General features: G+C 57.0%; 4 protein-coding genes and 1 non-coding gene across 10 annotated transcripts; 4 read left to right on the top strand and 1 right to left on the bottom strand.

Annotated features, from left to right (window-relative positions):
• The first annotated feature begins 10,640 nt into the window (after nucleotides 1–10,640).
• On the top strand, nucleotides 10,641–25,830 carry EIF4H (eukaryotic translation initiation factor 4H). Its single transcript, XM_029082269.2, has 7 exons — nucleotides 10,641–10,775; nucleotides 20,643–20,830; nucleotides 21,468–21,532; nucleotides 21,837–21,933; nucleotides 22,253–22,318; nucleotides 23,758–23,901; nucleotides 24,021–25,830. Exons 1-7 carry the CDS (start codon nucleotides 10,717–10,719, stop codon nucleotides 24,158–24,160), a joined length of 759 nt encoding a protein of 252 aa, XP_028938102.1. The 5' UTR covers nucleotides 10,641–10,716; the 3' UTR covers nucleotides 24,161–25,830.
• On the top strand, nucleotides 22,664–22,785 carry MIR590 (microRNA mir-590). The gene has a single exon (NR_034801.1). It is a non-coding gene; the product is annotated as a microRNA mir-590 (primary transcript).
• A 3,399-nt stretch (nucleotides 25,831–29,229) lies between the features above and the next one.
• Nucleotides 29,230–44,532, top strand: LAT2 (linker for activation of T cells family member 2). Of its 4 annotated transcripts, XM_029081739.2 has the most exons (14): nucleotides 29,230–29,311; nucleotides 31,367–31,488; nucleotides 31,896–31,935; nucleotides 33,043–33,177; nucleotides 34,463–34,506; nucleotides 35,305–35,362; nucleotides 35,796–35,833; nucleotides 37,273–37,308; nucleotides 38,143–38,173; nucleotides 39,789–39,844; nucleotides 40,837–40,902; nucleotides 42,762–42,812; nucleotides 43,132–43,197; nucleotides 44,246–44,532. In XM_029081739.2, exons 2-14 carry the CDS (start codon nucleotides 31,401–31,403, stop codon nucleotides 44,263–44,265), a joined length of 729 nt encoding a protein of 242 aa, XP_028937572.1. In that variant the 5' UTR covers nucleotides 29,230–29,311; nucleotides 31,367–31,400; the 3' UTR covers nucleotides 44,266–44,532. The 4 variants fall into 4 exon arrangements, with proteins under 4 accessions (XP_028937572.1, XP_028937575.1, XP_028937574.1 ...); XM_029081742.2 differs by lacking the exon at nucleotides 33,043–33,177; XM_029081741.2 differs by lacking the exon at nucleotides 37,273–37,308.
• A 1,460-nt stretch (nucleotides 44,533–45,992) lies between these two features.
• Nucleotides 45,993–52,232, bottom strand: RFC2 (replication factor C subunit 2). The gene is made up of 11 exons (XM_029081590.2): nucleotides 52,103–52,232; nucleotides 49,487–49,556; nucleotides 48,944–48,985; nucleotides 48,504–48,610; nucleotides 48,291–48,392; nucleotides 48,007–48,107; nucleotides 47,694–47,851; nucleotides 46,893–46,958; nucleotides 46,723–46,803; nucleotides 46,400–46,513; nucleotides 45,993–46,289 (listed from the first exon to the last, which is right to left on the bottom strand). The coding sequence occupies exons 1-11, from the start codon at nucleotides 52,195–52,197 to the stop codon at nucleotides 46,179–46,181; spliced, it is 1,047 nt and encodes a 348-aa protein (XP_028937423.1). The 5' UTR covers nucleotides 52,198–52,232; the 3' UTR covers nucleotides 45,993–46,178.
• Nucleotides 52,233–67,695: 15,463 nt separating this feature from the next.
• CLIP2 (CAP-Gly domain containing linker protein 2) lies at nucleotides 67,696–107,407 on the top strand. 3 transcript variants are annotated; one of them, XM_029082348.1, is made up of 17 exons: nucleotides 67,696–67,752; nucleotides 83,270–83,520; nucleotides 83,795–84,330; nucleotides 88,436–88,560; nucleotides 89,859–90,072; nucleotides 90,457–90,654; nucleotides 91,191–91,294; nucleotides 92,676–92,736; nucleotides 95,916–96,020; nucleotides 97,394–98,338; nucleotides 100,167–100,224; nucleotides 100,388–100,471; nucleotides 100,907–101,075; nucleotides 101,299–101,461; nucleotides 104,293–104,478; nucleotides 104,794–104,856; nucleotides 106,120–107,407. In XM_029082348.1, exons 2-17 carry the CDS (start codon nucleotides 83,367–83,369, stop codon nucleotides 106,129–106,131), a joined length of 3,177 nt encoding a protein of 1,058 aa, XP_028938181.1. In that variant the 5' UTR covers nucleotides 67,696–67,752; nucleotides 83,270–83,366; the 3' UTR covers nucleotides 106,132–107,407. The 3 variants fall into 3 exon arrangements, with proteins under 3 accessions (XP_028938181.1, XP_028938183.1, XP_028938182.1); XM_029082349.2 differs by having other exon boundaries at nucleotides 67,708–67,752; nucleotides 83,273–83,520; XM_029082350.1 differs by lacking the exon at nucleotides 95,916–96,020.
• The last annotated feature ends 19,249 nt before the right edge of the window (nucleotides 107,408–126,656 follow it).

Raw genomic sequence — 126,656 nt, 5'->3', positions numbered from 1 at the left:
AGCGCTTAGTGCAGTGCTCTGCACATAGTAAGCGCTCAATAGACACTATTGAATGACTAGAGCGAGCAAACTGGGGATGCGGAGCGTGCTTCGGCCCATCCAGTGGGCGCAGAGCTCGGTAGAGCGAGCAAACGGGGGGTGCGGACCGTCCCTCGGGCCACCTAGTGGGTGCAGAGCGCGGAATAGCGAACTTTTGGGGGGTGCAGAACGTTCTTCGGGACATCTAGTGTGTGCAGAGCGCCGTATAGCGGGCCCTCTGGGGGTGCAAAACGTTCTTTGGACCATCTAGTGGATGCAGAGCACGGTATAGCGGGCCCTCTGGGGGTGCAAAATGTTCTTCGGACCATCTAGTGGGTGCAGAGCACGGTATAGCGGGCCCTCTGGGGGTGCAAAATGTTCTTCGGACCATCTAGTGGGTGCAGAGCACGGTATAGCGGGCCCTCTGGGGGTGCAAAACGTTCTTCGGACCATCTAGTGGATGCAGAGCACGGTATAGCGAGCCTACCGGGGGTGCAAAACGTTCCTCAGGCCATCTAGAGTGTTCAAAGTACAGGATAGCGAGCCTACTAGGGGAGCAAAGTATTCTTCAGGCCATCTAGTGTGTGCAGAGCACGATATAGCGGGCCTTCTGTTGGTGCAAAACGTTCTTCAGGCCATAATAATAATGTTGGTATTTGTTAAGCGCTTGCTATGTGCAGAGCACTGTTCTAAGCGCTGGCGTAGACACAGGGGAATCAGGTTGTCCCACTTGGGGCTCATCGTCTTTATCCCCATTTTACAGATGAGGTCACTGAGGCCCAGCGAAGTGAAGTGACCTGCCCACAGTCAGCTGACGAGTGGCTGAGCTGGGATTGGGGCTCATCGTCTTTATCCCCATTTTACAGATGAGGTCACTGAGGCCCAGCGAAGTGAAGTGACCTGCCCACAGTCAGCTGACGAGTGGCTGAGCTGGGATTCGAACCCATGACCGCTGACTCCAAAGCCCGGGCTCTTTCCACTGAGCCACGCTGCATCTAGCGTGTGCAGAGCGCAGTATAGCGAGCCTAACAGGGGTGCAAAGTATTCTTAACTCCATGTGGAGGGTGCAGAGCACAGTTTAACGAGCCTACTGGGGGGTACAAAGTACTCTTCAGGCCATTTAGTGTGTGCAGAGCAGGGGATAGCAGGCCTATCGGGGGGTGCAAATTATTCTTCAGGACGTCTAGTATGTGCAGAGCACGGTATAGGGAATCTATCGGTGATGCAAAACATTCCTCAGATTATTTAGTATGTGCAGAGCACGATATAGGAAGCCTACTGGGGGTGCAAAGTATTCTTCAGGCCATCTAGTGTGTGCAGAGCTCGGTATAGCGAAGCAGCATGGCTTAGTGGAAAGAGCCCGGGCTTGGGAGACAGAGGTCGTGGGTTCTAATCCCGGCTCCGCCGCTTGTCAGTTGTGTGACCTTGGACAAGTCACTTAACCTCTCTGTGCCTCAGTTACCTCAAAAATGGGGATAAAGACTGTGAGACCTACGGGGGACAACCTGATTACCTTGTATCCACCCCAGCGCTTAGAACAGTGCATGGCACGTAGTAAGCGCTTAACAAATACCAACATTATTCTTGGTGATGCAGAGCGTTCTTCAGACCGCCTTCTGGTGATGCAAAGTACTTTTCAGGCCATCCTCTGTGTGCGAGCTCGGTACGGCGCTGACGGGGTGCAAAGTGCTTTTAAGCCATCCACTGTGCGCAGAGTGCGATTCTTCGGCTCCCCGTCCCCTCCCCATCTCCCCGACTCGCTCCCTTTGCTCAACCCCCCCACCCACAGCACTTGTGTATATATGTACATGGTCGTAATTCTATCTATTTATAATAATGATGTGTATCTATAATTCAATTTATTTCTATTGATGCTATTGTTGCCTGTTTACTTGTTTGGATGCTATCTATAATTCGATTTATTTCTATTGATGCTATTGTTGCCTGTTTACTTGTTTGGATGCTATCTATAATTCGATTTATTTCTACTGATGCTATTGTTGCCTGTTTACTTGTTTGGGTGCCTGTCTCTCCCCTTCTAGATTGCGAGCCCGGTGTGGGCAGGGATTGTCTCCCTTTGTTGTTGAATCGCGCTTTCTAAGTGTTTAGCACAGTGTCTGGGGCGAGCTTTGCCCGGACTGAAGCGGAGAGAGCCCAGCTCCGGGAATCAGGACACCTAGGTCCTAGTCCCATCTCTGTCTGCCGGGGCCGGACCGGCAAAAGGGAAGATTTCTGATGAAAGGAGCACCGTGGGTATCCAGCAAGTCCGATGAACCCAGCAAGAATCCTTGGGTCTCTAGTCGGTGTGTGTGGCGAATCGTTTAACCTCCCCATACCTCAGTTACCTCCTCTGTAAATTGGGGATTCAGCATCTGTTTTTTGTTTGTTTGTTTTTTAATGGTATTTATTAAGTGCTTACTAGGTGCCCGGCATATTGAGAAGCAGCGTGGCTCAGTGGAAAGAGACCGGGCTTGGGAGTCAGAGGTCATGGGTTCGAATCCCCACTCTGCCCCTTGTCAGCTGTGTGACTGTGGGCGAGTCACTTCACTTCTCTGTGCCTCAGTTCCCTCATCTGTAAAATGGAGGTGAAGGCCGGTGAGCCTCACGTGGGACAACCTCATTCCCCCGTATCTACCCCAGCGCTTAGAACAGTGTTCTGCATGCAGTAAGTGCTTAACAAATGCCAACATTATTATATAGACTAAGCCCTCTTTTCCTTTTCTTCCATTCCCTTCTGCGCCGCCCTGACTTCTTCCCTTTTATACAGTCGATTAGACTGTGAGCCCGTCAATGGGCAGGGATTGTCTCTATCTGTTGCCTAATTGTACATTCCAAGTGTTTAGTACAGTGTTCTGCACATCGTAAGCGCTCAGTAAATACTACTGAATGAATCCCCACCTCCCAGCCCCACAGCACTGAAGTACATAACTGGAGTTTTATTTGTATTAATGTCTGTCTCCCCCTCTGGACTGTAAGGTCTCTGTGGGTAGGGAATGTGTCTGTTATATTATACTCTCCCAAGTGCTCAGTACAGTGCTCTGCACACAGTAAGCACTCAATAAATCCTATTGATTAACCGACCGGCAGTCACTGTTCTGAGCCCAGTGGTAGATAGAAACTAATCAGGTTGGGCACAGTCCGTGACCCACCTGGGACTCAAAGTCTTCATCCCCATTTCTCAGATACTGAGGCACAGAGAAGTGAAGTGACTTGCCCAAGGTCAGGCAGCAGACGGGTGGAGAAGTCAGGATTAGAACCCAGGTTCTTCTGACTCCCAGGCCCGGACTCTCCCCCTTAGAGTTAGCTGTTCTCCCTTCCCCTTAGACCGTGAGCCCTAGGTGGGGTGGGACCGTGTCTGACCTGATTGTATCACATTTGCCCCACAGCTTAGTGCAGCGTTGGGCACATAGTAAGCATTTAACAAATACTTAATACTTGGGAGAAGCAGCATGGCTTAATGGATAGAGCGCGGGCCTGTGAGTCAGAAGGTCATGGGTTCTAATCCTGCCTCGGCCACTTGTGTGCTCTGTGTGTGTGACCTGGGGCAAATCATTCAACTTCTCTGGACCTCGGTTATAAAATAAAAAATAAATAAATGGTGGTATTTGTTAAGCGCTTACTTTGCGCAAAGCGGCGTGGCTCAGTGGAAAGACCCCGGGCTTTGGAGCCAGAGGTCGTGGGTTCGAATCCCGGCTCTGCCACTTGTCAGCTGTGTGACTGTGGGCAAGTCACTTAACTTCTCCGTGCCTCAGTTACCTCATCTGTAAAATGGGGATTAAGACTGTGAGCCCCACGTGGGACAACCCGATTCCCCTGTGTCTACCCCAGCGCTTAGAACAGTGCTCTGCACATAGTAAGCGCTTAACAAATACCAACATTATTATTCTAAGCATGGGGGGATACAAGATAATCAGGTTGTCCCACGTGGGGCTCACAGTTTTAATCCCCATTTTACAGAGGAGGTAACTGAGGCACAGAGAAGTTAAGTCACTTGCCCAAAGTCACCCAGCTGGCAAGTGGCGGAGCCGGGATTCGAACCCATGAACTCTGACTCCCAAGCCCGCGCTCTTTCCACTGTACCACGCTGCTTCTTTACGGTTATCTCATCCGTAAAATGGGGATTGAGACTGTGAGCCCCACGTGAGCCGGGGACTGTGTCCAACCCGATTTGCTTGTATCCACCCCAGCGCTTAGTACAGTGCCTGGCACATAGTAAGCGCTTAACAAATATTAATAAGAAGAAGAATAAACGCCACAATTACTGATGGTCTAATGAGATGATGCTGATGATCACGTGCCAAGCACTGGCATAGATACAAGATAATCCGGACAGATAACCTCACTCCCACAGTGGTTTCCAGCCTAGATAGGAGAGAAAACAATCAATTTATTGAGTGTTTACTTGATACAGGGCCCTGTAACCTTAGTGCTGGTGAGAGTGCGGTTTAACAGAGTTAGTGAACATTCATTCAACAGTATTTATTAAGCGCTTAACTTTTTGCAGAGCACTGTACTAAACGCTTGGGAAAGAACAATGCGACAATAAACAGTGACAATCCCCGCTCACAGTGACCTCACAGTCTAGAGGACACCGGAAACAGCGTGGCTTTAGTGGAGAGAGCCCAGGCCTGGGAGTCAGAGATTGAACCTCTAGAGATTTACTTGACCCACCCGGTTAGAGCAGTGTGGCCTGGTAGGAAAAGCAGGGGCCTGGGAGTCCGAGGACCCGAGTTCTAATCCCCACTCTACCACTGGCCTGCTGTGTGACTTTGGACAAGCCGTTTAACTTCTCTGTGCCACAGTTACCTCATCTGTAAAATGGGGATTAAACCCTTCTCTAGAAGCAGCGTGGCTCCGTGGAAAGAGCCCGGGCTTGGGAGACAGAGGTCATGGGGTCGAATCTGTTGCCGATTTGTACATTCCAAGCGCTTAGTACAGTGCTCTGCACATAGTAAGTGCTCAGTAAATACTATTGAATGAATGAATGAATCCCGGCTCTGCCACTTGTCAGCTGGGTGACTGTCGGCAAGTCACTTCACTTCTCTGGGCCTCAGTTACCTCATCTGTAAAATGGTGATTAAGACTGAGCCTCACGGGGGACAACCTGATTACTCTGTATCTACCCCAGCGCTTAGAACAGTGCTCTGCACATAGTTGGTGCTTAACAAATACCAACATCATTATTATTATTATTCTCCCTCCTATTTAGGCTGTGAGACTGTGTCCCACCTGATTAATTTGTATCTACCCCAGCTCTCAGAACACATAATGCTCAACAAATGCCATGTTAAAAAAAAAAAAAAGGAGGTATTTCCACAGGCATGTTGATCTCCGTGATTGAGGAAACTGCAGCCCAGAGAAGTTAGGTGACTTGCCCAAGATCACACATCAGGCAAGTGACGGAGGGGGATTAGAACCCAGGACTTCGGACTCCCAGGCCCAGACTTCTTCCCCTAGGTCATGCTGCTTCTTTAATAGCATTTAAATCCCTACTTTGCACCCTGCTATTTAAGCACCACTCCCTCTCATACCTCCTGTCTGTAAGCGATGGCGATGTCTGTCACCCCACCTCGTCTCTAAGGTCCTCAAGAGCAGGGATTGTGACCACCAGCTTTATTTTACTCTGCACAAGAGAAGCAGCCTGGCCCAGTGGAAAGAGCAGGGTTCTGATCCCGGCTTTGCCGCTTGACTTCTGTGTGACCTTGGGCAAGCCACTTCATTTCTCTGGGCTTCAGTCACCTCATCTGCAAAATGGGGATGAAGACTGTGAGCCTCATGTGGGACAACGGACTGCGTCCAACTAATTTAGCCTGTAACTGCCCCAGCGCTTTGAATGGTGCCTGGCACTTCGTAAGTGCTTAACAAATTCTGTAATTATTTATTATTATTATTATTATTATAGTGCTTAGCAAATACCATAAAAATGGTTTGAGTATACCTACCTTGTAACTCTAGGTGGGGATTTGATGGAGGGAAAGTATTGTGGAAATATTCCAGTGCAAATAACACTTTTTTTAAAAAAAGGCAGATACTCATGACTCACTTCCTATTGATTTAGTTTTGAAGGGCCAGAGAAACCACGCTTTCCCCCGCCACTGGGACGAAGTCCCCTTAGATAGCTCTACCCTTTCACAGGTCAGGATGGTTTCACTCAAAACTGAGTTTATTCTGGCTTTTAGAATGTTGAATTATCACCTGGGCCAGAGCTTGGGAGCCTTGGAGACGGCCCTTTATGAGTAGCAGGATTTTTCCTCACCATTAAGGCAAGTTGCCCCGGTTTTCCCTCCACCGAGCCCTTCAGCGCTTCGGCCAAACAGCCGCCCCCGGCCCCCACAGATTCAGCCTTACAACGCTCCCGATCAAGTCGGACACCGTTCCTGTCCCACATGGGGCTCACAGTCTAAGTAGGAGGGAGAACAGGCAATGAATCCCCATTTTGTAGTTGAGGAAACTGAGGCAAGGAGAAGTTAAGTGACTTGCTCGAGGTCTCATAGCAGACAAGTGGCCGCATCTGGATTAGAACCCAGGTCCTCTGGATCCCAGGGCCATGCTTTATCCACTAGGCCACTCTGCTCCTCCCCTCTTCTCCTGCTCCCACTCCCTTTACTTTGTAAATGATCTTTCTGCCTCTCTTTGGCTCGTCCTTAGATTGTAAAGTCCTTGAGGGCAAGGGGCATGCATTTATGTCCCAAGAGCTTAGTACGGTGTTTTGTACACAGTAGGTGACCGGAACAACTTTCCATGGGCAGTAGATGGTCAGTACAGTGTTCTGCACATAGTAGGTGCCCAGGACAGTGCACTGCACACAGCAGGCACCCAGTTCAGCACCGTGCACACACTTTGCAAATACTGATAATCAATCAGTAGTATTTTCTGAGCACTTCCTAAGCGCTTCGGAGAATTCAGTAAAACAGAATAAGCAGGCACGCCACTGAGCTTCCCTGTTGATAATAATGTTGGTATTTGTTAAGCGCTTACTATGTGCAGAGCACTCTTCTAAGCGCTGGGATAGATACAGGGTCATCAAGTTGTCCCACGTGAGGCTCACAATCTTCATCCCCATTTTCCAGATGAGGTAACTGAGGCCCAGAGAAGTGAAGTGACTTGCCCACAGTCACCCAGCTGACAGGTGGCAGAGCCGGGATTCGACCCCACCACCTCTGACTCCCAAGCCCGGGCTCTTTCCACTGAGCCACGCTGCTTCTCAACCCGGGCTGCACACTTTGCTCCTCTAGTGCCCGTCGTTGGGCAGGAATGGTCTCTATCTGTTGCCAAATTGTCCATTCCAAGTGTTCAGTACAGTGCTCTGCACATAGTAAGCGCTCAATAAATACTATTGATAGTGCTAACTTTCTCACCGTGCCTCCATCTCGCCTGTCTCACCGCCAACGCTTAGTGCACGTCCTGCCTCCGGCCTGGAAACCCTCCTTCCTCAAATCTGACAGACAATGACTCTCCCCCAACCTCCAAGCCTTATTGAAGTCCCGTCTCCTCCAAGAGGCCTTCCCTGACTAAGCCCCACTTTTCCTCACTTCCCCCTCCCTTCTGCGTCACCCTGACTTGCTCCCTTTTTTCCCTCTTCCAGCCCCACGGCACTTTGGCCCCCGTCTGTCATTTTATGTATCCCTTTGCTCTTCCCGCCTTTTGGCTCCAAAACTCTTATGTCCCTATCTGTCATTTTATTTATTTGTATTGATGTCCGTCTCCCCCCCGCCCGCCCAGACTGTGAGCTCATCACGGGCAGGGAATGTCAATGCTTATTGTTGCATTGTACTTTCCCAAGCGCTTAGTCCAATGCTCTGCACCCAGTAAGTGCTCAAGAAAACCGAGAAACAGCGTGGGCTTAGTGGAAAGAGCCCAGGCTTGGGAGTCAGAGGGTGTGGGTTCTAATCCCGGCTCTGCCCCTCGTCAGCTGTGTGACCGTGGGCAAGTCACTTAATTGCTCTGTGCCTCAGTTCGCTCATCTGTAAAAGGGGGATGAAGACTGTGAGCCCATGTGGGACCACCTGATTACCTTGTATCTACCCCAGCGCTCAGAATGGTGTTTGGCACATAGTAAGGACTTAATTTACTATGCCCACTCCGCATACTCCGCTCCTCTGCCGCTAACCTCCTCACTGTGCCTCGTTCCCGCCTGTCCCGTTGTCGACCCCGACCCACATCCTCCCTCTGACCTGGAACTCCCTCCCTCCTCACATCTGTCAAACTATATCTCTTGCCCTTTTCAAAACCCTCCTGAGAGCTCACCTCCTCCAGGAGGCCTTCCCAGACTGAGCCTCCCCCTTTTCCTCGGCTCCTCCTCCCCTCCCCATCTCCCCTTCTCCCTCCCTCTGCTCTACCCCCTTCCCCTCCCCACAGCACTTGTGTATATGTGTACATATTTATGGCTCTATTTATTTTATTAATGCTGTGCATTTATCTATGGTTCTATTTATCTATTTTGACGGTAGTGATGCCTGTCTACTTGTTCTGTTTCGTCGTCTGTCTAGACTGTGAGCCCGTTGTGGGGTAGGGACTGTCTCTGTTGCCGAACGGAACTCTACCAAGTGCTTAGTACAGTGCCCTGCACCCAGTAAGCGCTCAATAAATACAACTGGATTTATTGCTCTATTTATTTTATTAATGAGCACATTCATCTGTGGTTTATCTTTTGATGGTAGTAATGCCCGTCTACTTGTTTTGTCATCTGTCTCCCCCTTCTATAGACTGTGAGTCCATTGTTGGGTAGGGACTGTTGCTGAACTGCACATTCCAAGCACTTAGTACAGTGCCCTGCACCCAGTAAGTTCTCAATAAATACGATTGGATTTATTGCTCTATTTATTAGTGATGCGCATTTATCTATGGTTCTGTTTAATCTATTTTGATGGCGGTGATGCCCGTCTACTTGTTTTGTCGTCTGTCTCCCCCTCCTATAGACTGTGAGCCCATTGTTGGGTAGGGACTGTTGCCGAACTGTACATTCCAAGCGCTTAGTACAGTGCCCTGCACCCAGTAAGCGCTCAATAAATACAATTGGATGAATACCAACATTATTATTATTAGGGTTAAATGAAGGAATGGAAGGTGGCCCTCCGGGGAAGGCAGATGGAGGCAGCAGCGGCCTGGTCAAAGGGAGGGTCCCCCCCCCACCCTCTGCTCTTCCCCCTTCCCCTCAGCACTGTGCTCATTTGTGTATATTATTTATTACCCTATTTATTTTGATAACTAGGTGTACATCTCCTTGATTCTATTTATCTCGATGATGTTGTTTTGTTCTGTTTGGCTCTGCTGTCCATCTCCCCCGTTTAGACTGTGAGCTTATCGCTGGGCAGGGATGATCTCTCTCTGTTGCCCAATTGTCCATTCCAAATGTTTAGTCCAGTGCTCTAAACATAGTAAGCACTCAATAAATATGATTGAATGAATGAATCAGAGTAAGTGCTCAATAAATACGATTGAATGAATGAATCATAGTCAGTGCTCAATAAATATGATTGAATGAATGAATAAATCATAGTAAGCACTCAATAAATACTACTGAATGAAAGAAGGAGTCATAGCAAGTGCTCAGTAACTACCATTGATTGAATGAATGATAGTAAGCACTCAATACACACTATTGATTGAATGAATGATAGTAAGTGCTCAATAAATACTATTGAATGATGGAATGAATCAGCAAGTGCTCAATAAATACTATTGAATGAATGATAGTAAGTGCTCAATAAATACTATTGATTGAATGGCTGTAAATGCTCAATAAATACTATTGAATGAATGAAGGAATTAATGATAGTAAGCACTCAATAAATACGATTAAATGAATCAGCAAGTGCTCAATAATTACTGTTGAATGAATGAATGAATCAGCAAGGGCTTAATAAATACTACTGAATGAATGAATGATGGCAAGCGTTCAATATATACTATTGAATGAATCAGTAAGCGCTCAATAAATACTATTGAATGAATGATTGATAAAAAGAGCTCAATAAATACTTTCAAATGAATGAATGATAGTAAGTGCTCAATAAATACTATTGAATGAATGATAGAAAGAGCTCAATAAATACTATCGAATAAATGAATGATAGTAAGTGCCCAATAAATACTATTGAATGAATGATAGAAAGAGCTCAATAAATACTATCGAATGAATGATAGTAAGTGCTCAATAAATACTATTGAATGAATGAGTGAATCAGCAAGCGCTCAATAAATACTATTGAATGAAGGATAGTAAGCGCTCAATAACTACAAAAGAATGAAGGAATAAATGATAGTAAGCGCTCAATAAATACTATTGAATGAAGGATAGTAAGCGCTCAATAACTACAAAAGAATGAAGGACTAAATGATAGTAAGCGCTCAACAAATGCTATTGAGTGAATGAAGGAATGAGGGCGGGGGGGGGGGGGGGGGAGGGGCGGCAGCTCCGTAACAAACGCGGTGTGGGAGGGGCCGCCCCACGTGCCCCCTCCCGGGCGGGCGCATGCGCGGCCCGGGCGCGGGCGGGCGAGTGCGCGTGCGCCGGGCGGGGCGCGGTGGGAGGGGAGGGGGAGGTAGCGGGCGAGTGCGCGTGCGCCGGGCGGGGCGCGCGCGCGTCGGCGCGGCGGGCGCGATCAGGCGCGGCGTGGGGCAGCCCCGGCGGCGGGGGCCTTATAGCGCGGGGTCCTTCGGCGCGCGGCCTGGTTCCTCTCAGAGCGGAGACGGCAAATGGCGGACTTCGACACCTACGACGATCGGGCCTACAGCAGCTTCGGCGGCGGCAGGGGGTGAGGCCCCGGGCCCGCGGGGAGGGGGCGGGGGAGGACAGCGGGGGGAAAAGGCGGCGGGAAATGGCGGGGGGCGGCGGCGCCATGGCCGAGGGGACCCACACCGTCGGGCGGCCTCCGCCTTCCCCTCAGCCGCCGCAGCGGCCCCGCCCGCGGGCCCGGCCCCACGCACCACCGCAGACCCCCTAAAACCCCACGACGAGGGACGCATTTCTTAAGCCCTCACTCTGTGCTAAGAGCCGGGGTCGAGGCCGGGGAATGGGGCGGTCCCGCGTGGCGCTCGCGCTCTTCATCCCCATTTTATAGATCATCATCATCATCAGGATATTAAGCGCCTACTATGGGCTGAGAGCTGGTCCTCTTCGTCCCCGTTTTATAGGTGATGATAATTAGGATATTAAGCGCTTACTATGTGCTAAGGGCTGGGGTCGAGGCGAGGTAATGGGGCGGTCCCTCGTGGGGTTCGCACGCTTCATCCCCATTTTATAGATCATCATCATCAGGATATTAAGCGCTTACTATGGGCTAAGAGCTGGCAGTCTTCATCCCCGTTTTATAAATGATAATAATAAGGATATTGAGCGCTTTCTATGTGCTAAGAGCTGGGGTCGAGGGGAGGTAATGGGGCGGTCCCTCGTGGGGCTCGCACGCTTCATCCCCATTTTATAAATAATAATTAGGTTATTAAGCGCTTACTATGGGCTAAGAGCTGGCACTTTTCATCCCCGTTTTATAGGTGATGATAATTAGGATATTAAGCGCTTATTTTGTGCTAAGAGCTGGGGTCGAGGCGAGGTAATGGGGCGGCCCCTCGTGGGGTTCGCACTCTTTATCCCCATTTTATAGATAATAATAATTAGGATATTAAGCGCTTACTATGTGCTAAGAGCTGGCACTTTTCATCCCCGTTTTATAGCTAATAATAATTAGGATATTAAGCGCTTACTTTGTGCTAAGGGCTGGGGTCGAGGTGAGGTAATGGGGCGGTCCCTCGTGGGGTTCGCACTCTTCATCCCCATATTATAGATAATAATAATTACGATATTAAGCGCTTACTTTGTGCTAAGAGCTGGCACTTTTCATCCCCGTTTTATAGCTAATAATAATTAGGATATTAAGCACTTTGTGCTAAGGGCTGGGGTCGAGGCGAGGTAATGGGGCGGTCCCTCGTGGGGCTCGCAGTCTTCATCCCCATTTTATAGATGATAATTAGGATATTAAGCGCTCACTATGGGTTAAGAGCTGGGACTCTTCACCCCCATTTTATAGATAATAATAAGGATATTAAGCGCTTTGTGCCGAGCGCTGGGGTCATTGCAAGGTAATGGGGCGGTCCCTCGTGGGCCTCGCACTCTTCACCCTCATTTTATAGATAATATTTATGATATTAAGCACTTACTATGTGTTGAGCTGGCACCCTTCATCCCTATTTTATAGATAATATATCATTCATTCATTCAATAGCATCTATTGAGTGCTTACTATCATTCATTCCTTCATTCAATGGTATTTATTGAGCGCTTACTATCATTCATTCATTCAGTAACTATGGGCCGAGTGCTGGGATCGATACAAGGTAATGGGGTGGTCCCTCGTGGGGCTCACAGTCTTCATCCCTATTTTATAGATAATAATAATTACGATATTAAGCGCTTACTATGGACCGAGCGCTGGGATCAGTACAAGGTAATGGGACGGTCCCTCGTGGGGCTCGCACTCTTCACCCCCATTTTATAGATAATATTTATGATATTAAGCACTTACTATGTGCTGAGAGCTGGCACCCTTCACCCCCATTTTATAGATATTTATGATATTAAGCACTTACTATGTGCTAAGAGCTGGCACCCTTCATCCCCATTTTATAGATAATACGATATTAAGCGCTTACTATGTGCCAAGCACTGGGATCGATACAGGGTAATTGGGCGGTCCCTCTTGGGGCTCACGGTCTTCATCCCCATTTTACAGATAATAATGATATTATGCGCTTACTATGTGCCGACCGCTGTTCTAAGCGCTGGGGTTGATACAAAGTAATCGGGTGGTCCCCTTGGGGCTCACACTCTCCATCCCCATTTTACAGATAATAACGGTGGTATTTCTTAAGCGCTTACTATGTGCCAAGCACTGGGATAGATAGAAGGAAATCAAGTTGTCCCCCGTGGGGCTCACACTCTTCATCCCCATTTTACAGATAGTAATGATAGTATTTCATAAGCGCTTACTATGTGCCGAGTGCTGTTCTAAGCGCCGGGGTCGATACAAGGTAATCGGGCGGTCCCCGGAGGGGCTCACACTCTTCACCCCCATTTTACAGATAATAATAATAATGTTGTTAAGCACTTAGTATGTGCCGAGCACTGGGATTGATACAAGGTAATCAGGTTGTCCCCCATGGGGCTCACACACTTCATCCCTATTTTACAGATAATAATTATGGAATTTCTTAAGGTCCTACTATGTACCGAGCGCTGTTGTAAGCGCTGGGGTCATTCATTCATTCAATAGTATTTATTGAGCGCTTACTATTTGCAGAGCAATGTACTAAGCGCTTGGAATGTACAATTTGGCAACAGGTAGAGACAATCCCAGGTCGATACAAGGTAATCGGGTGATCCCCTGTGGGGCTCACAGTCTTCATCCCCTTTTTACAGATAATAATAATAATGGTATTTAATAATGGTATTTCTTAAGCACTTACTATGTGCCGAGCGCTGTTCTAAGCACCGGGGTCGAAACAAGGTGATCGTGCGGTCCCCCTTGGGGCTCACAGTCTTCATCCCCATTTTGCAGGTAATAACAATGATGGAATTTAAGCGCTTACTATGTGCCGAGCACTGTTCTAAGCGCCGGAGTCGATACAAGGTAATCGGGTTGTCCCCTGTGGGGTGCTCAGTCTTCATCCCCATTTTACAGATGAGGGAACCGAGACCCAAAGGAGTGAAGTGACTGGCCCAAGGTCACACAACAGAAAAGGGGCGGAGCCAGGATTAGAACCCACGACCTCTGACTCCCAAGCCCGGGCTCTTTCCGCTGAGCCCCGCAAATCCCTCGCACCACGGAGAGCCCAACCCTGACACTTGGGCTTTTATCATGATTACAATTCATAATAGTAATAATGATAACATTTGTTAAGTGCAATTAATAATAGTAATAATAATAACGATGGCATGGAAACACTTACTATGCGCCACGCACTCTTCTAAGTGTTGGGGTAGATACAAGGTAATTGGGTTGGATGATTATCCCACGTTATCCCCATCTCCCGTGGGGCTCCCATTCTTTATCCCCATTTTACAGAGGAGGGAACTGAGGCCCAGGGAAATGATGCCACTTGCCCAAGGTCACACAACGGGCAAGGGGCGGAGCCAGGATTAGAACCCGTGACGCCCAGCCTCTATCCATTGTACCATGCTGCTTTTAAGCAGAGACGCCCCGAGATAACGGTCTTGGCCCGAGGATCCTTCTCCATCACCCCGCCCTCCCCCGCATCTTCATTGATGCCGAATCATCATCATCACGCTAGTATTTAAGCACACACCACATGCAGGGAACTAAACTACTACTAATAACGGTATTTGTTAGACGCTTACTCTGTCACGCACTCTTCTAAGCGCTGGGGTACACGCAGGTTAATCAGGTTGGACCCAGCCCCAGTCCCACCTGGGGCTCAGTCTTAATCCTCATTTTGCACCTGAGGTAACTGAGGTGCAGGGAAGTGAAGTGACTTGCCCGGGGTCACACAGCAGACAAGTGGCGGATCCAGGATTAGAACTCGGGTCCTTCGGACTCCCAGGCCGGTGCTTCGTCCGCCAGGCCGTTTCCCCGATGTAATGCAATCAGATGATAACTGTGATGTGTGTTGAGCACTTTCTTTATGCCGAGCACCGTCCTCAACCCCCAGGTAGGTACAAGATAATCAGGTCCCACATGGGGGCTCACATTCTAAGTAGGAGGGAACGCACAGCGCTGTGCTCATTTGTATATATTTTTATGACCCTATTTATTTTGTTAATGAGGTGTCCATCCCCTTGATTCTGTTTATCGTGATTGTTGTTTTTGTCCGTCTGTCTCCCCCGATTAGACTGTAAGCCCGTCATTGGGCAGGGGTGGTCTCTATCTGTTGCCGAATTGTCCATTCCAAGCGCCTAGTACAGTGCTCTGCACATAGTAAGCGCTCAGTAAATACTATTGAATGAAAGGTATTCAGTCCCCATATTACAGATGCAGGAACAGGCACAGAGAAGCTAAGTAACTCGCCCAAAGTCCCACAGTAGACAAATGATGGAGCTGGGAGTCGAATCCACGTTCTCTGACTCCCAGGCCCCTGTTCTTTCCACCGGGCCGTGCTCTTTCACTCAAGTACAGACCCGGGCCCACCTGGAATTTAAAGTCAGGGAGGGAGAACGTGGTTTTAGTCCCCATTTGATAGATGAAGAAGTTGAGGACCAGAGAAGTAAAGTGAGCTGCCCAAGCACGTGGCAGGGTGGGGCCGACATCCGAGCCCAGGCTCTTCGCACCAGGGCCTCGATGTCTCTCGAGGAGGTGATCATCTCCCATCCATCAAGCACTTGGTACAGTGCTCTGCACATAGTAAGCACTCAATAAATACTATTGAATGAATCCTGGTTCTTAGGGGCCATCTTGAAACCCTTTGGGCTCGCCACCCCCCTGAAGGACACCCCGCATGGAGGTGGATCTCAACCCCTAGCAGAAAACCAGCGCACAGTTTGGAGCCCACCGGTCGGCTGCTGCAAGTGGGATGTCGGGCCGACCGCTTTCCCGAAAACGGCGACCGGGCAGAAGGCCCGGAGGGATGGGTAAAATGCCTTTCTCCTCCCCCAATAAGTCGGACGGTCAGTGGTATCCGTACAATGTTCTGTACCAAGAGTGTGGGAGAGCGCTAGCAGACGTCTTTCCTCAGGCAGTTTACAGTCGGATCCTGACCTTCAAAGAATCGATGGTGTGTTGTCGAGCATTTGCTCTGTGCAGAGCATTGTACGAAACCCTTGGGGGAGTCCAATACGACAGATGGTAGGCATGTTCCCTCCCCACAAGGAGCTTACAGTCTATAAGGAGAAACAGACTTTAAAATTAGAGAGATGCGCATAGAGCTGTGGGGCTGAGGATGGGGTGAACAGCAAATGCTTATAGGTTACAGATTCAAGTGCGTAGGGGAGGCAGAAGGGAAAGGGAGTAGGGGAAATGAAGGCTTCGTTAGGGAAGGCTTCATGGAGGAGATGTGACTTTAGAGAGACTGCGTTGGAATAAACATCTCCCAGCTGTTGGAACTCTTACTTGAACGCCATGGGCGACTTCCTTTCACCACCCTTCGCCCTCTGGCTGCCGTGACGTTGGGCCCCCACCGCTTACGTAGCCGACCGGAGGGTGAGCAAGCATTCTAGTTTGGGACCGGGAAGGAGGGAGCCTGCTGCTCCAGATCCGAGGGGAGCCTTGGTTGTGCCCCGCAAGCGCTCCAACCGGGGAGATGCCCGGGAGACGAACGGAGCTGCCGGTTAAAGTGGACTAGGGCACCTTGGCCGCTAGACCGGGGGCCCCGCGTAAGCTCATCACAGGTCAGCGCTCCGTAAATAGGCCCGGTGGGCCGGCTCCCGGCGGAAGACGGCCCCGTTGCCCGGTCGGCGCCTTCCTGCGGCGGGTGGGTCCGGTGGTGTTCCGCCAGCACCCTCCAGCTACGTGTGGTGAGTTGGTTCAGCAAAGAACGTGGCCCCGTGGCTTCTTCGGGGAGGCCCTGCCCTAGGGCCGAGTCGGGGGGACCTCCCCGGGTCAAGGACTCCGAGGAACAGCTGCCCTGTCCGGGCCAGGGACCCCTCCCGCCGACGAAGAATCGATGGCAAACAGGCCGAGCGAAGGGAATGAGATCCGGCGTGAGATGGACCGTCCACCACACACGCATATGTGGACCCTTGCTAGGTGGGCCAGCCACCGGACTCGCCCTAGGGTGGGTGCTCAGTGGACTCCCTGAAGCAGTGCAGCCTAGTGGAAAAAGCCTGAGCCTTTGAGTTGGAGACCCTGGCCTCCGATTCATTCTTTCCTTCACTCATATTTATTGAGTACTTACTGTGTGCAGAGCACTGTACTAAGCGCTTGGAAAGTACAATTGGGCAAAAGATAGAGACAATCCCTGCCCAGCAACGGGCTCACAGTCTAGAAGGGGAGAGACAACAAAACAAGTAGACAGGTAATTTAACCCTAACTCTGAAACTTGTCCGCCGTGGGACCACGGGCAGGTCACTTCTCTGGGCCTCGATTTCCTCAGGTGTTAAATGGGGGTCCCATACTTGTTCTTCCCACATGGTGTGACTCCATGTGGGACAGGGCCTGTGTGCAACCAGATTTGCATATCTTCCTCAGCACTTAGTGCAGGGTTTGGCACATAGGAAGTCTTTTAAAAATACCCTTATTAATCAATCTTCAGCCGATCCATCCAGATACAAAGGCAGGGCTAGATGGTTCGCTCGGCAGGTTTTCTCCTCCACCCCCTGAAAGACAAAATCAGCCGCTCTGTTTTAGCTCTCTCCCAATCGGGGCCTTCGCCCTGGCTCCCCGCCCTCCGGGACTTGCCTCCAGCTACCCGGCCCTGGGCTGAGAGAAGGAGGGGCCCGTGTGCCAGCGGGATGTGGGGAGTGTTGAGGAGGTGACTTGTCAAAATGATCCAAGGCCCGTTGGCCCGCACAAGTCCCCGTCGAAGTTACTGGTAGGCGTGAAACAGGAGTTGGGGAACTGGGGCATCGAGTGCTTCTTCCCGCTCCCAACCCCCCGAGTTGATGCCGAGAGCCGTCGAGGTGAAGCACCAGGTGCCGCTCGGCGTGGTTTGCTTTCGCAGCCATTGGGAGTTCATCTCCCCAAATCCTCCCCAACCCCTCCGGAGAGCGCAAGTGCCCAGCAAGGGAAAAGATGCCCCAAAGACGTCGGGTTTGTACAGGTGGGCACAGCCCGTGAGCCTCTGCCACTCACTGGCCTTCGTGGAGTCCTGGTTCCGTGCCGCACCCTATAGTAGAGTTGGTAGGTGTGATTCCTCCCCTCAAGAAGCCTCCGGTCCAGGGCGTGTGGATTTCAGGGTGGGGGCCGTTGGCCCAGGGAAACCGCATGGATTTGGCGAGTCTCCTCTTGCTGAGCACAGAGCGGGCCGGGGATTCCTTGCGTGTGATGGGTTGTGCCCCAGAATCTGACCCAGCCAGATCTCCCCCGGACTGGCCGGCATCGAGAGACCCAACCTGATTCTTTCAAAGCTAGCAGAACTTCCATCCTGCGACCGGTTATGACATAAGGCAATTTCACTGACTACTATAACTTACTTTTACTGTACAGGGTCAAGCCCAGTGCTCGAGCCCGTTTCTGGGAAAGGTAGAAGCGGGAAAGCAGTGGAGAGAATGGGGGGAGGGTCCCTGCACCCCCCCCACCCTCCACCCCCACCCCGAGCTGCCTGTTTCCACCCCCCTCCCCAGCCTTCTTCCAAAGCATCTATGCAGCAGAGCCTCCTTGAAGCTGATGGGAGTGCTGTGCCCTCGTCTGCTGCCAGACCCGGAGGGCCGGCTCTGGACCAATGGGCAGACTCCCCGCTGTGCGGCGGAGACTCCGGGCTGGGCCCTCCCATGGCCCCAGCCGCCCGCCCCCCTCCCCCCCCCCCCGGCCCCGAGTCTGCGACAAATGGTTCGATTCCGCTGCCCGCTCCTCCCCGGGGACGGGGGTCGGAACCTACTCTATTCCGGTCTTCCCTTTAAAAACCCTTTCTCCAAAATCTGGGGCGGCAACATCCAGTGGCCTCTGAGCGTCCTTACGCTCCGCTCGGATATGGGCTTTAACGCATCCCTTTCTAGACTCTCCTACCTCCCGTTCCCTCGGAGGAACTGATGAAAAGGAGACGTTTCCGGCGAATCGGCCGGCCGGCAGTCTGCCGTCTGCGGTCCCCAGATCTGCCAGTCATCCTCCACTCATTCATTCATTCATTCAGTCGTATTTATTGAGCGCTTACTGTGTGCAGAGCACTGTACAAAGCACTTGGGAAAGTACAATGCAGCAAAGAATGACATCCTCTACTCACAAAGAGCTCACAGTCTGGGCCGGGGGAGACAGACCTCAATGCAAATAAATGACTGATAAGGGCGTGAGTGCTATGGGGCTGGGAGGGGGAAGAGCAAAGGAAGCAAGTCAGGGTGATGCAGAAGGGAGAAGGAGATGAGGAAAAGTGGGGCTTATTCTGGGAAGGCCTCTTGGAGGTGTGCCTTCATTCAGGCTTTGAAGGCGGGGAGAGTCATTGTTGGATTAGAGGAGGGAGTAATTGTTGCATTAGATCAGTCAGAGGCAGGAAATGGGCTAGGGGTCCGCGGTGAGGCAGGTGAGATCGAGGCCCAGTGAGAAGGTTGGCAGCAAAGGAGCGGCGAGACCGCAGCCTGGAGCGAGAGCGGGCAGTTTGGCCACGAAGCCAGCCGGGCGACCGTGACTGGCATTTTATTAAAATATGGGATTTGGTGGCGTTGAATATCCTTTTCCCGGCCTCGTCTGTGCCTGAGGTCCCCGCGGTTCCGAAGTCAGCCTTTCCCAAAGTGCTCTTTCTGTGTCTTTGAAGGGCTTTGTCTGACATGTGCCCCAAGGCCTAGCTTATGGAGCCACCTCGGTCCCCATTGCCTCGGTGAGCTCTTGGGCCTGGGGCGAGTCAGCTTGGGGGGCGAGGGGGGAGGTTGGGCGGGGCACGGGCCTGGGAAACAAAGGGAGTCGACTCAAATCGCCTTTGCAGGCAGGGCCCCTCTGCCTTCTCTCTTTCCCCCACCACACCTCGGAGGGGGTGGGCAGGGCGGGCAGACGGTCACCAGTGACTCGGGGTGCTGGCCTGAACCTTGCTGTGCCCCGAGACTGCAGTGGGGCGACTGCCCCTCTCTCAAGGGAGCCAAGAGTCCGGCTGGGGTTTTCTTCCCCAGGAAGGTAGTAGGGAGGTGGGGGGCGGTGGCTGGCTCGGGCTCTCTGCTCTTTTCCCACTGCCCACTGGTTCCTTGCACCGGAGTGAGGAGCCGCGGGACGGGGAGGGGTGGTTGTCAGATGGTTCACTTCTCCAGTCAGTGATGATTCTTGGGTGGGGAGCATTTGAGAGAGTCTCATACAATAGAAATAGTTGACATGATCTCTGCCCTCAAGCTTAGGGTCTAGAGGGGGAGGCTGGCTGTCGAGGCCGGCTGGGTAGGGAGTGTTGCCGAGATGCTGGTGTGCCTCCCTGTGGAGGTCACGGCGTCACTGTTGGGGCGGGCGGGTGCAGGAGCAGTAACTTCCTGGCCTGTGCACAGAGCTGTCGGCCCTGGGGGTGGGGGTTTTCTCCAATCCTGCCGTGCCCTTGGGGGCATTCTGCCTCGAGGCTCCGCCTGCAAAGTGACCTTCGCTCCGCTGGTATCCCTCGGCTTCTCCATCCAGTCTCCCAGAACCCCCGAGAAGAGGCCTGATTGCCCATCAGGCTCTTCTCCCCGGGGGGGGTGGGAGTCGAGTCCTTCTGGGTGATGCCAGGGCAAGTCCGCGCCTGAACCCAGAGCTTGCGTTGGCAACAACTGCTAGCTGTGGGATGGAACCTCGTGGGGGTTGGGATGGAATGCCCCTGACTCTGGGATGGAGGGTGGGGTGTATCTTGGGCAACACATTCACCCGGGCATTTTCCCTGACCGGCTCCGGGGCCCGCTTCGGGAATAAAAAGGCCGGTGCGTTTGGAGTGGGGTCTGCGTTGCAGCATGTGTCTCGAACCTGGCGTCGGCCACGGGCTTTCTGGGCCTCTTGAAACTGCGACCCATCTTGGGGAGGGAGCGGCCCAGGCCCGGCTCTCTCCCAGAGCAGCCGCCGAACCACCAACCCCCTCTCCTCCAGGTCCCGCGGGAGCGCTGGTGGTCATGGGATGCGCAGTCAGAAGGAGCTGCCTACAGAGCCCCCCTACACCGCCTACGTCGGCAACCTCCCCTTCAACACCGTCCAAGGAGACATCGATGCCATCTTTAAGGACCTCAGCGTCCGGAGCGTCCGGCTAGTCAGAGACAAAGAGACGGACAAGTTCAAAGGTGGGTCAGGGACTGGCCAGCGGTGGTTCTGAGTGGCCGGCAGCGGCGACAGATGGCCCCTGGCTCCGGGTGCTGGCCGGATGCAGCTTGGGGAAGGGGCCCGGCAAGCCCGGTTGAGTGGGACCGTGCCTGGGACTAGAGGGTACGCTCCGAGCCCCTAAAGACGTGGGGCACTGTTTGCCTGCCTCCGCTAGGATCCGGAGCCCTCGGGACACGACTTTGCCAGATCCAGCCGCTTTCAGAGAGTGATGAAATGATGGAGGGAGACTTGGTCCTCCCCTGGGATCCTGCTCCTGGACCTTCTTGACCAGGGGCTGAGTCCACGGTCCCCTCTGGGGCCGACTGCCTTGGGGATTGGTGTGGCCAGATGGGTCTCCTGTTGACTCGCGGCCCCAGTGGCGGGGCTGGTTTCCCTTCCGTGGCCCGAGCTGAAAGCTGCCGGTGGGAGCCGGAGACCCAGCCGTCGGGCAGGCGTCGTGGGCGGGGTCGTGGGCGGGCGGAGGTTTCTCTACAGGGGCGGGGTCGGCCCGAGGCCTGCGGCCGGTGGTGCCCGGGCCTGGCGGCCACCTTGGGGGTGCTGCTCTGGGGGTGCCGTGGCCCCGGGCTGGCGGTCAGCGTGAGCCTCTCTCCGCCGCAGGGTTCTGCTATGTAGAATTCGACGAGGTGGAGTCCCTCAAGGAAGCTCTGACCTACGACGGGGCGGTGAGTTGTGCCTCCGCCGGGGTCCTGCCGGGTTAGGCCGTGGGGACGGGACCACGCGTGAAGGGCCGGTGCCGTGGCTTCTCTCTGGAGCCGAGGGGGATCTCAGATGCCCTGCAGGCGTGGAGAAGAGGGGCGCTGGGGCCCTAGCTGGCTGTCCGGCCACAGACCCCGACCCGCTGCCACAGCCCTCCACCCTACCCCTTCCTTCTGCCTTGGACGATTCAAATCGAACCTCCACCCCCGAGTTAAAACGTTACTGAACTTGCAGTATTTTATCCTTGACTATCTCCTTCCTTCCAATCAGCTCCTGGGTGACCGGGCCCTTCGAGTGGATATTGCAGAGGGCAGAAAGCAAGATAAAGGAGGCTTTGGCTTCAGGAAAGGCGGACCAGATGACAGAGGTGATCTTGGGCTACTGTCCGAGTCCTCTCTCTTCCCTCCACCCCTTGTCCCAGCCCAACTAGTCAGAGGTCCCGATGGTGGGGGCGGGGGGGCCAGTGGGCCTCCTGGGCCATCTTTCACACCCCTTGGTCGGACTCCCTTCCGTCCCCCTCACTCGCGGGGGTGAGCCCGGGGCTTTGTTGGCCTCCGCTTCCTCCCGATGGTTCTTCCGCAAGGCTGGCCCTGGGCGGTGCTGCGGGGTGGGGCGGGGGCTCCAGGACGGGGCAGGTGGTCATTCATTCGCTCCTTCTCAACCCCTTCTCGGTTTCCCTCCGGCAGGGATGGGCGGCCCTCGAGACTCCAGGGGCGGCGGAGGATGGGATTCCCGCGACGACTTCGGTTCCGGTAGCCTCATTTATTCTCTCCCCCTGCGCGGGTTCAGACGCCGGGGCCCCGTTTCCCTGTCCCCACCCGTGAGCGTGCTCCAGTCGGGCTGGGACTCCCAGCGCTCCGGCCTGGGGATCAGACCGGACTTGGAAGGAGCCTCCCCGGGGTGATCGCGCCGCGGTGCCCACCCCTGGCCCTGGGTTGTGGGTAGTGTCCACCTGCGGTGGATCCTTAACTGTCAGATGTGTCTCCCGGTAAGTGGAGGGGAGCAGGGAGGGCGGGGGACCTCCGGGCCTGAAGACTCTTCGGAGCCCAGCTCCGCTGCTCCTTTGGTGCTAAGTGACCGAATGGCTTTGTTCAGTGTTTAGAAACAAGCCTAAGCCAATCAGAAATGAGCTTATCCATAAAAGTACAGTATCGTCAGTAAACCTGTACTTTTATGGATAAGCTAGTCTCTGATTGAAACACGCAACAAGTCTCCTCAAAGCTAGCGCCGTGCGGCCACTGGCTACTGTTTGGGGGTGGCCCCGCCGCCCTGGGGCTCTGCCCGCAGGTCCCGGGTGGGTCAGGGAGTACGCTAAGGCCCTCGATAGGCATCCTTTTCGTTAGTCCACGTTTTGGGGCAGCCCCCTTAGGCTGGGCGCGCTGTCCTTGTCCTCGAGAGGCAGGGAGAGGGGCTGGCTTCCCCACCTTAACGGAGGAGGAAATGGAGGCCCGGGAAGGCTAAGCGGCCCGCCCAGGATCGCACAGCAGGCCAGGCAAGAGGCGGTGGGCTAGGACCCGGGTCTCCCGATGAAGCCAGATGTGCCTATTGGACTCGTCTGTGTTGGTTGCGGGGGAGGAGGGGGTGCAGAGTTGTGTCGTGGACTCGGGCCTCAACTCCAAACTTCCGGGTCCTCGGGCAGACGGCCAGCAGGAGGATTTTGACCTACCGTGGGGCCCTTTTCATCCCCGGTTCAGAGGGTGCAGTGAAATGACCCACGGTGTGCAGGGGCACCAGCCCCGAGAGAGGCCAGGGTAGGAGGGCTGGGAGCCGTGAGCGGCCCCAGGTTTCCCTCGGGCTCTCTGTGCTCCCGGACCCGAGTGGCCCGTCAGGTCTGGCGTGGGCAGGCAGACTCGGGACAGGGCCGGCCCATCCGGCCCCACAGCCTGGAAACGGGCACAGTGTTCCCCAGGCCCCAGCGGCGGCCTCCCCGGCTCGGATGGTGTGGCACGGATGTGCCGTGAGCGCCCCGGGGCGGGTCTCCGTATGTCCATTCTTCCACACCCTCTGGCGATAGGCCCACCTGGCAGCCGGGGACTCTGCCTCCTGGGCTGCGGGCACCGCAGTCCAGCAGCTCACCCGCCAGAACGCGTCATGTCCTCGCCAGGATGTGCGGTGAGGGCGTGTGTCCCGGCGGGGCCGGGGGCCCTTGGGCCTTGGCTCTTGGCAACCCTGTGCCCTCCTCCCTCCGCAGGCTTCAAGGATGACTTCCTCGGGGGCCGGGGCGGAGGAAGCCGCCCCGGAGACCGGCGGCCGGGCGGACCCCCGATGGGCAGCCGCTTCCGGGACGGGCCTCCCCTCCGCGGCTCCTCCATGGATTTCAGAGAACCGACAGAAGGTAGGTGCCCGAGTCAGCCGGCCCCTGGCGGGGGGGGCGGGGGGCGGGATCCGGGGGGAGAGGGGCAGTGCCTTGCCCCCTCCCGCCCTCGCCGACCCCGTCGCTCTCTGTCTCCGCAGAGGAGCGGGCACAGAGGCCCCGGCTCCAGCTGAAACCTCGGACAGTCGCCACCCCCCTGAACCAAGTCGCCAACCCCAACTCGGCCATCTTCGGTGGCGCCCGGCCCAGGGAGGAAGTGGTCCAGAAGGAGCAGGAGTGAGCCCCGAGGCCCCGGGACCAGGGGAGAACTGAGCGCCAGAGCTGTGCAGCCGGCCCTGTCCTCCTCCTCCTCCCTCCTCCCTCCTCCTCACCCTCCTCCTCCTCCTTTCTCCAAACTGAAAACACGGAGCTTGTGAATGCATGTCAGCTGTTAACAAGTGGTTTTTAGTACGTTCTTGGCTTCGCTGTATCTAGTGCCTGTTTTGTGCTGGTTTTTTTTTTCACGCTCCCCCCCACCCCCCTCTCCTCCTCTTCCTCCTTCTCACTCTCCCCACAGCCTGGTTTTCGAAGGCAAGTGGATGATGACAAAAGCAGCCCGGAGTTTCCCCGGGCAGAGGGGCTGCTCCCTGCCCCCCAGCTTTCTCGGCTTTACTCCGGAAACACGGGTTAGAGTGGGGACCGGATCCCGGGTCGGTTCTGGGCCGGGCCCTCGGGCTCTCCCCGGGGCTCCGGCCCGCGGTGGGTCTGGGTGTCGGGCCCCCAGAGGCTCCTGGGGAAGCAGCGTCCCATCCTCCGAGCGGAGCGGGGTCCCCTGCCCGGGAGCAGGGAGCAGAAGCGCCTCCGCTCTGGGGTCTCGCTGCAGCTTCTTTCGGGGAGTTTCCCGTCTGGGTCCCCAGCCAGACCGCTGGTTGCCGTGGCGAACCCTGCTTGGGTCTGGAGCTGGCGCTGGGGAGGGCTCTACCTCAACCGGAGGGGTCTCGGCACCGCCAGACGCCGCGACAGCCCCGTGGGTCGCCTCCCTGTCCCCTCCCAACCCCGGTCGCTCAGGCGGCAGGCTGCAGTCTCGGTTTGGGGCCCGGGGTTTCGGGGCCGCGAGAGCGGGGGCGACTCTTGCCTGTCCGTGTGGGAGACGTTTGGCCCCGTCTGTGGATGATGGAGTTTGCCATTGTCTTGGGGGTGACGGGAACCCCCGGCTGCTCAGAATGGGCCCCGGTCCCCACCGCCAGCCGAAGGGCGGAGGCGCAGTGACGAGGCGTCGTCGGCCGGGGTGCCGGCTGTCGGAGCGGGCCCACGGTTGGGGTGGGCAGGGCTTGCGACGCCTAGTCCGTTCCCTCTCCCGCCTCCCCGCCCCGGGCCTGCTGGGGATAGAGCTGAGGATGGATCCGGACTGGCCTTGGGCCAGGCTCCCCCCACACCCCCCCAGGGGTCAGTTCTCCACTCTGGGCTCCTAATGTCTCCTCTGTTAGACCCGTGTCTCTGCCACACAAAACCCTCCTTCCCTGTCCACTCTCTGTCATCCGTCTCTCTACGTCCCGGTCTTCCCTCCTTCACCCTCTGGCCTCCTCCCGCCGTCATCCTCCCTCCCCTTCCGCTGTCCTCTTCTCCCCCCGTCCCGTCCCGTCCCTCCCTCCCCAACCCCCCATCTACTCTGCTTCGGAGATAAGAACCATTTGTGTAACACCAATACTTAATTTAAGAGAGACATGCATTATGTGGTTGTAATCAAAACTGATACTTTTTGAATGACCTACTTCCATCCTCAATGTGGAGAAACAATGGGAAAGGACAAGAGTCCACCCTTAACCGCGGAATCAGTCCGGTTGGCTTTTAAATGCCAGAATGGAATCCCAAACCCTTAACCCATTCTGCTTCATGACAGAAAGTAAATTTATGGATATGGTATTTTGTGAATGATCTTTTAAATAAAAGAAAACCTTAAGTAATAGTTAAGACATTGGACTTCACTGGGGTCTCCTTGGGGGCTTGCCCAGGGGCCCCAGGCGGCTCTGGGCCTGTGGGGGCGGGGCGGCGGGTCTGGGATCCCAGCACTGGCGTCCACGTCCCCGTCCTGGAGAGCGGACGGGTTGTGGTGCGTTTGGCCCCTGTGGTGACCTGCCCTTTGGCCGGTGGCGAGGTGGCACCGTGAAACGGGCGCTCGGAGCTTCCGGGGGGGCGAGAGAGCTTGCAGAGGGGCCTTGGAGATGCCCCCTCGCCCGTGCTGGGCCTACCCTGCCCTCCTCTTCCCCCGGGAGCTGTGGCCATGATAAGCGGCTCTGGCTCACATCCCAGACCCGTCTCCTGCCTTTTAGCGGAGCAGACCGAGGCTGGTCTAGCCCCGAGCCACCCCAGCTTAGGTGACGGGACTAACCTGAGAAGCGGCGTGGCCTAGTGGATGGAGCACGGGCCTGCGAGTCGGAAGGTCCTGGATTCTAATCCTGACTCTGCCTTCTGTCTGCTGTGTGATCTTGGGCAAGTCACTTTGTGCCTCAGTTCCCTCAACTGTAAATGGGGCGTGAGAATGGGTGTCCCACGTGGGATAGGGACTGGGTGCAACCTGATTTAGTTATATCCATCTAAAGAGGAGAGAGGGCTGGGCATCTAGTAAGCATTTAACAAAATACCATTATCATTATTATTATTATTAGGACCCCGGGTCCTAGCTGGAACGGCATTTACCCAGATGTCATGAACTGAGCGAGGGGCCTCCCCCCCGACCCCAAGGGCCGGGCACTGTGTTGAACTTGGTTGAGTGTAGGGCAGAAACGCCAGTCCCGTTCCCTGCCCACGAGTCACTGCTGCTCTGGAGCTGGGGTTCATTCGGTCGTTTTTATTGAGCACTCACTGCGTGCAGAGCACTGTACTAGACGCTTGGGAAAGTACAACAATAAACGGTGACGGTCCCTGCCCGCGACGAACTCAGACCAGAGGCGGGAGACAGACGTAAATAAAATTACAGATAAATACATAAGTGCTTCGGGGCGTGGGAGGCGGGGAAGAGCAAAGGGAGCAAGTCAGGGTGACGCAGAAGGGAGTGGGAGATGAGAAAAAGCGGGGCTTAGTGTGGGAAGGCCTCTTGGAGGAGATGGGCCTTCGATAAGGCTCTGAAGCGGAGAGAGTGGTCGTCTGTGGGAATAGAGGAGGGGCCTTCCAGGCCAGGGGCGGGACGTGGGCTGGGGGTTGGCGGCGAGACGGTCACATTGAGAAGGTTAGCAGCAGAGGAGCGAAGCGTACCGGCTGGGTCGAAGGGCGAAATGAGCAAGGTGAGGTAGGAGGGGGTGAGGTGACGCGCCGCTTTAAAGCCGATGGAGAGTCGTTTCTGTTCTGGGGCGCGGTACCCGAGTGCCCCACAAGGCAAGAGGGTGTTGGGTGGACCGAGGCTACGGCTTGCCTCCTCTGGAAGCGCCCACCACGTTGGGGAGGGCAACGTGTGGACCTCCCTGAGTAGGCCGACCTCCCTGCCCGGGCCCGTTTCCGGATGTTTTCACGGGCTGACGGGCCCTCTCGTTCCCAGGGCGTCTCCTGCGCTCCAGGGACCCTGAAGTTGGGGTCACGGGGCGGCCTGGGGGGAGCTGGGTGGGAAGGGAGGAGGCAGGACCCACCCCCTGTCTTCAGCTGGCTGGTTCCGAAGCTCCCCCTTACCCTCCGGACAGGGCCCGGGTGGGGGGTGGCGCTTGGGTGAAGTTCGTGCTACCGTCTAGCTCGGCCCACGACTAGACTGGCCAGGCCAAGGTGACATCCAGGTGGTCGCGGAAGCTTAGGTGGTGCCCGGGGTTTCCGAGGCGGGGAGCGGCGCCGCTGGGAACCCATCTGTCGGTCGCTCGAGGGTATCGACTGCCCCCTCCTTGGGTGCAGAGCACAGTGCTGAGCGTTTGGGGAAGTCCAACGGGGAGGAGGCTAGGCCGGACCCAAACCGCCCCGGCTGCCAGTGAGGCTGGGGGCCCACGGTGGGGGGCTGGCGGTGAGGGAGAGGGGCCGGAGGGGCGAACGGACCCCCGGACTGCCCCCCCCCCGACCCCTCACCCCCGGATCTGCAACGTGTCCGATCCCCCGACAGGGGGCAGCACCGGGCCGAGGCCCACCCCCCGGGACCCCCGTGTCCTCCCCAGGCCGGGGGCCGGGCAGGGCCCAGACCCCGGGGTCGAGGGGACCTGTGCCCAGAGGCCTGAGGACCCTCCGAGCCCCTTCCCCACGGAGAGGAGACACTCCCCGCGCCCCGGCTGCCCCGGCTGCCCCGGCCCCGAACCGCCCCCGAGCCCGCTGGACGGCCCCCAGCCTCTCATGCTCTCATGCGACCTTCCGGCACCCACCCTCACGATGATCCCCGCGGACCAACAGGCCCGAGGTCCTGCCTGCGTTGGGACCCCTCCCCGAGCCTCAGTTTCTCTGTCCGTACAACAGAGAGACTCCCGCCAGGTCACCGGAGGATGGCGGAGAGGCGGCTGGGCGGGCGGCCGGGGGGCGGGACGGCCAGCGGAGAGATGTCCCCCGGCCGCCGCGCCTGCAGATGAGGAGCTGCGACCCCGAGGGACCGGAACGCGGGGGGCTGGACCTTCTTCAGGAAAATACATTTTGGTCAAGTCCCGGCCAGGCGGCGGGAGCCGGGCCGCGTTCCAGTGTGTCCCGAGGGAAGGCCGGAGGGTTCGCCGTCGGGACCGGGGCCGGACCGGCTCCCTCTGGGAATCAATCAGGCCTTTCCTCCAGAAAAGCAGAACCACAGATCCGTTTCCCGACGGTGCGAATTTCCGGCCGCAGCCTCCCCGTTCCCCTTCCTCCCCGTGCTTTCCCGCCGACCTCGCACGCACATCTAGAAGCTTTCCCGGGATAGGTCGGGACCCCTGGGTTCGGTGGCATCCTGAATCTACCCCTACTCTGGGAGGAAGGGAGACTCTCCTTCCCTGCTTGGGGACTTGCGTACGGTGGGGTGGTGTCTCGGACTGTTTTTCCGTCTCTCGGATTCTCTGACTCTGCCTTCTTGTGTTTCTGTGTCTCTGTCTCTGATTCCCTGTCTCCCCGGGTCTCTGATTCTGACACCCGGTGTCTCGATGTCTCTGATTCTCTGACACCTGGTGTCTCTGATTCTCTGCCTCCCGTCTCTGGCTGATTATCTCCCGGTCCCTGTGCGTCTGTGTCCCTGCGTCTCTGTGTCCCTGTGTTTGTGTGTCTCTGATTCCCTGACTGTCTCCGTCTCTCAGATTCTCCGACCGTCACCCTGTGTGTCGGTGTCTCTGTGACCGTGTGTTCGGTTGAGGGATCCCATCCAGCCGGATGTGTGAGGGGAGTGATTCAGAGGTGACAGGAAGCAGGGTCCCCGCCCGCCTGCCCTCCGCCCTCCTCCTCCGGCCCGTGGCGGCGGCGACGGGCCCGGCTGAGCGGGTCGGAGCAGGATGGGGAGGCCGGAGTGACCCCCGCCCCGCTGCGGGAGGGGGACCAGGTACGCGGGATCCGGGATGAGGCTGGCTCCCCCGCGACGGCCCGTTCATTTCCGTCGGCAGCCATGGCTGACGCGGGCCGACACCCGGCGGATCTGGGCCGGGCCTCGGGCCCCCCCAACCCTCTCCCCGCCCCCCGCAGCCTCCGGGGCCCCCCACTCTCCCCTCAACCCTTGCAGGAGACGTCCCCACGGCTGCTTCCCTCCCAAACCCACTCAGCGATGCCCCGGGGGTGGGAGGAAAGCCACGTGAGGGCTGGGGGAGAGATACATGGGGAGTCAGGGGCAACGGGGTTTGGTTTCGGCAGCTCTGCAAACTGGCTTTTGGACCCCGGTCGGTTCCGAACCCCTGGTATCTCTCCGGAGGGGAATGGAATTGGGGGGAGCAGTGTGTGGGATCGGGGGGCCAGGTGGAGGGGTGGAGGGCAGTGTGACGAGGCAGAGGCTGCAATCTGGGGGTTTGGAGCAGAGGTCCTGGGGTTTTCAGCAAGAGGAAGCTCTGGGTTCCGTGTTCAGCCAAGGTCAGCCGCCATCGATCTTGAGATGGAAGAGCTCATCCCCAGGGCTCCCGGCAGCCTCCCCGGACCCAGGACCGCACCTCCAGGGGGTCCCCTCCGCCCGCCTGGATCACCCCGACCCTCCGGGGAAACTCTGCCCGGTGGGCCCGGTCCAGCGCATCTGACCACGGCGTAGGGGTCCGGAAGCCGGTGGGCACGGGATCCCCTCCCAAGGGGTGAACCGGGGTTGGGCTCCCGGAGCCTTGCAGCCGAAGCGATTTAGGTCTGTGAGTGGGTCCCCCTGGAACCCGGGCTCTAGTGTATCCGGCCAGATGAGGAATCCGCCTTTCCTTGGGGTCAAATTGGAGGAGAGTGGGCCGGAGCCCACGGGGGCCAAGGCGAGGTCGTGTCCGGGTCGGATGCCGTGGCCGGGTCGGGGGCTTCGGCGTGGCGGGGGGCCGTGGCGGGCCAGGTTGGGTCAGGCACCGAGGCAGGGCCGGGTCGAGCTAGGGGCCTCGGTAGAGCCGGGTTGGGGGTCCTAGGGCCGGTCGAGTCGGGGGCCTCGGCGGGACCGGGACGGGGGCAGTGGCAGGGCCGGGCTGAGTCGAGGGTCTCGGCAGATTTGGGTGCGAGGGCCTCGGCGGGGCCGGTTTGGGTCGGGAGCGGCTCGACGCCCGGGGGCTCATTCGACTGGGGATGGCCCCTCCGGCATGGCCTCTCTGGGGTCCGTCAGAAATGGGACCGGGCTCGGGGATCGCCCCCGGTCGTATTTATCGAGCACTTACCGTGTGCAGAGCACTCTACTAAGAGCTTGGGGGAGTGCAATACAGCAGCCACAGTGAGCTCACGGTCTAGAGGGGGAGACGGACGTGAATGTTTAAGTAAATAAATGACACATTTATACAGAAGCGGTGTGGGTCTGGAAGGGGGGATGAATAAAGGGAGCGAGACAAGGTGACGCAGAAGGAAGCGGGAGAAGGGGAAAGGAGGGATTAGGCAGGGAAGGGCTCTTGGAAGAGATGTGTCTTCAGTAGGGCTTGGAAGGGAGTCCTCCAGCCGCAGTGGCCAGTGAGAGCGGGCCTGGACGGGGCAAAGCCTGATCCTCCTGCCCACCCCCACCCCACCGGGGACCCCAGGGGCAGGCAGCGGGGATGAGGTGATGTTGCGGTTGAGAGGAAGGGGCTGCTGCCTTGGGCTGATCTGATAAAGGTCACATGGAGGCGGAGACTGAAGCGGGCCTGGTGCTAGCCAGCCTGCAGCCCAGCCCGCCCCCACCTCCTCCTTCCCCCTCGTTTTCATCCCCCTTCTGCCCCCTCTTTTCAGCACCCCCCCCCCGGCTTCCCCTCCCCCATTTCCCCCCCACCCCGCCCCCCGTACTCGTTGACTGCGGGTTTCTCGCTGGGAACTGAAAACCCGGTTCACATCTGCACAGGGTCCCCCCCCCCCCGCCCCAAGGCCGCTGCAGCCCCATTTCCCAGAGGAGGAGACCGAGGCGGGTCTCCGCGAGAAGGCTCCGGGCCGGGCCCCGGCCGGGCCCCGGCTCACCCCCGCTTGGTTGCAGGACGGCCGGCCCGCCCGACGGACGTCGGGGAGAAATGTCCCCCGCGGAGCTGCTGCTGGCTGGGGCGTCGTTGCTGTTGGTCGGTGCACTGGCCGGCCTGTGCGTCTGCTGTTCCCGCCCGGGTGAGCCCCCGAGGTCCCGGAGCTCCTTACTGACCCACAGGGGCGGGGAGGAGGGTCCCCTAAGCTTCCCCACCGTGCTCGGACTTGGAGGGAAAGGGTCTGGACCCCTGGGTCTCCCCAACTCGGGGACCGCCCCGGCCCGCTGCCGTCCCTCGGTAAGTCCGTATTAACCGAGCGCCTTCTCCATCGGGACCAGGCCAGTGTATTAAGGGCTTGGGAGAGTCCCACACGCCAGAGTTATTAGCTGACGCGTTCCCTGCCCGTAAGCTTACGGCCTAGAGACCTCGGTTTATGCACCCTGGGGCGAGTCACTGAGCCTCAGCCTCCTCCTCTGTAAAATGGGAAAAGATCCCCTCCCCAGAGTCCCAGGATGGGGTGGGGTTGTGACCTTGCTGTTTTTCCTTTAGGTCAGAAGAAGCAAAAGAAAGTTTATCAGCAGAGGACTCTGTAAGTTCCAGCCGTTCCCCCGGGAGGGGGTTGGGCGCGGAAGGGAACCCCTGAATCCCGGGTGTTGGGATCTGGAACCCCCCACCCCAACTCCCCCTCCACCCTGAGATACTGTGCCTCCTTCCGCCCCTCTACTCCCCTCCCTGTTGTGGTCGCCCGCAGGCATGGGGAGGAGAAGAAGCCACAGATCCTGGGGTGTCGTAGAAAGGGAACACAGCCCCCGGCCCATGTCCAGGTGTCCTCCTGGATGCCCTCCCTCGTGGTTAGGGATGGACCAGCCACCATCCCTGACTCTCCCCCGTGACGCAACAAGGACCATCTCACCCCTCTGCCTCTTCCCCAGTGACCCAGCACGGACGACCATCCTTTGCCCCCAACTCTCCTCTCTCCACCCTTGACTCTCCCCTCTCCATCTCTGACACTCTCACGTAGCCCAGAATGGACCATCCTACACGGCTAACTCTCCCCCAGTGACCCAGCATGGGCCACCACACACCTCTGACTCTCCTCCAGTACCATAATATTTTTATTTTCCATCCCCATTTTACAAATGAGGTATCGGGCACAGAGAAGTTAGGTGACTTACACGAGGTCACACAGCCGACAAGTGGCGGAGCCGAAACTGGAACCCAGGTCCTGACTTCCAGGACCGTGCTCTAGGGGAAGCAGCGTGGCTCAGTGACAAGAGCCTGGGCTTCGGAGTCAGAGGTCATGGGTTCGACTCCGGGCTCTGCCTCTTGTCAGTTGTGTGACTGTGGGCGAGTCACTTAACTTTTCTGGGCCCCAGTTACCTCATCTGTAAAATGGGGATGAAGACCGTGAGCCTCACGTGGGACAACCCGATGACCCTGTATCTACCCCAGCGTTTAGAACAGTGCCCTGCACATAGTAAGCGCTTAACAAATACCAACGTTATTATTGTTATCAAGTACAGACCATCGTACACCCCCGACTCTCCTCTCTCCATCCCTGACTCTCACCCGGTGACCCAGCACAGACCTCGTGGATCTATCTAAATTCTGTCAGGTCTTCTAACATCTCTAACTTTCCTCTAACGCCCATAACGTCTTTTTCTTTCTATCTCTTCCTGTCCGTTTCTCTCATAAGACCACCAGATCACGAACATCAGTCCCCTGGCTCGGCCCCACAGTCCGTCCAGCTCGGGACTCTGTCTCCGACAGCAGCACCAGGACCCTTGGAGGAACCGTGTGCTGGTTGCCCTTCTGGACGCCCGCCCTCCCGGTTAGGGATGGGCCGTCACACACTCCCGACTGTCCCCTCTTCATCTCTCTCTCTCCCCCAGTGTGGACACCATCCCACACCTCTGTTTGTCCCTTCTCCATTTTCGACTCCCCTCCGGTGACCCAGCACTGACCATCCCACACCCTTGACTCTCCCCCCTCCGTCCCTGACTCTTCTCCACCGACCCAGCACGGACCATCCACACCCCCGACTCTCCCGCGGTGACCCAGCATAGACGCTCTGTCCAAACCCCTCCGGCCCTGCCAGTGTTCCCGGCTACACAGCTCCGTGGGGAGACGCGTCCCCTGCTCACCCCCGCTGGGGGAAGAAGCGCTTCCGGCTATTGGATCCGAACCTGCCCCCTCCAGCTCCAGTGGGGACCCTCCCCCTCGGGGCTGGGGCGGGCGGGAGGGGAGCAGCGATGCCGTGTAGTAGGAAAATTAAAGTTTCCACCGCCGGGAGGCTGCCTATGAGGTGATTAAGCCCCCACGCACACCTCCCCGCCATCCGGCCTGGCCAGCCTTTCCCTGCCCGCCCCCAGCCAGTCCTCCCACGGTCCAGTTAGGCAATCATCCAGACCTTTGAGCAGGGGAAGTCGTCACGGGTGAGCATATCCACCGGAGCACCCCATTTCACACGCACACACACACACACACACTCCCCCTTACTCTCACGTACTCTCACATCACCTTTCCGCATCCTCCTCTCATTTCCTTCTACAACCCAAACCCGGCCCCCGGCCCTCCCTGCCTCTCCAGCCTCGTCCTGCCGGCCGGGACTAGAACCTCTTCAGCCAGGCTCGGCGGGCTGACCTCCCCGGAGCCCTTGAGTCAAAGCCTCTCGCCCTGCCAACCGTGGGAAGTCTTCCGGGCTGTAATTCTCTGGCCCGGTGGATGGCCCCGGGGGCGTGGCCGTAGGCTGCCCCGACCCCCGACCGCTGATCCCACCTAATGCCGGGTTGGTGTCACCCCAAGATCTCATACTTTGAAACTCGCAACTTGGCCACTCCCGGGACCGTTCCTTCCGACGCCACGGCACGTGGTGCCAGGGTCGACACGCTATGCCCAGGCTTCGTGGGGAGACGTTCCGGCCAAAGCCCCGAGGAAACCTGTGACCCGGGGGAGCCGGCGGGCCGGTCGTGTCCGAGGGTCCTCGGTGGTGTTGGGAGGAGATGATGGGAGCAGCCGTCCTCGGGATAGACCGGCAAGGGGAGAGGCTGGAGGCAGGGAGGCCGGGGCTGTCCTGCCTCCCCTCGGTCACGCAGCCTTTCCTTGTGTTGTTGCAGGCGAGAGGAGCACCAGAGTTTCACCGTCATGCGAGCCTATTCCAGTGCGTAGCCTGGGTCCCTCCATCCACCCAGAGGGGGCTGGCGGGGAAGGTGTAGGGGGGAAGGGGGGGATCCCAGACAGCCTCCAGCATGCCGAAGTCTCCAAGACACATCCTTGCCACCCCTTGAGTCCCTCCCTGCGGCTGGGGCAGGGCCCGTCTGTCCGATCGCCAAGGGGCCCTCCCGGGTTGGGGTGGGAGGGTGGGAGGTCTGCCTGCCCGCCCGAGTGCCAAGGGGGCTGTTTTGAGGGAGGGGGGAAGTTCTCCCCGTCTGTATGCTGAGGGAGCTGCCTGAGGGGGGTGAGGTCTGTCTCGGTCCTTATCCTGAAGGGGCCGGACTGGGGCTGTGAGGTCTGGCTGTCTGTGTCCCGAGGGGGCTATCTTGGGGGGTGGGGGCAAGGTCTATCTGTCTGGGTGCTGAGGGGGCTGTCCTTTGGGGGTTGAGGTCAGCCTGGCTGTCCGTGTGCCCGGGAGGGAAGCAAAGGAGCAGGAATGTCCAAGGCCAGGGTTGGGGGTGCGGGGGCCTGACCAGACAGACCTACGGACCTGGGGGTGTGGGGGTGAGATCTGTGCACCAAGGGGCCTGTCCTGGAGGGGTGAGGTCTGTCTGTCCGTGTGCCCTGAGGGTGCTGAGGGGGTGGAGGGGAGGAGGGGGGCAAAGTCTGTCCGCGTCCAGCCAGCCAGGGGGGTGGCAGGTGGCAGGGGGGCAGACTGGGAGGGCAGGCTCCCCCATAGTCTTGCATCCTTTCATTTCTCATAACCTCACCCTCTCTCCCTTCTCCCTCCGGCCGTCCCCTGAAGCAGTGGCAGCCTTAAGGCCCGGGCTCATGGACACGCAGGAGATCCCCACGGGGAACAGGTAGGATGGGCTGCTGAGGGGACCGCCCCCCGCCCACCTTCATCCCCCTCCACCCCTCTCCCATCCCCGGCCGACGACGGTCCCTGCCGTGGCCACCACCCAGACCCCTCACCTTTCCCCATCCCGCCCGGCGTCTCCCCCACTCTAGCCCCTTTGGAAGGATGACGCTGAATTCCCATTTTACGGATGCAGAAACAGGCCAAGGGAAGCGGAAGGACTCGCCCCAGGTCACCCAGCAGGCCAGAACTGGAACGAGAACTTGGTTCTCCGTCCCCCTCCCCAATCCCACGGCAGCCCCTGACGGGCCAGGGATGGTTAAATCTCATCTGAAGTTTAAGGGTCCCGGAGTCCCGGCCCCACCACTCCCAGTTCAGGTCCGGCCCCACCCTCCAGGCTGAGTCCCCGGGTTCAGGCTGGCTGCTGTCCTTTGCAGGAAAGGCGAGGAGCTGTGCACAGCCTCTGCTGTGGAGGGTAAGTCGGAGCATCTTTCGGGGCACTGCCGGACTTGGGGGAGGCGGGATGGGTGTTGGAAACTGGCCAGCCGAGGGGGTCTGTGACCCCCGCAGCTCCAGCCTGCAATCAGTCCAGGGGGTGACCTCTCTTAACTGCTTCCCCGAGGCTGGCCAGGGGTCGGGGGGAACCTGGCACTGGAGCATTCCTCCTTGGAAGTGGTCAGTCAGTCAATCATACTTACTGAGTGCTTACTTTATTATTATTATTTAAATATTTACTATGTGCCAGGCGCTATTCTAAGCCCTGGGGTAGATAGAAGTTAATCGGGACAGACAGTCCCTGTCCCACGTGGGGCTCACAGTCTTATCCCATTTTACAGACAACTGAGATGCAGAGAGGTTAAGTGACTTGGCTAAGGTCACACAGCAGACAAGCAGAGCACTGTACTAAGCATTTGGGGAGAGTATAATACAACAAAAACCAGGCACATTACTTGCCCTCAAACAGCTTACGGTCTAGAGGGGGAGGTAGACATAAATACAAATAAATAAATTACAGATATGTACAGAGGTGCTGAGGGATTGTGAGTCAGGGCCCATCTGCATCACCAGTATTATCAGAGCTCTGTGCTGGGTGTCCATTGTGTGCAGAACACTGTGCTGGGCGCCCATTCGATGAAGAAGAGTGGTCTAGGTGTCCACTGTGTGCACAGTGCTGTACTGGGCACCCGCTGTGGGAAGGGCGCGCTGGGCCAGGCCCGGTGGGGATATACAGTAATAGGCGGGAAAGTCGGCTGGACTTCAGGTGAACGCTGGCTTGCATGTGAGCTGGGCTGGATGGCAGACGGAGCGGCTGGGGGAGAGGGAGTCGGCGGGGAGGGGACAGGAGGGGACCAGAGGGTTGGCGGGGGGCGGGGGGAGCCTGATTAAACTGTGGGGAAAATGGAAGCCGAGCCCACCGGGCCTTGTGGTGAGGGGCAGAGAGCAGCCCAGTCTCCTCCTCCTCCTCCCCCTTTTCTCCCCGCTCCCCGAGGTTGGGGTGGGTGGCGGGGGGGAGGGGGCAGCCGTTGCTCGGGCGGGGGCCCTTCCAGGGCGTCCCCTGGCCCGAGCGGGTGGCGGTCGGGGCTGTGGTTAGTTCACTGAGGAAGTGAACTGGTCTCTGCCGCGGCCGGGACAGCTGTGAGAAGAGGGGGGAGGGGGCTTCCGGGGCCCCGAGGCCGGTTTGGTGTTCCCCAGGACCCCCCATATCAGACCGGGCCCCTTAACCCCAACCTCTTCCTTCACCTCCCTCCCTCACCCCGTGATTGGTCACCGCCAAAGAGCCGGGACTCTGGGGCAGAGGACCTAGCGTGGGAGGCAGGGAACTGGGCGAGGCAGGCGAGATTCTGGGGCGATTTACACCCCTGCAGCCCCTCGCTTCCCCGGCCCCCAGCCCCTCACCCCCGTGTTTGCTTACAGATGCGGCAGAACCCAGGTACCAGAACTTCAGGAAGAGTGAGTCTGGGCTGTGTGTGACCTCTTCTTGTCCTAGGGTGCGAGGGGCTTCAGGGAAGGCCCGGGGCAGGGTCTCCCCTGACCCGCCGTCTTGGCACAGCCATCCCCTCCAACCCAGCTCGGGCCTCTTTCCAACGGGGGCACCGGGACACTGAGAGGAACTGTGGGCTGGTTGTCCTCCTTGACAGTCACCTCCTGGATAGCGATGTGGATCATCCTACACGTTTGACCTCCCCTATTCTTTTTTAATGATATCTAAGTGCTCATTATGTGGCAAATACCGTCCTATGCATTAGCACCGGGGGAGATAGAAGATCGCTAGGTTAGATGCAGCCCCTTTCCCACATGGGGCTCACACTCTAAGTAGGAGGGAGAATAGATATGGAATCCCTTCGATACAGCTGAGGAGACCGAGGCGTGGAGAGGTTAAGCGACACCTAAGATCACACAGTAGGCAAGTGTCAGAGTCAGGGTTAAAACACAAGTTTCCTGACTCTCAGGCCTGTCCCCTTTCCACTGGACAGTGCTGCTCCCCGGGCCGCTCTCCATCCCCGACTCTCCCCAGCGACCCAGCGCAGACCATTCCGCATCCCTGACTCTCCCGCAGGAGCCAGCACGGACACTCTGCTGAAACCCCTCCCTCCCCACTGGCGTGGGCAGACCGTGGCAAAGCTCTCTCCCTGTCTCGGGAAGAGGCTTCGCCACATCCTCCTCTCCTTCCCACGTTTGTCTGGGGCTCTCTGAGCGGGCTTTCTAAATCAACCCTCTACGGGGTGGAGAGCGTTGGGGGCCCGGCCTGGGGCCTGTACTGACCGTAGAAACTTGCCCTTGCAGAGACCGGACGGGAATCGGAGACGTCTTACGTGTGAGTTGTCCTCTCCCTCCCCCACCGAGGCCCCGTGTCTCTACCCCTCCCCGGCGGCCCACTGCCCGGTGGGTGGGGCCCGTTCTCGAAGCGGGCTCCTACCATCCGGAGGGAGCGCCAGGCCGCGCCATGCTACGTCTCTGGGCGAAGGCGGCCAGGCGGTGGGCAGACCGGGCCGATGGAGGGGCGCCCGCCCTTAAGAGTGTCCGATCAGTCTCCTTGGGGATGCTCGCTGGGGACGGAGGAGGGGGCGGGCCGCGGGGCTCCGACCGCCAGGCTCCGAGCCAGCCGATGGCCCGAGAGCCGTGTAGACCGGAAGCTGAGAGCGGGGGTCTCCCGGCGACGATAGAGATCTGAGGTCGCCGGAGTTTGAAGTAACCCAGCCGACAGCATCAGCTCACACCCACCAGACATAGCTAAACCGCCGTTCGTCCTGCGGCTGTCAGCTCGGCCACGGCCTCCGGACTGGGCCGGGGGGGTGGGGCACGGATCTGCGGTCTCCTCCCACCCCCCACCCTGGCCAGAGCCCCCTCGCCTGGGGTTGGGGCTGCAGAACCCACCTGGGTCCCCAGAAACGGTGGTCTTGGGCAAGTGGGAAAAGACATTCTTTTTATCGTTGAGGGGGCTTCCGCTGGGGTAAGCTCGTGGGCCTGTGCACACGTGTGTGCCTGCAGGTGAGCGAGGGTCTGGGCGGGCCCGTGCACACTCCAGTGTGCGTGCGCGAGGGGGCTTTTTTAAAAAACAAAAACCGTAGACTGGACAGATCTGGGGCTTATTTGCAAGGCTGTTGCCGAGTGTGAAGTTTAGCGGGGATCGGCTCCTGCACAGAGTCCTGCACACGGGCCTCTGGCTCCATGACACACACCTCTGGGGAGGGGGCTGGGAGCCTCTAGAGGAGGAAGAGCCCCGGGCTGACCCGCCGTGCCGGGGGCCGAGGGGGGCAGGGAGAGCGTGCTCGGTGTTCTGAGCTGCCTTACAAAGCCCAGGCGTTAGCCACAGTGTGGCCCGGTGGAGAGAGTACCTGGCTGGGAGTCGAGAGGCCTGGGTTCGGGTCCCAGCTTGGCTGTTGGCTTGCTGGGTGACCTCGGGGGAGTCTCTGGGCCTGTCCGGGCCTCCATTTCCCTGTGGGGAAGAGATAGGGACAGTCCCCCGCCTCTCCCTGCCCCCAACCAGCCTGCCCCTGCCGGGCGCTAGCTCAGGAGCGATGGGGGCGTTAGGGGAGGAGGCGCAAGGGCCGCTGAGAGAGCGATTTGGGGAAGCGAAGGTGGCACCGTGCAGCTGGTTCCGAGCCCGGTCCTTGTCGCCCGGCCGCGGGGCAGGGTGGCCGGGCCGCCCGGCCACGCCTTGGCTCCTCTCCAACTTCCGGTGGGGATCCCTTCTCCTGCAGCCCGGTCAGGCCGAGGGCCGGTGGCTAGGAGGCGGCGGCTGGGGTTGGGGGTGGGGGACAAGATGGTCGAAGACTAGTGGGGTGGAGGGTGACCGCAGCCCCCCCCGAGCTAGGGCAGGGAGGAAGCCGGGACCGTCGCGACCTCCACCTCGTCCACCTGGCTCGGGGGGGCTGCCCAGAGACCCGCCCAGCCACCAAAGCGTCTCCACGTCCCCCATCTCCCCGCAGGGACCCAATCGCCTCGGATTATTACAACTGCGAGGGGCTCCGGCAGCAGCCACCCGGTAAGCGCGGAGGCAGGGGGATGTGAGGAATGGTAGGGGGCCCTGCGAGAGGGAGGTCAACTGGCCCGTCCCCCTGCCTCGGGGCAGGACTCCCCTCGCCCGGTCCTCACCCCCGCCGCGATAGGCGAGGCGGACAGCGGCCCGACGGATCGGCGGTGGTCCCCGCGGCCCGGCCCCGTGAGGAACGTACGGTCCGCACTCGAAGGCCCGGAGATGTCGGCCAGAAAGGTGGCGGGAGGTAGCCGGGACCCCTGCCCCTGGCTCAGATTTGCCAATTCCCCACTTCCCCATCTGGGGAAGACCCTGCCAGCCGCCAGCCCCCTGGGGAGGGGCAGGGTCAAGGGGGGGCATCTGAGAGGAGAGAGGGACGGGGCCGATAGAAGAGATCAGGTCATCCGACTGGCCTGGAAGCAGCCCCTGGCCCCCTTGTCCGGGGAGAGTAGCAGTTTGGCTAGTGAGCAGTAATGGCAGTGTGGCTTAATGGATAGAGCCTGGGCCCGGGAATCAAGGAGGACCTGGGTTCTAATCCGGATCCGTCACTTGTCAGTTGTGTGACCTTGGGTAAGTCTCTTCACTTCTCTGGGCCTCGGTTCCCTCACCTGTGATGTGGGAATTAAGACAATGAGCCCCATGTAGAACAGGGGCTGTTCAATCTGATTAACTCGTATCTACCCCAGTGCTTAGAACAGTGTTTGGCAGATAGTAAGCACTTGACAAGTACCAGTAGTATTATTATTATTATTATTATAATGGGGATTGAGGCATTTGTTTCATGTCTGGGGTGGGCTGGTGCCATGCGTGCGAATCTACAAGGGGGTATTGAGAGTTCAGAGCTCCAGGGGGCAACTAGCCAGTGCTCCAGGAAGGGGGGGGTGCTGGCAGCTGAGGGGTTGGGGCTTTAATGGTTACGGGCACCCATCCAGCCCCCCAGAACCCGGTGCACGGGGAGTTCAACCGGATCTGGTGAAACTTCCTCTCTTTCTCCCCTGCAGATGAAGATGACGATTCCAACTCGTATGAAAACGTTCTGATCTGTCAGGGAAGAAGCTCCGACTTGGGTAAGGCCGGGGCGGGGGGACGGGACACCCCTGCTGAGCACCCCTGTGACCTCAGAGGGGTCGGAGAGGGTAGGTCCAGGCCAGGCTGAGGGGGGGGGGTGGACCCAGAACACCCCGGGCCCTCTGGATTTTAACACCTCCCGCCCCTCCTGCTGCGGCCCCCGCAGCTGGCTGCCCCCTTTCCCCCTGGGCTGCGAGGAGACGCTGGCACTGCCCACAGCAGCGGGTCGAACCTGCATTAAAAATAGCAACCCTCCTCCCGCCCTCCCCCTGCCGTGGATGAGAAGGGCTGAGGCCAGACCTCGTGATGGTGATGGTGAGAGCCGGCAGTGCGCTAAGCCACAGCCCCGGCCCGCCTGGCCTGAATCTCTCGCCGTGCCTTAGAGAAGCCGGTGGGGGAGGGGGAGGGCAGCCGGCCGAGCCGGGGGGCCTCCAGAAGCTGGGGGGCGGGGGGCCGGGACCAGGACCCCTGGGGTTCTAGTCCCAGCTGGGCCCCACGATGCCCGCTGCGGCACGGTGCCTGCCGGCCCAGGCGCTGAACCGCTCCGGGCTCCGGTCTTCTCATCCGGAAAATGGGGAGAAGAGAGCTGCTCTCCCTGCTCCTTATGGGCAGGGATCTGCTTCCGACTCTACTGGACTCTCCCAAGTGCTTAGTCCAGTGCTCTGCACACACTGTGAGCGCTGTATAAATCCCACTGGTCGACTGATGAACTGTGAGCCCTGTGGCAGAGGGTGGTATCCTGTCTGATTCTCCTGCAAATACCCAGGACTCAGCACGGTGCTTTTAAAAAGAAAAAAATTCATTCAATCAGATTTATTAATTGTTTATTGTGTGTAAAGCACTGTACTGAATGCTTGGGTAAGAACAATACAAGAAACAGTGACTATCCCTGCCCACAACAAGCTCACAGTCTAGGGGTGGGGAGACAGTACAAATAAATAAAATTACAGATATATACATAAAATGCTGTGGGGCTGGGAGGAGAGGGGAAGAGCAAAGGGAGCGAGTCAGGGCGATGCCGAAGGGAGTGGGAGATGAGGAAAAGAGGGGCTTAACCTGGGAAGGCCTCTTGGAGGAGATGGGCCTTCGATAAAGCTTTGAAGGGGGGCGGGGAGTCGTCGTCCGTGGGATTTGAGGAGGGAGGGCGTTCCAGGCCAGAGGCGGGACACGGGCCAGGGGTCCGGCCGGCGAGACAGACGCGATCGAGGCACAGGGAGAAGGTTAGCACCAGAGGAGCGAAGCAGTAGAAGGAGAGAAGCGAGGTGAGGTAGGAGGGGCAAGGTGATGGAGCAAATGGTGAGGAGTTTTTGGTATTAAACACTTACCGCGTGTCAAACTCTCTTCTAAGCCCCGAGGTGGCTACAAGTTTAATTAGGTGGGACACAGTCCCGATCCTGCATGGGGCTCACAGTCTAGTGCTTGGCACCTACCCCCCGCTGAGCCTATGCCATCATCCATCAGTCGTATTTATCGAGCGCTTACGGCGTGCGGAGCACCGTACTAAGCGTTCGGAAGAGTACAGTGTAACAGAGTCGGCAGACACGTTCCCTAACCATAACGAGCATAGGGTCGAGAGGGGAAGACCGACCCGAATGCAAACCCATCAGCGATGGCTATGTATCTAACTGCCGTGGGCTTGAGGGATGGGTGACTGAAGGCTGCAGATTCAAGTATAAGGGTGAGGCGGGAGAGAGGAAATGAGGGCCTAGTCAGGGTAGGCCATCGGGATCGTTGTTATCGCTGCCGCCTCGGTGAGCTGCTGGGACTACCCTGCCAGCAGGGGCAAGTGCCCCGGAAACCGGGTGGGGGGGCAGGGGGTGGGCCGGGGGTGACGGGGCCTCCACTTCCTTCCCCTCAGGCTTGGAGGACCTGGACGACTATCAGAACCTGCTGCCCAGAGAGACATCCGGTGCGTACCGTGGCTCGGGGCCGTGATCGGCCAGGCCTGCCAATGGGGTCGAGAGGGGTGAGGGGAGAAGGGACTACCCTGAAACCCACCGTGCCATGGCTGAGGGGAGAGGGGAGACGGCGGGGGCGCCTGAGACCCCAGTACCAGCCCCAGTTCCCTCCGCTTTGCCCCACCACCCCTCCCCCGGGCCCAGTTCGGATCAGAAATATCCAGTCTGGGCTGGCCCCCGGGGAGGGTGACCCCGGGAGTCCAGGCTGCCCCGTGGTGGGAGGGGTCTCAGTGCCCTCCCCGAACGAGGTGACTCCTGCCTCCCGCACAGGGAGTCCGGGCGATGACTCCAGTGAGCCGGATTACGTGAACGAGCCCGCCGCTGCGACTGGCCGAGGTGAGGGGGCAGGGAGGGGAGGAAGGTGGGCGCAGGGCAGAAGTGGCGTGGCCTAGCGTATAGGGCACAGTCCTGGGAGTTAGGACCCGGGTTCTAATTTCGGCTCCGCCACTTGTCCGCTGTGTCACCTCGCGTAAGTCACCTAACTTCTCTGTGCCTGTTACCTCATTTGTAAAATGGGGATGGAAAATAAAAACATTATGGTATTTGTCAGCACTTACTACGTGCCGGGCACTGTACTAAGCGCTGGGGTGGATACGAGCCACTGGGGTTGGACGCGGCCTCTGCCCTGCATGGGGCTCGGAGTCATAATCCCCATTTTACAGATGAGGGAACTGAGGCACAGAGAAGTTAAGTGGCTTGCCCAAGGCCACCCAGCGGCAGAGCTGGGATTAGAACCCATGACCTTCTGACTCCCAGGCCCGTGCTCTATCCGCTACGCCGGGCTGAGCCCCCCACGGGACGGGGACTGCGTCCAACTCGATTTGCCGGTATCCTCCCAGGCGTTTAGTACGGTGCCTGGCACGTAATAAGCGCTTAAATACCATTATTATTATCTGTAAAATAGGAATTAGACTGCGATCCCCAAGTGGGGCATGGACTGAGTCCTATCCGATTAGCTTGTATCTACCCCAGTGCTTAGTACAATGCCTGGCACGCGGTAATCGCTTAACAAATACCATTTAAAAAAAAAAATGAGGGCGGCAGGGCAGGACCATGGGCTTCCCGCTGGACCTCGTGGGGTGATAGGAGGACCCTGTCAGTCAATGGTATTTACTGAGCATTTACTGTGTGCACAGCACTGTACTAAGCACTCGGGAGAGTACAATAATAAAAAGACACAGTCCCTGCCCACGAGCCAAAAGTCTAGAAGATTCTGTCGTCGTAGCGGGCTGTGGTGTCGGAGGGTTGGGGTGGAGCTGAACCCTGGGCCCCGCTTCCTCTTCTGCACTGGTGCCGGTGGCTTTTTGATGGCACCTTGGGTCTCGGGAGGCACCAGGCCCTTCCTGGCCGGTTGTGACCCGCCCCGTTCCTCTCTCCGTCGCAGGAGGCCCCCGGGTGAAGTGACGCGCAACCCATCGGGAACGGACCGGCTCGGCCCCGGCCCCATCGCTCCTTCCGGTCTCCGGCCGGCGACCCCGGCGGACCCTTCTGGCCGGGCCGGGCCGGAGGCCCAGGGTCCCAGAGGCCCAGGGTCCCAGAGGCCCAGGGTCCCAGAGGCCCGGCGTCCCAGAGGCCGGCGTCCAGGCAACGGCTCCCCCGGCAGGCCCCCGCAGGCCCCGCGTGTACAGTTATTTATAAAGGTGCCGGGGCCCGCCGAGGTCCCCGAGACAAGTCCGCCTCGTCTTTCTTTCTTGCAGAACATCCTTCCTCCCTCCCCCGGACTGTCCCGTCCCCACCCTCCCCTCCCCCAGAGAGCGGGACCCCGCGGGGGCCCGCCCTCAGCTTGTCTCCCCTCGGCCGCATGCAGAGAATCCCTGCACGCAAGTCTGCCCTCCCTAAGCCAAGTCACTCCCGGTGCCCTCCCCCATCCCTGCCCCCCACCTCACATTCAGGCCCACCCTCAGCCCTGTCACTCCTTGTCCCGCCCCCACCATCCCACACAAGGGGACCCCGGGGCAAGCCCACCCTTCCTCAGTCAGTATTCGAGTGCTTGCTGTGTGCAGAGCACCGTCCCGATCGCTTGCGAGAGTACCGTACAACAGACACATTCCCTGCCAAGCCAAGTCATCCCTTACCCCTGCCCCTGCATTCATTCATTTGATGGTATTTGAGTGTTTACTGTGTGCAGAGCACTGTACTAAGCACTTGGGAAAGTACGGGACAGCGGGACACCCTCACCCTGGGTCACACCACTCTGTGCCCACGCCCCCCCTAACCACATCACTCCTTGTCCGCTCCCCCCATCTCCCACCACATAGAGAGGGACCCCGGGTGCGGGCCCCCGCCCCCTCTTCCTGTCACTCCCGTCCCGGGGACGAATGAGGTGCCAGACTCCACCCGCTCAGGCCTGTGGCATAAGGATCCGCCCCTGGGGGGTCGACATGCTGGTGGTGGTCATCCGGGCACATTGCCCGCTTCCACCTGCTCAGAGCCCACAGCTCTGGAGGTGGCCTGCTACCCAGCTGGATTCCCCCCCAGCCGTCCTCCGCCTTGACCCCCGGCCCCATCTCCCCTTTCCTGGCCCATGGAAAACCTCGCAGGACAGGGCCACGTCCCCGCCCCCCTCACCGTGAGGGGCTCCCCCACCCCATTCGTTGCTCCTTCTGCCCTCCTACCTCATCCCCACCCCCTGGAGCCCCCGCTGACCCAGTCAGACCTGCGAGCAATTCGGTCTAATGGACAGAGCGTGGCCTCGGGAGTCAGGACGTGGGTTCTGATCCTGGCTCTGCCACTTGTCTGCTGCGTGACCTTGGACAAGTCACTTAATTGCTCTGTACCTCAGCTGCCTCATCTGTAAAATGGAGACTAAGACCGTGAGCCTCATGCGGGACGGGGACTGGGTCCAACCCGATCACCTCGTATCTACTCCAGCACTTAGTACAGCGCCTGGCACATAGTAAGCACTTAAATACCAGTTATCGTTACTATTTTCGGAGCCGGTCAGGCTTGAGAGCCCCTCGGGCCAGATTTCCGTTACCCGTCCGGCCGGGAGAGGCTGCAGCGAGAAATGGGGACCTCCCTGCTCACGCCCGTTTCCCGCCAGACCCCACTGCCTCCCTCAGGACCCAGGTGCTTCCATCCACCCCCGCCCCACCCGCCGCCACAACGGGTGAGTCGACACCAGCACGAGCTGAAATTCGGCCCGGTATTTTATTGCTTGAGGCCGAGAGCGCGAGGAAGAACGGGTCCCAGGCCTGCCGGTCCCGGGCCTCCCCAGCCAGGTCCGCGCACGCGAGGGCCCTGGACGGAGAGCCGCCGGCGGCTCGGCTGGGCGGGGGGAGAAGCCGGGATTCCGGTCCGGCCCCGGGCCCCACCCTCTAGCTGGCGGCGGGCGCGAGAGTCTTCTGACACAGCCTGGCCAGGAGCCCGGCCATCTGCAGGAGGGAGTTGACGCCTTCAGCCACCTTCATGTGGGTGTATCCGATCTCCTGCAAAGCCACGGCGGCGCCGGTCAGGGCCGTTTCTGCAGGGAAACCGAGGCTCCGCCCACCCGGAGCGGGCCCGCGGCAGAAACCCGCCCCGACTTCCCACCACCGACCTTGATGAACTCCAGTTTCAGGTACTCGGCCATCTGGAAGGTCTTACACACCCGGAAAATGTTGCCAATGATGTCCTCTGGCGAGTAGCCCAGGCGCCACAGGTGAGCGAGGATCTAGCAGTAAAAATAGTAATACGTCTAGCCGGTCCCTGTCCCACCCGGGGCTCCCAGTCGAAGGGGAAGAGCGGATGGCGGCGTCCCGTTTGACCGGTGAGGAGATGGAGGCCCAGGGAGGTTGACCGACCGGCCCGGGGCCGGGGGCAGAGCTGGGATTAGGAAGTCTGAAGGGGTGGGGGGACCCGGAGGCGCTCGAGGTGCCGGACCTTGTAGGCTTCGTCGATATTGGCATGCACACAGTGCTGGATCATCTCTTTCACCAGTAAGGGGTGAGGCTCGTCACAGACCTGGCCGCAGAGACAGAGAGAGGGTCTGTATCGCCGACTCAGACGCCCCCAAGACAGCCCCCCCCCCCCCCCAGGGAGCAGACCCCTACCTTGAAGACATTCTCACTGTTGATAAAGCCAAAGCCAGAATAGGTGGACTGTAAGTTGTTCAGAGCCTGGGGCAGGGAGAGAGAGGGGGAGATATTTAATAATTACAACAACAGTGACACTCATTAGCGTTTCCTGTGTCTGTCAATCAATGGTGTTTACGAGTGCTTACTGTTGGCAGAGTACCGTACTAACCACTGAGGTAGATGCAATACAGTCAGTCCCTGTTCCACATGGGGCTCACCGTCTAAGGAGAGGTGAGGGCAGATATTTGATCCCCATTTTACCCATGAGGAGACTGAGGCCCAGACAAGCGAAGTGACTCGCTCCAGGTCACACAGCGGGCGGGTGGCGGAGCTGGGATTAGAGCCCAGATCTCCTGACTCCGAGGCCTGGGCTTTTCCTACTAGGCCGCGCTGCTTCTCCCCTTCGGCCTTAGCTTCCCCCCCGCAAATTTCCCACAGGCGCTCCCCCACCGGGGTCCCCAAACTGCCACTGTGTGGGACCCACGTGCCAGCCGGTGGCGAAACTGTGCAGTTTCGGTCACGACGGCGTCCACCGGGATGGGTGCGAGGCTTTTACGGCTCCGAAGTGCCGCTCACCAAATCCCCCTCGCGACAACAGGCCCCAGGAGGCAAGTAGATAAAACAGCCTATCGCTCTTCTCGGTTGCAGAGGGGGAAACCGAGGCTCAGAGAGGCCGGCGTCCGGACCCGAGCTCTCTCCCCTGGACGGTGCACTCCTCCCTCCTGGGGTTAGGCGATAACGAGGGAGGCCGGAGCGGGGAGGGGGACGGGCCCCCACCTGCCTCATGTCCCCCTGGGCGGTGAAGACGATGGCCTCCAGGCCGTCGTCCGAGTGCGGCACGTCTTCCTTCTCGATGACTTTCAGGAGCCGCGCCAGGACCTGTGCGTCCGTCAGTTTGGTGTAGCGCAGGACCGCGCAGCGAGACTGGATCGGCTCTAAGCGGAGGAAGACCGCGGGCCCGTGGCCGGACTTTAACCTCTCAGCTCTGGCCCACGCCTGTCGGGCACTGACCCGGCGGGTGAGATCCAGTCCCCCCGCCCCGTCAGCGACCGTCCCCTCCTCCCGGGCTTGCTCCCGCCCCAGCCCTTACCTATGATCTTGTCGGAGGCGTTGCAGGCCAGGGCAAAGCGGGTGGTTTTGGAGTAGATTTCCATGGTTCTCCTCAAGGCCTGCTGGGCCCCGTCCGTCATGCTGGGAGGGGACGGTTCGGTCAGGGAGGGGGGCGGCCGAAACAACGCTGCCGCTCTCTGGGACCGCTGGGCCCGGGGGCGGCGGCTTCTGCTTCCCCCTCCCCGGCCCGACCCCCGGGACCCACGCGGTCCGGGAGCTTGGGGGTCTGATAAGGAGACCAGGAGAGGACCAGGCCTCGCTCACCTGTCCGCCTCATCCAGGACGATGATCTTGTGGCGGCCGCGGGGCAGCGTCACCTTCTGCTGCGCGAACATCTTGATCTTGTTGCGCACCACGTCGATTCCCCTGAAACCGGCAGCCCCGAGAGAGCTCGGCGGCCCCCGCCCTATGTGGCCCCGAGGGGCCGACGCACTTCCAAACCGGGCCCTGGACCCCCACCAACCCCCAGCCACACACCTGTCATTTGAAGCGTTCAGTTCCAGGACGGCATCCTTCAGGGCCGGGCCCAGCAAGGCCCGCGCCAGGCACAGGATGCTGGTGGTCTTCCCGGTCCCGGGGGGACCCTGGGGGGAGGAGAGCGGAGCCATCAGGGACGGCCACCCGTCGCCGCATCGTCCACGCCGGGGACCCATCCCGGACGGAAGGCTGTTTTCCGGAGGGCGGCGGGGCCGGAGTCCGACCCACGCGGCTCCGGCGAGACGATGGCTTTGTCCCACAGCCGGAAGCCGGGAGGCGCCGGCTCCGTCGTCCTCACGACCGGGACCCGGGGCCGCCGGCCCCACCGCCAGCGGTGCCTCGTCCTCGAGCGGAAGACCCAGGGGCTCGCCCGCGGCACCGCCTCCCGGGGTCGCGTCAGACCCGCCGCAACCAAATGGCCGGGAGGCCCTTGCGCTCACCGCGATGATAATGTTGGGGACGTTCCCTTCCTTGGCAAAGACCTGGGGAAGACGGGAGGGAAAGGGTGGCTGAGAACCCGCACGGGGCCTCCGGCATCTCCAGCTGGAACCCGCTCCCGCACGGACCACCCGTGCGAGGCCTCTCTCTCCTTGCCGCGGGAAGCTGGCAGCCGGTGCCGGAGAGGTGCTCCCCAGTTCCCCATCACCGCACGGGCCTCACCGCGTCAGCCGTAGGCTGCCCTAGTTGGCGACGGTGCGGTGGGGCAAGCGGGCAGCCCGGAGGTAGGGCCCAGTTGCGCACGGAGCTTCGTCCCCTCTTCCCTGGCCGGGGCTGCCCCCAACCCCAGCCCTAAGGGAAGGTGGAGAGCTGGAGAGCCAGGGTCACTTGACAGAGTGTGTTCCCAGTGCCCAGCACTTGCGGGGGATTCAGTAGGCGTACGTGTTGGCGGTCGGGATCGAAGCCGTCAGCCATTTTCCAAGAACGCCACCGGAGACGTACCCCCGACCCCCGGCTCCCCCGAAAATAAGACTGCCGGTCCCCACCTCCAGCCGGCTCACGGTGTCCTCGTTGCCGACAATCTCGTTCAGCTTCACGGGCCGATATTTCTCCACCCTGCCCGGGGAAGAAGAGAACGGGAGAACGTGCTGGGCTTGTGACTACCTGCCAGTCGCCCACCAGGACCTGAGAGCGAGCGCCGGCGTCAGCCAACGGAGGCGGGTGGGCCGTCCGTGCGGCTGGCCGGGAGACGGGCCACGCTCCCGGATGGAAGGCAGGCGTCAACGTTGCCCGTCTGGTCTGCTGTCTGCCAGGTCCTCAGGCTGACGCAGCCTACCTGTGCAGGGCCCTGGCGCGGCAGGGCAGGGTAGCGAGCTGGATGCCCATTCCTCTGCCACGTGCTGGCACTCCAGGACCCACCAGGTGACGGCCCTGGCCACCGCCAAGAGATCTGCCATTGATGACTCCGTCTGCTGGTTGGCAAATGCTACTCCTTCCTGTAGTATCCTTGGTTTTTCTCTGGCCACCTGACGCTAGCCCTTCTACAGCTTTAAAATGGGGATCTGAGACCCGCTCTTCCCCCTCCTTAGACAGAGAACCCTCCGTGCTGCAGGGACTGTGTCGGACCTGATAATCTCGCATTTACCCAAGCGCTTTGCACGGTACTAGGCAAAGAATAAGCACCTAATACATACCTCGATCATTATTACTGCTCTCGGTCTTTCTTTCTCAGACCCCTCCGTACTCTTCCCATCCCCCTCAGATCCCATCAGGCTGCCTCACCTCCTCCATCTGGAGCTCCCCATCTGGAATTGGGGAATTCTCAGATTCTCCCCGAATCCCCCCGGGGCCTCCTCCCCTCTTCTTCATCTTTCCTCCCTTCCCTCCTCCCTCTCCCTTCATCTCTTCCTCCCTCCCCTCTCCCTTCCCTCCTTTTTTTCTTCCTCCTTCTCCTTTCATTTCTTCTTCCCTCTTCTCTCCCTTCATCCCTTCCACCCTCCCCTCTCCCTTCTCTTCTTCCCATCCCTCCCCTTCCATCCCCTCCTCCCTTCTCTTCCTCCCTCCCCTACCAATCACTGGTATTTACTGAGCGCTTACTATGTGCAGAGCCGGGGAGAGCACAAAACCAAATTGGCAAACACATCCTATGCCCCCCAATGAGCTAACACTCTAGAGGAGTGCTTACAGTCTCCTTTCTCCCCCTCTTATTTTCCCATGTCTAGTGGATAAAGTCCGGGCCTGGGACTCGGAAGATCACGCGTTCTAGTCCCGGCTCCGCCACGCGTCTGCTGTGTGACCTAGGGCAAATCACTGGGCCTCAGTCAGCCCATCTGCAAAATGGGGATTGACACCGTGAGCCCCCCACGGGATTGGGTCCAACCCGATTTGCCTGGATCCACCCCAGCGCTTCGTACAGTGCCCGGCACAGGGTAAGCAGAGAAGCAGCGTGGCTCAGTGGCAAGAGACCGGGTTTGAGAGTCAAAGGCCATGGCTTCCAATTCCGGCTCCGCTGCTCATCAGCGGTGTGACTTTGGGCAAGTCACCTCACTTCTCTGGGCCTCATCTGGAAAATGGGGATAATAATAATGTTGGTATTTGTTAAGCGCTTACTATGTGCAGAGCACTGTTTTAAGTGCTGGGGGAGACACAGGGTCATCGGGTTGTCCCACGTGAGGCTTACAGTTCATCCCCACTTTACAGATGAGGTCACTGAGGCCCAGAGAAGTGAAGTGACTTGCCCACAGTCACAAAGCTGACAAGTGGCAGAGCCGGGATTCGAATGAAGACTCTGAGCCCCACGTGGGACCACCTGATATAATAATAATAATGGTGGCATTTGTTAAGCGCTTGCTATGTGCAAAGCACTGCTCAAAGCGCTGGGGAGGCTACAAGGTGATCAGGTTGGCCCACGTGGGGCTCACAGTCTCCATCCCCGTTTTCCAGATGGGGTCACTGAGGCCCAGAGAAGCGAAGCGACTTGCCCACAGTTGACAAGCGGCGGAGCCGGGATCTGACCCCATGACCCCATGCTTAGAGAAGCAGCGTGGCTCAGTGGAAAGAGCCCGGGCTTGGGAGTCAGAGGCCATGGGTTCGAATCCCTGCTCCGCCACCGGTCAGCTGGGTGACTTTGGGCCAGTCGCGCCACTTCTCGGGCCCTCAGTTCCCTCATCTGGAAAACGGGGATGAAGACTGGGAGCCTCACGTGGGACAATCCCATCACCCTGGATCTCCCCCGGCGCTCGGAACAGCGCTTTGCACATAGTAAGCGCTCAACAAACACCACCATTATGACTTCTGACTGCCCCGCCCGTGCTGTTTCCACGGAGCCACCGCGCTTCTCTTGCACGCTGCCTGAGAAGCAGCGTGGCTCCGTGGAAAGAGCCCGGGCTTGGGAGTCAGAGGTCACGGGTTCGAACGACTTGCCAGCCGGGTGACTGTGGGCAAGTCACTTTACTTCCCCTGGGCCTCAGTTCCCTCCTCTGCAAAGGGGGTCTAACTGGGAGCCTCACGTGGGGCCACCTGATGACCCTGGATCTCCCCCAGCGCTTAGAACAGAGCTCTGCACATAGTCAGCGCTTTACAGATACCAACATTATTATTATTATCCCCGATCCCAGCGCTTAGAGCAGTGCTTGGCCCCTCGTTATGATTCTTCTGCTCACCACGGCAGCTCGTAGTGCCCTGCGGGGCGGCGCTCCCCGGCTCCGCTCCCGGCCTGGGCCCGGACTGCGGCTCCGCTCTCTTCCTCCTCCTCCATCTCCCTCCCTCTGCCGCCTTTTCCCGCCGCCCCCAGCGTGACGTCACACCACCGCTCCCCCAGCAGGGGGCGCCGCTCGGCGCATGCGCCCCGCCGGTCACGGGGGGAGGCGGGGCCGCTCGGTGACGGCACATCACCCCTCCCCATGACGTCATCGCGCGACCCCCGCCTCCCCCGTGACCGGCGGGGCGCATGCGCCGAGCGGTGCCCCCTGCTGGGGGAGAGCGGGAACGGACGCGGGCTCCTTCGGGTGCGACTTAGTAATGTTGGTATTTGTTAAGCGCTTCCTAAGTGCAGAGCACTGTTCTAAGCGCTGGGGGCGATACAAGATTGAGAATAATAATAATAATGATGGTATTTGTTTAGACTGTAAGCCCGTCAAACGGCAGGGACTGTCTCTATCTGTTGCCGACTTGTTCATCCCAAGCGCTTAGTACAGTGCTCTGCACCTAGTAAGCGCTCAATAAATACTATTGAATGAATGAATGAATTTGTTAAGCGCTTACTAGGTGCAGAGCACTGTTCTAAGCGCTGGGGGAGATCCAGAGTCATCAGGTGGTCCCGCCTGGCTCAGTGGAAAGAGCCCGGGCTTGGGAGTCGGAGGTCATGGGTTCGACTCCCGGCTCTGCCACTTGGCAGCTGGGTGACTGTGGGCAAGTCACTTCACTTCTCTGGGCCTCAGTGACCTCAGCTGGAAAATGGGGATTAACTGGGAGCCCCACGTGGGACCACCTTTCATTCATTCAATAGTATTTATTGAGCGCTTACTATGTGCAGAGCACTGGACTAAGCGCTTGGAATGAACAAGTCGGCAACAGATAGAGACGGTCCCTGCCGTTTGACGGGCTTACGGTCTAATCGGGGGAGACGGACAGACGAGAACGGTGGCAATAAATGATGATCCTGTATCTGCCCCAGCGCTTAGAACAGTGCTCAGCACATAGTAAGCGCTTAACAAATACCCTAATTATCATTATTCCTGGAGAAACAACGTGGCCTAGTGGACAGAGCACAGGCCCGGTAGTCAGAAGGATCTGGGTTCTAATCCCCTCTCTGCCACGTGTCTGCCATGTGGCCTTGGGCAAATCACTTCTCTGGGCCTCAGTTACCTCAGCTGCAAAATGGGGATTAAGCCTGGGAGCCCGATGGGGAACAGGGACTGTGTCCAACCCGATTAACTTGTATCTACTCCAGTGCTTAGAACAGTGCTTGGCACATAGTGGGCACTTAAGTACCATTATTATTTTAATAGCAAAGCAGAGTGGAAAGAGTCCGGGTTTGGGAGGCAGAGGTCATGGGTTCGAATCACTTGTCAGCCGTGTGACTGTGGACAAGTCACTTCACTTCTCTGTGCCTCAGTTACCTCATTTGTAAAATGGGGATTAACTGTGAGCCTCACGTGGGGCAACCTGATGACCCTGTATCTACCCTAGCGCTTAGAACAGTGATCTGCACGTAGTAAGCGCTTAACAAATACCAACATTATTATTTCCCGGACACCTATTGCAGGCGGACCACCTTACCGGGTGCCTGCTTTGTCCGGAGGCCCTACCTGGGCCCTTGGGAGATCACGGCAGTGAGACGCAGGGTTCCTGACCTCAAGGAGGTTATGTCTAATGGGAGAAACTACAAGTTTCTAGTTATCTATGAAGAGCTGGAGTAGGAGAAAGGACCAGCTGACCATAGCAGAATGATAGAGTAAATAGAAAAATAAGTTTAAGTAAATGTAAATTGAGACTACGCTTAAGTGGTTAGGGTAGTTATTGCTGCGGGCTGGAAAGGAAGAAAATCAGGGAAGGCTTGACGGATGGAGAGTTTCAGGAGGATTTGAAGGTGGGGAAAGCTGTAGTCGGGCAGATATAATAATAATAATCATTCATTCAATAGTATTTATTGAGCGCTTACTATGTGCAGCGCACTGTACTGAGTCCTTGGAATGGACAATTCGGCAACAGATAGAGACCATCCCTGCCCGATGACGGGCTCACAGTCTAAACGTGGTATTTGTTAAATAATAAACATGGTATTTGTTAAGGGCTTACTATGTGCCAAGCACTGTTCTAAGCGCTAGGGAAAATACAAGGTAGTCAGGTGGTCCCACCTGGGGCTCCCGGCCTTCGTCCCCATTTTACAGATGAGGTAACTGAGGCCCGGAGAAGTTAAGTGACTTGCCCAAGATCACACAGCAGACTCTTTCCAGGTCCCGGCTCTTTCCACTAGGCCAAGATGCTTCTCTTGTTACTTGTTACTATGGGCCAAGCACTGTACTAAGCCCTGGGCTAGATACAAATAATAATAATGATATTTGTTAAGCGCTTCCTATGTGCCGAGCACTGTTCTGAGCGCTGGAAACCGACACAGTTTCTGCTATCTGGGGCTCAGTCTAAGGAAGAACAGGTATTTGACCCCCGTCGGCAATTTAGCATTTGATCGAACGTGGATTCTAACGGAGAATAGGATGTCGAGGATGATGCCGACATTGCAGGGTTCTGGGTCCGGTGGCGGTCGGTGGTGGTTTCGAAAGAGTTGGGCAAGTGGGTGGGAAGCGGGGTGGTCTAGTGGATAAAGCACAGGAGGCCTGGCAGCCAGAGGATCTGGGTTCTAATCCCGGCTCCACCAAATGCCTGCTGTGCGACCTTGGGTAAGTCACTTCACTTCTCTGAGTTTCAGTTTCCTCGACTGCAAAATGGAGATTCGGTGCTTGTTCCCTCTCCTACGTAAACTGTGAACCCCATGTGGTTCAGGGGCTGTGTCCGACCTGATTAATTTTTACCTACCCCAGAGTTTAGAATACTGCTTGCCGCAGAGTACCCCCTCAACAAATACCATAAAAAAAGTCCAGCTCTATCCCGTTGAGTTTCAGAGAAGAGCGGTTCATCCGAGTGGACCTGTCCTGGAGGCAAGAGGAAAGGTGTGACCGGATGCGGAAGAGAGGTCGGGACCGGAGCGGGAAATCTGGGAGTCGCCTGGAGGTGGGAGCTAATAAGTGCTACTAGTACAGTGTTCTGCACACAGTAAGTACTCAATAAATGCTACTGATTGATGATCGTGAGCGGGCGAACCCCCTCCGCGGGCGGAAAGTCCAGATCTCACGTGGACCCAGAAGGAGACGTTTCCTCCTTCTGCCAATGGAAGTGGGTCAGGGGGCCCACCTGTCCGTGATTGGGGGGAAGAAGGCATCCATCAGCAGGCCCTGTCGATCACCTTGGAGGGGGCCCGCTCACCTGGACACCAGGTGATGACATCGGCCGGAACTAGGCCAATTACAGGGAAGGATTGGATAACAGGGAGGGGAGAAGAGGCTAAAGACCAGAATCGGGGATGTTTTCCTCTTTGTCTTCGGGCATTTGTCCGGCTCTGAGGGTCAGAGGATCCCCTCCCTTCCTCCCTCAAGAAGCCTTCGCTGGAAGATAAGGTAAGTGGCCTTTGCTCATATGGACTTAACCCAGGTTCGTTCATTCAGGCGTATTTATCGAGCACTCACTGCGTGCAAAGCCCTGGACTAAGCACTTGGGAAAGTATGAAATCGCAATAAATAGACACATTCCCTGCCCACAGTGAGCTTACAGTCTAGAGAGGTAGAGAGATATCAATATTAAAAAAAATAAGTTAGGGACATGAACATAAGTACTGTGGCGCTGGGAGGGGGGTGGATTCATTCAATAGTATTTATTGAGCGCTTACTATGTGCAGAGCACTGTACTAAGCGCTTGAAAAGGGAGCACGTCAGGGCGACGCAGAAGGGAGTGGGAAAAGAGGAAAGGAAGGCTTCGTCAGGGAAGGCGTCTTGGAGGTTAAATTAAAGTTTAGTCCCAGGCTAATGGGCAGCTAAGCTTGGATTTTGTTTCTCAAGTCTCTTCTGCCTAAATTCTGTTATCGGGTTGTGTTGGCTCTTGCTGAGCTAAGAGAGATTACAGATCGTGCCTTAAGCATTTTCAGAGTAAATATTTATATCTCTGCTATGGGGGGGTGGCGGGGCCGGGGTTACGCTGTCCGTGTGAACTCAGCAACACTGGGAAATCAATCCCTGAGTGCACACTGGGCGGAGCTGAGGCTTCTGGCTCTCTCCTCTCTCTCTTTTTATGGTATTAAGCACTTATTATATGTCAAACACTGCTCTAAACGCTGGGAAAGATATAGGCCGGATACAGCCCCTGTCCCACGTGGGGCTCACGGTCCCAAGTAGGAGGGAGAACAGGTATTGAATCCCCATTTTATAAATGAGGAAAATGAGGCTCAGAGAAGTGAAGCGACTTACCCAAGGTCTCACAGCAAGCAATTGGCAGAGCCGGGATGGGAACCCAGGTCCTTCTGACCCTCGGGCCCGTGCTCTTTTTCACTAGGCCACGCTACTTCTCAACCCATTCTAATGGGTTCCATTCTGCGCCCGCGGCCCAGCTGTGGGCACCCCATTTTGGGATGTGCCCACAGAGTGCATTCAGATGATGATGATGATGTTGACGAGTTGGATCGGAAAGACCCCGAATCGAATCTTTTTGACCCGTTGGCTCTCGAAGAGTGACGGCCCCTCCCAAATCCCACACGCTGCCAGTTCTTCCAAAACCTCAATCAGTGCTATTTACTGAGCGTTTACTCTGTGCAGCACACTAAGTGATTGGGAGAGCACAGCACCATAGATTTGGTAGAGCGGATCCCTGCCCACAAGGAACTTCCAGTCCAGAGGGGGAGACGGGCGTTACGGGAAATTACGGGGAGGGGAAGTGGCAGGGTATAAGGATACGGATGTAAATGCTGTGGGGCCGAGGGTGAGGGGAATATCAAGTCCTTAAAGGGGACAGATCCAAGTGCATTCGGTAACGCAGAAGGGAGAGGGAGTAGGGGAAATGAGGGCTTCCATCAGGGAAGGCCTCTTGGAGGAGATGGGATTTTTAGGAGGGTTTCAAAGGCGAGAAGAGTGGTGGTCTGTCACAGACGAAGGGGGTGGGAGAGCAGGGCCAGAGGCAGGATGTGGGCGAGGGCTCGGCCGCGAGATGGACGCGATGGAGGTACCGAGGGTCGGTGCGCATCCGAGGGGCGGCGTGTGCGGGCTGGGTTGGAGTAGTAGAGCGGCGAGGTTAGAGGGGAGGGCGAGAGCCGACCGAGTGCCTCGGATCCGAGGGGGAGTTTCTGTTTCACGTGAAGGGGGATGGGCAACCTGGAGGTTTTTGAGAAATGCGGAGATGTGGGCTGGATGTATTTTTTAAAAAAAGGTCCATCCTGCCCCCCGCCTCCCACACTCTGATAACCAGACGTCCGGTCCACGAAGGGGACTCCCCCCGACCCCAAACTTCCCCATCCGGACCCCCCGCTGGGCAGCCCCCCCCCCCCCCCATCGGCCCTCCCCGCCGAGATACATGGGTTTCCGCGGGAGGATGGCTCTGTGCTCCCGTCCGGGCCCGGTCCCGGTCTCCGTCCGTTGGTCGAGGCCTCCGTGGGGCCGACCGATCCGCCGCCGTCCCCGGCCCCGCCGTCGCCACGGTGTCGTCGGTGGGGAAGCTGGGTTTGGCACTGGGACGGTATTTTGTGTAGCCAGGGGGTGGCTTGTCTTTCTCTCAGAAAGAAAGAAAATTGAGGAACCGGTGGGGAAGGATGTGTTAGGGAGGGGTGGGGCCTAGTGGCGAGAGCGCAGGGCCAGGAGTAGAAAGGGAGACCCGTCTCCGCTGTGTGACTTTGGGCAGTGGCTTGACCTCTCTGAGCCTCGGTCTCTCCGTCTATTAAATGGGGATAGCAGCATGACCTTTCTGTTGTCTCCACCATTTGTCCCCGGTGTGACCTTCCCAAGTTCTTAGTCCAGTGCTCCGCACACAGTGAGTGCTCAGTAAATCTGATTGACTGATTGACAAGTCACTTAACTTCTCGTGACTCAGTTACCTCATCTGTAAAGTGGGGATTGAGGCTGTGAGATGATCTTGTACCTACTCCAGTGCTTAATTCAGTACCTGACACCTAGGACTTGCTTAACAAAGACCATGAAAAGAAAAATCAATCAATGGTATTTACTGAATGCTTACTGTGTGCAGAGCACTGTACTAAATACTTGGGAAAGAACAATACGACAGAGCCAGTAGACCCGTTCCTTGCCCACAGGGAGGTTAGAGTCTAGAGGTGGAGACAGATATTAATATAAAGTACGGATCTGAACAAACGTGCTGGGGGTTGAGGGAGGGGAGATTAAATAATAATAATAATAATAATGTTGGTATTTGTTAAGTGCTTACTATGTGCCGAGCACTGTTCTAAGCTCTGGGGTAGACACAAGGGAATCAGGTTGTCCCACGTGGGGCTCACAGTCTTAATCCCCATTTTACAGATGAGGTAACTGAGGCACCGAGAAGTTAAGTGACTTGCCCAAAGCCACACAGCTGACAGACGACCAAGCCGGGATTTGAACCCATGACCGCTGACTCCAAAGCCCGTGCTCTTTCCACTGAGCCACGCTGCTTCTCTTAAAGGAAAGAGCCTGGGGCAGGGAAGCAGGAGATGCTTCTTCTAATCCCAGCTCTGTCTCTGGGCCTCCGTGTGATCTCAGAGCGGCCGTTGAACCTCTCTGGGCCTCAGTTTCCCATCTGTAAAATGGGGATGAGATCCCCGTTGGGCCGTGAGCCCTGGGTCCGGTCTGATTCTCACAGTGCTGCGTCCAAGGTAAGCACTGACTCGACGCCTGAAAATAATAAGATGATGTTGACCCGGGCCAGGTAGGACCCCTTCCCCGACCACCCCACCCCTCAGAAGGTCAGAGGGGGGCCATACCCCTCCCTGCCTCCCTGCCCTCTCATTCAGTTCATTCAGTCGTATTTACTGAGCGCTTACCGTGCACAGAGCACTGTACCGAGCGTTTGGGAAAGTGCAGTAAAGAGAGACAGGCCCTGCCCGCAATGAGCTCACAGTCTAGGGTTGGGGGGCGGGAGACAGGCCTCGATACAAATAAACAGGAAACAATATAAATAAAATTACAGATCTATTCAGAAGTGCGGTGGGGCTGCGATCGCCATCCCCAGGACCCCTCCAGGAGGTGGGGGGTGTCTGTTCTCCCATCCCACCCCCCCCCCAATCCCCATCTCTGAGCTGCTGCCAGTTTATAACGAGCCGTCCGGCCTCCCCCTCGCCCCAACCCTGGGAAATATTTGCTTCCTGTTTGTGCGTGAGCGCCACCCCCCACCCCCCCTTCCCTCGGGGCCTTGGTTCATGAATCAAATATGAGCAGCCGGGAGAGTGGAGAGAAGAAGCCTCCAGCCCAGCCGGTAGGGACCATGGGCAATTTATTGTTTCGGTTCCCGTGGCCTCCTGCTCTGCAGTTGAAGGGAGCCCGATTCATTCACTCATTCAGTCGTATTCACTGAGCGCTTACTGTGTGCAGAGCGCTGTACTAAGCGCTTGGAATGTACAATTCGGCAACAGAGAGAGACAATCCCTGCCCAACGACGGGCTCCCGGTCTGAGGGGGAGCCAGACCACAGAACAAACGTCAGGCATCGATACCATCAAGAGAATAGAATCATAGGTATATACACATCATTAATAAAATAAATAGAGTAATAAAGTAATAAAAGTAAGAGTAATGAGCAGTGATCAAGTTACAGCCAAATAACCAGGACAGGAACAGGGAGTGGGGGAAGTGAAGGGAGGAGAAGGAGCAGACTGTGGGGAGGACAGAAGGGGGGAAATTGACAAACCACCATCCTTCCCTGCTCCAAGTCCACAGATGTAACACAGTCACTGAAAGGGCTGAGATGACAGGACCCTGCAGGCCAGGTTGTCAATGAAATAATGAATAAAAAAGCATACACATATCCTAGTTCTCCTCTACATGAGAATCGGAGCTCCCTTCTATGGGGGTAAAACCCCCAGTGAAAATATGGTCATGGAGGGACCCCGGGGCTGGGAGCCAGGAGACCCCGCTCGGACCTCCACGTTCTCTCTGAGATGCTGTGTGGCCTGGGCCGAGTGGCTTCACCCCTCTGGGCCCCAGTGCCCTCCCCTGTAAAATGGGGACGGGATCTCTCCCTCTCGGGCCGGGGGCCCCGTGGAAGGGCAAGGACTGGGTCGGGTCTGATGGTCCCGCGTCTCCCCCAGTGCTCAGGACAGTGCCTGGCACAGGGTTGGCGCTGAATAAATGCCGTCATTCTTCCAACAGATCTCCCTTCACGGCCCCATCGACACGCCCCTTAGGGGACGCCAAGGAGAGGCCGTGGACCTTTGGGGGGATTCGGGGGTGGGGAGGACCCGCTTGGCTCCATCCCCGTGTGGATTCACGTTCCCATTCAGCCAGGAACGTTCCCTTCGGGGGTGGCAAAGGATTCTGGCCGCATCCGCCTCCTGGCAGGTCATTTATCCTTCGAACGATTGACGGAGCACGATCGAGTGAGTGATCATCGTGGTGGGGTCTGTTAGGCAGGCAGTCGGTCAGTGGTATTTATTGAGCGCTTACTGTGTGCAGAGGTCTTTACTAAAGTGCATGGGAGAGAACAATATTACTTTTGTTCTATGACTGTAATACATAACTGTTACGCCCTTGCTATGTGCCACGCGCTGTACTGAACGCTGGGGTAGATCTAAGCTAGGTCAAACACAGACCCTGTTCCACATGGAGCTCACAGTCCAAATAGAAGGGAGAACAGGGATTGAATCCCCACTTGGAAGCTGAAGAAACCGAAGCCCAAGGAAGTAAAAGGATGCCCAGGGTCACCCAGCAGTCAATTAATAATAATAGTACTTGTTAAACGCTATGTGCCAAACACTGTTCTAAGCACTGGGGTGGATACAAGTTAAACAGGTCGAACACGGTCCCTGGCTCACGTGGGGTTCACATTCTTATCCCCATTTTACAGGTGAGGGAACGGAGGCACAGGGGCGTGAAGTGACTTGCCCAAGGTCACCCAGCAGACCTGTGGTGGTGCTGGAGTTAGAACCCAGGTTCTCTGACTCCCAGACCCAGGCCATTTCCACGAGGCCACGTGGCTTCTCTCCTCTGCCTCTTTCCCGGAGCGCCTGGGATTTCCTTTCTGCGTTTCCCTTGGGAACCGTGACTGAGTGGGAAAAGGCCCGGTTGCATATGGAATCGATCAGCTGTCGAGAGGCGCGCCTGGGTTTCGAGAAACAGCTTGGCCTCATGGAAAGAGCGCGGGCCTGGGAGTCGGAGGACCTGGGTTCTAATCCCGGCTCCGCCAACTGCTCTGTCATTAGGTCGGCCAGTTGCTTGGGGTGTAACCTTGGGCACGGCACTTCATTTCTCTGTGCCTCAGTTGCCTCAACTGTAAAATGGGGATTAAACGTCTCTTCTACCTCCTACTTAGACTGTGAGTCCCATGCGGGACGGGGGACTGTCTGGCCTAATTATGTTGAACCTCCCCCAGCACTTAGAACAGTGTTTGACGCATAGTAAGTGCTTAACATGTACCATTAAAAACAACAACAACAACCCACAAGACCCAGAGGTGAGCAATCGAGGAACACAATGGAATATCAATGACCCAGTGCCATAAATCAATCGGTCAGTGATATCTGACTGTAATTTGACCGATTAGACTGTAAGCCCGTCAAAGGGCAGGGACTGTCTGTATCTGTTATCGATTTGTACATTTCAAGCGCTTAGTATGGTGCTCTGCACATAGTAAGTGCTCAATAAATACTATTGAATATTTGAGCACTGTGTACAGAGCACTGTACTAAGTGCTCGGGAGAGTCCAGAGCTAAAAGTCCAGAGGAAAAAAAACACTTAGGGAGATGCATTTCTTTATGGTATGAAGTACTTTGTGTCAAGCACTTTAAGTGCTGGAACAGATAATAATAACAATAAACGTGTTTGTTAAGCACTTACTATATGCCAACCACTGTACTAAGTAAACGCTGGGGTAGATACGAGAAAATCAGGTCCCTCGTGAGGTTCACGTTCTTAGAAAGGAGGAGTACGGGTATCGGAAGCCCCATTTTGCAGATGAGGGAACTGAGGCCCATTGAAGTGACTTGCCCAGGGCCACGCAGCAGGTAAGTGGCGGAGCCAAGATTGGAACCCAGGTCCTCTGACTCCCAGCCCTGTGCTCTTTCCTTTAGGCCTCACGGCTTCTCTACATCCTGCTAGAAAGGAAGGGCAGGGATCGTATCTACCAGTTCCATTGTACTGGACTCTCCCAGGTGCTTAGTACAGTGCTCCGCACGCGATAAGCCCTCAACAGATACCACTGCATCCCTCCCCCCCGCCCAGAACGCCCTCCCCTTTCACATCCCCCAGGCCACCGCTTTTCCATCTTCAGACGGTGAGCTCGTTGTGTTTATTGTTGCATCGTCCTCTCCCGAGCGCTTAGTGCGGCGCTCTGCCCACGGTACGTGCTCAGTAAATACGGTGGAATGAATGGAAGTCCTCCTGAAATCCCACCTCCTCCAGGAAGCCTTCCCCGATTCACCTCTCTTGATTCTATTTATTGCTGTCGTTCTTGTCTGTCCGTCTCCCCCGATTAGACCGTAAGCCCGTCAAAGGGCAGAGACTGTCTCTGTTACCGATTGGTACATTCCAAGCGCTTAGTACGGTGCTCTGCACATAGTGAGCGCTCAATAAATACTATTGAATGAATGAATGAACCCCTCACCCCTCCTCCTCACCCCCCTGCTCGCTCCTGTTGTAAAATGGGAGAGAAGATGTCTGCCCTGGGCCCATCCCCACAGGGTCGCCAAATGGCTGCGGAGGCCTTCACCGGCTGTCCGCGGAGTCAGTTGGATGCGGGGAGAAGGCTTGGGCCCCAGCGCCGGCCGGACGTGGGTCCGTCCGGCTCTCCCCCCCAACACCCGCCACTGGGCCGCCCGCCCCGGCCCCTCTCAGCAGCACAGTTGGGTTTCCCACCACCGGTCCCGGGGTCTCCGCCCGGCTCTGCGGAGCGATGGGGTCGTCAGCGTGGGGCCCGGGGGTGCTGGAAACCCTCCTCCCCACCCTCGGGCTTGGAGGAGAGCCGGCCTCGTCCTCCCCGGCCCGATCCCGCTCTCAGGCCCCGGCAGCGGCCGCAGCGGCTGGAACAGTGGCCCCATTGAGCCTCTTCCTCCCGGCCGGAATGTCTTTCCCAGCAGCGCCGCGAACAACAAATACATCATTGTCAAGGGCTCGGCCGCTGGCCTCTGTCCCCCCTCCAGCCGCCCGGTCCGGCCCCCGACCTCTGTCCCTTGTCCAGCTGCCCGGACCAGCCCCCGACCGCCTCCCAGCTGGGGCGGCGGCGGCTGGTGTTTGGGGGGTCGGTGCTCTGATCTGGGGGGGCCGCGTGGCTGACCAGGCCACCTTCCTTCTGTCCCCTCCCTGCCCTCTCCCCACCTCCCTCCTCCTCGTCCTCCTCCTCCCCCACCCCAAGATTGGAGCCGGACAGGATGAGCTCCTTGGCGCGGTCAGATCCAGCCAACGTTTGTTGTTCTGCGTGACTTAGTGGACAGAGCATAGTGGGAGTCAGAAGGTCATGGGTTCTAATCCCAGCTCCGCCACTTGTCCGCTCTGTAACCTTGGGCAAGCCACTTCACTCCTCTGGGCCTCAGTTCCCTCATCCGTAAAATAGGGATTGAGACTCTGAGCCCCATGTGGAACGGGGACTGTGTTCAACCTGATTTGCCTGTATCCACCCCAGCATTTAGTACAGTGCCTGGCACAGAGTAAGTGATGATGATGATGTTGGTATTTGTTCGTTCATTCATTCATTCAACAGTATTTATTGAGCGCTTACTATGTGCAGAGCACTGTACTAAGCGCTTGGAATGAACAAGTCGGCAACAGATAGAGACAGTCCCTGCCGTTTGACGGGCTTACGGTCTAATCGGGGGAGACGGACAGACGAGAACAATGGCGATAAATACAGTCAAGGGGAAGAACATCTCGTTAAGCGCTTACTATGTGCCGATCACTGTTCTAAGCGCTGGGGAAGCTACGGGGTCATCAGCTTGTCCTTCGTGGGGCTCACAGTCTTAATCCCCATTTTACAGGTGAGGGAACTGAAGCACTGAGAAGTTAAGCGACTTGCCCAAAGTCACACAGCTGACAGGTGGCAAAGGCTGGATTCGAACCCATGACCTTTGACTCCTAAGCGCTTAACCAATACCACAATTACTAATAATAACAATGAGCTTATCATAATTATTATTATTATTATTATTTTACTCTCTGTCCCCAGGCACAGAGTACAGGACTTTGAACTCACGGTAGGCACCCAGGACTGCCCTTGCACCCAGAAGATTTCCAATAAATTCTGGCGAATGAATGTTTTGACTCCCGAGGGAAGCTGCAAAAATCCCAACAGATCAATCGATAGTATTTATTGAGCGCCGTCGGGAGAGTACAATAGAGTTGGCAGGCGCGATCCCTGTCCAAGGAGCGTACGGTCTGTTTGGGGAGGCAGACTTTAAAACAAACTATAGGTCAGGAAAAGGACTGATGATTAGAATCTTTACGTAAGGTGCTGCAGGGCAAGGTGACGGAGGGCTTTAAAGCCAACGGTGAGGAATTTTTGTCTGATACGGAGGTGGATGGATGGGTAACCCCTGGAGTTTTTTGAGGAGAGGGGTGACGCCCTGAACGTTGTTGTAGAAAAATGATCCAGGTGGCACAGTGAAATAATAATAATAATTATAATAATAATTATAACGTTGGTATGTTAAGCGCTTACTACGGCAAGAGCACTGTTCTAAGCGCTGGGGTAGATACAGAGGAATGAGGTTGTCCCAAGTGAGGCTCACAGTCTTCATCCCCATTTTACAGATGAGGGAACTGAGGCACAGAGAAGTGAAATGACTTGCCCACAGTCGCACAGCTGTCAAGGGGCAGAGTCGCGATCCGAACCCATGACCTCTGACACCCAAGCTCGGGCTCTTTCCACTGAGCCATGCTGCTTCTCTATGTTATTTGTTAAGCGCTTACTATGTGCTAAGCACTGTTCTAGGTACTGGGGTAGCTACAAGGTAATCAGGTGAGGTAACTGAGGCACAATGATATTGCCTATGTAGAACAGTGCTTAACAAATGCCATCATCGTTATTATTATTATTATTATCAATCATTATCTAGGGGAGGGGAAAACTGAGGCCCAGGGAGGGGAAAAGATTCCCATCCCCCGGCTCTCGGAGTTTCGGTCCCATGTATGAGAGCCGGGATCCCTGCGTGTCCCTGTCCCCAGGACCCCAGGACACTGCAGGGGGGGTGTCCGGCCTCCTGAGGCACGGGGCCCTGAGGAGACATCCTGAGTCTGGGAGCCAGGAGACCCTGGTTCGAGTCCAATTCTGGCCCAAGTTGCCGTGTGACCTCCGGCAGGCCACCTACCTTCTCCGGGCCATACTCGTGGCATTTTTAAGGGCTTACTGTGAGCTGAGGGCTGGGGTAGGGAAAATGCAAGCAGATGGAAAAGCAGAGTGGCCTACTGGATAGAGCTTGAGTCTGAGAGTCAAAGGACCTGGGTTCTAATGCAGCTCTGCCGCTTGTCTGCTGTGTGACCCTGGGCACTTCAGTCACCTCATCTGAGCAGTGGGGATTAAGACTGTAAGCCCCATTTGGGGACAGGGACTATGTCCACCCTGTTAGTTTGTATCTCCACTAGCGTTTAGTATAGTACCTGGCAAAGAGTGAGCGCTTAACAAATACCATTGAAAAAAAAATCAGACTCTGTCCCTATCCCAGAGGGGGCTCACAGTCCAAGGGGACACAAAATCCCTTTCCTCCCTCCCTCTTAGACGGTGAGCCCGGCGGGGGTCAGGGACCGGGCACCATCTGATCGTAGAGGGCCTATCCCAACTCCCGGCACGGTGCTCGGCACGGAGCGGCCACCAAGGAGACCCAGCCGCCGCAGACCCGATGCCGTCGGGTCGAGCCCGACGTCCAAGCCGGCCCAGGCCCCCGCCGAGGGGCCGGAGACCCCCGAGCGGAGGGGAGGGTGAGCGTTCGTCCGTCCATCCGTTCATTCGTTCCCTTCGGCTATACGTATTAAACCCTTACTGAGTGCAGAGCACTGTACTGAGCATTCGTCTGTCCATCCATTCGTTCCTTCGATCGTACATATTAAGCCCTTACTGTGTGCGGAAGCACTGTACCGGAGCGCTCGGAACGTACGACACAGCAGAGAAGTAGCGTGGCTCAGGGGAAAGAGCACGGGCACGGGAGTCAGAGGTCATGGGTTTGAATCCCCCCGCCCCGCCACTTGTGTCAGTTGTGTGACCGTGGGCAAGTCCACTTCACTTCTCTGTGCCTCGGTTACCTCATCTGTAAAATGGGGATTAAAACCGTGAGCCCCACACGGGACAACCTGATGACCCTGTATCTACCCCAGCGCTTAGAACAGTGCTCGGCACATAGTAAGCGCTTAACAAATACCGACATTATTATCATTGGAGCAAGAGAGAGACAATCCCAGCCCACGACGGGCTCACGGCCTAGAGGGGGAGAGACGGACATCGATTCGAGTAAACGGGTATCAATAGATATCGGTAGAATTGTAGATATATACCTAAGGATTGGGGGGCCGGGGTGGGGGAGAGCAGAAGGAGGGGGTCGTGGTGACGCGGAAGGGAGGGGGAGCTGAGGAAAAGGGGGGGCTTGGCCTGCAAATAGAGAGGCGTCGATAGAAACGAATATCTACTATAAACTAAATGTAAAAGTATTTATATCGATGACTATTCGCGCTGATGTCTGTCAGTAGAAGAAAACCATAAGGAATTCAAGGATGGCAATGGGATGAGTACCAGTTTATCGATAATCATTTAAAATAATGAAGAGTGGGATTGGCATGGCCCCCTTGGAAATAGAAGGGGTGACGTGTGAATAGAAGGGGGGGAGGGTGTTTGGGGGGGGGGGGTGGCGGCGGCGGTGTCGCGGGGCCTCGGAGGCTCGGTGGGGCGGGGGCGCGCAGCCCCACAAAGCGCTGCAGGAGGAGCCGCCTTCACACGCCCCCCGCAACCCCGACCCTCCCCCCCTTCCTCCTCTTACTTCCCCGCTCCCTCTCCCTCCTCCCCCCCACCCCCCTCCTCCTCTTCCCTCTCCCTCCTCCTCCCCCCTTCCTTCCCCCTCCCTCCTCCTCCCTCCTCTTCCCCCTCCCTCCTCCTCCCTCTCCCTCCTCCTCCCCTTCCTTCCCCCTCCCTCCTCATCCCCCTTCCTTCCCCTCCCTCCTCTTCCCCTTTCCTCCCCCCCTTCTCCTGCCTCCCTCCTCCTCCCTCCTCCCCCTCCCTCTCTCTTCCTCCCTCCTCCCTCCTCCCCCTCCCCCTCCCGCCGCCGCCCCTTTTGTTCCCACCCGCATCCTCGGCGCCGATCGCCGCGGTGCCCGGCGGCGGCGGGGGGGGGGGGGGGCCGGGACGGGACGGACACACACGGCCCTCCGCAGCCCCTCCAGGTCCCACCCCCACCCCCAGCCCTACTCCCGGCCCGGGGGGCTGCGGGGAGCGGCCGGAGGCCCGAGGCCCGCCCGGAGGAGGAGGAGCAGGGCGAAGGGAGGGGGCGGCCCCGCCCAGGCCCCGCGCCCCGCCCCACCCGGCCCCCATCCCCCGGCCCCCATCCCCCATCCCCCATCCCCCGGCCCCGACCCCCGGCCCGGTTTGGCTGCGGGAGGACGGAGGTAAGATGGGACGGGGAGGGGGCGCGGAGGGGCCGCCACAAAGCCGGGCGGGGTTGGGGCTGGGGAGGGGGCGGCGGGGGTCCCGGGATGGGGAGGGGGCCGGGGCTCGCCGGACGCCGGGGTCCAAAGCAAAGCCTCGTCCGGTGCCCGGGCCCGGGAGGCGGGCGGGGGCCTTGGGCCCGGGGGCTCCCCTGGAGGTTCCCCTCCTCTCCTGTCCCCTCCCATCCTCTCCCCTCCCGGCCCCTTCTGTGGGCCCGGGGCCTGGGGAGCCGTGCGGAGTCCGGGGGTGGGGCGGGGGCTTGGGGGGTCCGCAGGCAGAAGCCGGAGGAGGACCGGCCGCTGCCGGGGACGGGGATGGCTTCAGCCACCGGCCCCACGGTGCTCCCCGGACCCACTGCTCACCCCACAGTGCTCCCCGGCCTGGGCCGGGGCTCCCCGGACGGGACCAGGGGCTTCCCGGGCAAGGCCAAGGCTCCCCGGACGAGGCCAGACGCCCTGTTGGCCGAGGTCCAGGAGCTGGACCGTGGAGGCTCCCCCCAGGGATGTGAGGCAGCAGAATCCACCGCCCTGTTTAGGGGCCCGGGCCCGGGGGGACCAGCCTGAAAACAGGGCGGGGGGTGGGGGGCAGATCCCAGATGGGGAGGGGGCCGGTCTGATGATCCACAACCCGCTCCCCGGTTCCCGTCCCCAATCCCCGGGATGGAGACGCTGGGGACCGGGACTCGGGCCAGCAGAGGGTCACGGATGGGTTAACCCCGGGACCCTTGGCCTGCCCTACCGGACCCTGGGATCCGGCGAGCCTCAGTTTACCCCACTGCAAAATGGGAAACGAGCCGTGGGAGAAGGAATCGCCCGTCCCCCACCGCCTGCCCCGGCCCCGGCCCTTCAGACCCTGCAGTTGTACCGGGGGCCGGAGCAGAGCGACCCGTCCCTGCCTTGGCCGGGCAGGGAAGGGGACGTGGGACCCCGGGATGGGGTTGACCGCAGGGTAGCCTGGGGTACATGTAGGGGTGAGGAAATGCTTGTGGGGGGTGCCCCGCCCAGGTGGATATCTGTATGGGGAGAGGCTCGTGCAGGACACGGGCAGGAGAGCCCACCGTACCTGATGTTCGCCGACCACGTGTGTGGCGTGTGCCCGTGTGTTATTTCCGCCCCCCTCCCCACCCCGGTGTACACGCCTCCCACGTGCAGGCTTGCCCCTATTGTCAGAGCTAACCATCATGGCAGTCCCGCGTGCCCTGGTTCCGGGGCTGGCACCATCCCACCGGACTCTTCCGGCCCTCCTGCCCTGGGGGGACGGGAGACCTTCACCCACCTCTGACGGTTTGGCCGCCTTTGATTTTTGGCGCCGGTGTGATGACGTTTCTGCCACGAGCCCCGCCGCCCATCGTGGCCGGTATGGGGGCCCCGAGGGCAGGTCTGGGCCCTTCTCCCTGCCCTTCCTGCCTTGTTCCTCCCTCTGCCCCCATCCTGCTGCCTGCCCGCAGCAGAGCCGCCGGGACCTCCGGCGAAGCCGTGCCCGTGGCCCGGTCCCGTCTCCGGGCGCGGCGGGTGCCACGGACACGGGGGGCCACGGCTCGCCTCGCCGGACTCCTGTGTCAGCTGGGCACCCCGTGGCCCAGGAGGCGGTGCCCGCCTGCTGACCACTGGCACCTAAGGCATGGCATCTCAAGGTCTGGACGATCCCGTTCTGGGTTTTGCGATTCTCCGTGTGCCCGGCTAGCCTCCCCGCTTTTGGTCCTCTCCCTTGCTCCTCGGTCCAGGGTTGGTCCAAGATAAAGAGGTCTCGGTCTCAGTTACTTTGTGCTTGATGTGTGAGGAGCATCAGTGGATCCGGTTGGATCCAATCAAGGCCTTTTGGTTGCCCGGGCTTTCTTGTGGGCTCCGAGCGTCCGGCATTCGGGATGAAAATTGAGCCCTGTAGTTACTCGGCCCTTCTTCTCTCCATCCCTCCCTCCCACTCAGTCCTCAGTCTCCCTTCCCCATTTATCCCCCTTCCCCTCTTGCTCTTGGCCCCTGTAGGGCCATTTCCCCCACCCACAGTGGTCACTGGTGGCCCTGAAGGATTCTATCATATATAGAGATATATAGATGATCATATATGGTCATATATCGGGAGGCGTGTGCGCAAAGACCCTTGGAGAAATTTTGCGGAAGCAGCAGAACTGCCAAGGGTCTCCAGTTTCCGATTTGGAGCTGCGGGACTCGGGAGCAGAGGGAAGTGAATAATAATGGTAACTGTGGTGTTATGGGCTTACTATGTACCGGGCACTGTACTAAACGCTTGGGGCAATTCAAGCAAATCGGGTTGGACACAGTCCCCGTCCCACATGGGGCTCACCGACTTATTCCCCGTTTTACGGACGAGGTAACTGAGGCACAGAGAAGTGAAGTGACCTGCCCAAGGCCACACTGCAGACAAGTTGCAGAGCCGGGATTAGAACCCATGACCTTCTGATTCTCAGGCCTGGGCTCTGTCCCCCTATGCCACACTCTTCCCCCTGGGGACGGAAGTGAGAATCCCGGGTGGGCGATGGGAACACAGGACCATATCCGGGCCGGGCCCGGCCCGGCCCGGTTGGGGACGAGGCTTCTGAGCCGCGACCTCTCTGCTGGCACTGGGGCAGCGAGGGGAGTCATTTAGAGGTACGCTGCGCTGGCCCGCTGCCCAGAACCCCGGGGGGGTCAGGAAGAGCAGGACACCGGGTTCCCTACCCCTCACCAACTGGGTTTGAAGGACTGGACAGGGAATGTCACTGTTTATCATTGTATTGTACTTTCCCAAGCGCTTAGTACAGTGTTCTGCACCCAGGAAGCATTCAATAAATATGAATGAATGAATGAATGAATGGGGTGGGGGCGGTCCAGACACTGCTTGAAGGAGGGAGAGGTCGTTCATTCAGCTGTGTTTATCGAGTACTTACTGTGTGCAGAGCATTGTACTAAGCTCTGGGGAGAGTACAATAGAACAATAAACAGACAGTCCCTGCCCACAATGAGCTTACAGTCTAGAGGGGGGTGGGCAGACATGAATATAAAGAAATCAATGACAGATATGGACCTAAGTGCTATGGGGTTGGGGTCGGGGGGATGAATAAGGGGAGCAAGTCAGGGCGACGCGGAAGGGAATGGGAGAAGAGGAAAGGAGGGCTTAGTCTCGGAAGGCCTCTTGGAGATGGGCCTCATCCTGACGTAGTCGACTCCTGTTATTCCCGGGATATTCTTCTTTCTCCCTCTATTTGTAAATCACTCATCCCAGTGTGACTCTTCCACCAGACCGTAATCTTCTCAAGGGTGGGAAATGTGTCTCTACCCCGTTGTACTCTCTGAAGAGCAAGGTAGAGTGCTGTGCACTCAGTAAATACCATCCATGGATGGATTGTGAGGTGGATTGAATTAGCCAATGCCACCCCTGGGTTGGGCTGAGTGGGGGGCTGGAGAGAACAGGTTTCGTGATCTATTGACTGTGGCCCTGAGCCCGTACCCCGACCCTGGACTGCGTTGGGCGGGGGGTATGGGGAGAAGAGGTGACACGCTCTATGGTATCATGATCTATGGGGAAGCAGCGGGGCGTAGTGGAAAGAGACCAGGCCTGGGAGTCAGAGGATCTGGGTTCTAATCCTGGCTTTGCCATTCATCTGCTGTGTGATCTCGGTCAAGTCACTTGCTATCTCTGGGCCTCAGTTCCCTCCTCTGCAAAATAGGGATTCAGTACCTGTACTCCCTTCCTACTTAGACTGTGGATCCTCCTGTGGGACCTGATCATCATGTATCTATCCCAGTGATTAGTGCAGTGCCTGACACGTAGCAAGCACTTAACAAATACCGCAGTTATTATTATTATGGACCGTGGCCCTGGGGTTGTATCCCGACCCCGGGCTTTCTCTGCCTGTGTCCTGGGGACCTAAAATTCCTTGACCTTGGGGTTGCCCGCGGAGGCAGCCATCGGCCTTCTCTCCCTCTGAGGCTTGGGGGTATCCTGCCGGCACTCCACTCCAGGGGAGGGGCCGACGAGGCGGAAATTCCCTTCCCTGGGGCTGGATCTACGACCGGAAGTACCCCCAACATCCCCGCTGTCCCAGGTCCGCTGCCGTCCGCTCATCTCAGCCCGGGGCCACCCAGACTGGTGGCCCCATGCCGATGAGGTGGCTGAGGTCAGTGACTTTTCATCCACCCATCCGTGCTATTTACTGAGCTTCTACTGTGGGCAGAGGGCTGTAGTGAGCACCTGGGAGGGGGCAAGAGAGTTGGCAGCCAGGATCCCTGCCCTCAAGGAGCTGACGGTCTAGCCGGGGAGGCAGACACTGAAAGAAATTATGGAGAGGAGGAGGAAGGGAAAGAGGATGCGGACATGAGCCAGGCCTCCACCGATAGGGAGCGTGAGCTGGATACCAACCATCTTCCCCTGCCTCAAAGCCTTATTGAAGGCCCACGGCGTAATGGCTGGAGCCCGGGCCCGGGAGTCACAAGGTCCTGAGTTCTAATCCCAGCTCTGCCACTTGTCTGCTGTGTCACCTTGGGCAAGTCTTTCCACTTCTCTGGGCCTCAGTTCCCTCACTTGAAAAATGGGGACGGAGACTGTGAGCCCCACGTGGGATGGGAATTGTGTCCAACCCGATTTACTTTTATCCACCCCGGCGTTTAATACGGTGCCTGGCACGTAGTAAACGCTTAACAAATGCCATTATTATTATTATTATCATCTCCTCCAAGAGGCCTTCCCAGATGAAGCCCCACTTTTCTTCAGCTCCCACTCCCTTCTGTGTCACCCTGACTTGTTCCCTTTGCTCTTCCCCCCTCCCAGCCCCAAACCACTTATGTATATGTCTGTCATTTTATTTATTTGTATTGATGTCTGTCTCCTCCACTCTATACTGTGAGTCCTGGTGGGAGATGATGTCACTGCTTCTTGTTGTATTCTCTTTTCCCTAGCACTTAGTACAATGCGCTGCATAGAGTAAGCGGTCAAAAAATACGATTGAATGAATACGTAACTGCTATGGGAGGTTGTGAAAACTTAAATGCACAGGTGGCCGGGGGAAAATTTAATCAGGGAAGGCCTCCCGATGGAGTGAATGTTGTGGGGGGCCGGACGGGGAGGGCCAGCGGGGGACATCCTGTCCCGGAGGGGTTAGCTCCCGAGGACTCCTCTGCCAGAGGACGGGGTCTCTGTGGCGGCCAGACTCCGGATCTAGGGCCGAACACGGGACGGGGAAGATAGGTCTTCCGGCTTTCCACTCATGAGTCCGGCCTTTTTCCCGGTGGCTCACCGCCCTCCCCCTCTAGACTGTAAAGTCGTGATGGGCAGGGGATTTGTCTGTTTATGGTGTATCGTACTCTCCCAAGCGCTTAGTACAGAGCTTTGCACACAGTAAGCATTCAATAAATACGAATGAATGAATGCATGACGCTAGAAGGACTTTGAAGATGGAGCAAGTTGGCCTGGCAGATTGGATGGGGGAGGGAATTCCCGGCCAGGCGGAAGCAAGAAGTCAGCCGTGAGAGGGATGAGATCGAGGCAGTCGGTAGGCTGGCTTGGGAGGAACGAAGGGTGTGAACTAGGGCATAGCGGGAAAAGGGAGTGGATGAGTAAGGGAAGAGAGACGATTGGGTGCCTTAAAGCCGATGGTGAGGAGTTTCCGCTCGATCCGGAGTTGAGTGGGCAACCGTTGGAGGTTTTTGAGGAGTGGGGAGATGTTCCAAAAATGATTTTTTAGAAAAGTGATTTGGGTGGCAGAGGGAAGTGTGGCCTGGGGAGGGGCTGGAGGCAGGGAGGTCGCCGAGGAGACAGATGCAGTAGTCGAGACGAGTTAGGATCAGGGCTCGGATCGGCGGGGGAACAGTTCGGATGGAGAGGAAGGGGCAGCTTCTGGAGATGGTGTGGAGGGAGGGCTGACGGGATTTGGCGAGGAACCCAGGATAGTGTCGAAGTTCCGGGCCCGAGCAGGGGGGAAGGACGGTGCTGTTGTCAACCACGACGGGAAAACAAGGCGGAGGAGCGGGTCTGGGAGGAAGCTGAGGCGGGTAGCAGCTCCCCACCTCGGCCTCGGCCGGCCGCCTTCCCCGACCTCATTAGGAAAGCATCCGTGACTAATCCACTCCGACCACGAACCAAACAGGCAGGGGGCGTTTCCACGCTCCCACCCCTTGGCAAGGGGCTGGTTCCGGGGCAGAAACCTGCCCCGTTAGGATGGAGGGGGCTCCCGGGGGAGTGGGGCTGGGACCACCTGGCTGCTCCTATGAGGACAGTCCACTGAGGGGCGCCGAGCAGAAAGAGGGAAGTCCTTTCTCTTCACCCCACTCTCCACGTGGCTTCCCTTGGCCATGGGCCTCGCCAAAGTCCCCTCTCCCTTCCCCGGCCCGGGCCAGGAAGTGGGGGCTAAAGGGCTCCTCCGGCCGGCTGGTGGCTGGCAGGGTGTCCGCGCCCCCGACTCTTAGTTCCGCCTGGAATTTGCACGGCCCTTGGATTTCCCTGGGGTTTTCCCAGCGCTTAGCTCATGATCCTCACGGCCATCCTGAGGCGGGAGTTAGTCGGTTGTGCTTACTGAGTGCTTATTGTGCAGAGCACTATACTGAGTGCTTGGGAGAGTACAGTATAACAGTATAACAGACACATTCCCTGGCCACAATGAGCTTACCGCCTATAGGGAGAGACAGACATCATTCATTCAATCGTATTTAGTAAGTGCTTCCTGTGCGCAAAGCACAGTATTAAGTGTTTGGGAGAGTGTATTGTAACAGCAAACAGACACATTCCAGGCCACAATGAGCTCACAGTCTAGAGGGGGAGACAGACGTTAATATACATAAATAAACGAATGAAAAAATAAATTACCGATATGTACGTAAGTGCTGTGGGGCCGGGAGGGGGGATGAATAAAGGGAGCAAGCCAGGGCGACACAGAAGGGAGTTGGAGAAAAGGAAACGAGAGCTTGGTCAGGGAAGGCCTTTTGGACGAGAGGTGCTTTCAATAAAGCTTTGAAGGCGGGAGAGTCACCGTCTGTCAGATATGAGGAGGGAGGGCGTCCCAGGCCATAAGCAGGATGTGGGTGGGAGGTCGGCTGCGAGGTAGACGAGATCGAGCTACAGTGAGAAGGCTAGCGCTAGAGGAGCGGAGCGTGCGGGCTGTGTTGGAGGAGAGTTAGCGAGGTGAGGTGGGAGGGGAGAGGTTATTCTGCAGAGGAGGAAATGATACCTGGAGAGGTTCTGCGGCTTGTCCGAGTCACCCGGCAGGCAGGAGGCAGAGCCGGGGCCGGACCCCGGGACTTCCGGGCCACCCGGCTCCCCGCCAGGCACTCTCCACCGGGCCGCACCACCTCTGTCCTTGCATCTTCTGCTCCTGGGCCCGGTCCACTCGTCTACGTCCAGCCGATGAGTCGGGGGAGGCGGGAGCTGCAGCTGGGCTTAGGGCAGGTCTCGCCTAGCGGGTGTTATTGTCAGTACCAGGCACCGTACTAAGTGCTGGGGTAGATATAAGCTCATCAGGTTGGACACAGTCCGTGTCCCACGAGGGACTCACAGTTTCAGTCGCCATTTTACAGATGAGGGAATTGAGACCCAGAGAAGTGAAGTGACTTGCCCATGATCATACAGCAGACAGGTGGCAAAGCAGGGTCTCCAGGCCAGCTTGGGGTTGACAGGGCCCCCCGTGGGATACACGGTGGTGGTTCCGGAGCGAGGACCCCCTCCCCAACCCCACCAAGGGACCCGCTCTAAGCCCTGCAGATTGTTGGGTGTCCTGATGCCGGCCCCTTGGGCTACCTTGGAAAGTTTATCATATTTACTGAATGCTTACCGTTTGCAGAACACTGTACTAGGGGCTTGGGAGAGTGCAGTATGACAATAGACTGACACGTTCCCTGCCCACAACGAGCTTACATTCTAGAGGGGGAGACACACATGAATATAAAGAAATAAATGATGGATCTGGATGTAAGTGCTGTGGGGCTAAGGGCGGGAGGAATAAAGGGTGCAAATCTGAGTGCAAGGGCAACCCAGAAGGTTGCTCTTCTAAAGAGAAGAGGAAATGAAGGCTTGGGGAGAGCCTACACTTGCAGCCTGTGGTCTCCAAATAAGCAAAGGGGTGGCCGATATTCTCGAGGCCAGCGGGGTCACCTTGGGGCCAATCCAGAGGCCACGTGGGCAGTGGAGTCTGTCGCAGCCCGAGGTTTAGATTGTCCTCTTCCTTGAAGACTGTCCCCGCCGTGACCCGCCGCCCCCCCAGGGATCCGAGCCCACCCCCAAGCTCCGGGTAAGGGGTCTTTCAGGACCACGCTGGGCTGTCGGGGGTCCCTGTCCTAGGATTCAAGCCCAGGGGTCGGAGCTGAGCAGGCTTAGTCAGGACCCCAGGGAGCATAGAGGATTGCTTGCCCTTCAGTCAGCCCAGAGTCAGTCAGTCGCTCATATTTATTGAGCGCTTTCCGTGTGCAGAGCACTGTACTAAGTGCTTGGGAGAAGATAAAGTAATAGACCCATTCCCTGCCCACAATGAGCTTACTGTCTAGAGGGGGAGACAGACGTTAATGGAAATAAATGACAGATATGGACGTAAGTGCTGTGGGGCTGAGATTGGGGGTGAATAAAGAGAGCAAGTCAGGGAGAGGGAAGGGAGAAGGGAGTGGGAGAAGAGGAAAGGAGGGTTTAGTCAGGGAAAGCATCTTGGAGGAGATGTGCCTTCAATAAGGCTCTGGAACAGGGGAGAGGAATTCCCAGAAGCTGCCCCTCCTGTCTCATGGGAAGTGGCGGTGGAGTGGGCGGCCTTTGCAAGTGGGCCAGGAGGGGCTGGGCTGCGGGAGTGGGGAGGGGTGGATATGGATGCAGCCAATATCCCTGACTCCTCCCTGCCTCTGGGCTGTGGCCTAGGGTGGCCGGGCCGGGTCCTCCAGGTCCACGAGAGACACTGAGCTGGGACCACTGAACCGCTCTATCTGACCACAACCTTCTCTCTAGCCTCTTCTCCCCTACTCCTCCTCCCCGTAAATCTATGCTATTCCCCTACAGAGACCTCCGATCTCTCGACCCTATCCAATTCGCTCAACTCATCACACCCCACTTAGCCTCCGTACCCCATCTACCCACTCTTGATGACCAAATAGACGTTCTCAAAACCACCCTCTCTACTGAACTCAGTTCACTCGCTCCCCATCCCTTCGTCGATCTCGAACCCACTAACCCGCAGCCCTGGATCACCTGCAGAGTTCGCCTCCTTCACTCTTGTGCTCGAGCCGGCAGAACGCTGCTGGTGGAAGTCTAAATATCAGATCGACTTTGTCCACTTCAGGTTTTTCCTTATTTGCTTTAACTCTGGCCTCTCCTCTGCCCGGCAAACCTATTTCTCTTCCCTTTTCCGTTTTCCCTTCATGCCCGTTGCCCTCGCCAGTTGTTCCAGACATTAAACTCTTTCCTCAGGCCCCATGTCCCCCCGCCTTCCCCAGTGACCTCCCCCATCCCTTGCCCCCAGTGACCTGGCGGTCTATTTTTTTAAGAAAGTTAACATCATCAGCTGTGAGCTCCCTAAAATCGCCCCTGTCCCTCCTCAGTCCCTCCTCAGTCCCTCCTCCTCCTGTCCCCCCCTTCAACTTTCCCATCCTTCCCAGCAGTATCTCCAGAGAAAATCCTCCTGCCTCCTCTCAAATGCCACCCCCTCCACATGCTCATTGGACCCTGTTCCTTCGCACCTAATAAAAACTCTGGCCCCCTCCCCCCTTCCCTCCCTAACAACCGTCTTCAACCGTTCACTCTCCGATGGCTTCTTCCCCGCTGCCTTCAAGCATGTCCACGTCTCTCCCATCCTAAAAAAGCTTTCCCTTGACCCCACGGTTCCCTCCAGTTATTGCCCCATCTCCTTCCTACCATTCCTGTCCAAACTCCTGAAGTGTTTCATCTACACCCGCTGTCTCAAATTCCTCTCCTCCAATTCTCTCCTGGACCCCCTCCAATCTGGCTTCTGTCCTCTTCGCTCCACTGAAACAGCCCTCTCAAAGGACACCAGTGAACTCCTTCTTGCCAAATCCAACGGCTTCTACTCCATCTCAATCCTCCTCGACCTCTCAGCTGCCTTCGACCACCCCCTTCTCCTGGAAACAGTGACCTTGACTTCACGATTCTGTCCTTTCCCGGTTCTCCTCTTATCTCTCTGGCCGTACATGCTCAGCCACCTTCTTGGGTTCCTCCTCTGCCTCCCACCCCTTAACTGTGGGGGTCCCTCAAGGCTCAGTTCTCAATCCCCTTCTATTCTCCATCTACACTCATTCCCTTGGAGAACTCATTCGCTCCCATGGCTTCGACTACATCTCTATGCAGATGATTCCCAAATCTACATCCTCTTCCCTGATCTCTCTTCCTCTCTCCAGGCTCGCAACTCCTCCTTCCTTCAAGACATCTCTACTTGGATGTCCTCCGGTCACCTCAAACTTAACGTGCCCGAAACGGAGCTCCTTATCTTCCCACCCAAACCCTGCCTGTCCTCTCCCGGACTTTCCCTTCATTGTAGACGGCACCACCATCTTCCCGTCTCATAAGCCTGTAACCTTGGCATTATCCTTGACTCCTCTCTCTCATTCAACCCCCATATTCAATCCGTCACCAAATCCGGTCAGTCCCATCTTCACGACATCACTAAAATCCGCCCTTTCCTCTCCATCCAAACTGCTATCACGTTAATGCAATCACTCATCCTATCCCGGCTAGATTACTGCTTCAGCCTCCTTCTTGAACTCCCAACCTCTCCCTACTCCAGTGCATACTTCACTCCGCTGCCCAGTTTATCTTTCTACAGAAACGTTCGGGATACGTCATCCGCCTCCTCAAAAATTTCCAGTGGCTTGGGAGTCAGAGGTCGTGAGTTTGGGCCACTCGCTTCACTTCTCTGTGGCTTAGTTACCTCATCTGTAAAATGGGGATTACGACTGGGAGCCCCACGTGGGACAACCTAATTACCTTGTATCTAACCCAGTGCTTAGAACAGTCCTTGGCACATAGTAAGCACTTAACAAATATTATCATTATTATTATTATTATTATCCACCTCCGTATGAAACAGAAACTCCTCACCGTTGGTTTTAAAGCAATCCATCACCTTGCCTCCTCCTACCTCACCTCGCTTCTCTCCTACAATTCCAGCCCTCATATTTTGCTCCTCTGGTGCTAAACTTCTCACTGTGCCTCCATCTCGCCTATCTCGCCGCCGACCCCTGCCCAAGTCCTTCCTCTGGCCTGGTACACCCTCCTTCCTCAAATCAGACAATGACTCTCCCCCGCCTTCAAAGCCTTAATGAAGGCACATCTCTTCCAGGAAGCCTTCTCAGACTAAGCCCCGCTTTACCTCATCCCACTCCCTCTGCGTCGCCCTGACTTGCTCCCTTTGCTCTTCCCCTCTCTCCCAGCCCCACAGTACTGATGTTTATATCTGTAATTTTATTTATATTAATGTCTATTTGTATTAATGTCTATCTCCCCCCTGTGGACTGTGAGCTCATTGTGGGCAGGGATTGTCACTCTTTATTGTTGTCTTGTACTTTCCCAAGTGCTTACTCTGCACACGGTAAGCGCTTGATAAATATGAATGAATGAACTGGAGGTTGGCCCCTGTGTTGCGGAATCCTGCCGCAGCCCCAGGATCTCTCCCCATCAATCCATCAGTCACTTGCATTTTTTGAATGCTAACTGTGTGCACTGTATTAAGCACTTGGGAGAGTACAATACAGCAGTAAAAGAGAGTTGGTAGGCACATCGTCCACCCACAGTGAGCTTGCAGTCTAGAGGGGGATGGATATGGACGTAAGTGCTGAGGGGCTGAGCAGGATGGTGAATAACGGGAACGAATCGGGGTGATGCAGAAGAGAGTTGGAGAAGAGGAAATGAGGGCTTAGTCAGAGAAGGCCTCTTGGAGGAGATGTAGTGCTCAGTGCTTAGAACAATGCGTGGCACATAGTAAGCATTTAACAGATACTATTATTATTATTATAAGGCTTTGAAGGTGGAGAGAGTCATTGTCAGATCTGTAGAGGGAAGGCGTTCCAGGTCAAAGGCAGGATGTGGGTGAGATAGACGAGTTGGAGTTAGAGTGAATTGGTTAGCAGTAGAGGAGCGCAGTGGGCGGGCTGGATTGAAGTAGGAGAGCAGCCAAGTGAGGTGGGAGGAGTAAGGTGATTGAATGCTTTAAAGCCTAAGGTAAGGAGTTTCTGTCAGATGCGGAGATGGACGGGCAACCACTGGAAGTTTTCGAGGAGTGAGGACTGAAGGTTTTTGTAGAAAAATGACCCAGGTAGCAGAGTGAAATATGGACTGGAATGGAGAGAGGAGGCGGGGAGCTCAGCGAGGAAGCTGATGTAGTAATCAAGGCAGGAGAGGGTAAATGCTTGGATTAACATGGTAGCAATTTGGATGGAGAGGAAAGGGTGGATTTTAGCGATGTTGCGAAGGTCAAACCGACAGGATTTAGTGGGTTGAATGAGAGCGATGAGTCAAGGATAACACCAAGGTTATGGTCTTATGGTGGTGCTGTCTACAGTGACAGGAAAATCACTGACAGGAAAATCAGTGGGGAGGATGGGGTTTGGAAGGGAAGATAAGGAGCTCTGTTTTGGACATGTTATTTTTGAAGTGGCGATGGAACCTCTGAATAGAGATGTCTTGAAGGCAGGGGGAGATCTGAGACTGCAGAGAGGGGAGGGAGATCAGGACTGGAGATGTAGATTTGGGAATCATCTGCATAGAGGTGGTACTTGAAGCCAGGGAAGGGGATGAGTTCTCCAAGAGAGTGCGAGTAGATGGAGAAGAGAAGGGGAGCCAGACTGAACCCTGTGGGACTCCCACATTCATTCATTCAATGCTATTTAGTAAGCATTTACCGCGTGCAGAAAGCTGTACTAAGAGCTTGGGAAAGTACAATATAACAATAAACAGTGACAATCCCTCCCCGAGTGAGCTCACAGTCTAGAGGAGGGGGTAGGGGGCGGGAGCTCGAGGGTGGGAGGCAGAGGAGGAGCCTGTGAAAGACTGAGAATGAGTGAGCACAGACAGGAAGAGAACCGGGAGAGGACGGTGTCAGAGAAGCCGAGATTGGGTAATATTCCCAGGAGAAGAGGTTGTTCGGCAGTGTTGAAGGCAACCGAAAGGTCGAGGAGGATTCGGATGGAGTAGATGCCGTTGGATTTGGCAAGAAGGAGATCATTGGTGACTTTTGAGAGTGGTTTCTGTGGAAACCAGATGGGAGGAAGTCAAGGAGAGAATTAGAGAAGAGGAACTTGAGACTGTGGGTGTAGACAACTTGCTCAAGGACTTTCGAGAGGCGTGGTACGAGGGAGATGGGGTGATAACTGGAGGGAGCCATAGGGTCCAGGAAGGGATTTTTTAGGTTAGGGGAGACAGAGTGGGGAAAAAGCAGCTGAAGAGTGAACAGTTGATGATGGCGGTCAGGGAGGGAAGAACTCCTTGATAAGGGGCGAAGGGTAGGGGTTGGGGTCAGATATGCAGGTGGAGGAGGTGGATTTTGAGAGAAGACAGGAGATCTCATCTTGAGATACTGCTGGGAAGGATGGGAGAGTTGAAGATGGGGTGAGAGGACAGAGGGAGTGGCAAAGAGCAGGGGAGATTTTAGGGAGATCACTTCTGATTGTTTCAGTTTTCTCAATAAAGTAGTGGCCAGGTCATCGGGTGCAATGACTGGTTTTTACCCGTGGTAAATTAGTTCCAAATACTGGTATATATTGGGTGCCCACCGAGTACAGAGCACTGTGCTAGATGCCTGCCGGGGGCAGAGTGCTGTGCTGGGCATCTGGGAGAGTGCAATAAATCAAGTTAGTAGGCACGATTCCTTCCGTAAAGGTGCTTACAATTGTAGCCAGGGTAAGAGCCGCTCAAATAAATTACCCACAGGAGGAAGGACTCAGATAAAATTAAGAATGATAGTATTTGTTAAGTACTTGCTATGTGCCAAGCACAGAGATCAAGGGGCCCATCCATGCCTCCTCCACAGCTTCTGGACCCCCTCCCTGCCCCCCTCCCCACTCCGCCTCTGCTCACAGGCCACTGTCCTTTCTGACAGGGTCCTTAATTCATTCATTCCTTCAATAGTATTTATTGAGCACTTACTGTGTGCAGAGCACTGTACTGAGCCATTCATGAAAATACAGTATAACAATAAACAGTGACACTCCCTGTCCACAAGTAGCTTAGAGTCTAGACGGGGGCAGGCAGATATCGATACAAATAAATAAAATGACAGTTATGTATATAAGGGCTGTGGAGCTGGGAGGGATGAAGACCAAAGGGAACAAAGCAGGGCAATGCAGAAGGGAATGGGGGATGAGGAAAAGTGGGGCTTAATCTGGGAAGGCCTCTCAGAGGAGATGGGCCTTCAATAAGGCTTTGAGGTGGGGGACAGTCATTGTCGGATCTGAGGCGGGAGGGCGTTCCAGGCCAGAGGCAGGGTGTAAAAATGTGGAACATGTCATGAATTTGCACAGTGCTGAGGCTTCAATTTCCCCAGCCACCAAACAGGAGCAACCATGTCTTGTCTCTATTCCTGCCCCCAGGCCTGGGGGACCCTTGGGCCACTCACACTTTGCTAACAAAGGTCCGATGAGATGCTCATACCCTAACTGCCCTCAGCTCTGCTCCCCCATGGGGCAATAGGGAAAGCCCAGCTCTCCACTGGGCGGCAAGGGATGTGGCGGTTGGAGGAGAGTTGGCTGGGAGATACGTGGGAGGAGGTTGGGGCTTGGGGGTCGACACCACTGTGAACAGGTGAGAAGGAGCTGGGGCCGGCGGGTGGGAGGGGGACAAAAGGGGAGGCCCAGACAAGGCATTGAGCACAGAGTGGGTACTCTGGGTTTCATTCATTCATTCAATCAGTAGTATTTATTGAGTGCTTACTGTGTTCAGAGCACAGCACTAAGCGCTTGGGAGAATATAACAATAAACAGAGTAATTTCCTGCCCACAATGAGCTTACAGTCTGGGGGGGGGGGGGCAGACATAATTTATAATACAAATAAATTAAAGATATGGACATAAGAGCTGTGGGGCTGTGGTTGGGAGGAGAGTAAAGGGAGCAAGGCAGGGTGACGCAGGAGGGAGTGGGAGAAGAGGAAAAGGGGTGCTTAGTTTGGGAAGGCCTTTCGGAGGAGATATGCCTTCATTAAGGCTTTGGGGAGAAGGTGGAGGGGGTAACTGTCGGATTAAAGTAGGGAGGACGTTCCAGGCCAGAGGCAGGACGTGGACCAGGGGTTGGCGTCGAAACAGGTGAGATGGAGGCACTAGAAGAGCGAAGTGTGCAGGCCGGGTGGTAGAAGGAGTATAGCAAAGTGAGGTAGGAGGGGGCAAGGCGGTGGAGGGCTTTAAAGCCGATGGTGAGGAGTTTGTTTGCAGAGATCCCCCAGGTCACCAGCCCAGGCTGGGGTTGTCCCTGCCCTCTCCCGTTAGCTCTCTGTCTGTGTCTCTGTGTGTAATCCGTGCTCCCGTCTGTGTGTGTCCCGTGCCCGCTTCTCCTCATCCTTGTCTCTCCCCATCCCAGCAGGAGGTTGTGTGAGGATGGAAGGTGGACAGCAGCATCCAGCTCCCTAACAGGGTGACCGGGGCACCTACGGACTTCCGGGCGGCTCCACCCGCCGATGCTGACCTCTCCCCCCCGCCCCGCCGCCAGCATGTTGAAGCCCAGCGGGCTGAAAACTCCTAGTCGTGGGGGCAAACATGCCAGCCCCGTGGGCCGGTCAGTGGCCGGGACAGGGGCCGCCTCGGGCGTTGCCACCGGCGGCTCCAAAGAAGGTGAGGGGAGTGGTGGGTCTGACCGTGGGGGGCGGGTGGGGTGTGAGGGCTGGTCTTTGCCTTAGATTGCTTCGAGCAGGGGAGCAAGTGCAGCGCTGTGCTCACGATAGGGCCGTTACAGTACTCCGTGACAGTGCTGTGCACACAGTAGGTGACCAGCGTGGCCCGCTGCAGCCAGCGGGTGCCCAAGTGGGGGATTCCGAGCCCGGGGAGGGGAGTCGGGAGGTCGGACTCCCCCGATCGGCCCGTATCGTCCCCTCTCCCCACTCCCCAGGGTCGCCACTGCACAAGGCGCCCATCCCCTTGGCGCCCGCGGAGAAGCCGGGCCCGAAGCCGGCCGAGGTGGGCGACGACGACCCCGGCGACTTGGCGTTGGGCGAACGCGTCTGGGTGAACGGCGTGAAGGCGGGCGTCGTGCGCTACCTAGGCGAGACGCAGTTCGCCCCGGGCCAGTGGGCGGGCGTCGTGTTGGACGACGCCGTGGGCAAGAACGACGGCGCGGTGGGCGGCGTGCGCTACTTCGAGTGCCCGCCGCTGCAGGGCATCTTCACGCGGCCCTCCAAGCTGGCCCGGCAGCCGGCCGCCGAGGGCGCGGGTGGGGACGGGCCCCCGGTGGAGTCGCTCACGGCCCAGAACCTGTCGCTGCACGCGGGGGCCGCCACCCCGCCCCTGGCCGCCCGGGTCGGGCCGCTCCGGGACAGCGTCCTCAGCAACTCCGTGAAGACCGGCAACGAGTCCGGCTCCAACCTCTCCGACAGTGGCTCCGTCAAGAAGGCCGACAGGGACCTGCGCGTCGGGGACCGCGTCCTGGTGAGGCTGAGGCCGGTCGGCCGGCGCCACGTGTGGACCCCTCCCCTACAACCCGTCCCCTGTTCCTCTCCCCTCTTCCCCACTCCTCAGCTCTTCTCCATCTCCCGTCTAACTCTCTTCCCTCTCCCCACTTCCCCTCTTCTCCCTGCCCCTTTTCCCACCTCTCTCCCCCATTCCCTCCTCAGTCTCCCCCTTCCCATCCCTCTCTCCCCCTTCCCATCCCTCTTTCCCCCTTCCCTCCTCTCTCTCCCCCTTCCCTCCGCTCTCCCCTTACCACCTCTTTTCCCCCTTCCCATCCCTCTCTCCCCCTTCCCATCCCTCTCTCCCCCTTCCCATCCCTCTTTCCCCCTTCCCACCCCTCTCTCCCCCTTCCCACCTCTCTCTCCCCCTTCCCACCCCTCTCTCCCTCTTCCTACCCCTCTCTCCCTCTTCCTGCCTCTCTCTTCCCCCTTCCCTCCCATCCCTCCCCCTCTTCTCCCCTCTTCCCTCCTCCCCTTCCCACCTGTCCCCTCCTTTCCCCACCTCTCCACTCCTCTCCTCCCTTCTCCCCCTCCCCTCCCATCATCACCAGTGGTATTTATTAAGCGTATATTGTGTGCAGAGCACTGCACTAAGCGCTTGGACCCTTTCCCCTCCCCTCCTCCCGCCCCGCGTGGTAATAGGAGGCCGGAAGCCCCTGTTGGGAAGCCGAGGGACTCGGGCTGAATTTGTCAGCCTGTCCAGCCCCAGCTCCAGCCCCGGGACCTCTGCAGACCCAACTGGAAATCTGGGTTTTCTTAATAACAGAGAAGCAGCTTGGCTCAGTGGAAAGAGCCCGGGCTTGGGAGTCAGAGGTCATGGGTTTGAATCCTGGATCTGCCACTCATCAGCTGTGTGACTTTGGGCAAGTCACGTAACTTCTCTGGGCCTCAGTTCCCTCATCTGTAAAATGGGGATTAAGACTGTGAGCCCCACGTGGGATAACCTGATCACCTTGTAGCCCCCCAGCGCTTAGAACAGTGCTTTGCACATAGTAAACGCTTAACAAATACCATTATTATTATTACCTCATCTGTGAAATGGGGATTGAGACTGGGAGCCTCACGTGGGACGACCAGATGACCCTGTATCTCCCCCAGAGCTTAGAACAGTGCTTGGCACATAGTAAGCGCTTAACAAATACCAACATTATTATTATTATTATTAATTATTATTAATAATAATAACGGGAAACGCAGGCTGGCCCCGCCTCTTCCTTCACGTGAAGGGCGGGGCCTGGGGGGGGGGGGCCCCACGGGGACGGGATGGGCGTGGCCAGAGATGGGATGGGCGTGGCTTGTGGGGCACGTGGGTGCGGTGGGCGGGGACTTGGGCACGTGGGCGGGCCTGCCAGTCACGTGGGTGGGGCGGAGCCGGAACGTCCTCTCGGGTCCACGTGACCTGAGTGGGCGGGGCCTTTGAGAGCCACGTGGGTGTGAGTGGGCGGGGCCTGAGGCCTTCCGCTCGGACCTCCCTCCCTCCTCCCCTTTCTTCATTCATTCATTCAATCGTATTTCTTGAACGCTTACTCTGTGCACAGCACTGCACTAAGCGCTTGGAAAAGTACAGTTCGGCAACAGAGACAATCCCTACCCAGCAACGGGCTCCCAATCTAGAAGGGGGGAGACAGACAAAACAAGCAGACAGGCGTCAATAGCATCAAAATAGATCAATGGGATTATAGCTCTATATTCAATCATTCGATAGTATTTATTGAGCGCTTGCTATGTGCAGAGCACTGTACTAAGCGCTTGGGATGGACAAATCGGTAACAGAGACAGTCCTTGCCCTCTGACGGGCTTACAGTCTAATCGGGGAAGACAGACAAAAACAATAGCAATAAATAGAATCAAGGGGATGAACATCTCATTAAAACAATAGCAAATAAATAGAATCAAGGTGATGTACATCTCATTAATAAAATAAATAGGGTAATGAAAATATATACAGTTGAGCGGACGAATACAGTGCTGAGGGGAGGGGAAGGGAGACGGGGAGGAGCAGAGGGGAAGGAGGGAGAAGAGGGCTTAGCTGAGGGGAGGGAAGGGGGGTTGAGGGGGATTTATTTATTAATAAAATAAATAGAAAAATATGTACAAAGATACACAAGTGCTGTGGGGAAGCAGCATGGCTCAGTGGAAAGAGCCCGGGCTTTGGAGTCAGAAGTCATGGGTTCGAATGCCGACTCTGCCACTTTTCATTCACTAGTATTTGCCAGCTGTGTGACCGTGGGCAAGTCACTTCATGTCTCTGTGCTTCAGTTTTCTCATCTGTAAAATGGGGATTAACTGTGAGCCTCACGTGGGACAACCTGATTACCTTGTATCTCCCCCAGTGCTTGGAACAGTGCTCTGCACGTAGTGAGCGCTTAACAAATACCAACATTATTATTATTAAGGGGGTAGAGCAGAGGGAGGGAGAAGGGGCGATGGGGAGGAGGAGCAGAGGGAAAGGGAGGGCTCAGTCTGGGAAGACCTCCTGGAGGAGGTGAGCTCTCAGTTGGGCTTTGAAGCAGGGAAGAGAGTTAGTTTGGCGGATGTGGGGAGGGCGTTCCAGGCCAGAGGTGGGATGTGGGCCACGACGGCGGGACAGGTGAGAGCGAGGCCCAGTGAGGAGGTTAGCATCAAAGGAGCGGAGTGTGCGGGCTGGGATATAGAAGTTCCTTCTCAGACGAAGGCTCTCGGTGGGGCAGGATCCGTGTCATTTATTCATTCAATCATACTTATTGAGCGCTTACTATACGCGGCAGACTGTACTAAGCGTTTGGGAGGGTCCACACAACCAGCACAATGGAGGATGATTCTCCTGGTGGGGCCCAGGGCGCCTCCTGACCCCTGAGCCTGGCCATTTTGAGGTTGGATCCTGAGAGAAGGCCGGACGGATGGAGGCCTGGGACAAAGTGCGAGAGGGGGGCCTGCGAACGGAGGGTTTGGGGGAACCTCGTAGGGTCCGGGGACTGAAGGAGAGATAGAGAAGGCTTGGCCTTCCTGGGATGGAGAGGACCGGGCAGTCACCCGGCCAGATGAGCCATAGCTGCCCTGGTTTGAGGAGAAGGAGGGGTAGAGCCGGGTCATAGTCAGGACAGGGCAGTCACCTCTCTCCGGAATGCTTAAATCCGTGGCTGCAGAGAGAGAAGGGGCTATCACATGGGTGTGCTGGTTCACTGAGGGAGAGTGAGGGATGGAGAGGAGAGTCAATAATAATGTTGGTATTTGTTAAGCGCTTACTATGTGCAGAGCACTGTTCTAAGCGCTGGAGTAGATACAGGGACATCAGGTTGTCCCACGTGAGGCTCACAGTTAATCCCCATTTTACAGATGAGGTAACTGAGGCCCAGAGAAGTGAAGTGACTTGCCCACAGTCCAACAGCTGACAAATGGCAGAGTCGAGATAGGCTGGTGGATGGTCTTTGCTGGGTCACTCGGAGAGAGTTGGTCATTCAGTCAGTTGTATTTATTACTGTGTGCAGAGCGCTGTACTAAGCACTTGGGAGAGTACATTATAATGGACACATTCTCTGCTCACAGCAAGCTTACAGTCTAGAGAGTCAGGGAGAGGGAGGGGAGAATCAGGGGTGTGGGATGGTCCAAGCTGGGTCACGGGGGGAGAGTCAGGGAGGGAGAGGGGAGAGTCAGGGTGTTGGAAAGTCTGTGCTGGGTCACTGAGAGAGAGTCAGGGAGGGAGAGGGGAGGGTCAGGAGTGTAGGGTCATTCAAACCGAACCATGAAGGTCTCAAGGAGAGCACCCGATTGCCCCCGGTGTCCCTGGTTGGCTCCAGGGCTTTCTCAGAGAGGACGTGCTCAGGGACTGAACATCACCTCCGAGGGGGAGAGGGCTCTGGGGCCCTGGGCATGGCTTTCTCCAGTCTCGGCCCTCTGGTCCTGGGGCCCCGGGCGCAACTGAAACAGAACGGGCTCCGGTGGACGAAAGAATGTGTATATCTGTGTGTGGTCCAAGTCCCCGGCTCTCCCAATCCCCGCCCCGCTCCGTGGCTAGGGACTCCCCTACTTTACTTGCCTTGTGGGTCTGGTGGCCCTTTGTCCCATGGATGCTGTCTGACCCCCTGCCTCCCGGGCCCTGCCCACAGGTCGGTGGCACGAAGACGGGCGTGGTGCGCTATGTGGGTGAGACAGACTTCGCCAAGGGGGAGTGGTGTGGCGTGGAATTGGACGAGCCCCTGGGCAAGAACGACGGGGCCGTGGCTGGGACCAGGTACAAATGACCACTGAGGGCCTGGGAGAGAGGGGGCGGGGGGCGATGGAGAGGCCAAGGGCAAGGGAAAGGCTTGAACTGAGGTCAAGAGTGCGGCCTAGTACAGGGAGTTTGGGGTCCTGGTTCCCTTCCCCTGCCGTCCCACCATTTTGATGGACCAGCTCAGGACAGTCGGTCCAGGTAGGAGGCTCCCCAAGCCCTGCACCCATATCCAAACCCAGGAGGAATTCGTGCTGAGCCATGTGGGATCTAGGGAAGAGCAGGAGAGGGAGGGGAGGAGGAGGAAGGGGGTGGGGGGAGAGGACAATTCAGTGACAAATATTGAGCACTTACTGTGTTTAGAGCACTGTACTAAGCACTTGGGAGAATACAGTACACCAGAGTTGGTAGCCGTGTTCCCTGCCCATAAGAAGCTTACAGTCTGCATGGCCTAGTGGATAAGAGCATGGGTCAGGGAATCAGAAGGACTTAGGTTCTAATCCTGGCTCCCCCACATGTCTGCTTTGTGACCCTGGGTAAGTCACTTAACTTCTCTGTGCTTCAGTTACCTCATCTGTAAAATGGGGATAAAGACCCTGAGGCCCAATCAGGACAGGGACTGTGTCCAACCTGTGTCTAAAGGCCCAGCGCTTTAGAATAGTGCCCGGCACATAGTAAATGCTTAACATATACCCCAGTTATTATTATCATTATTGTTAATATTATTATTATTCTCTTCCCTGGAAGGCGGCAGTGCTAATCCCACCCTGACCAATCAATCAGTCAACCCTCCCTGAACAGCTGTCCACATCTGCCTGACTCAATGTGCTACTCCGCAAAGCCAGGCCTTCCCCACCGGCCTCTTTCCCCCGCCCCCTCCGGGACTCTGGGAAGTTGAGAATGGTCTTGGGACATTAGGGAGGGCAACGGGGAGGGGAGAAAGCTTGTTGCCTGCCTGTGGCATCAGCCACCCCAAGTTGCCCCCATCTCAGAGTTGGTGCCAGGTCAGGAATTTCTGCATAGCCCAAGCTGGGTCTAGAAGAGGAGATGGAATTTGGGGCCATCTTGGGGGCATCGTGCCAGTCCTGGGGCGAACTGGAACCAGACTCTCCGGGCGTTCTTTAGTCCGGCCCGGTGGTTTCTCTGCCTGCTCCTCCCAGGGGCAGCTCTGGTCCGGCCCCAAACCAAACCCCCAAATCCTGGAGGTGGCGGGAGTGGGAAGCTCTTCCAGACCCCAGGAACCTCAGCAGTCTCAGAGGGTGGGGTGAGGGGTTAATCCAGCCGCCCTGATAGGCGACCCCTCCCTCCTGCCCTCCCAGGTACTTCCAGTGTCCACCCAAGTTTGGCCTCTTCGCTCCCATCCACAAGGTCGTCCGCATCGGCTTCCCGTCCACCAGCCCGGCCAAGGCCAAGAAAAGCAAGCGGATGGCTATGGGGGTCTCGGCCCTGACCCACAGCCCCAGCAGCTCCTCCATCAGCTCCGTCAGCTCCGTGGCCTCTTCGGTCGGGGGCCGGCCCAGCCGCAGCGGCCTGGTCAGTGGCCCGGGGGGAGGGAGGGGGCAGTGCGACGGGCCGCCGGGAAGCGGCTGTCCCGCTCCTCCCCGGGGGTGGCTGCATTTCAGCCCCCAGAGCCTTGAGACCCACAGGAACCAGGGGGAGAGTGGTCCACCCCGTCCCGACCCCCGGGGAAGCCGAATGAACATTTCTGTATGCAGCCGGAGGTTGGCCTGGGGTCTGGCCGGGGGCGAGTCCAGGGTGTGGGGGCTGGGAGACTCTGCGGCCCCTGCAGTTTGGGAGACGGCTGCCCTCGCACCCCAGCCGCCCCACACCCCGCCCGCTACCACCCCCCAGCCCGGTCTGCCCCAGGGGCCGCCCCCGCCGGCCCTCACGCCCCCGCCCCCCGCCTCACCCCCACAGCTGACAGAGACCTCGTCACGCTACGCCCGCAAGATCTCGGGCACGACGGCCCTGCAGGAGGCCCTGAAGGAGAAGCAGCAGCACATCGAGCAGCTGCTGGCCGAGCGGGACCTGGAGCGAGCCGAGGTGGCCAAGGCCACCAGCCACATCTGTGAGGTGGAGAAGGAGATCGCTCTGCTCAAGGCCCAGCACGAACAGGTGGGTGGGGCCGGGGAAACCGGGCCGGGCCTTGAGTGCACGGTGGCAGACACCCCTTCTTGGGAGTGTCACCCCTGGACACCTGTACACTGGGGTAGGGCACTGATCTGGGTAACTGTCGGGTGTAGTAATAATAATAATAATAATTATTATGGTACTTGTTAAGTGCTTACTATGTGCCAAGCACTGCCCTGAGTGCTGGGGTAGATAGACGTTAATCAGGTTGGACCCAGTCCCTGTCCCACGTGGGGATCACATTCTTAATCCCCATTTAACAGATGAGGCAACCGAGGCCCAGAGAAGCAAAGTGACTTACCCAAGGTCACACAGCAGACGAGTGGCGGAGCCGAGATTAGAACCCGGGTCCTTCCGACTCCCAGGCCCGCGTTCTATCCACTAAGCCACGCTGCTTCTCCCACAGTTTCAGGCACTGTGCCGGGGGCCTGCCAGGGCAGGGCAACGGCTGGGAGGGGTGGTAGGCGGCCCGGGTCTTGCAGTGGCTGATGGCCTTCTGGCGGGGATTCCGTCCGGCACAGTATGTCTCGGAGGCGGAGTCCAGTCTGCAGCGAGTTCGGGCCCTGGTGGACAGCGTGCAGAAGGAGAAGATGGAGCTGCTGAACCAGCTGGAGGAGGAGAGAAGGTATCCACCCGAGGAAGCTGGCGCGGGGGCCGACTCGGGATGGCCCCCGGGAAGATGCCCAGACCCAACAGGCCGGGGGCAGGACCGGGGTGCTGTGGGGGTTGGGAGTTGTTATACTCTCCCAAGTGCATAGTACAGTGCTCTGCACACGGTAAGTGCTTGATAAATATGAACGACTGACTGAGCTGTAAAGGGGGGAACTCCACCCTCCCCTAGAACACTGGTCCCTTAAAGGTGGTGGCGCTAGGGCTGCTAGGGGTCAGTGTGGTGCCCTCTGCCAGGGCTGGGGGGCAGTGGGGCCCTGCCCACCCCTCCCCACCCCCGCCCCAAGGGCCACAGACCACTGACCCTCTCTCAGGAAATCCCAGCGTTGCTGGAATTGACAGAGGAGAAGTTGACACGGTCCAGATGTTCCAGGCGTGCCTCCCCACCAAGTCCTCCAGTAGTCGCCCACTCCTCTCTGCATCAAGCAGATGCAGACCACCCTGACCACCAGCTTTAAGGCCCCAGATCAGCCATCTGCCTTTTTTTTTCTATGGTATCTGTTAAGCGCTTGCTATGTGCCAGGCACTATTCTAAGCCCTGGGTTAGATACAAGCTAATCAGGTTGGGCACAATCCCATTTCCCATTTTACAGATGATTTAACTGAGGCACGGAGGCCCAAGGTCACACAGCAGACAGGTAGCAGAGCTGGGGTTAGAACCCAGCTCCTCCTGACTCGCGAGCCCATGCTGTATCCCGGAGGCCAGGCTGCTTCCCTCCTTGCCCTCGTTCCCCTCCCACCTCACCCCGGTTGGCCCGTCTCGCTTCTCCTGAGGGCACCTACTCACCGTACCTCGTTCTCATCTCTCTCGCCCCCGACCTCTTGCCCACACCCACCTCCGCCTGGGTCTCTGTCCCTCACCCCATCTGGCAGACCACCGTTCTCCACATCTTCTTTCTGAAATCAGTCTCCTCCAGGAAGCCTTCCCTGTTTAATCTTTCGTCTTCCCAACCCTATTTCCTCCCCAGCTTCTCCATCACCTTAGCACTTGGATACTCCCCTCCCCGCCCCCGCTGCAGTTATGTCCCTATCTTCATTCTCTAGCCTCTCCTCTTCCCTGTAAATTATTTTCATGTCTGTCTTCCCCACTAGACCGTAGATTCCCGGAGGGTGGGGATTGTGTCTTCTAACTCTGTCGTACCCTCCCAAACGTTGGGTCCAGCGCTTTGCTTCAGTAAGTGCTCAGTAGACGCTCCTGATCGACAGATTGATTGACGGAGACGGTAATGGCATTGTTGACGGTGGTGGAGCGGTTGATGTTGATTGCACTGGAGGCATCCAAGATGGCCCCAGTGTGGGGGAGGTTGTTGACCCTTGACTGTCCTTTGACCCCACAGGAAGGTTGAAGACCTGCAGTTCCGGGTTGAGGAAGAGTCCATCACCAAGGGGGACCTGGAGGTGAGATTGTCCCCAACTACACAAACACACACATACACCTAACTCCCCCACCTGCCGGGCTCCACCAAAGAGCAGGCTGAAGTGGGGGGGGGGGGCGGGGGGTTCCCTTAGGCTCACAGCTCTCCTTCTCAGACCCCGGGGTCCCCTGAGCTCGGAGGGAGAGGTGGGAGGATCCGGGTGGGCTGGGAAGGGGGGCGGTTTCCGACAGATTCCAGGAATGGTAATTTTGTCAGCATGGTGAGGAGGGTGTCGGTGTAGGAAGGGGGTGGGCAAGATAGAGTCCGGGGCTAGTCTGCCTCCAACCCCCCTGCAGCTCAAGGCTCAGGCCAGGGCTTGGGGCTTCAGGCTTTGCGTTGAGACGGGGGGTTCAGAGAGACCAGGGACCCAGGGGGCAGAACCCCGACACCCCGGCCCTGCTTCGCCCCTCCTGTCTCTCCTCTGGGCCTCTCCCTTCCGTTTCCCTCTGAGTCGTCGAGCCCTTCTCCGGTCCCCGCCCGACCCCGGCCAACCGGGCCCCCTCGCGGCCCCTGCCCCTTCCCTTCCGAGAATGGGCCGCGAAAGCCACAAGAAGCAGACACTCCGTTTTTCAATTTACGTAGCAGTTCTTTCTGCCTGAATACTGTGGACAGCCTTGTATGGGTGAAAAGTTATAGGAACTTATTCTGCTTCCAGTTATATGTGGTTTAGGAGGTCGAGGAGGTGGATTATTGAAAATCACAGATAATCCAAAAACTCCTCTCCAACCAACCTCCACGCGGAGTGGTCCGCAGCAGTGAAAGGAATCTGTGTGGTTTTTCACCTCCTTTCCCCACTTGCCCTCTTGTTGGGGGGCAGGGAGTGGGACAGCCTTTCTGGTAAAAATAATAATAATAATAAAAAACTGTGGTATTTGCTAAACACTTACTATCTGCCAAACACTGTACTAAGTGTTGAGTTATATACAAGATAATCAGGCTGGAGACGGTTCCCGTCCCATCTGGGGCTCTTGTTCTAAGTAGGAGGGAGAACAGGTATTGAACCCCCCATTTTATAGATGAGGAAATTGAAGCGTGGAGAAATGAAGGGACTTGCCCAAGATCTCATGGCAAGCAAGGAGCAGAGCGCAGATTAGAACCCAGGCCCTCAGGCTCCCAGGGCCAGACCTTTTCTGTTTTCTGCTAGGGAAGCAGCACGGCCTAGTGGAAAGAGCACGGGCCTGGGAGTCGGAGGACCTGGGTTTTAATCCCAGATCTGCCAATCGTTTGCCGTGTGATCGTGGGCAAGTTCCTTCAGTTCTCTGTGCCTGTTTTCTCAACTCTAAAATGGGGAAGAAACACCTGTTCTCCCTCCTATTAGGCTGTGAGCCCCATGTAGGACGGGGACTACGTCCCGACTTAATTAACTTGTATCTCTACCCCAACGCTTAGAACAGTGCTCGACACATAGTAAGCCCATAATAAAGTCCATAAAAAAGCCCCGAGGCAGGGAGGATCAGCGGAAGAGGCCAAGCGACAGGTTGCCCTTTTCTGGGTAACAACACACCCATTGAGGTGTCGGGTGCTGGGGTGCCACTGCAGAGGGTGGGTGAGAGGGCAGAGGTTGGGCAGGGCAGGAGCTGCCCTGGTGTGACCTAGCTCCTGGCTGGGAGTGGGGGAGGGCGGGGGGTAGTGCCCGCCAGGACTTTCTCCAGAGACACTGGCGCCAATTTAGTAGCCAGGAAATGGGCGGTAAGCAGATACTGTGTATCCGATGCAGATTGTTGAGGAGAGGCCGGACACGTCCTGAAATCTGGGGCGGAGGGGGTAGGGAGGGCCCGCGGGCTGGTGCCTTTAACGGTCAGCCCGGACCTCTCCCACTATTCCCAACATTCATTCATTCAGTGATTTATTGAGTGCTTACTGTGTGCAGAGCACACAGAGCTTGAGTACAATAAAACAATAAAGACATTCCCTTCCAAGCCGAGTTTACAGTCTAGAGGGAGAGACAGACACTAATGTAAATAAATAAATTACAGATATGTACTTAAGCACTGTGGGGCTGGGAGCGGGGGATGAATAAAAGGAACAAATCAGGGTAGCGAGGGAGAAGAGGAAAGGGGGGCTTAGTCGGGGAAGGCCTTTTGGTGGAGCTGTGCCTTCAGTGAGGAAGAGTAATTGTCAGGGGAGAGTAATTGTCTGGATTTGAGGATGGAGGATGGTCCAGGCCAGAAGGAGGACGTGGGTGAAGGGTCAGTGGTGAGATAGACGAGATGGAGGTACAGTGAGAAGGTTGGCATTAGAGGAGTGAAATGTGCCCACTGGTTTGTAGTAGGAGAGTGATGAGGTGACATAGGTTGGGAGTTGTTACATTATACTCTCCCAATTAAAAACCAATGGTGAGAAGTTTTTGTTTGACGTGGAGGTGGATGGGCAGCCACAGGAGTTTGTTGAGGAGTGGGGAAACGTGGCCTGAATGTTTTTGCTCCTCTTCCCCTTCCCCATCCTCCTAGGGGCCCTTATGGGGCATTCAACTGAGTCCACTTGTGGAGGGTCAGTTTTCTTCCAGAGTTTAATGAGGAAAAGAACGAGAGATCTCACATAAAAATTTGGGTCCCTGCACCCCCAGGCTCCGGGTCCAGCTCCGGCATCGCTGTGCTGTGTGACTGTGGGGTGGTCCCTGCCCTTTCCGTTCTAGGTTGCAAAATGCAGATCCGCGGTGGGTTTCCGAAGACCGACCTCTCCCGGCAGGGGCACCTGCCGGAGGAGAATCCTGCCGCGGGTGGGGGTGGGCACCCGGACAGACTGACCGATGGAAGTCGTACCAGGAGGGGGAGAAGGGGTGTTGTGTCACCGCCCCGAATTTGGGCCTCCTCCATCGCAGCCCTTCTCTTTGCTGCGGACAGGGACGGGGCCCCAGGCCGACCTAGGCCGAGGGCAGGCGTTGCCATTTCTGAGGGAGGGGGCTACAGGTGTTCTTGAGGAGGGGCTCCCCACCCGGGCCCCCCTTCACTCCCCCGCCGTCAAAATCTTCTCTTTCTTCTAGCCCCGGCCCCCAACTCCTCCTCCTCCTCCTCCTCCTCATCTCCACCCCCTCCTGGAATCCCTCCCCCCCTGCACTGACGGTGATGCCGCCCTCTCTCTCTCTGTCTCTCTCTCTGTCTCTCTGTCTCTGTCTCTTTCTCCTCCACCCCTCACCCCTTCCCCTCCCCGGGCGGGAACCAGACCCAAACGCAGCTGGAGCACGCTCGCATTGGGGACCTCGAGCAGAGCCTGCTGTTCGAGAAGGCCCAGGCGGAAAAGCTGCTCCGGGAGTTAGAGGATAACCGGGTAACGTCGCCACCCCCACCCCCCCCAAGTCCGGCCCCGTCTGCTGGGGGGTGTCCCTGCTCCTCCTTTCCTCGCCCGTTTTCTGTTGCGCTTCTTTCTGGGGCTACTGGGCGGTGTGGCTTGGTTTTTGTCTCACTGCTGGCTGGGAGGCGGGGGGCATGGGAGGGGGATTTCTCCTCTAACCCCTATTTGCTTCTCAGCTCATGGATACATTTAATCTCGATGCGCCCCCACCCATCTCTCCGCCCCTCCCCCTCCTTCCTCCCATCGCCCCTTCCCTCTCCCCTCGCTCCTCCCATCAATCAATTAATGAGATTTATTGATTCAGTTCAATTCAATCATTTATTACAGCGCTTACACTGTACTAAGCACTTGGGAAGGAGTGTACAGTGCAACAATAAACAGGCATATTCCTTGCCCACAACAAGCTTTCAGTCTGGGGCGCTTATTATGTGTAGATCACTTGGGAGAGTACAATTAAACAATAAACAGGCTTATTCCCTGCCCGCAACAAGCTTACAGTCTGGGGCGCTTACTATGTGCAGAGCACTGTACTTGGAAGAGTGCAATATAATAATAAACAGGCACATTCCCTGTCCACGGCAAGCTTATAGTCTGGGGTGCTTATCCTGCGCAGAGCACTGTACTAAGCGCTTGGGAGAGTACAATACAACAGTAAACAGACTCATTCCCTACCCGCAACGAGCTTACAGTTTGGGATGCTTATTCCGGGAAGGGCACTGTGCTAAGCGCCTGGGAGAGTGCAATACAACAGAATTAGCAGACACATTCCCTGCCCGTAGCGAGTTTACAGTTTAGAGACGAGTTTACCGGGCTCTTCCGCCCGCCCCTCTCCCCTCACCCCCTGCCTCTGCCCTTCTTCTCCCCTCCCTCTGCCCCGGCTCTTCCTCCCTACCCCTTGCCCAGCCCCTTTACATCCCCAGCAGGACTCCGCTCCTCCTTGGGCTTCAGCCCGCCACGTGGGTCGGGGGTCGTGGAGAAAGCGGGGGCGGGTAGGCCGGGCCGGGGGGGAGGGGACGCAGCTACGGTGGAGGGTGGGGGTGCCGGGTGACCCTAGGGGGGGCCGGACCCGATGGAGGTTCTGGATTCCGATTGGCTGCCCCTCCCGGTCCACGCCACCTCTCCCCCTCATCTGCCAGCCTCTCCCTCCTCCTCCTCCCCCCGTTATTTTACGTTGCCATAGCCACCGCCTGGCCTTAATCCGCATCCCCTCCCTTCTTTACCCGTGGGGGGCGTGGGGCAACCTGGGCCGCCCCCCCGTCCCCGCTCCCCACGGGTCGGCCGGGGCCGAGACTGATGCGCCGCGCGTCCTCCCTCCCATCTCCCACCACCCCCGTCCTCCCCCGCTGCAGCTGACCACGGTGGCGGAGAAGTCTCGGGTCCTGCAGCTGGAGGAGGAGCTGAGCCTGCGGCGAGGGGAGATCGAGGAGCTGCAGCAGTGCCTGAGGCAGGCGGGTCCGGCCGACCCGGCGGACCCCGACTCGGGCCTGCAGGCCGAGGCGGCTCGGCTGCGGGAGCAGCTGCTGGGCGGCGCGAGGGAGCACCAGCGGGAGCGCGCCCGGCTGCGGGACAAGTACGAGAAGGCGCTGCGGGCCCGCCAACAGGAGGCCGACCGCCTGCGCGAGGCCAACGAGAAGGGCGCGCAGGAGATCGCCGACCTGAAGCGCAAGGTCCAGCAGGCCGCCCACGAGAACATGGGGCTCATGGACGACTGGAAGTCCAAGCTGGACACGCTGGCCTCCGACCACCAGAAGTCCCTGGAGGACCTCAAGGCCACGCTGAGCGCCGGCCCCGACCCCCCGCACAAGGAGCTGGCCGAGCTCAAGGCCGTGATGGACAGCGCCAAGATGGAGCACCAGCTGGAACTGGGCAACCTGCGCGCCCGGCACGACATCGAGGTGGCCGTGCTGGCCAAGGAGCGCGAGGCCCTGCGGGCCGAGCTGCAGGAGAGCCGCGAGGCGCTGGAGCGGGACCGGCGCCACTGGGAAGCGCAGCTGGAAGCGCGGGCCAGCCAGCACGTGCTCGACCTGCAGGCGGCCCGGGACCAGGCGCGCGAGGCCGAGCGCCGGGCACGCGAGCTGGAGGCGCGCCACCGCGACTGCGGGGACCAGGCGCGCGCCCTCGCCCTCCTCCGGGACCAGCTGCCCCTGGCCGAGAAGAAGATGGCCGACTACGAGGCCCTGAGGGAAGCCGAGGCCCGGGGCCGCGACGACATCCGCCGTCTGGAGGAGCAGCTCCTCGTCCTGCAGAACCAGCGCCGGGGTGTGGAGCCCCTCCGCCCGGCCCTAAACGCAAACGTAGGCGCGCCTGGGCGGGCGGGGGCTCTATCACTGTGGTATAATAATATTGGTATTTGTTAAGCGCTTACTATGTGCCAAGCACTGTTCTAAGCGCTGAGATAGCTATAAGGTAATCAGGTTGTCCCACGTGGGGCTCACAGTCTTCAACCCCATTTTACAGATGAGGTAACATAGGCACAGAGAAGTGAAGTGACTTGCCCGAAGTCACACAGCTGATAAGTGGCGGAGCCGGGATTAGAACCCACAACCTCTGGCTCCCGAGCCCGGGCTCCTACCGCTAAGTCATGCTGCTTCTTTGGCGGCTTACTAGGGCCAGGCTACAAGCAGATTGGGTTGGGCCCAATCCCTCACCCACGTGGGGCTCACGCTCTCGATCCCCATTTTACAGATGAACTGACTGAGGCCCAGAGAAGTGAAGCGACTTGCCCAGGGTCACACGGCAGACAAGGGGCAGAGCCAAGATTGGAACCCATGACCTTCTGACTCCCAGGCCTGGGCTCAATCCACTGCGCAATGCTGCTTCTCCATTCATTCATTCATTCAATAGTATTTATTGAGCTTACTATGTGCAGAGCACTGGACTGAGCGCTTGGATTGTCAGCCAATCGTAATGATTGAGCTGGGTGTGGAGCACTGACCTGAACGCTTGGGAGTGTACGATATCACAGTCAGTCAGTCATATTTATTGAGTGCTCACTGAGTGCAGAGCACTGAACTAAGCGCTTGGGATACAATAAAACAAGATGACAGACACATTCCCTTCCCACAGTGAGTTTACAGTCTAGAGGCTCAGAAGCAGATCCCCAGGAGCGCAGAGGGTGAGGTGGTAATACAGTCGTGACCTCCCCCCAACCCCCAAATCTCAGGCTCCTTTTTACGGTATTTTTTAAGCGCTTACTATGTTTCTGTATTATTCTGCTGCGGTTGCTATGGTATCTAGCGAGCGTGGGCACCGTGGTGAGCGCCAAGGACCTGTCCAGGCAGACGCCATATCCGAACGGAGCGTTCTCAAAGTTCCCTAATGGCTTTTTAGCAAAAATGCACGGTGCAGGCCCGCACCCTGGCAGAGCCGAGGGTTTCAGGGTCCCCAGTTCCCCGCTAGCACCAACGCCAGCCCAGTGGGGTGTCCGGAGCCCACCGTGTGCTATCAATGATAATAATTTTTAAAAGTGCTACTTTTTAAGCACTTACTATATACCAAGCACTCTTCTAAGCCCTTTGTAGATACAGGTTAACCAGGCTGGTCACAGTCCCCGTCCCATGTGGGGCTCACAGTCTTAATCCTCATTTTACAGATGAGGGAACTGAGGCCCAGAGAAGTGAAATGACTTGCCTAAGGTCACACAGCAGACATGTGGCAGATCCGGGATTAGAACCCGGGTCCTCCCGATTCCTAAGCCTGTGCTTTATCCGCTAGGCCATCATGCTGCGTGGCATTGAGCCCTCGGGCACCTACAGTAGAAGTAAGATGTGGTTCCTGCCTCCAGAGTACTTCCGATCCAATGCACCCCAAGTACCCCTAGTCCGGGCTGCAGAAGAATGGGGAGGGAGTCGGTCCCTTTGTCTTCTCCTCCCCCCGAGTGCCCTCCTAGCATCATAACAGCCTTGAGCCGGTCCTTGGGGGACCACCTCCACATATCCTCTGGGCCGGGGCCCGGTCCAGCAGGGGCATGCGGGCCAGGCTGGAGCCCCGATGGAGATCATAGGGGGTCCCAATCCCCCGCCAGTCTGTGAGGGGGTGGGGTCGGTCCAGCTGGGGAGCCCCCAGCAGCCTTGAGGGTGGCGAGCTGGTGAGAGCAGAGGCTGCTGTCTGCCTCCCTTTCAGGTGATCGAGATGAACGACATCTCGGAAGAGAAGATGGAGATGAAACAGGCCATGGAAGGTAATACCCGACGCCCCCGCCCCAGGGAACTCAGCCCGGTTTTCTGGCCTTGTGAGGGGACCACAGGGTGGCTGGGACTGGGGTGGGCTCTGCCCCCTCCACCAGGGTCACTCCTGGGGAGTGACGCTCCATGATCCCTGCCCCTCTATTTCCACCCCTGCAGATCTGCAGGACAAACTGAGCAAGAGAGACAAGGAGGTGGCGGCCCTGACCTCGCAGACAGAGACGCTAAGGGCCCAAGTAAGTGGTAAGTTCCTAGGGGCTGGGCAGGGGAGGGTGGATGAGGGCAGAGGAGGGCAGGGTGGAGGCGGGCTGGGCAGGGTAGAGAGGGACAGGGCAGGTTGGAAGCAGGCAGAGTAGGGCAAGCAGGGTGGATTTGGGGAGGGCTGTGCAGAGTGGAGGGGGGCATGCAGAGTGGAGGGGGGCACGGGGAGGGCAGGGCTGTGCGGGACAGAGCTCCGCAAAGGCGATGCAGAAACAGCCGGACGGCTGAGTTCCGGGGGGAGTCTCGGCCCTGCACCGTCCCCACCCCATAGTTCCCAAGAACGAAACCAGGTGCCATCAGAGGCCAAGCTGGCAGGTGGAATCGAGGGTAGACCGGCACCTGACTTCCATTAGGCACTGCCAGATTCCTTCAAGACCCGGGCCATCCACTGACTGTCTGTCCGCTCTGCCGTCCCAGCTTGGGAGACCAAATGCCAGGCCGGGGACGGGAAGGTGGACGCCCTCCTGAGGGAGACCAGGCGGCTGGAGGCGGAGCTGTTGGGGGGCGGGTCCCGGCCGGCCCGCGGGCTTGACGCCTCAGATGGGCAGCTGGTCCTCTTCGGTCAGGAGCTGCTCCAGAAAGAGAGGTGAGCATCCGAGAGTCTCCCCGGCCCACCCCCGTGGCCGGAGGGAGCCGGAGCGGGGAGGAGCAGCGGTAACTTGGCTGGGAATCCCCCGTGCGCACGCACGTAAACTCGCATGCACACATGCCAGTTGCCCGAGGAAGCCCCGCTCCTCACCCCTTTCCCTTGCCCCCACTCTCCTGACCCCGCTCCGCTGACCGGCGGCCGGGTGCGTGTCCCCTTCCAGGAGCCTGAGCGAGCTGCGGGCGCAGCGGCTGGAGGCCGGCCGGCGCTCCCCGCGGCCGGAGCGAGACCTGGGCCGCGAAGGCCCCGCGGCCGAGTGGCGGCTCGAGGAGCAGGAGCTCAAGGACGACATCAGAGACCTGCGCGAGAAACTGCTGCTGCTTCTGGTGGGGGGCCGAACTGGGCCGGGGGCTGGGCTGGGTGGGGGGACCAGACCAGGCAGGGCAACCGGTCTGGGGGCCCGGAGAGGGCGGGCAGGAGGAGTGGAGTGAAAATGTGACAAGGGGACAAGGGGTCGTGAGGTAGGGGGGATAGCCCCGAATGCGGAGGGTTTCCCTGCCTCCCGCTCCCGGGGGGCCGTGCCAGGATGCGGCCACGCCGGAGGAGACGTGTGTTCGTGTCAACCGTCCTCCTACCTCCCTCCATCCCGACTGCATGGGAGGGCGCTCCTCTTACTTCCCATTTAGTCCCAACTCTATCTCCAGTCGTACCCCACCTTCCTTCAGCCCCCCAACCTCCCCCCAGCCCCCCACCTTTCCAGGCCTGTCCTCCTGTCTCCCCGCTGATGATGGGGATTGTGGGAGCAGCAGCGCCTTCTAGTGGGGGGTGTCCCGCTGTGTGGCTTGTCCCCCGACCAGTGTGGGTCAAACGTATTTATTAATAATAATAATAATAATAATGATGTACTTGTTAAATGCTCACTAAATGCCAAGCACTGTTCTACGCACTGTAGATACAAGTTAATCGGGTTCGACACAGTCCCTGCCCCCCGTGGGGCTCACACTTCTAATCCCCATTTTACAGAGGAGGTAACTGAGGCCCAGAGAAGTGAAGTGGCTTGCCCATTCATTCATTCATTCAATAGTATTTATTGAGCGCTTACTATGTGCAGAGCACTGTACTAAGCGCTTGGGATGAACAAGTCGGCAACAGATAGAGACAGTCCCTGCCGTTTGACGGGCTTACGGTCTAATCGGGGGAGACGGACGGACGAGAACAATGGCGATAAACAGAGTTGAGGGGAAGAACATCTCGTAAAAACAATGGCAACTAAATAGAATCAAGGCGATGTACAATTCATTAACAAAATAAATAGGGTAACGAAAATATATACAGTCGAGCGGACGAGTACGGTGCTGTGGGGATGGGAAGGGAGAGGTGGAGGAGCAGAAGGAAAAGGGGAAAAAGAGGGTTAAGCTGCGGAGAGGTAAAAGGGGGGATGGCAGAGGGAGTAGAGGGAGAAGAGGAGCTTAGTCTGGGAACGCCTCTTGGAGGAGGTGAGTTTTAAGTAGGGTTTTGAAGAGGGAAAGAGAATCAGTTTGGCGGAGGTGAGGAGGGAGGGCGTTCCGGGACTGCGGGAGGACGTGACCTGGGGGTCGATGGCGGGATAGGCGAGACCGAGGGACGGTGAGGAGGTGGGCGGCGGAGGAGCGGAGCGTGCGGGGTGGGCGGTAGAAAGAGAGAAGGGAGGAGAGGTAGGAAGGGGCGAGGTGACGGAGAGCCTCGAAGCCTAGAGTGAGGAGTTTTTGTTTGGAGCAGAGGTTGATAGGCAACCACTGGAGTTGTTTAAGAAGGGGAGTGACATGCCCAGATCGTTTCTGCAGGAAGATGAGCCGGGCAGCGGAGTGAAGAATAGACCGGAGTGGGGCGAGAGAGGAGGAAGGGAGGTCAGAGAGAAGGCTGACACAGTAGTCTAGCCGGGATATAACGAGAGCCCGTAACAGTAAGGTAGCCGTCTGGGTGGAGAGGAAAGGGCGGATCTCGGCGATATCGTAGAGGTGAAACCGGCAGGTCTCGATAACGGATAGGATGTGTGGGGTGAACGAGAGAGACGAGTCGAGGATGACACCGAGATCGCGGGCCCGAGAGACGGGAAGGATGGTCGTGCCATCGACGGTGATAGAGAAGTCTGGGAGAGGACCGGGTTTGGGAGGGAAGATGAGGAGCTCAGTCTTGCTCATGTCGAGTTTTAGGTGGCAGGCCGACATCCAGGTGGAGACGTCCTGGAGGCGGGAGGAGATGTGAGCCTGAAGGGAGGGGGAGAGGACAGGGGCGGAGATGTAGATCTGCGTGCCCAAGGGCACACAGCAGAAATAATCATAATAATAATTACGGTACTTGTTAAACGCTCACTCTGTGCCAAGCACTGTTCTAAGCAGTGGGGTTGATACGAGTTAATCAGGTTGGAAACAGTCCCTGTCCCCCATGGGGCTCACACTCTTAATGCCCATTTTACAGAGAAGGTGACTGAGGCCCAGAGAAGTGAAGTGACTTGTCCAAGGCCACACAGCAGACATGTGGCAGAGTCAGGATTAGGATCCAGCTCATTCTGGCTCCCAGGCCCGAGCTCTGTTCGTTAAGCCACGCTGCTTCTCCCGTTTACTGAGTGCTTATTATGTTTGGGGCGCTGTACTAAATGCTTGGGGAGAATACTAACAACAATAAACAGAGACATTCCCTGCCCACGGCAAGCTTACAGTCTAGCTTACAGTGTAGCCGTGCTGGGGCTCCCAGGGATCTGCAGTCAGTCAGTCAATCAGCTGTATTTATTGAGTGCTTACTGGGTTCAGAGCACCGTACTGAGCGCTTAGCATTGCAGATGGCTGCCATCTGAAGTGTCCGTCCCTCCCCACCCTCTTCCTGCCCGGACTTGACATCCAAGCTTGGGAACAGGCCTGGAAGCTGGGGGTTGGATGTGATTTTTTTTTTTTTTATAGTACTTAAGTGCTTACTCGGTGCCAGGCACCCTACTATGTGTTGGGATAGATACAAGCTCATCAGGTTGGACACAGTCCATGCACCACATGGGGCTCACGGTCTTAATCCTCATTTTACAAATGAGGGAACGAAGGCACAGAGAAATTAAGCGGCTCACCCAAGGTCACACGGCAGACACGGCGGATTACGCCTGCACACACGCACGCACGCCCCTGATCGCTTCTGTCCCCCCCTCGGCTGGGTCCAGCGGCCGTCCCACCCCGCCTCTCCCCCTCCCCAGGACAAAGAGAAGTCTGCGTCGGAGCCGGTCTGCGCCTCGTCTCCCGAGGCCTCCCCGGAGTCGGAGCTGCAGAGGCTGCGGCAGCGTCTGGCCGGCACCGAGGATGTCCTGCGCAGCGTCCTGGAGCAGGGGCAGCACGTGGAGCGGCTCCTGGAGGCCGCGCTCCGCTCCCCCGAGCGGGGCCGGGTGAGCCGCCAGATCCTCCCCCGCACAGCCCCCTCACGGCCCCGTTCAGATAGGGCTTTCTCCTACCCGCCACGGGACTTATCCCCATTTTACAGTCCAGGGAACTGACTCCCGGACGGGTCGAGCGAATTGCCCCGAGGTCACCCAGCAGGCTTGGGGCAGAGCTGGGATTCGTCACGTGACCATCTCAAAGCTTCCACCGGCTCCTTGCCGCTCCGTCCACTGCGGGAGGCCTGGCTCGGTCCCCATCCCCCCACCGGCCCAGGGTGAAGGCGCCCCCAGAATTCAGCCCTGACTCTCCTCATCGTCTTCCAGGTGATCGGAATCCCCGGGCCAGCCAACGGCATTCACCAGCAGGAGAGAGCCAGCCAGCACCAGGTGAAGGCAGAACCCGGGGTCAGATGGGGTCCAGGGCCGGCCCGGGTTGGGAGGGACGCTCTTCCCGGCTCGCAGCTGGGGCGGGCCAATCCAGGACCCCGCCCAGGGCTCCCTTCAGCCCAAGCAAGGGCCCTGGAGGACTTGTGCTAGGAGATAGAGGCAGCGGGGCCTGGTGGACAGAGCGTGGGGCCGGCAGGCACGAGACCGGGGATCAAGTCCCAGTTCTGCCTCTAACCCGCTGTGTGGCTCTGAGCCTCAGCGTCCCCCTCTCTGAAATGGGGAGAAGACCTCTGCCCTCCTGCACCAGGAGCCCCTTGAGCGAAAGTAGCTGAGTCCTATCTGGTCATCCTGTATTATCCTCAGGGCTCAGCAAAGGCTTTAGTTCATAGCTCAAGCACTTAGTACAACGCTTTGCACAGAGTAATTACTCAAAAAATACAACTGAATGAATGAAAGTGAGCATGCGGTTAACATCATGATAAAACATAAGATGGAGGGGCATGGGGAGGAGGAGAGGGTGGAGCCTTTTTTTATGGTATTTAATCGCTTACTGTGTGTCATGCACTGGCCTCAGCGCTGGGAGAGATTCAAGATAGGTTGGACACAGTCCACGTCCCACAGGGGGGCTCACAGTCTTAATCGCGGTTTTGCAGGTGAGGTAACTGAGACAGTGAAGTGATTTGCCCAAGGTCACACAGCAGACAAGTGGAGGAGCTGGGTTCTAATCCTTCTGCTACTGAGGCCCATGCTTTATCCACTAAGCCATGCTGTTTCTTGACTAGGCCTCACTGCTTCTCAAGACCTCCCAGAATGTTTTGCCTTTGCCCGGGGCATGTGGGCATTTCCTGTGTGGGCAGAAGTACCCTTCAGTGGCCCCGGGTGAATCAAAGCGAATGGACCGGCTTGTCCCGCCCACCCCCTCTGTGTGTGGTGGGGGTCAAGTGGGGTCTGGTGGGCGTAGCTCCCCTGGAATCACCTAAAGGCAGAAGGGCACTGGTGGGAGTGATGCGGGACAAAAATTAGCCTCCGCAGAAAAGAAGTTGGGCTGCCCCGTCCCAGGCTCGCCGACTGGGACAGGGAAAGCAGGCTGCTTCTCCCTATTTTAGAGGAGGAAAGAAAGAGCTTAAGTGAGTTGCCCAAGGTCACATACCAGTGGTAGAGCGGGGCCTAGAACCCAGGTCCTCGAAGCCCAGCCCATGGTAACGGAGGCCTTCCCGCCCTCCCTCAGCGCACACACAAGCGCACCTCTCTCTGTCCCCCCAGGAGCAGCCCTGACCAGAAGAAGGGGTGCAGAGGTCATTCTGGGCCCCAGCCTGGTGGTGGCCCCAGACAATCCCCAGATGGGAGCTGCCAGCGCCCGGATGGACAGACTGACTGGACCTTCCTCTCGGCCCCGGCCCCCCCCCGCCCCCAATCCGTGCCCAGCCCCCCACCCCCCTGGACGTGTCCTGGAATCGTGCAGCCCAAGGGTGCCCCTCTCTCCCCCAGCTGTTGGAGGGGCCACACCCGCACCCCCCCCAGTCACCCTGAGGGCCGGGAACAGCTGGAGTTGGGGGGTCTCGCCCCCCCAACTCTCAATCCCCCTTTCAAAGCAGGGAGGGGTAGTCCGGGAGACGGGCGCCCTCCTCCAGGCCGGTAGCGGAGCCTCTGATTCAAGGAGCATCGGAGTGGGAGGGGGCGGCCCCCTGCCCCTCCACCAGTGACCAAGCACCGCGGGTCGTCCCCCCGCCCCCCGTGTTGCCCCCCGTGTCTCGTCCCCGTTGTCGGTCTCACTAATTTATTTCACCTTCAAGGAGCAGCCTCACCTAAGGGAAGAAACGCTGGCAGGAAAGAACAGGTGGGGAGACCCTTGGCTCCATTCCCATCCTCATCCTGCCCCCGCCCCCCCACCGGCCTCCTCCCCCAGTCCCGATTGCGAGGGGCCCCCAACCCTGTCCCCGTGGGCCACGGGCACCGTCAGGAATGGACGCTCGGCCTGGCCTGGTGGCCCGAGGTGGGAAGGAGTTGACGGGCTTCAAGCCCCTGCACGGGGACTATTCCAAAACCTCCTCCTTCTGGTCGGTCACCAGGGCACCCCCCCGTTCCCTTCCCCAAAGGGCCCCTCGGGATTTCCTTCTGGTTGCCCCAAGGCTGGGGCATGCCGGATGGGGGCTTCGTGTCTGGGGCCCTTCAGGGAGGGGCGGCAGAGCCGGCTGTGTCTCCCAGACCCCACCCCTGAGGCCAGAAGCCGTGTGTGACCTTTTCACACAATTACCCGGCCGCTGTTGCCTGGCACCCGCCTATCCCCGGGTTCCGGTGCCCTGCCCACCCTCTCGGGGCTGCAGCCCTCGTGATCCGGGGCATCGCTGACCGCCAAGCCCGGGCCACTGGACTTGCCACAGCCTCCATCCCCTCTGCTTCCCCTGCCGTTCCCTCCCCCGCCCTCCTGGGCCCCGGGGCCTGCTGTGGGGACCAGCTAGCCGCTGGACCTCCATCCACTGCTCCCAGGGCAAGTTGCAGAGCGCGGGGGCTTCGTACTAAAACCAATAAACCTTGTGGCTAAGGTCGGTGACCTCTGCACCGGTTCTGGTCCGACCCGCCTGGCGGGTGGGGGGAGGTGGGCATCCGGGTGTTCACAGCCACTGCCTGGTTCTGGTTGGAGGGGGGCCTGGCTTTTGGCTCGAGTCTAGGGGCCGGGGCGGGGGGAGGGCTGACCGGTCAAGGGGCTGTTGGGAGCCTCCCCGAGCCCGATGACCCCTGCGGGACTGATGCTCTGCCTTGGCAGCTCCCAATGCCCCTTTGCCCCCTGGCAGTGCAGGGGAAGCGAAGCCCGGTGGGCAAGGCGGAAGTTGTTCAGGCTGCACCCCACTCAGAGCCCCTCGGCTGGGGTCTCTGGGAGGAGGCCCACCCCCCTCCAGGTTCTCAAAAGCTGGAAACTACGTCCTCTCCCCCAGTGTGGGGTGACCCTAGGGACCCGTGCAGCCCCGACACCCGCAGCTCCTACCTGATCAATTCACTGGGCTTCTTTGAGCACTGAGGGGATGCGGAGCACTGTAGTAAACCTGTGGGACACTGCTCATCTGCCCTGGATCACGGGAGGAGGGTCAGGTATGGGGAGGGCCAGAGGTTGGGGGTCGTCCATGGTGGATCACTGGGGAGAGTCAGAGATGGAGAGGGGAGAGTCGGGGTGTGGGATGGTCTGTGCTGGGTCACTGGGGGAGAGTCAGGGAGGGAGATGGGAGAGTCAGGGGTGTGGAATGGGTTGTGTTGGGTCACTGGGGGAGACTCAGGGATGGAGAGGAGAGGGTCAAGGGTGTCGGTCCGTGCTGGGGGAGAGTTGGGGATGGAGAAGGGAAAGTCAGGGTTGTCGTGTGGTCCGTATTGGGTCACTGGGAAAAGTCAGGGGGTGTGGGGTGACCCGTGTTGCATCACCAGGAGCGAGTCGGGGATGGAGAGAGGAGAGTTGGGGTGTTTGGTTGGGCTGGGCTGTGGGGGAGAGTCAAGGATGTTGGAGGGTCTGTGCTGGGTCAGTCGGAAGAGTCAGGGGTGTTGGATGGTCAGGGTTGGGTCAGAGGGGAGGAATAGAGAGGTCAGCCAGCAGCCAGGATGCTTGTGGTCTGGCTGAAAGGTTATCCCCCGACCCGAGTGATTAAACCCACCTATGGTGGGGGAGGGGGTGACCAGAGTGAGCCCTTGAATATTGGTTGAATGAGGTTCATGGCTTCCGCGGCCACAGCTCTCCCCGGGGCCTTGCGTTTTATCCTCACATCGTCCTGTAAAGCTGATTTCTTCTGGCTAGGCAGAGGTGGAAACAGAGGTAAAGCAACCTACCCGAGGTCACCGAGCCGGACTCCTCCAGGGTCGGGACTAGAACCCAAAGCCTTGGCGTCACCCAGGCCTCTCTGTGCTCCCGACCTCCCTGGGCCGGGGGTCTGCGGCTGAGCCCTCCCTTCTGCCCCTTCGGGAATCCGGGTGGGTTTTCTGTTGCGAAAACAGAAACTGTGGCTCCGTGGAAAGAGCCCGGGCTTGGGAGTCAGAGGTCACGGGTTCTAATCCCTGCTCCGCCGCTTGTCAGCTGTGTGACTTTGGGCAAGGCACTTCACTTCTCTGGGCCTCAGTGACCTCATCTGGAAAATGGGGATGAAGACTGTGAGCCTCACGAGGGACAACCTGATGACCCTGTATCTCCCCCAGCGCTTAGAACAGTGCTCTGCACATAGTAAGCGCCTAATAAATACCGTCATTATTATAATTCTCTGAGCGGCCCTCGCTATACCCTGCAGGGCGCCCCCGCCGCCACTGGGTGTCGCCCTGCCCCGCCCCGGCCGCTGCTCCATCTCTCCCTTTCATCTAATTGTATTTATTGGGCGCTTAGAACAGCGCCCAGCGCTTAGAATAGTGCTTAGAATCGTGCCCAACAGATATCATACTTCTTATTATCATATCGTTATTGTTTTATATAATATAATTATATATTATTATAACAACAGACACATTCCTGCCCACAACGGGCTCAGAGTCTAGAGGGGGAGACACATAAATAAATACATAAATAAATTACAGATATAGTCATTCAATCGTATTTATGGAGCGCTTACTGTGTGCAGAGCACTGTACTAAGCACTTGGAGAGTACAATTTTGAGATGTTCTTCCCCTTGACTCTATTGCCGTTGTTCTTGTCTGTCTCCCCCGATTAGACCGTAAGCCAGTCAAAGGGCAGGGACTGTCGCTATCTGTTGCCGATTTGTACAGTCCAAGCGCTTAGTACAGTGCTCTGCACATAGTAAGCGCTCAATAAATACTATTGAATGAATGAATGGAGACAATCCCTACCCAATAACGAGCTCAGAGTCTAAAGGGGGAGACGGACATTAATAGAAATAAATACATTCATAAATAAATTACAGATAGGTACATGTGTATACAAATGTGCTGTGGGGATGGGAGGATGAATGAAGGAGCAAGTAAGAGCCATGCAGAAGGGAGTGGGAGAAGAGGTGCAGCCAGGGAGGGCTTCTTGGAGGAGATGGGCTTCCCTCCAGCTCTGCTTCTCAATCACTCGAGGAAGTCCAATCACCCTTTGGGGGGAGCAGGGAAGCTTACAGTGGCTCAGTGTTGGGGGGAGCCTGGGAGGGGGAAGATGGGCTAGGGGCGGGAAAGTGTGCGGCGCCGACAGGCCGAGGAGGTCAGTGACAGCGGGGCTGGGCCCCTTGGGCCCTGGCCCCCTCACCTCGGCCACCCCCTCAAGAAGGACTCCCAGGGCCTGGCCTGTTCTGGAGACCTGGATGGCTCTGCCTGGAGACCCACAGGCTCTTTTCCTTCAGATGACCCTCCCCAAAACCAACCAGGCCCCCAACCCGCCTGCTCCGCCCTGAAGTGCGTGTTCTCCCCAGGGGCGGTGGCTGGGGGCTGGGAGAGGTAGCGGTCTTACTTGGAAGCCACTTGGGAATGATTAAGCTTGATGCTCTGGGCCGGGTCGTCTGGGGTCGCTGGACGATACAAGGTCCAGAGGCAGCCGGGCTGGGCCCACTGTGAGGGCCGGATCTCCTGCAACATCTCTGGGAAAGCGCCATGATCCACCCATCCTCCCGGGACACGGGAAGACCCGGCTTCTGGTTGCCTGCCTGGACACTGGACATCTGGCTAGTGGTGGACCATCTAATTCCCCCCAACTCTCCCCTCTCCGTCCCTGATTCTCCCCAGTGACCCAACACAGGCCATCCCTCACCCGACTCTGCCCTCTCTATCCCCAACTCTCTCCCTGTGACCCAGCACGGACCATCCAAAGCTTCTGACAATCAAACAGGGTTGTCAGTATTTACTGAAAGCTTACTGTGTGCAGAGCAGTGTACAAGCACTTGGGAGAGTACAACACAGTATGAGACATTCCCTGCCCACAATGTGCTTGCAGTCTAGAGATAGAACAGACATTAATATAAATAAGCAAATTATGGATATGTACATAAGTGCTGTGTGGCTGGAGGGGTGAATAATAGGGAGCGAGTCAGGGCAAAGCAGAAGGAAATGGGAGAAGAGGAAAGAAGGGCTTAGTCTGGGAAGACCTCTTGGAGGAGCAGTGCCTTCAGGAAGGCACTGAAGGTGGGAAGAGTAATCGTCTTTCGGATACGAAGAGGGAAGGTGTTTCAGGCCAGAGGCAGGATGTGGGTGAGAGGTCAGTGACGAGATAGATGAGCTCGAGGTACACTGAGTAGGTTGGCATTGGAAGAGTGAAGTGTGCAGGCAGGGTTGTATTAGGACAGGAGCAAGGTGAGGTGGGGCAAGATGATTCAGTAATTCGAAGCTGATAAAGAGTTTCTGTTTGTTGCAGAGGTGGATGGACAATCACCGGAGGTTCTTGAGGAGTGAGGAAACATGTCCTGAATGTTTTTGTAGACAAATGATCTGGGCAGCAGAGGGAAGGATGGACTGGAATGGAGAGAGACAGGAGGCAGGGAGCTCATCGAGGAAGCTGATATAGTAATCAAGGCAGGAGAGGATAAGTGCTTAGATTAACATGCTAGCAGTTTGGGTGGAGAGGAAAGGGTGGATTTTAGCGATATTGCGAAGGTCAAACCGACGGGATTTAGTGACGGATTGAATATATGGGTAGAATGAAGGGGTGAGATGAGGATAACGCCAAGCTTATGGTCTTGTGAAACAAGGAAGGATGGTGGTGCTGTCTACAGCGATGGGAAAATCAGTGGGGAGGACAGAGTTTGTATGGGAAGATAAGGAGTTCTGTTTTGGACATGTTATTTTTGAGGTGGCGGTGGAACATCCAAGTAGAGATGTCTTGAAGGCAGAAGGAAATGTGGGACTGCAGAGAGGGAGAGAGATCAGGGCTGGAGATATAGATTTGGGAATCATCCGCAAAGATGTGGTAGTTGAAGCCATGGGAGTAAATGAGTTGTCCAAGAGAGTAGGTTTGATGGAGAACAGAAGGGGGCCCAGAACTGAACCTTGAGGGACACACACAGTTAGGGGGTGGGAGGCAGGGGAAAGAGCCCATGAAGAAGGCTGAGAACGAGAGGCTAGAGAGATAGGAGAACCGGGAGAGGACAGTGTCAGTGAAGCTGAGGTTGGATAATGTTTTCAGGAGTAGAGGGTGGCCGACAGTGTCGACGACAGCTGAGAGGTCAAGGAGCATTAAGATGGAGTAGGGGCTGTTGGATTTGGCAAGAAGGAAATCACAAGTGACTTTTGAGAGCATAGTTTCTGTGGAGTGAAGGGGATGGAAACCATATTGGAGGGGCTCAAGGAAAGAATTGGAGGAGAAGAACGTGAGGCAGCAGGTGTAGACAACTCACTCAAGGAGTTTAGAGAGGTAGTAAGAGGGAGATGGGGCTCTAACTGAAGGGAGCCGTGGGGTGGAGGGAGGGGTTTTTTTTAGGATGGGGAGACGTGGGCATGTTTGAAAGCAGTGGGGAAGGAGCCATTGGAGAGCAAACAGTTGAAGATGACTGTCAGGGAGGAGGCAAGTGTTTTGATAAGGCGTGAAAGGATGGGGTCGGATGCACAGGTGGAGGGGGTGGATTTTGAGAGAAGGCAGGCGATCTCTTGAGACACTGCTGGGAAAGATAGGAGAGTTAAAGGAGGGGCAGGAGGCAGAGGAACTGGGGAAGGGAAGGTGAGATTTTAGGGAGATCACACTTGATAGTTTCAATTTTCTCAATTAAGTAGGTAGCCAGGTCATTAAGGGATAGGGATAGGGGAGGCAGAGGGACAGAGGGTTTGAGGAGGGAGTTAAAGGTCTGGAACAACTCTCCCCTCTCCATCCCTTACTCCCCCCGTGGCCCAACATGGACCATCCAACATCTCCTGACTCTCTCCCTCCATCCCTGACTCTCCCTCCAGTACCCGAATGGCCAATGGAGTAGGTCCCGCCACACTGATCAGGCACTCTTGGGATGGTAGGGGACAGGGAAAAGGGTCCCCTTGGGAATCACAGCCCCTGGCTTCCAAGCATTAATAAGGGGAAATTATGTGAGGGAGCGAAGAGGGAGACAGACTTCTACCTGCATCTGCATCTCAATAAGGTGTTGGATTTAAAATAGCATTGGGTAACTTGGGAGTGGATTTTGGGGGGGGATGCGGGCAGGTGGATCGCTCCAGGTCCGAGCTGGGGCACTGGGGGCCTTTCGCTACTGCTAGGAGATGGACTTGAAGCTCTGGAGCTCCGGCCTGTTTCTTCCCCGGGCATTTTGGGCCACCGGGCTTCTGATCTCAAAGTTCGACACTTCCCCGTAAATGCCCCCCTCCCTATGGAGCCTCCACAAAATCAATCACTTGTGTTTCTTAAGCGCTTATTGTGTCTAGACTACTGTATTCATTCATTCAATCATATTTATTGAGCGCTTACTGTGTGCAGAGCACTGTACTAAGCGCTTGGAAAGTACAATTCGGAAACAGATAGAGACAATCCCTGCCCAACAATGGGCTCGCAGTCTAGAAGGGGAAGTCAGACAACAAAACAAAACAAGTAGACAGGCATCAATAGCATCAAAATAAATACATAGAATTATAGATAGATAGATGATAGATATCATTAATAAAATAAATAGAATAATAAATATTTACATATGCAAACAAGTGCTGTGGGGCAGAGAGGGGAGTAGAGCAGAGGGAGGGAGAAGGGGAGATGGGGAAGAGAGGAGGAGCAGAGGAAAAGGGGGACTCAGACTCGGAAGGCTTCCTGGAGGAGGTAAGCTTTCAGTAGGGCTTTGAAAGGGGGAAGTGAGCTAGTTTGGCGGATGTGAGGAGGGAGGGCGTTTCAGGCCAGGGGTCGACGGTTGGACAGGCCAGAGTGGGACACAGTGAGGTGGTTAGAGGCAGAGGAGCGGAGTGTGCAGGCTGGGCTGTAGAAGGAGAGAAGAGAGGTGAGGTAGGAGGGGGCAAGGGGATGGAGAGATTTGAAGCCAAGAGGAGTTTTTGCTTCATGCGAAGGTTGATAGGCAACCACTGGAGATTTTTGAGGAGGGGGGTGACATGCTCAGAGCGTTTCTGTTGAAAGAGAATCGGGGCAGCAGAGTGAAGTATAGACTGAAGTGGGGAGAGACAGGAGGTTGGGAGATCAGAAAGGATGCTGATGCAGTCATCCAGTCAGGATATGATGAGTGATTGCATCAACAAGGTAGCCATTTGGATGGAGAGGAAAGGGCGCATCTTGGCGATGTTGTGAAGGTGAGACTGGCAGGTTTTGGTGACAGATTGGATGTACTAAGCGCTTGTCAAGAGTATACTGCAACAGAGTTGGTAGACATGTTCCATGCCCACAAGGAACTGACAGTCCAGAGGGGGAGACGGACATTAATGACGGCTATGGACATAAGTACCGCGGGACTGAGGGAGGGGTGGATTAAGGGGAGCAAATCCAAGTGCAAGGAAGATGCAGAAGGGAGTGGGAGAAGAGGAAATGAGGGCCTAGTCAGGGAAGGCCTCATGGAGGAGATGTGCCTTCAGTAAGGCTCTGAAGCAGGGGAGAGTCATTGTTGGACATGAAGTGGGTCTGCAAAATCTACCACCGCCGAGAGGCCTTCCCCGATTATTATGGTGTTTCTTAAGCGCTTACTTTGTGCCGAGGACTGTTCTAAGTGCTGGGGTAGATACAAGTTAATCAGGCCAGACATTGTTCCTGTCCCACATGTGGGTTTATAGCCTAAATAGGAGGGAGAACAGGTATCGAATCCCCATTTTACAGGGGAGGAAACTGAGGCACGGAGATGTGAAGTGATTTGCCCAAGGTCACACAGCAGACAAATGGCAGAGCTGGGAATAGAACTCAGGTCCTCTGTCTCACACTCGGGTTCTTTCCACTAGGCCGTGCTGCCCCTCTGACCCCCACCCCCACCCCTCTCCGATTGCCCTCTGCCCCTCCTGGCTGTGCTGTCCATTCCCCCGGCTTTCCCCTGGGCCCTTGGACCGACCCGGGTGCTGCTGCACTTCTCAGCCCCTGGAATCTCACCCCCCACCCCGCCCCGTTCCATCAGCCGAGCTCGGTCAGCGTTTGTGATTCTGTCCCCTCCCCGAGGAGGGCCACTGGCCGAGGAGTGTCAGACCCCAGGGGAGTTGGTGTCCAACAGGGAAGGCCCCCAGGAGGAGGTGGGCGACCTGTCAGACCGGGAGCCCTGGGGCCTGGCAAAATGGTGAGAAGGGGCTAGCAGAGGCCTGCTGGGGAAGAGCCTGCAGCGGGCCCCAGCCCCCGCCAAGGATCAATGCCAAATCTCGGGGTCCCAGAAACGTCTCCCCACCCCTCCCCCCGGGGCCGCCCTGGTCCCGGAGCTCAGGGAAACTGGTTTGACCCAATTAGCTCCATTTGGAGCACAAAGGAGCTGGGGAAAATTCGGCCCAGTCAGCGGAAATGCCGCCCGGCTCCCGGTGGGGGGATGGGGGATGCGGCAGGGGCCGGCGCCATCCGGACGGACCCACCCCCCCGCCCCCCGGGACACCCCTGCCTCACCGGGTGGGGAGCCGGGAATGGGGGTGGGGGTCTGCCCTCCCGGTTAGCCAGCCCACTGTGGGGGAGGAAGGGGCCAGAGGGACCCCCCCCCCCCCCAGCCCCAGGCCCGGAGTCAGGGCCCAGAGCACCAGACAGAGAGGCCCTGCCGGAGGAGCGAAGGATGGGCCCGACAGGAATCTCCCAGGGGGCTGGAACTAGCACCCACTGTCCCCCTCGGCCCTCCAAAATATCATTCATTCATTCAATAGTATTTATTGAGCACTTACTATGTGCAGAGCACTGTACTAAGCGCTTGGAATGTACAAATGGGTAACAGATAACAGGTAACAGATTTCACCCAGACTTTCACATTGATGATAATAACTATAATAATGTTGGTATTTGTTAAGGGCTCGCTATGTGCCGAGCACTATTCTCAGCGCTGGGGTAGATAAAGGGTCATCGGGTTGTTCCACTTGAGGCTCACAGTCTTAATCCCCGTTTCACAGATGAGGTAACTGAGGCACCGAGAAGTCAAGTGGCTTGCCCAAAGTCACACAGCTGACAGGTGGCAGAGCCTGGATTAGAACCCATGACCTCTGACTCCTAAACCCGGGCTCTTTCCACTGAGCCACGCTGCTTCTCTAATGATGACCGGAGTGCGACGAGCGAGCGGGCGGGCAGGGGCGCAGGGCATGTCGAAGCGCCAGGGCTCGTTGAGGGCCGCGCCCACTGACGGCCGCAGTGACCACAGCCCCGGGTCGAGATGGTCTGTGGGCTGTGATCTGGAGGGAGGGAGCTCGCGTAGCCAGTGTAGCCTTGGCCTTTGCCACCCACGAGACCCAGCTACTTTTGAGGAGTTCTGCTGGGCTGGTCCACCCCAAGGACACGGTCCTTCCAACCGATCAATCGACAAGCAGTCGATTAATTGGATTTACTGAGCGCTTATTGTGTGCCAGGCACTGGGCTAAGCACTTGGCAGTTTCCAGTATAATAGAGTTGGTGGACACGTTCCCGGCCCACGAGGAGCTGACAGTGTAGGATGCCGCACCCCAGGGCCTTCTTTGATGAGAAACCTCCCCTCAGACACCCAGAAGGCCTGGCCCCAGCAGGCAGAGTGAGATTCGAACCCAGGTTTCAGGTCTCCCATTCTCTGGGGCCCCGGCTCTCCCCTGCTCACAGTCTCTCTCACACACACAGCTAACAATCACACATTGCTCCCTGCTTACACATACACATACGCGCACACAACACCTCCATTAGAGGTCCATACACAGGCTCCCACCCCCCGTCCAAACTGCTCACAGTCACACATCCACACACCCACACATTCCCACCCCTCCACACATACACTGCTGCCCACATCGGAGGCACAAAAACAGGCACCCACATATCTACACACCTATATACACTGCTCTCACTGTCACACACACACACACACACACACACACTCCACCCCCTCCACATAACATCAATACCCACATCAGAGGCACACACACAGGCACCCACATATCTACACACCGCTCACAATGCTCATAGTCACACACACACTCAATACCACACATACACACACTCCACACACACACCCCCACACGATTCCCACAACAGAGGCACATACAACAGGCACCCACATATCTACATGCTATAGACATTGCTCACACACCAACACACGCACACACATATACATCGATGTGTATATGAGGCACATTCACAGGCACCTAAACATCTGCATTCACCCTCAGACATGCATGGTCACTCAGGCACACATTGGTAGGCAAATATACACGCTGGGCCCCCACCCATTTTCCACGCCACCGCTCAGCTTCCCCAAGGGGCTCGTGTGTGCGTGTTTGTGTGCATGTACGCTCCCACTGACCTGTTCCCGCATCCTTACCAGGACCCCGTCTTCGTCCCGCCCGAGTAATTAAGGAAGGTAAAAAAGGAAAATGAAAAACCCCACTTTTTGGAGATGCGATTGTTTCTGGCCTGCAGGGAGGCAGGAACTGCTTTTCTCAGAGAAGCAACGTGGCTTAGTGGAAAGAGCCTGGGCTTGGGAATCAGAGGACGTGGGTCCTAATCCCGGCTCCGCTATTTGTCTGCTGTGTGACCTTGGGCAAGTCACTTAAAGTCTCTGTGCCTCAGTTACCTCCTCTGTAAAATGGGGACTGAGACTGTGAGCTCCACATGGGACAACCTGATTACCTCAGTGTGAACAGCCCAGCCACCATCCCCCGTCCCGGCCCCAAGGAGGGACTCGCCGGTCCGGTGCTCGGTGCCTGGTGTCCGGTGCCGGACCAGGGCCATCGGTGCCACTGGGCAGACCCATTCTTCCACCTTTGTCCTCCGGCCCCGCTGGGTTCTATTTCCTCGGCTGGGTCGCGGGGGAGGGTGAGTGGTGGGGGTGGAGGGGGCTGACTTTGTCACTGCTGACATTGATTGAGCCCTTTCTATGGGCAAGACCCTGTGCTGAGCGCCTGGGGAGTGCTGCCCGGGTGTCAGAACCACACCCACACAGTGCTGCCCACAGCCAGAACCACACCTATAGAGTGCCACTCGCGGGCAGGGTCACCTCCTGGCAGTCATTTATTCATTCATTCACTCAGTCATATTTATCGAGCTTTTTCTGTGTGCTGAGCACTGTACCAAGCGCTTCGGATGGTGGCTCAGTGGAAAGAGCCTGGGCTTCGGAGTCAGAGGCCATGGGTTCGACTCCCAGCTCTGCCACTTGTCAGCTGTGTGACTGTGGGCAAGTCACTTCACTTCTCTGTACCTCATCTGTAAAATGGGGATTAACTGTGAGCCTCACGTGGGACAACCTGATGACCCTGTATCTCCCCCAGCGCTTAGAACAGCGCTCTGCACATAGTAAGCGCTTAACAAATGCCAACATTATTACACTATATCAACAGACACATTCCTGCCCACGACAAGCTCACAGACTAGTAATAATAATTATGGTATTTGTTAAGTGCTTACTTATGTGCCAGTTACTGTATTAAGTGCTGGGGTGGATACAACTGAATCGAGTTGGACACATTCCCTATCCCCTGTGGGGCTCACAGCCTTGATCCCCATTTTGCAGATGAGGTCACTGAGGCCTCACAGAGAAGTGAAGGGACTTGCCCAAGGTCACACAGCCGACAAGTAGCGGAGTCGGCATTAAAACCCACGACCTCCTGACTCCCAGGACGGGGTTCCATCCGCTGGGCCATGCTGCTTCTCTAGACCCTTCACTTTGAGCAGTGCGGGCTTCCCAGAGGGTTGGGGGCCAGACAGTTTCATCCCGCCCACTAGACTGGAGGCTTCTTGTGGGCAGGGGTCGTGGTCATGGGTTCGAATCCCGGCTCTGCCACTTGTCAGCTGTGTGACTGTGGGCAAGTCACTTCACTTCTCTGTGCCTCAGTGACCTCATCTGTAAAATGGGGATTAACTGTGAGCCTCACGTGGGACAACCTGATGACCCTGTATCTACCCCAGCGCTTAGAACAGTGCTATGCACATAGTAAGCGCTCAATAAATACTATTGAATGAATGAATTATTATTACCAACTCTGTTGTATTGGACGCTCCCAAGCACTTAGTGCAGGTGCTCTGCACCCAGTAAGCGCTCAAACAATATTCATTCATTCATTCAATAGTATTTATTGAGCGCTTACTATGTGCAGAGCACTGTACTAAGCGCTTGGGATGAACAAGTCGGCAACAGATAGAGACGGTCCCTGCCGTTTGACGGGCTTACAGTCTAATCGGGGGAGACGGACAGACAAGAACAATGGCACTAAAACAATACTGTTGATTGATTGATTTGCTAACTGCCCACTGCCCATGCCCTCGCATTTCAGGCTTGATGACGCTCTCTCCCTCCTCCCCGCTGCCCCCCACCCTGCCCCCAGCCCCCCAGAGACAGGCCCCCACTTCTCCCGACCCTCACCCCCACCCCCACCCCTTCCTCGGCCCCAGGCCCGGTTCAGAGCCTCTCCCAGAAGCAAACTCGGGTGCTGAGAAACTATTAAGATGCAATTATGAGCGAGACGGTCTCTCTAAATTGATCTCTCGGTTACTCAACAGCTGCAGCCATGGTTACCCCCTCCGCTCTCACTGTTCAATTACTCTCCTCTCTCTCCTCCTTAAATTTGGAATCCAGGGAGGAAAATCACTGGAGCCGGGGGAGCCGGGGAGACCCTCGTAGCGGATGAAGCCGAGGCCTGTGAGTCAGAAGGTCATGGTTCTAATCCCGGCTCTGCCACTTGTCTGCTGTGTGACCTTGAGCAAGTCACTTCACTTCTCTGGGCCTCAGTGACCTCATCTGTAAAATGGGGATTAAGACTGTGAGCCCCACATGGGACAACCTGATTACTTTGTATTTACGTCAGCGCTTAGAACGAAGACAGGCACATAGTAAGCACCTAACAAATACCATAATTATTATTATTATTGCCCTGCCCTCCTCCTCCCGACTCCTCCTCTTGCTACCCAGGCCCAGGTTGGCGGAAGACCCAATCATTCAATCAATCAGCGGTATTTATTGGACGCCTTCTGTGGGCAGAGCACTGTACTAAGCACTTGGGAGAGTCCAATACAACAGAGCCGGTAGACACGATTCCTACCTGCAAGGGACTGACAGTCTAGGTGGGAGACCCTGACGGAGCAGGAGGCAGAAGGGGCTTCAGGGTCAGGTCGAGAGACCCTGAGAGTGGGCGCAACATCTCCCTTTACCCCCCCGTCCAGAGGGAGGATCCATCCTCCCCGTTCTTGGGCTGCATTGACTATGGACTACTCAGGGGGCCAGGGCAAAAAGATGAGCAGGCTCTGCTGGTCTCTGCTCCGAGCCCCTGGGCTTGGAACCAAGGGGGAGAGATGTGTAGGGTTACCCGGGTTGGGGGTCTTAAAGGGAAGGGGATGGTTCTGGAGGGTTGGGGCAGGGCTGGTGGAGGGAGCTGAGCACTCTCCCCAGGCAGATTTCATAGCTTGGCGAGTCAGAAAAGAAAACACCTCTCTCTCTCTCTCTCTCTCTCTCTCTCTCTCACACACACACACACACTATTTTCTCCCCGCAACCCCCCCCCCCCCCCCCGCCTCGAGTGTCTGGAAAAGCTTCTCGTGGAATGTCTGTCTCCTTTCTCCCTGGTGGGCCCAGAGCCGGACAAACCTTCTCTTATTTCAGAGCGGAGCCAGTCCAGTCGTCAGGGAGCTAAGAGGCGGTGGAGACGCGGTCAACAGCTTCTGCCTGGGAAGTGGGGTGTGAAGAGGTGTGGAAATCCCCGGCAAGTGTGGGGTAGAGGGCTGCAGACCGTTCTGGGGTGAGGCCCTGGCTTCTCCCACCGTGTGGCAGCTCCTTCTGCCCCGTGGCAAATCCCCTTCCCCAGGTTTCCTCCTGCATCGGATCGCCTGGTCCGTGTCTCTCATCTGCCTTTTGTCTGACCTCTTGGATCCCTTCTCTCCAAGAGGGTAGCCCTTCCCTGACCCCCGATCATTTCCAATCGGAAGGATCCACCAATATTTATTGAGTAATTTTTCTGTGCAGAGCGCTGTACGGAGCATTCAGGGTAGGACAATAATGAGAAGCGGTGCGGCTTAGTGGATAGAGACTGGACCAGGGAGTCAGAAGGACCTGGGTTCTAATTCCACCTCAGCCACTTGTCCGCTGTGCGACCTTGGACGAGTAACTTAACTTCTCTGAGTCTCAGTTACCTCATCTGTAAATCGAGATTGAGAGTGTGAGCCCCATATGGGACAGGGACCATGACCAAACTGATTAACTTGTATCTACTCCAATGCTTAGAACAGTGTTTGGAACAAAGTAAGTTCTTAACCAGTACCATTATTATTATTATTGTTATTAATAATAATAATGATAGCGTTGGGTTGTTTTGAGAGGCGACTGGTATTTGTTAAGCCCTTACTATATGCCAGGCACTGTACTAAACTCTGGAAAAGATACAAGCTAATCAAGTTGGACACGGTCCCTGTCCCACATGGGGCTCACAGTCTTAATCCCCATTTTAATAATAATAATAATAATGTTGGTATTTGTTAAGCGCTTACTATGTGCCGAGCACTGTTCTAAGCGCTGGGGTAGATACAGGGGAATCAGGTTGTCCCACGTGGGGCTCACAGTCTTAATCCCCATTTTACAGATGAGGGAACTGAGGCACCGAGAAGTTAAGTGACTTGCCCAGAGTCACACATCTGACAAGTGGCCGAGCCGGGATTCGAACCCATGACCTCTGACTCCAAAGCCCTTGCTCTTTCCACTGAGCCACGTTACAGATGAAGTCACTGAGGCCCAGAGAAATGAAGTGTCTTGCCCAAGGTCATACAGCAGGCAAGTGGTGGAGCCGGGATTAGAACCCAGGTCCTTCTACCTCCCAGGCCCGTGCTCTATCCACTAGGCCATGTTACTTCCCAGAGTGAGTTGACAGGATTTCTGCCCTTGAGGAGTTTAACTGCAGTTTAGTGGGAGAGACAGACACCAAGGACATTAACAAGTCGGGGAGAGCTTCAGGGGTTAAAGATATTTGCTCATGTGCAAGAGGAGGGGTGAGGTTGAGGAGGACTTGAGAGACACAGACCATGTTAGGCACATGGTAAGCACTTAGCAAATACATTATTATTATTATTATTGTTATTGTTATTATTATCACCATTATTATTATTATTATTATGTCTCCCCTTCTAGACAGTGTTTCTGGTGGGCAGGGATCACGTCCATTTTATTGTACACTGCGAGAGATTAAGATAGTGCTTTGCACACAGTAAGTGCTCAATAATAATAATAATGGTGATAATAATGTTGGTATTTGTTAAGTGCTTACTGTGTGCAAAGCACTGTTCTAAGCGCTGGGGTAGATTCAGGGTAATCAGGTTGTCCCACGTGAGGCTCACAGTTAATCCCTATTTTACAGATGAGGTAACTGAGGCACAGAGAAGTGAAGTGACTTGCCCACAGTCACACAGCTGACAAGTGGCAGAGCCGGGATTCAAACCCATGACCTCTGACTCCCAAGCCCGGGCTCTTTCCACTGAGCCAGGCTGCTTCTCCACAGTCACTCGTCCTATCCCGCCTGGATGACAGCATCAGCCTCCTTGCTGACCTCCCCACCTCCTGTCTCTCCCCACTCCAGCCCCTACATCACTCTGCCACACGGATTGTTATTGTTATTGCGCTTAGAACAGTCCTTGGCACATAGTAAGCACTTAACAAATACCAACATTATTATTACTATTATTTAAAGAGTTTTGAACATGCTGTTTTAGCAGTTCGGATGGAGGGGAAAAGGTGGATTTTAGCGATGTTGTGAAGGTGGGACCGACAAGATTTAGTGATGGATTGGATATGTGGGTTGAGTGAGAGGAGTCAAGGATAATGCCAAGGTTACGGGCTTGTGAGATGGGAAGGATGGTGGTGCCATCAACAGTGATGGGAGAGTCTCGTGGAGGACAGGGTTTGGGTGGGAAGATAAGGAGGTCTGTTTTGGACACGTTGAGCTTGAGGTGTCTCGAAGGCAAGAGGAAATGTGTTAATTTCTTCAGTGCCCAGTTCAGCTCCCTCCCCACAGTGGGTGCCCAGGAATGAATAGAAGTGCTCAGTCATCCAGTGCTCAATCCAGGATTCCACAGTACAGTAGGAGCTCAGTAAGTAGCAATAATCAGATGCTTTGCATTTACTCCAGGGCTTAGCTACCGTTGCCGTATACTAAGCAACCAATAAGCACCCTAATTATTATGGGGATGGTGATGTTGAAATTCACACACACACACAAACATATGCTCACAGAGCTCAAACACACACATTTGTGCACAAGTGTACATAACACATACACATAAATGCATGCAAATGAACTCAAGCATGCCCACAAGTGCCCAAACCCACACAATCCCCCTCTTCAAAGCCTTACTGAAGGCACATCTCCTCCAAGAGGCCTTCCCAGATAGCCCCCCTTTTCCTCATCTCCCACTTCCTTCTGTCCCGATTTGCTTTCTTTGCTCTTCCCCTCTCCCAGCTCCACATTACTCGCGTACATATCTGTAATTTTATTTATTTGTGTTGCTGTCTGTCGCCCCTCCTCTAGACTGTAAGCATGTTGTGGGCAGGGAATGCCACTATCTATTGTTGCATTGTACTTGCCCAAGCGAATGAATGAATGAATGAACAATTACACGTGCATGCATGCAATGCTCCCACACCCATGTACACAAATACGGGTACATATTAATGCATGACCCCACGGACACTTGAAAGCAGGGTGGCTTAGTGGAAAGAGCACGGGCTTGGGAGCCAGAGGGTTCTAATCCCGGCTCCGCCACTTGTCTGCTGTGTGACCTTGGGCACTTAACTTCTCTGGGCCTCAGTTACCTCATCTGTAAAAATGGGGGTTAAAAAATGTGAGCCCCACGTGGGGCAATCTGATTACCCTGAATCTACCCCAGCGCTTAGAACAGTGCTCAGCACTTAGTGAGCGCTTAACAAATACGCTAATTATTATTATTATTATTTTCTCTAGGTGGAGCAGCCTCGACCTTCTGCTCTCCCAATGTCCACCCCTGCTTATGCCCTGAGTTCGAGAGACGGGGGGGGGGGGAGGAGGAGGAGGAGAGGGGGCGGGCCTATGGGCTGGGCTGGCGCAGCAGCTCCCCCTAGCGGTCCCCCCTGGGAAAGACCCCACCGGCTCGACACCACGTGGGTTTGTGTATTTGTGTGTGTGTTTGTGTATTTGTATGTGTTTGTGTATTTGTATGTGTTTGTGTATTTGTGTATTTGTATGTGTTTGTGTATATGCGTGAGTGTGTTTGTGAATTTGCGTATGTGTGTTTGTGTATTTGTGTGTGTTTGTGTATGTGTGTGTTTGTGTATTTGTGTTTGTACGTGTTTGTGTATATGCGTGAGTGTGTGTGTATGTTTGTGTATTTGTGTATTTGTGTATGTGTGCGTTTGTGTATTTGTGTTTGTATGTGTTTGTGTATATGCGTGTGTGTGTGTGCGTCTATGTGTTTGTTTGGGGGGAGGAGGGCACGAAAGAAAAGGGAGGAAGCTGGGAGCGGAGGGGACTTGTTCCAAGCTCTTTTATTTAGAGAAACTACTTATTAGACCGAATTGGGGTTGGGGGATAATAATAATAATAATAAAGATTAAGACTGTGAGCCCCACATGGGACAACCTGATAACCTAGTATCTAGCGCTTAACCTAGATAACCTAGATAACCCAGATAAGCTAGTATCTTGTAAAGCAGCGTGGCTCAGTGGCAAGAGCCCTGGCTTGAGAGTCAGAGGGCATGGGTTCTAATCCCACCTCTGTGACTTTGGGCAAGTTACTTCACTTCTCCGGGCCTCAGTTACTTCATCTGTAAAATGGGGATGAAGACTGTGAGCCCCACGTGGGACAACCTGATAGTCTTGTATCCCCCCAGCGCTTAACAAATACCATCGTTATTATTATTATTTGTTAAGCGCCTACTATGGGCCAAGCACTATTCTAAGCGCTGGGGTAGATAGAGGGTTATCAGGTTGTCCACGTAGGGCTCACAGTCTTAATGCCCCTTTTACAGATGAGGGAACGGAGGCCCAGAGAAGTGAAGCGACTTGCCCAAAGTCACACAGCAGACAAGTGGCGGAGCCGGGATTAGAACCCACGACCTCCAACTCCCAAACACGTGCTCTTTCCACCAAGCCACGCTGCTTCTCTTTAGATAGCCGATCGATTGATTCTATCTACTACTATGTAATTTCCTTAATCCATAATTTATTCTAATGTTTGCCTGCTTCTGTGGACTAATTCCTTTTTTTAATGATGTTTGTTAAGCGCTTACTATGTGCCAGTCGCTGAGCTAAGCACTGGGGGAGCTCCAACCTAATCAGGTTGGACACAGTCCATGTCACAAGGCTTAATCCCCATTTTATTCATTCATTCGATCGTATCTGTTGAAATTATGGAGTCGTATTTATTTTACCGATGAGGTAACAGGCACCGAGAAGGTAAATCTGTGGGCGGGGGTGGCTTCTACCGACGCTGTGGTACTGAACTCTCCCAGGTGCTTAGTACGGTGTACTGCCCTGAGTAAGTGCTCAATAAATATCATCGATTGATTGAATGATTGATCCACACGGCAGAGGGACTGGAACGGTAAGGTCCTCAATCACTTGTGTCGATTGAGCTTCTTTCGGGCTGCAGAACACTGTACTGAGCGCTTGGGAGAGTACAATAGGATATAACAGACACATTGCCTGCCCACGAGGAGGTTAGAGTCTAAAGGGGGAGACAGACATCAATATAAATAAATAACAGACATGTCCATGAGTGCTATGGGGCTGGGAGGGTGGATGCATAAAGGGCGTGGCCTAATAATAATAATAACAACGTTGTTCTAGTGGATTGAGCACAGACTTGGGAGTCAGAAGGATCTGGGTTCTAGTCCTGCCTCTGCCACTTGCCTGCTCTGTGACCTTGGGCAAGACTAGACTGTAAGCTTAGCCCTGGACTGTAAACTTGTCTCTAGACTGTAAACTCCTTGTGGGCAGTGAATGTGTCTGTTGCCTTTTCTATCGTCCTCTCCAAAGCGCTTAGTACAGAGGAAAGGAGGGCTTAGTCAGGGAAGGCCTCCTGGAGGAGATGTGCCTTCAGTAAGGCTTTGAAGGTAAATTTCAAATTGGACACTGGCGGGGAGATGAGGATGGGGAGGCGAGAGATGAACGGGGGAAGGCCTCCTGGAGGAGGTGAGACGTCCGGAGAGGTGAAGGAGGGGAGAACTGAAGGGGACAGAGCCCTTCCCTGAGGGAGAGGAAAGGACGGGGGCGGATTCACGTCGATGTGTCCGGCCCACACCTCGGCCCCGACCCGGGGGCCCCATGCGGGGGTGTCCAGCTCCCGGCTCGCTCCCGACTGCTGGTCAGCGCCCCCGGCCCCACCTTCCGCTTCCCCCTGCTCCCCTCCTCCTTATGCCCCCCACCTCCTCCGGACCCCGCACCCCTCCCCTCTCCCCCCGGGGCTTCCCTTCGCTCGCTCCCCGACCTAACTCCACTGACCCTCTCCCGCTGAGCGCCACCCGGGCCCTCCCGCTGACCACCTCCACTCCTCCCGCTGACCACCTCCACTCCTCCCGCTGACCACCGCCCCTCCAACTGACCACCCCCATTCCTCCCGCTGACCACCGCCCCTCCAACTGACCACCCCCATTCCTCCCTCTGACCATCGTCCCGGCCCCTCCAACTGACCACCCCCACTCCTCCCGCTGACCGCCCCCCACTCCTCCCGCCGACCGCCCCCACTCCTCCCGCTGCCCCCCGTCCCCTCCCCTCCCGCTGCCGCGGGTCCCCGTCGGTGTCCGCTGCCCGGGGGGAGGTGCGGGGCGTGGGGGGGGGGGGCGTGGCGCCGGGGGTGTCCGGTGTCC

This window comes from Ornithorhynchus anatinus, chromosome 17 (assembly GCF_004115215.2).
Source record: "Ornithorhynchus anatinus isolate Pmale09 chromosome 17, mOrnAna1.pri.v4, whole genome shotgun sequence".
Lineage (NCBI taxonomy): Eukaryota > Metazoa > Chordata > Mammalia > Monotremata > Ornithorhynchidae > Ornithorhynchus > Ornithorhynchus anatinus.
Note: the sequence above shows the minus strand (reverse complement) of the source record. Positions and strands in the feature narration are given on the sequence as shown.

Excerpts from the sequence above, each read along its gene's own strand:
- CLIP2 (XM_029082348.1), top strand. The coding sequence starts at position 83,367 with ATGCTGACCTCTCCCCCCCGCCCCGCCGCCAGCATGTTGAAGCCCAGC. Across the intron at positions 83,521-83,794 it reads CACCGGCGGCTCCAAAGAAG|GGTCGCCACTGCACAAGGCG; the intron begins GTGAGGGGAGTG and ends CCCACTCCCCAG. Across the intron at positions 98,339-100,166 it reads GCCCGGCCCTAAACGCAAAC|GTGATCGAGATGAACGACAT; the intron begins GTAGGCGCGCCT and ends CCTCCCTTTCAG.
- EIF4H (XM_029082269.2), top strand. The coding sequence starts at position 10,717 with ATGGCGGACTTCGACACCTACGACGATCGGGCCTACAGCAGCTTCGGC. Across the intron at positions 10,776-20,642 it reads AGCTTCGGCGGCGGCAGGGG|GTCCCGCGGGAGCGCTGGTG; the intron begins GTGAGGCCCCGG and ends CCTCTCCTCCAG. Across the intron at positions 23,902-24,020 it reads TTTCAGAGAACCGACAGAAG|AGGAGCGGGCACAGAGGCCC; the intron begins GTAGGTGCCCGA and ends CTGTCTCCGCAG.
- RFC2 (XM_029081590.2), bottom strand. The coding sequence starts at position 52,197 with ATGGAGGAGGAGGAAGAGAGCGGAGCCGCAGTCCGGGCCCAGGCCGGG. Across the intron at positions 46,804-46,892 it reads ACAGTGAGAATGTCTTCAAG|GTCTGTGACGAGCCTCACCC; the intron begins GTAGGGGTCTGC and ends CTCTGCGGCCAG. Across the intron at positions 46,514-46,722 it reads ATATCGACGAAGCCTACAAG|ATCCTCGCTCACCTGTGGCG; the intron begins GTCCGGCACCTC and ends TTTTACTGCTAG.
- LAT2 (XM_029081739.2), top strand. The coding sequence starts at position 31,401 with ATGTCCCCCGCGGAGCTGCTGCTGGCTGGGGCGTCGTTGCTGTTGGTC. Across the intron at positions 35,834-37,272 it reads CACAGCCTCTGCTGTGGAGG|ATGCGGCAGAACCCAGGTAC; the intron begins GTAAGTCGGAGC and ends GTTTGCTTACAG. Across the intron at positions 43,198-44,245 it reads CGCCGCTGCGACTGGCCGAG|GAGGCCCCCGGGTGAAGTGA; the intron begins GTGAGGGGGCAG and ends TCTCCGTCGCAG.